General features: G+C 38.4%; 3 protein-coding genes across 5 annotated transcripts; 2 read left to right on the plus strand and 1 right to left on the minus strand.

The window, feature by feature from the left end:
- The first annotated feature begins 230 nt into the window (after nucleotides 1–230).
- Nucleotides 231–19,871, plus strand: LOC108427800 (rab GDP dissociation inhibitor alpha). The gene is made up of 11 exons (XM_017698289.2): nucleotides 231–507; nucleotides 2,718–2,825; nucleotides 3,611–3,710; nucleotides 4,005–4,139; nucleotides 4,625–4,823; nucleotides 6,985–7,116; nucleotides 7,213–7,312; nucleotides 10,119–10,290; nucleotides 10,662–10,806; nucleotides 12,731–12,785; nucleotides 14,625–19,871. Exons 1-11 carry the CDS (start codon nucleotides 463–465, stop codon nucleotides 14,775–14,777), a joined length of 1,344 nt encoding a protein of 447 aa, XP_017553778.1. The 5' UTR covers nucleotides 231–462; the 3' UTR covers nucleotides 14,778–19,871.
- A 17,122-nt stretch (nucleotides 19,872–36,993) lies between these two features.
- LOC108427734 (protein kinase C and casein kinase substrate in neurons protein 1-like) lies at nucleotides 36,994–117,009 on the plus strand. Of its 3 annotated transcripts, XM_037541336.1 has the most exons (11): nucleotides 36,994–37,128; nucleotides 50,887–50,979; nucleotides 89,713–89,839; nucleotides 96,591–96,747; nucleotides 96,968–97,203; nucleotides 98,912–99,067; nucleotides 103,577–103,752; nucleotides 104,728–104,848; nucleotides 106,642–106,757; nucleotides 110,285–110,475; nucleotides 114,081–117,009. In XM_037541336.1, the coding sequence occupies exons 3-11, from the start codon at nucleotides 89,780–89,782 to the stop codon at nucleotides 114,188–114,190; spliced, it is 1,323 nt and encodes a 440-aa protein (XP_037397233.1). In that variant the 5' UTR covers nucleotides 36,994–37,128; nucleotides 50,887–50,979; nucleotides 89,713–89,779; the 3' UTR covers nucleotides 114,191–117,009. The 3 variants fall into 3 exon arrangements, with proteins under 3 accessions (XP_037397233.1, XP_037397234.1, XP_037397235.1); XM_037541337.1 differs by lacking the exon at nucleotides 50,887–50,979; XM_037541338.1 differs by lacking the exons at nucleotides 36,994–37,128; nucleotides 50,887–50,979 and adding an exon at nucleotides 78,812–79,009.
- An 11,544-nt stretch (nucleotides 117,010–128,553) lies between these two features.
- Nucleotides 128,554–138,205, minus strand: LOC108432241 (SAM pointed domain-containing Ets transcription factor-like). The gene is made up of 6 exons (XM_017705966.2): nucleotides 138,120–138,205; nucleotides 131,010–131,428; nucleotides 129,941–130,138; nucleotides 129,760–129,807; nucleotides 129,518–129,649; nucleotides 128,554–129,146 (listed from the first exon to the last, which is right to left on the minus strand). The coding sequence occupies exons 2-6, from the start codon at nucleotides 131,407–131,409 to the stop codon at nucleotides 128,968–128,970; spliced, it is 957 nt and encodes a 318-aa protein (XP_017561455.2). The 5' UTR covers nucleotides 131,410–131,428; nucleotides 138,120–138,205; the 3' UTR covers nucleotides 128,554–128,967.
- Between the last annotated feature and the right edge of the window lie 5,974 nt (nucleotides 138,206–144,179).

Consider the following 144,179-nt stretch of genomic DNA (forward strand, 5'->3'; position numbering starts at 1 on the left):
ACGTGTCACGTCACATGACTTAAAAAAAGAAGGAAAATGAACAATTTGCTAGTCAAAGACAGTAGTGCTAACAGTGCTGCAACATCCAGTGCATTATAATAGATGATTTGTGCGCTTTTAATACATTTTCTTAAAAAAAAAAAACAATAAATAATATTCACGTTAACACCAACAACGCCAAGTCAGGATGAAGGGACTCCGCAGGGAGGGAGGGGGAATTAGGGCGGCGCCCTATTTGTCGACGCGGAAGGATCTGCGTTGGGAGCAACGCCGTTACACGACGACGAGTCAGAGCGAAATAACGCTTTAAATATTTCTTTTTAAAAAAAGACAGGGCTTAAAACGTTCAGCTGACGCGATTTAAGGTAGAACATCTTCGATCTGACCTGCGCCGAAATTTGCTGAGGTGTGTCATTCAGCCTTCGACACTTTCTCGCAGAGGACAGGAAGACACAGTTCATAATGGATGAGGAATATGATGTGATCGTTTTGGGCACTGGACTGACGGTAAGGGGAAAAAACAGCTGGTCTTAAGAAAACCGAGCGAAATGGGTTGCAAACAAACGTGCTTGCTACGTGAAATAGAGTCCTTAAGTACGAAGCTACGGTCTGCTTCTTGTTCGAATTTTCCCGTTCCACCTTAAATGGTGCAGCAGTTACATTCTAGTGCCTGAGGCGCCAGAATGTAACTCCTGCACCATTTAAGGTGGAACGGGAAAATTCGAACAGAACCTGGCGGATATGAAGCCAACTTCAGCCACGTCTGTTTTTTTCTGCTAGCCATGCATTATGTAATGTCGACACTAATGCAGATGCTAGAAACTTCAGCTCTGTCCTACACAAACACAAGCCTTGGACGAGATTTATACACGATGCATGGCTGCAATTGATTTCTGACGGCCTTTTATCTCAACATAGAAACTATGAATGAGATTCATTCATTTTTTTTCATGCAGGGGATCGACTTCTAGCGCTACTGCATCTGACATTTTGGCATTTTTGTCCTTTATCGCCTTTCTGATGCTCGATTGACGTTAGGCCTAGCTCTTTCTATTCAGGATGGATGCTACGTGGGGCTGCTGAGGCCCTTTAACACGCCCTTTATTTTTCTCTGCAGTTAGCTGAATGAAATAAGCCCTGTCTGTACGTAGCATATTCAGACAGCTGCACTGCAGCCTTCATTTATGGTGCCACTCTATTGTATTTAATGTAAGTCTCTATTGTCCTTTTGCTGTGTTGTAACAAAAACCCTGTGCTGTGATTCAGCTGCATTAAATTCAGTGTTGTGCTCTTGTCTTGCCCTTCTAATTCAAAATGGATTAATGAGATTATTTAGTGAACATATATGTTTTGCATATAAAAGATATCTTGTATATTTGATGAAGCTTATTGCTTATGGAGAAAAATGTGAAAATATACAGCCAGTCTCCCCATTTGCAGTTCCTCTTTCTCAACATGATGCATGACATTGTGGAAGAGTAGCATTAGTCAGCAGTAATTATACAGTCGTGATTAATCAACACGAGCAGAACAGTGTATATTGTTGTAGTTTTTGCCCTAGCTTGTGTGCAAAAGCCAGGACCGATTATAGGACATGAGCATTAGATTGCAGGGTAGCAGTGGAGAAATCTAGCAGCTTTGCTGTACACATACATTTCCAAGGGTGGGGTTCTGGGGGACTGGCCGTATCCCAGGGTGCACCTCTCTTCGCAGCGTTTGCCAGCTGATCTGTGTGCGTTTGGGAGCCATTCTGTGCTGGCTGCGCAGTGCAGGGTACTTCCCCAAGTTCCTCTATCTTGGTTTCTTCCCTCTAACATGGCTTCTCTGTTATGAACCTGACATTAGAGCACATATGTTTGGTGCTGTCCCACCTCAGGGTGCTGAACGTGTTTTCTTTAACCCCCAGACATGCATTTAGTCCACTTTTTCTTCTTCTTCTGTTCTATTGTAGAGTTGAGCTTTTCTATTGTGTTGGTAGTTTTCTTCAGTAAAGCACAGAGGATTGCTACATAATGCGGTATAGATCAAATTATTATTATTATTATTATTATTATTGTTATTATTATTCATAGATATAAAATTTCATCCACACTGCTATTACTAATTTCTATAATGTATTAACCTCATATTCTTCAGGGTATATTTTGGTTTTTCCATCTGAATTTACATGACCAAATCATAAGGCAAATTATTCAGTAATTGCATGAAATAAAGGCAAATTTTTATTTGGTTTATTTATTTGTAAAATCGCCCCTCAGAGTAACAGAAAATGTGTTTCATGATCATACACATATTGCTATATGCTTACAATTTACTGCTGAAAGCCAAAAATCTTACACACTCTGTATTATTTTATAAAAAATACATTTAACAGAGCAGATCACTGAAGAGATGCCATCTGTATATATTTTATAGCCCAGATTTGTGGGAAAATGGGTCAACTTTCAGTAGACAAAAAATTCTTCAGCCTTTTCTGTTATAAGGAATGTAGCTTATGAAATATGAAAGTTATGAAGAATATGACAAAGTGCGTTTTGGATCCACAGGTGGTTCTAAGGAGTTTAAGAGGCTGTGAAATTAATAATTTTCATAATTTCCATATTACTGCTGAACAATAAGCCTTAGACATGGATGTCTGTGAGTGTTAAGGTGTTAACTGAAGTAATGATGAATTCACATTGTTCTTGTTATGATTTTTTGTGTGTGTATGTGTTCAGGAGTGCATCCTGTCGGGGATCATGTCCGTGAATGGAAAGAAGGTTTTGCACATGGACAGGAACCCTTATTATGGCGGGGAGAGCTCCTCCATCACACCATTGGAGGAGGTATGTACACAAAACGCATCCAAAAACGCATTTTACGGTAAACAACCACTAAATAATCCACAAGCATCATTAACCCTCAAAGAAGGTGTAGTGGAATTGAAAGTATTGTAATTTTGTGACAGATTCAGATTCCACTGTATTCCAGAATGTATTTAAACCAAAAAAATAAAAATGACCATAAAGCAGACATATGCTATGCTAATGCAAATACTTATATTAAATTTGTGTCTAAAATTTGATTTCATTTTTTAACTGCTACTTTTGGTTATAAAACTGCTTTTAAATTTGTTGAAAGTCTATTATTATGATTTAAACAGTTATTCAGAGTCATTTGATGTGAAATGTTTCACTAAAGAGACTCACTGAATCTGATTTCTTTACAGTTGCGGTGATAGGAACCAGGGGTTGTGATGTCTACAACACACATCACAATTTTACCTAATACCAAAAACCTCCAGTGAACCTGCATATATTTTCAAAGCCACTTTATCTGCCTAACAATACCCCTTAACTGTGGCATCTTGTGGGTTTTTGCTATTATTAATGCTAAGTACAGAATGTCATTGATCACTCTGAAACGTCACTGGTTTGTTTTTATGTTTGCTGTGAGGACACAATCAGGTAGAGAGCAGTGATATCATACAGGCTGCTTGACTCAGTGCCAGTAGAACAATCCACCATTCCTGCTGCCTGGCCTCTGGCTTGGCTCAAAGCCTGGTCTAGTCTCTCACGGCTTTGATGGGTTAGATTTGTTTAAAAGGTTTGTTTTGCTTGTCTAACCATAGCTATACAAGCGCTTCGGCCTGCCGGACAGTCCGCCAGAGTCCATGGGCAGAGGAAGGGACTGGAATGTCGACCTCATCCCCAAATTCCTCATGGCCAATGGTCAGTGGGTTTATGTCTTTGTGTTACTTTTTGTGTGCATAAAAAGATAAAAAAGTGCTTTATATGACGTTTTAATTACATCAGGGTCTTTTTATTACGAAGGAACCTTCTAATTTAAATATAATTACACAATTATTTACATAAGTAATTAAATTTACATCTGTCCTTGTTGACTGTTGTTTATCTACACTTCTAACTTTTTTTGTTAAAATTTTCTTGTCAAGTAAAATGTGGAAAAAAGAACACTATTTTTTTCTTTTCTTTATACACGTTTGTATCGCTTCATTTGTGCAGGCCAGCTGGTGAAGATGCTGCTGTATACAGAAGTGACTCGCTATCTGGACTTTAAGGTGGTGGAAGGCAGTTTTGTGTATAAAGGAGGGAAGATCTACAAGGTGCCCTCTACAGAATCCGAGGCTCTTGCTTCCAGTGAGTTTGACTAACCCCTAAAATTACATTCTCTTTCACATCTAAAGGGTGGGGCTGCGTATTTCAGGCAAAACTGTTAATATTTTCAATCCATTATTCATTTTTCTTTTTTCTATTTATTTGCAGTTTACAATGCCACAGTAATAACGTGGCAATAACATTTCTCAGTAAGAGCTGGACACGCATGTCTTTCATAGAAAATGCCTGACTACACATGCGGCAGTTATTTTCTCAGAAGCACAAGGCTTTTCTCTCTTGGCCGGCATACATAATTATGCTCTTATATAATGTCTTGTATAATACTTAGTGAGCTGCTAATTATCAAACACCATAATTTGCCAATCAGTCTTTTAGACTTTTACTGTTATCCGGTAATGTGGGCTACTGAAGACTCATTTACCTCCATAGTTTTCTTTTTGACCATCATTACAAAACTCATTTCATGAATTGCCTTGCTATGCTGTTCTGTTTCTGTCTGTGTGCAGATCTGATGGGCATGTTTGAGAAGAGACGGTTCCGGAAGTTCCTGGTTTTTGTGGCCAACTTTGATGAGAATGACCCCAAAACCTTTGAGGGAGTGGACCCTAAAACTACCACCATGCGAGACGTGTATAAGAAGTTTGACCTGGGACAAGATGTGATCGATTTCACAGGCCACGCTCTGGCCCTCTATAGGACAGACGAGTAAGTGCCGGCAACGGTGCATAAAAATATTAATAAGAAAGAGACAGTGCTTGACTCACAAAGTCGCTGCTGATCATTTTAGATTATATTATATATATTATTCCATTATAGGGAAATTGCAGCAAATTATTTGACACTTTCTGCATGTTGAAATTTTGCTTGTTGAAATGTAAACAATTTGTTTCAACTTATCTTTCTTTGCAGTGGTATATTTCATTTACTATCCAAAACCACTAGTGAACCTACACATATTTAAAGTTGATAGTGGTAAAATGGTAATGTATTCAAAATATTTTGAATATTTTGCTTTATAACACCCTGCATGCACCTCTGCTTCCTAAATGGGTTTTAAACTATATAGCAAAACAGTCGTAGCAGGCAGCATATCCGTAACCATTTCGTGTAATAACTTTCTGTGTATATAGGTTTATGTGAGTTGTCATAAAAGGCTTATATACACTCTTAAAAGGTGGTTTTTCAAGGGTTCTTTAGGAAAGGCAATGGTTCTATTTAGGACCATGAGTTTTATATAGAACCATTTCATGCTTAAGTGGTTCATTGCCAGGTGAAATGGTTCATTAGATTGAATATGGTTGTATATGATTCTATATAGAACCCTTTTTAAAATGGTTCTATATAGTGCCAAAAAAGAGTTTGTGTTGTTATGATGTCAAGCTTGTAACAGTAGATGCATTGTAGAACCATTTTTAACAAGGTTGTAAATAACCAGGAATAGTCAACAGCAAACATGTCTTTGCTAAATTAAGGTAAGTGGGCCTGTGCTGCTAACAGATTCTGTTTTGTATAACCATTTTGTAGAACTGTATTAAGTGGTTAAACCAGGCTGGTGGGTGAGGAGGTTATTCTTTTTCTTTAGCTGTATTGTGTCGGGGGAGGCACGGTGGCAAGGTGGGTAGTGCTGTCGCCTCACAGCAAGAAGGGCCTTGGTTCGATTCCCTGGCCAGGCGACCAGGGTCCTTTCTGTGTGGAGTTTGTATGCTCTCCCTGAGTGTGTGGGTGTCCTCCGGGTACTCCGGTTTCCTCCCACAGTCTAAAGACATGCAGTCAGGCCAATTGGACATGCTAATTTGCCCATAGGTGTGACTGTGTGTGTCTGTCTGTCTGTCTGTCTGCCCTGCAATGGACTCGCAACCTGTCCAGGGTGTATCCTGCCTTCCGCCCGATGACTGCTGGGATAGGCTCCAGCACCCCCTGCGACCCAGAGGGAGAGGTGGCTTAGAAAATGTGTGTGTGTGTGTGTGTGTGTGTATTGTGTCATCTGGTCATTTTTCCAACAGTCTCTTACACTGGCCTTCATGGGATTAAATACGGTGATATGTGAGTTGAGTCCTAGTCTTTGTCAAAAGAAAGAACATAATAAAGCATAGTTTAGTAAAACCTGTGGTTGTAGCATGCAGTCATCTTTAATTTGGCAACCAAACTGTACGCAATGTAGGCAAAAAGAAGGGACTTACAAATGTCATAAACTTTACCATCTGAGAGTTTGTGGCTGCTTAGCTTAGCCCTTCACCTTCTCCTCTGAAATTATTTCGCCTGAGGCCCTTTGAAATGTCCCCTTGCCCCTGAGACTTGTCTTTGTGTTTTTCCCAAGCTTGGGGTTGTTTTTCAGTCTGAAACCTGATGCTGTGGTCTGAGGATGTTCTAATATGTGCACTGTTCCACAGAGGCAGCCTTTTGTACAGGCATGATATCTGCCTGCAGCAGAGAGTGTTTAACCAGCACAGCTTTTCTGCAACCATCTCACTTATGTTTGGTACAGTAAATGTGATATTAATGTAAGATATCACATCAATATTTAAAAGTTCAGTTATGTTTATGGACCTGTCCAGGGTGTATTTTGCTTTCCAGCCAATGACGGCTGGGATAGGGTCCAGCACTCCCCGCGACCCAGAAGGAGAAAGTGCCTTCAAAGATGTGTTTATGTATGACAGTTCTGCTGTCTAGCTGTGACTTGCACAAAATAAATCAATAAATAAACAGCACTCTTTTTTAATGGTGGCGAATGAGTTTTTATCATCAATGGGTCTGTTAACAAGGCAATTTAATTAACAGTTGCCAGGCACAGCCCTAGGGTAAGTGGCGGGGGGATCTATAAATTTGAACAACTTCTTTAAGCTTTCTCTCTTTCCCCTTCTTTCAGTTACCTGGATCAGCCTTGTCTTGAGACCATTAACCGCATTAAGCTGTACAGTGAATCACTGGCTCGCTATGGGAAAAGCCCATATCTGTATCCTCTGTATGGGCTCGGAGAACTGCCTCAGGGATTCGCCAGGTAATCACACATTTTTTTGCATGGACATTTCTAAACTCATCCAGTTTGAGAATTAAAGTTTTCTCCATATTTACTATTTGTCATTCTGTTGTTCAGATTAAGTGCAATCTATGGTGGAACTTACATGCTTAACAAGCCGGTGGATGAGATTGTTATGGAGAATGGACGTGTGGTGGGGGTGAAGTCTGAAGGAGAGGTAATGTACAGTATCTGAGATTCATTTATTTACGTTTTCAATGCATATGAGGCCTGTGCCTGCTATTCTTACTTACCGGTGAGAGATTCTTTGCTATGGACAGTGAACTGGTTTCACAGTATACCAAAGTATAAAAATGAATGGTTATCATATCATGCACATGCTTATTACCTGTATTGAAAAAACATACAACCAAAAAGAGAATCTCAACTTTAAGGACACCAGAACTTTAATCCCCAGTAAAAAATGTGTCAAAGTTTAAACATTGATCATAAAATGCATTATACGTACATCTCAGTATGGCAACCTTGCAAACGTTTGAGCACTCTAGCCATATGACTTGGTTTATTGATTTTCTAAGTGTTAATAAGTCAACTCACTCCCTGCCGAGAACACACTTTGGCATTTTTATGTGCTAAATGTAACATAATGACAAAAATTCAAACAAAATGTGGCCTCTGCAAAGTATTTTTTGGTTTAACTTAGCAAATAAATAGATAGTGTACACTACAGTTAAGAAGAAAAAAGCCATCTTAAAGTGTGTTCCCTGATAAAGGATGTGTGTGGCCTATTAAGGTTAGGATTAGGATCAAGTTTATGGTTGGTTTTAGGTTTAGGTTTCAGGTTCAGATTAAGGTTTGGGTTACAGAGAGGTTTGCAGTTAGGGAGAAATTAAGTTGAATTAGATAAATATATATATGTATTTATATATATATATATATATATATATATATATATATATATATATATATATATATATATATATATATATATATATGTACACTGCTCAAAAAAATAAAGGGAACACTCAAATAACACATCCTAGATCTGAATGAATGAAATATTCTCATTGAATACTTGGTTCTGTACAAAGTTGAATGTGCTGACAACAAAATCACACAAAAATCATCAATGGAAATCAAATTTATTAACCAATGGAGGCCTGGATTTGGAGTCACATACAAAATTAAAGTGGAAAAACACACGACAGGCTGATCCAACTTTGATGTGATGTCCTTAAAACAAGTCAAAATGAGGCTCAGTATTGTGTGTGGCCTACATGTGCCTGTATGACCTCCCTACAATGCCTGGGCATGCTCCTGATGAGGTGGCGGATGGTCTCCTGAAGGATCTCCTCCCAGACCTGGACTAAAGCATCTACCAACTCCTGGACAGTCTGTGGTGCAATGTGGCGTTGGTGGATGGAGTGAGACATGATGTCCCAGATGTGCTCAATCGGATTCAGGTCTGGGGAACGGGCGGGCCAGTCCATAGCTTCAATGCCTTCATCTTGCAGGAACTGCTGACACACTCCTGCCACATGAGGTCTAGCACTGTCCTGCTTTAGGAGGAACCCAGGGCCAACCGCACCAGCATATGGTCTCACAAGGGGTCTGAGGATCTCATCTCAGTACCTAATGGCAGTCAGGCTACCTCTGGCGAGCACATGGAGGGCTGTGCGGCCCTCCAAAGAAATGCCACCCCACACCATTACTGACCCACTGCCAAACCGGTCATGCTGAAGGATGTTGCAGACAGCAGATCGCTCTCCATGGCATCTCCAGACTCTGTCATGTCTGTCACATGTGCTCAGTGTGAACCTGCTCTCATCTGTGAAGAGCACAGGGCGCCAGTGGCGAATTTGCTAATCCTGGTGTTCTCTGGCAAATGCCAAGCATCCTGCACGGTGTTGGGCTGTGAGCACGACCCCCATCTGTGGACGTCGGGCCCTCATACCATCCTCATGGAGTCGGTTTTTCGTTTGTGCAGACACATGGTCATTTTGCAGGGCTCTGGCAGTGCTCCTCCTGTTCCTCCTTACACAAAGGCAGAGGCAGCGGTCCTGCTGCTGGGTTGTTGCCCTCCTACGGCCTCCTCCACGTCTCCTGGTGTACTGGCCTGTCTCCTGGTAGCGCGTCCAGGCTCTGGACACTACGCTGACAGACACAGCAAACCTTCTTGAAACAGCTCGCATTGATGTGCCATCCTGGATGAGCTGCACTACCTGAGTCACTTGTGTGGGTTGTAGAGTCCGTCTCATGCTACCACGAGTGTGAAAGCACCACCAACATTCAAAAGTGACCAAAACATCAGCCAGAAAGCAGATAGGTACTGAGAAGTGGTCTGTGGTCCCCACCTGCAGAACCACTCCTTTATTGAGTGTGTCTTGCTAATTGCCAATGATTTCCACCTGTTGTCTGTTCCATTTGCACAACAGCTGTGAAATTGATTGTCAATCAGTGTTGCTTCCTAAGTGGACAGTTTGATTTCACAGAAGTTTGATTTATCTGGAGTTATATTGTGTTGTTTAAGTGTTCCCTTTATTTTTTTGAGCAGTGTATATATATATATATATATATATATATATATATATATATATATATATATATATATATATATATATATATATATAATTTTATTTATTCACCTCTTTAGTGTACAGCACTTTAGCCTTGCTTATGAAGCTATAAGTAGTATTTCAGCAAAGGGTGTTTTTGCATGAGGCACAATGCAGGGCAGCCAATCAGAAAAGAGACTGTTTTCATATATGAGTCTTAATAGAACAGTAGCAAAGAAAATTTAGCTCTAGATGATTCAAAATGGTTGCGTAAAAATGGATTATGACTGTTTTGTTAATAAACCCACATATTTTTTCCCTCAGGGTAAAATAACGTAAACATATAGGATATGAAAGTCAAGAGTGCCTCCAGTAGAACCAAAATTTCTTTTCTGGATACGCCTCAAGGAGCTGTTTATTTTGATTTGTTGATTGATGGTTTTATGTTGTTCTTCTCTGACCTATCAGGTCGCTCGCTGCAAGCAGCTCATCTGTGACCCCAGTTATGTTCAGGACCGTGTGCGCAAAGCTGGTCAGGTGATCCGTGTCATCTGTATTCTCAGCCATCCAATCAAGAACACCAATGATGCCAACTCCTGTCAGATCATCATACCTCAGAACCAAGTGAACCGCAACTCTGGTGAGTGACCTCATGCAGCCAGGCCTAGACCACAGTAAAGGGGGAAAATTCTCATGATGTGCAAATTTTAAAGTACTGTAAAGCAGAACCCAATTACAAGAGCACCTTTTTCTAAGGAGGTCCTAGTTTGTTGATGTACAATTTTTCTATGAATCTCCCAGTACATTTCTAAAACATCCTTTTGCTCTTGGGTTGTTTTGTTCCATTAGTTCATCAATTCAGTATTTCTTCAAAAATGTGTAGCTTTATTAACTATGATGAATCTGTGATCTAATTCTGTTTTATATTTATATTTGAAGAATCTGTTCTTATTTTTTATTTCTCTGACACAAATGAACAAGAATTTACAATTATGTTTCTGTCTTCTTTAGATATATATGTGTGTATGATCTCATATGCTCATAATGTGGCTGCTCAGGGCAAGTACATTGCCATAGTCAGCACCACAGTAGAGACCAGTGACCCCGAGACTGAGATCCAACCCGCTCTGGAGCTTCTGGAGCCCATCGACCAGAAGTCAGTGTTTTACCCTTTCCTTCTCCCTCATTAAAGAAGGTTTGAATTCATAAAATGTTCAGTTTTTGGCTGAAAGAGAAAAAGCCAAAATTTGGGCCAAAAAAGCAGATTAAACAGATCAATAAAGCATCGAAATCTAACACTTAAGAAATAATCTGAAAGATAATGAAAATAAGAAATAGTTATAAAAAAGCTGTTTGTTTTCTTCGCTCTACTGTGCTGCTCAGCACAGCTGTGTTTAAATAATTTGTGCATCAGCAGATCCACAGTGAATCACGCAAACAAGGCCCATTGCTGCGTTCTCTGTAGGCTTTGACTGACATGCCTTTAGCATTAACCGATTTATTGAAATTCTAAATGGAAAACATATAAATCACATTTCCAAAGTAAGGTGTTTCCATCATTGTAGTGAAGGGCTCTGGCTTTTAATTGACCAAGTTTTGACTGAGATCTCTTTGAACACTCTTTCAGTGCGCTGGTAATTATCTCCTGTCAGGGAACTCAATGCACAACCCATGTTACAAAATGTTCTTCCACTTGTTGCATGCAATTACACATTTCCAACAGAGAATCTCCAAATCCCCAAAATTTACATAGTGTAGCTTTAAAATGATAAGTAATTTCCTGTAATTATTTAGTAAGCTGATTAAAATGTGTCCACTAGGTCTGTCAGTTCTCTTTCCCAGCACCTATCACCTTTGAAGCATCATCAGCATGATTATGTTCATTTTAAAAGCATAACTTTAAAGCACATCGTATAAAAGGAAACCTGATATAATCTGTTCATGAATAATATTAATAAGAAGAAGATGGTTTTAAATGCTGGCTTTTAAGGTAGAATAACGAATATATATATTAAGATATATTAATATATATTATTTACTAACTACACTACCAAGATTGGAACTATTTGTGAAATTAATGTGTGTGTTTTTTTTATTCAATAATAATCTGTATATTGTAGAATATTACACACTAAACATCAGGAGGTGTATTTGGTAGTTGATATTGAATAAATTTTACGTTTTTTGGAGAGTTTTCGTTTAATACTCTTTCAGCATGATGCAGTTACACATTTCCACCAGAGAGGTCTCCAAATCCTCAGAACTTACATAATGTAGCATTAAGTGATTTACTGTAGTTTTCTATCTAGTCATTTACTTTATTTTCAACCTTATCTGCAGGTCTGTTAATTAGTCTAGACACATCTAACATTTCTCTATTTTCCACAGGTTCCTGTTAATTATTTGACATGTTAAATTATTTGAGTGTTAAAATCACATTACAATCATTTTATACATGTATCCACACGTAAATTGGTTTTATGTTATTAAAAGCAGTGATTACAAACTTTTAAGTTACGTATATATCATTTGGTAACTCTTGTTCTTCAAGGGGTTTTCCTCAGTTGTGCAGTTTTACGAATAGATGCCCATGTTAAATGTAGCCATTTAACTGTTAAAATGTTGTTGACATCTTGTGCAAAAAGACGTTGATCTGGAGATGTTTCCTCCTGGCTATGCAATACTCTAAAAGAGGGTGCTTTGAATTTATATGACTCAAATGTGTCAGCTGGTTGCACATTTATGTGTTACATCAACACAGTTCTCACTGAAAGAAGTAAACTCAAAGAGAGCAGTTGTGTTGAATTTATTCATGTGCACCCGTTTGACACACACACACACACACACACACACACATACATATATATATATATATATATATATATATATATATATATATATATAAACTTTGAGAATGTTGATTACAAGTTGAGATCTGTTCTTGAAGGAGTGTATCTAAAGCCTTTGGCTCCTGGGGACACTCATAAACCAGACTAGGTCACAGAGAGAGTCAAATGACATTGCCTCTAGGGATTTCTGCTGTTTCTCTCACACGTCACACTGTTTGATTGGTTCTGCAGGTTTGTGGCTATCAGCGATCTGTATGAGCCGTCAGATGATGGATCAGAGAGTCAGGTCAGTGTCACACTCTTTATTAATCATTATCTGAATCATTTTGTTTATGAAGCTATTCTACAGTCGTTAACGAGAACCATAAAAGTGAATGAACAAGCCAGAATGTGGGGTGTTCATTGTTCCAGGTTATACAGTAACCTGAGCCACTATTCACAGTTCTGTTTTAGATCTGTGCACAAAAACGTTATGATAAAAGTTCACATCATCTATATTTATTTATTAGCACAAACGTTTATCTCTAATATGTTTCACACAAAGGTTCTGACATGGCTAAAGTGAATACATGGTAGGGAAGTAGTTAGCTTGATTTTATCTGCAGATGCAGATTTTAAGTGCCTGTCTGTTAATACAGGCCCCAACAAATTTTTGTCCATTCTGAGTGGTGTTAGGATTTTTGTGACATATTCATATGTGGGTGCTTTTGAAAGGGGAACTCCTTCAGTTGTTCAAAATATTTGTATATTTAAATTGTTCAGATGTAAACAAAGTCATTCAGGGTGTTTTGATCTGAAATGCTCTGTTCTAGAGAAACTGATAAAGTTAGTATTGTTCACAGAGGAGATGACAGGAACTCGACGTCTGGCCTCTAAAAGAAAGTTCCCTCACAGAAAGTTATTACATGAAATGTTGTCTGAGACGTGTATATTTAAAGCAGCATTATGTAAGATTTTTTGCTGAAACTGAAAGAAGTAGAGTTGAAAAGAGAACAAACTAAAATATGGCGTAGATGTGCTGCTGCAAGTCGCCCTGCAAAGCCTGAAATAATAAGTTAAAATTCAGGGGTATCTGATCAGAGTGTTCACATCACACTCACAGGCTCAAAAGGAAGGTTCGGGCTAAATGTCTGAAATGCAAAATCAACATTTTACTGATGAGGGTATGATAATAATGGCGGATAATTCACTCATATTCTCGGAAGGCACGTCCTTCTCTTGGAATTGTCTTTGAATGCCCTTTCAATGCGCTCACAGTCATCAGCTTTATCCTCTCAGGGAAGCGGTCAGAAGCAGAACCAACTTTACAAAATGATCTTCCACATGCTGCTGCATGCAATTACACATTTCCACCAGAGAGGCCTCTACATCCCCAAATGTCACGTACATTGAAGAGACACTCAAGTACATTTTCACATCAAACGACTGAATGATTTTGTGTACATCTCCGTATCTGAATTATGGGGATTTTTTTTTATTTGATGGAATTCCTCTTAATGCCTCATGTGCAGTATCATACTTTTTATAGTTTTGTGCAGCATTATGCTTTCCTTAACACTATTACAGTGTGTTTGCATCACTAAGACCTGGTAACTAAGGCCTGATTTATATATTGTGATATATATAAGTTTTATATTAATATATAATAACATATAAGTTCAATATTAAGTTTCCATGGATGTTCTTGGTATTGAATAGCCACAGGTGTGTGTGTGTGTGTGTGTGTGTGTGTGTGTAGAAATGACTGCTCTTAATGAAACCAACAAAACAGATCCAGAGCCATTTCATGTAATCATTTTCTGTGAGAGACCTTTAGAGTCATTAAACTCAGTTTCTTATCACCACCACTGAGAACAATTCTCACTTAGTTTAACCTTTTAATTATACAGAGATGTTGAAAATTTTGTGCAGTTCCCCTTTGAGACCTTATCAGTTTAACTGACAAATGAGTCTTGACCATATTTACCATATTAAATTACACTGGCTGATATCAGTTGTCTGATTTTTAGCTTCTTTAAATATCAGTATTGGTTGTCGGTGGCAAAACTGTCGTCTGTCAGGCCCTGCTGATAATCTAAACACTTTATGGTAACCAAGCATGCGCTTTCTTCTGCCTCTTCCCTAGATTTTCTGCTCTAGAGCGTACGACGCCACCACCCACTTTGAGACAACCTGCAACGACATTAAGGACATCTACAAGCGCATGACGGGAACTGACTTTGACTTTGAGAACATGAAGCGGAAACAGAACGACGTGTTCGGGGAAGACGAGCAGTGAGGGTGCGGGGGCCGCAGTGTGTGTGGGGGTGAAAGGTCGAATGAGGTTGAGTGACGGGGCAGGGCACAGGGTCATCTCTGGAAAACGACAAGGAGTGAGGGAAAGACAGAAGAAAAGGAAAGCAGGCAGATCCTGAATAGAAGTTTGAACCTGTAGAACATAATGCTGTTGTCAACCCTGGTACCCCCGTAGCCCACCCAGTTCTACCTTCACCCCACACATGCAGACACAGACACAAACACTTAGCCTTCTCTCTTCAACTTTCCCTTTCTCATCTTCTGCCTGTCTGTGCTGCACTCTTCATGCTGTACATTTCTACCATTTCCATGTCTTTGTTTAGTTCCTTGTGGTTTGAGCATTCCGTAGTGCACCGTGGTGAGAGATGTGCTGGGTGGTTATGGATGGATGCAGAGTTCACATATGTGGTTGTCCTAAAATAGTTTTTTGAACTTGAAATTATTGCATACACACTCCCCGGAGTGGCTTATCTAAAATGTTGATATGCAGCACATTCTCATAGACACATATAAAATGAAAATGATCATTTTAAGACTTTATTCAGCACTTGCAATGGTCCGTTTTTTATAATATCTAATACCCTTAGCGTGCAATGTTCATAGCTTACATTAAAGGGACATTCCGGCTTAAAACTAACATTAAATATGTTGTCATGTTATGTAATACTCTTTAGCTCAGCGATATATCCCGCAGCCTCCTTGGTTTGACAGAAATGATTTTGTATCCTCCTTGTGGTTTTATCCATCAATGTTCTCTCACTCAGTATCTAGCATGCATTACACATATGTCATGCATCCACTGGGAACCCTCAAATAAAAATGTCCCCTGATGTAGAGGCTAATAAATACAGATGTGACCGTGGCTATCTAAAAACAAATATCCGCTTCTAGTTTTTAAAACGGTCCTCCCACCTTACAGATACATCATCAGAAGGGGGATTTTATCGTTAAACTGGAAAATCTCACTATAGAGATTACTGTGCACCAATGTAGGAGAGAAGTGGGCATATTTACATCACATATATCGATGGTTACATCTTTAATTTTGGCTGGAGTGCCCCGTTAACTGTTTCAGAAATCAGGGAAACAGATTATTACACAAATCCTCGTCCATTTTATTCAGAAGCATTTGCATTTAAAAACACTCAGACATCGACTTTTCCCTGTAGAGCTCTGGCCTTGACTCCTAGAAAGTCATGCGTTTGTGATTTCACACATTTCCTCCATGCTGTGCTGTACTGTATGACTGTAGAGGAAAGATGTTTGCTGTTGGTGTCACCAGCTATTGTGACTGATGGAATTGGGTTCTCCATAAAGATGAAAATGTGAAGTATGTAAAATAAGATGGAGAAACGAATAGAGTTTGGTGTTGCCATGTCAGCTGAAGTCTGGTATGTGGAAGGCCACATTATAGTTAGGGTTATGGTTGTGGTTATGATTAAAGAGGGCATTCCGACCTATTTAATAAGATGATTCTTCATGTTATGTAATATTCTTTAGGACAGCGTTGCCCCCTTCAGCCTCATCAGTTTGACAGAATTCATAGTTTTGTATCCTCTCACTACAATACTGAGCATGCATTACACAAAAACATCATACAAACATTGGAAACCCTCACGTACTGATAAAGCAAACCTCTGAGGTAGAAGATAAAAAATACATATGTGATATTTATCTTCCCAGCAGTAACGTTAGCAGTCTGACTTTCTTCTGCGTCAGCCAGCAAGCCCAGTCTTTAAAATGTACCTTCAAGATGCATCATCAGAGGGCTGTTATTCTAGCCTTTAAATTAGAAATATCTCACTCTAGATGTTCCTGTGGCACCGCTGTTGGAGGCAAGTAGGCATGTTTACAACAGATGTAGAAGTTTGTCTGGTGTGCCCCTTTAAGGTAATTGCATTAGCCTGCTTGATTTAAAAACCATCTGAAATGTCATAAGCACCTGGTGGTGTTTTTGTGATTGTAAGTGAGGCTGTAAGACAAAGGAATGGAAATCAGTAGAGGGAAAGTGAAATGTGAAGTAGTGGAGATGGAAATGGAACCATGTTTGTTGCAAAGTTAGAGGTTTTCTGTTTTGTGCTGTGGTTGATTTGACTGTGTTGCATCCCTCCCTCTGTTAGACCTTTAACTGAACTTAAACTGTGAACTGTCAGGGTTTACAATCAGTTGCCAACTACAAGAGATTTTTATTTAGCTTCTTGTGTCCAATTCCACCCTACAAACTCCTTTGTCACCACTGACCATTAGGGATCCTTTGGCTGTGCCCTTGTTGTTGGCTGGAAAACCAGTTTTCCAAATGCAAGCACACTGGAAAAAGTGATGAGTTGAATTCAGTTCAAATGTATGGATTGTATCAGTTCCACATGAACAGAAAATGCTACTATTGGATATTAGATATTATTATTATTGCCAGAAGTAATAAACTGGAAGGTGAAATTATGTTAACATTTTATTTTCTTTTATTTTATGTGGAATTATGTACATTCATCTTGTTACTTTTTCAGTGCAATTCTTGAAACTTCTTAAAAGAAAGATGAACTACAGATGGTACCCGTGCAATATGAATGGCTGCTGTGGAGGTGCTGTTTTGGCATGTAAGGGGTGGCGTTTGATCACATTCCTTTTAAGATTTTGCTAATAATTCAGATGAATCCCCAAAAAATTAGTATCTCAGTCTATAATGAGAGATTTCTGTGCCTCTAACAACACTGCCACAGTGTTCCAGTCCAACCTAAAGGGAATATAGCTGAACATCTCCTTCTCAACCTAACATTCCTGCATGCCTAGAGTTTTCTGTCCCATATCTCATTTATTTGTGCAAGTTTACATCATCAGAATGATTATAAGACTGAAAGACTTTGCGAGTTGCTTATTGCACAAATGAGTAGTTGTACATTTGTTTGGCAATCATTGTGAGTTCCTGTAGTTTTGTAGGATCACTGAGCATCAAACTTAGATACATTCCACAAAAGCGATGCACCTGTGGGTTTCGTTATCTGTCACAGCCTGATCTTAAAGGGGAATTCCACTGAAAAGACTGGTTTCTTCTGCAGCCATTACATCATGTAGAGACATTACTGAGCCTTTGTCCATCATTGATTTCTTACATTGCAGAAAATCATTTAAATTTATTAGCTGCACTACTCCTCAATATTCTTGGAGATATGACAATTCTTGCTCAGTTGAGTTGCATAGTGTATTTGCTGTCTGTTTTTATCTTTCGTAATATTGTAAATATAAGATTAGTTGTTTGCTTAGCTTGGAAAACACTATAAACTACAACCCCCCATGGTTCTGTGGTTCCAGCTATACTTGTTGAAATGGGATTGTTACTAGATTTTGAAAGTTTGCATGAGTTAGCTAAAATGCTAAGATGTTTATGAGCTTTTTTTGGCACTGTACAGTGCGTTTGGGTCTTTCCTTTTCTGGCGGACGATTAACAGCATCTGTGAATATCTCCAATAGATAACTAATGAAATGTCAGATCTGTTAGCAACAATCAGAACCTGAGAACCACAGCAGAGTGGCAAAGGTCTAAGTTAAGGAATGTCTAAGCAGAGCTGTACAATGTTGGATGTGCTAGGAAAAAATTATCAATTGAATCCATAAAAAAATGATCACAGTCAAACTCAAACAATAGGCTTTCATGTGTGCACAAATATCTTCATTCAGATATTTTGTTGAATCCCAATGCTCATGGAAGTTGGTCTCAATTATTCATAGTCAGTTATTTGTGAGCTATAACTACACGGGGTGTGAGATATACAACATTTCCTCACTGCCCAAATCAAATGCTCAGCATTGCCGTGTGAGCTGCTATACAGCTTAGGTTTGTGTGTTTTTGGCAGCTGTCCATCAGGTAAAATAATCACTAGATGTAAACTAATGGGCTTGTGATGTACAAATGCTTGAAAGTTGTTTAGATTGGGGCTGTAAAGTCAACAGCCATTTAAGAATTTACTGCTTGCCTGGTAAAAATAAGTCCTGCTAAACACATCTGTGGGTTCGTAAGCTAATATGCCCCATGCTGCCTTTGCTGTCTTTAGCCTGTATACTATTTTTAGCCAAAATGAAGTCAATTCAATTAAAAATATCATATTAAATAACAATACGCCTTAACTTTTAGGTAATAAACTTTTCTTCTCCCGTTCAACAGAGTTTGTCTTAGCTATTATGCATGTGCATCCCACTTATGCCTCTACCAACAAGAGGTGAGACTTCTGGTAACACAAAAAACAGCCGCCATGTACAAACTATACCATTCAGTTTTCAACCAGCAAACTGTCTCCTCTAATTAGATTGTCTGTATATTATAACGCACTGCTCATATGGGCACTCTCATTGCAATTGGCTATGCATTTATGTTTTGTTTACAATCAGGAAGTGTGGCAATGAATTTAATTATAGAACCTGTTTAATCACTGTAATTTCTAGAATTCTATACATTTTAGAATTTTGGTGGAATTCCCCTTTAACTTTGCCTTAAAGCTGGACCATTATGACACCATCACCAGTCTTCTCATGAGCCTTTTCAAACCCAAACTCACCTGCAAACCTTACACATACATCTTCTCTGAAAAAGGCAAGCCTCTTTGTTGCACTTTGTAAAGGTCTTAACTTGGTCTGTGTTTACCTGTGAAAGAGTGCTCATGTCACCGTGTGGTAAATGTGCGAAGTCTATGTGCCTGGAGAGTAACTCAAACAACTGGAAACTAAAGTTCCTTTTTTTATTTTACTTATTTTTTTCTCATAAAAGCTGCGTTTGGAATTTGTTTTCCATCCTTATATTTACTTCTTGATAACCCATTGATTTCTATTTATTTAAATTAAAATCAAAATGTGTTTTTTTTTTATCTCATTTTGTGCCATGTTCTTTGGTTTAGAAGAACAAGCAGAAAATCGACAGTGACACAATCTATCTTTTAACTGACCTAACATAATAAAACTGATGAGTAGTGAGGCCTATGGGTCTTCTCTGAAAAACTAGTGTGTGAACATTACCTAATGTCCTCTTGAATAAATTAAACAGATGTATGAATTAAAACAATATGAAACAATAAAGGCACATGAAAAACTGGTTGTGTTGGTGAAGTCTGTGTTGTTCTCACAATTGATCATACAGTATATGTGTCTTTGATTATGTGAACCAAAGTCAGTAAAGCTTAGCAGGCTATATTGTAAAAATGATCAATGAATGGTCAATGAAGTCTTCTTTTCAGCTAATTATAGTAAACAGTATTTCATCAAAAAATGCCGTTTTGCAGTTGTTGCACATTTTTTAGTACTGCTGCTTATGGTCTGAGGTGACATACAGTACTGTGCGAAAATTACAGACCACCCTTCATTTATGTAATTGTCAATAAATCAAGTTATTCATTTTCAACAGGTATTTCTGCAGAAATGAGATATAATATTACACTTGTGTAAGAAAGAAGAAAGTTAAAGTTCCATTTTACTGAAAATTAAATAACTGAAGAGTGGCCTTTGACCACTGATGTGACTCAAAGATTCAAATTTTGATGTTTTATAAGGTCTTCATTGTACACAGCTTTAATTCTCTGCTGCACATACTGGTTTTGCACAAAGATTGCAACCTCAGGAATGTATTCTGATAGGCTGCACCCAGAAGACAAGTTGTGATCAATGACAGTGGTCTCCTTGGCAGATGGTATATGAGAGACATATACAGTGGGGCAAAAAAGTATTTAGTCAGCCACTGATTGTGAAGTTCTCCTACTTAGAAAGATGAGAGAGGTCTGTAATTTTCATCATAGGTTCACTTCAACTATGAGAGACAAAATGAGAAAAATAATCCAGGAAATCACATTGCAGGATTTTTAAAGAATTTATTTGTAAATTATGGTGGAAAATAAATATTTGGTCACCCACAAACAAGCAAGATTTCTGGCTCTCACAGACCTGTAACTTCTTCTTTAAGAAGCTCTTCTGTCCTCCACTCATTACCTGTATTAATGGCACCTGTTTGACCTCATTGTCTGTATAAAAGACACCTGTCCACAGCCTCAAACAGTCAGACTCCAAACTCAACAATGGCCAAGACCAAAGAGCTGTCGAAAGACACCAGGAAGAAAATTGTAGACCTGCACCAGGCTGGGAAGAGTGACTCTACAATAGGCAAGCAGGGTGGTGTGAATAAATCAACTGTGGGAGCAATTATAAGAAAATGGAAGACATACAAGACCAATGATAATCTCCCTCAATCTGGGGCCCACGCAAGATCTCATCCTGTGGGGTCAACATGATCATGGTGAGCAAAAATCCCAGAGCTACACGGAGGGACCTGATGAATGACCTGCAGAGAGCTGGGACCAAAGTAACAAAGGCTGCCATCAGTAACACACTACGCCAAGAGGGACTCAAATCCTGCAGTGCCAGGCGTGTCCCCCTGCTTAACCCAGTACATGTCCAGGCCCGTCTGAAGTTTGCCAGAGAGCATATGGATGATCCAGAAGAGGACTGGGAGAATATCATGTGGTCAGATGAAATCAAAATAGAATCTTTTGGTAAAAACTCAACTCGTGTTTGGAGGAAGAAGAATGCTGAGTTGCATCCCAAGAACACCAAACCTACAGTGAAGCATGGGGGTGGAAACATCATGCTTTGGGGCTGTTTTTCAGGCCCAGGATGCCTGATCTGTGTTAAGGGAAGAATGAACAGGGCCCTGTATCATGAGATTTTAAGTCAAAACCAACGAAGGAGTGGCTCCGTAAAAAGCATTTCAAGGTCCTGGAGTGGCCTTTCCAGTGTCCCGACCTCAACCCCATAGAAAATTTGTGGAGGGAGTTGAAAGTCCGTGTTGCCCAGCAACAGCCCCAAAACATCACTGCTCTAGAGGAGATCCGCAGGAGGAATGGGCCAAAATACCAGCTACAGTGTGCAAACCTGGTGAAGACAGGAAACATTTGACCTCTGTCATTGCCAACAAAGGTTATGTTACAAAATATTGAGTTGAACTTTTGTTATTGACCAAATACTTATTTTCCACCATAATTTACAAATAAATTCTTTAAAAATCCTACAATGTGATTTCCTGGATTTTTTTTTCTCTTTTTGTCTCTCATAGTTGAAGTGAACCTATGATGAAAATTACAGACCTCTCATCTTTCTAAGTAGGAGAACTGGCACAATCAGTGGCTGACTAAATACTTTTTTGCTCCACTGTATGAGGAGAGCGAGGGGCATATTAATATTACATTTCCATACACTGTTTTTGATTTTTCAGTACTGCCCTGATGAAAAAAAAAACATCATTGAGTATTTCTGTTGTTTGGGGTTGATATCACAATTTAACGGAACCTGAAGGTTTAACAGGTGACCAATTGATTCCAAATGCAACTGATGGTTTCCTAAAGGGATCTACAGGTTTCTACAGGAAACGAGTGCCCTCTATACTCATAGACTCATAAACCAAGTCCCATTAGAAGGCAAAAATATTTTTGTCACGATCGTTTTTAAGCAGGGTGTATTTAATTTTTAGTGCTTTACCGTTTAGGGGACCACAGTCAGTTTTAATCATAAAGTAAGGCTCTGCATGCGAGTTTTGACTAGTCAACAAATCTTACACACTCAAACAGGTTGTCTGGATATGTGGATTACAAAATTAACCGACAGGCCTGGGCCTGTCCTACAGCTGTGGCCTAAAATATGGGAGTGCTCCAATCGGGAGGCAGCTGTCTAAATAGCTCCTGAGACGAAGGCTGTCCCATTCGGAAAGCAGTATAAGGCAGTTGTTTTATAAGGTGCCTTATTTTGACCAGGTCTCAAATCAGCATCGCATCACTGAAGCCGATCCCACAATAACGATGACCTGATCGCCGGCTGAGGGTGCCATCGCTTCAGCTTGATAAACGTGGCGGACAGAGCGGCCGCTGTTTGCAGATGAGGAGTCTAGCTACAAACGTGAGAAATTTCCTCTGTCTTTACTGTTTTGATTGTTTTATTTGTGTAAAGCCTTTATTATTTTTGTGTTTGTACATCTATAGAAATTGTCCCTGTGGTGAAATTTAGGCAGTGACCCGACAGAATTTTATAGAATATAAATGATAAAGTTTGATAATAATTGTATTACAGTTTGAGCAGATGTGGGAATTTATGAGATGTAGCACTACACAAGAATAATAAGACTTTATTATTGCTACATTGAGTAAATGATCTGGCAACACGGGATCACAAGATAGACAAAATTAGCCAAAACAACAGAAGCAACCAGTTAAACCTGAATTTGTCAGTACATGTTTACAGAAAACGGAAACCACATAATCAAGTGAAATTGAGACTAGTTAACAACTGAACACAGTTTAAAGCAAATAGCAACATATATTTCATATAATTGTTTCTCCGTTTGTCGTACGTTAATTGGCAGTTGCTGGTCCTGTGCTAACCTCACCACTGCCATCTACTGGTGTGCTGAAAAACACTCCATCAGCTATGATCTCTTTCACTCACAGCTGTTACATTAGATGTTTTTGAAAGTGTAACCAAACGTCGACACATTTAGTTATTTTCTGCTGTCATTTTCAGTAATAACCATTCATTTTCAAAAAATAAAAATACGTTTTTATTATTAAATAACAAAAGACTTGCTGTCGTCCAGGACATCACCTCTTCCAGACACTTCCCACTGTTAGAACATTCAGGGCCATCAAAACCAGCACAACCAGACATGCTAGCAGCTTTTTTTCCTAGAGTCACACTTTAAACTTAAACTGAGCCAACAAACCATCTTACTGTATAACAGTAACTCCTTTGTAACATAATGAGTATTTGTGCAACTGTTCAGATGTAAATTTCTGCAAATACTCATATCATTCTTAAATATTCTGTAAATTTTTTCTGTTATGTCATCAGACCTTCCATGAGTAGATATTCTTCTCTGCATATGTACAGACATTCATACATCTCTTTAGCTCCTCTCCATGGCTCTTTATTATTTATTAGTCTTTATTCTATTCGCTGTATTTCTTATTGTAAACAGTCTGTATGCTTGTCTGTTCTGTTTGGCATGTTACACGTCATACATGTGTGAATCACTGAGACAAATTCATTGTGTGAGTAACACACTTGGCCAAATAAAGTGATTCTGATTCCAATTTTATACAATTTAAACCCGAATCCAACAGTGTGTACTTGCTAATAAGAGTCACAAACTTTGTTGAATTATAATGTTGAATTATAATCTGTAAAGCATGTTGCATCAAAATACTGAAGTGTATTGTGTCATTTCATATTTAAATGGAGGGATATTGGATATTGGAGGGATATTGGCCAAAATAATGGATATTATTTGATTAAAATTCTGAAAACAAAGTATGTTGTTATTGTCTTAAAAATATCTCCATTGTTTTTTTCTTTTGAGCAGCTGTCCTATACATTGTGTCAAAATGAATAACTAAATAAAAGCATGAAATAAAAACATTACATTAGCTCAAATTAAAATGAAAGAATGCTTTGCCTTGTCCTATAACGTCGCAGTTTAGAAGATGTTTATTATTTTTATTTATTTTACTCTCAACCCAGATGGGTAAGTGGCTTAGAAAATGAATGTGTGTGTATTTTATTTAATTTTATTGTATTTAATTTTATTTTTTGATGGGTGCTTTCACATAGTCAATTAGTCAGCTTTTGTCTGCTATGCTAAATATAGATGTATGAATTTCTATTACTATTAATAATAATATTGTTTATAACGGTATTTAATTACCTTTAACAAGAAATACAGCAAATGTAACTATTTGACCACCACTTTGAGTATGATATGAAATGAAAGATTCGCTCTCTGTTGCCACTGAGGGGCGTCATTGTGCCTTCATGCTAAGAAAAAAGAAAATGCTGCAAAAGAGCAAGACAAGAGCACGACACAACTCGCAATCATCTATTAGTGACTACTATTGAATGGGGTTTTACAGTAGCTGAGTAACTTCTATCTTTTACTCTTCCAAATGTAGAGATGTTAAAGGGCCCATATCATAAAACAAAATGATTTAAGAGCTTCTAGTATCCAATAAAAAGTGGAAGAATGTTCACTCTCCAATTCATACAGTCAATAAATATAAACTAAGCTGTAGACGTACACAATTTTGAATCTTTATGATGTCACAAAAAACACCTCATTTACATGTATTCATGTACTAAATCTACAGCATCTTACAACAGTTTACCCACTCAATCTGGAGTTATGCACTTTTTGAATGAGGCACAATAAGGAACATAGTTGATTTGCATACTGCATATCAGTCTTAAAGACACAGCAACAAAAACTTTAATTTAATGAAAACAGTCATGAATTATTAAAACCACACTGTGTCATCAGTTGGCCTCAGGCAAACAAAATACAACAGAAGAAAACTGTAGAAGTTTAGTAGCAGGCCCAAGCAGTTTTACACAGATCCATTCCATAGTAAAAACAACGCAACACATGAATTATGCCCTCACTTTAACACAACTTGAAGGGGAATTTTTCAAAATTTCAGGTTAACCTCTTATTGACCAGAGTATATTTTGGTTTGTCCATCTGAATTTACATGACCAAATCATAAGGCAAATTATTCAGTAACTGCATGAAATAAAGGCAAAATGTTTTATTTTATTTATATATATTTGTTGTAAAATCCCCCCTCAAATCCCCCCTGCTATATACTTACAATTGACTGGTGAAAGCTGAAAATCTTAGATGCTCTTCATATTATCTTATAAAATTAGTTTTTACAGAGCAGATCACTGCAGAGATGTCATCTGTTTATAGTTTATAGCCCAGATTTGTGGAAAAATGGGTCGACTTTCAGTAGACAAAAGAATTGAGTTCAGCTTCTTTTATTGTAAGGGTTTGAAATTACATCAACCATCTACAGTCATGTGAAAAAATTAGGACATCCCATTAAATAGTCAGCTCTTTATTAAGAAATGTTTACATATCAATCTTTACCGATCTTGTTTTTGTTTATTTCTGGAAAAGAAAGTGATTTAATTGCAGTTAAACAACAAAAAAATAACATTGTTTTACTCATGAAATAAGATATGAACAAAAATGCATATTATAATGGAAGAAAAAGTTAGGACACCCTACCCTCTAATAACTAGTATTGCCCCCTTAGCCATCTACCAGTCTGACATCGATCTGAAGAAAGTTTGCCCCACTCCTCAACGCAGAATTCTTTCAGCTGCGAGATGTTTGAGGGGTTTCTTGCATGTACAGCCCGTTTTAAATCACTCCACATCATCTCAATGGAATTAAGATCCGGACTTTGACTTGGCCATTCCAGGACTCTCCACTTCTTAGTTTTCAGCCAGTCCTTGGTGAATTTACAGGTATGTTTTGAGTCATTGTCATGTTGCAGGGTCCAGTTCCGCTTTAGCTTTAATTTTTTTTACAGATGGTTTCACATGTTCCTCAAGCACCCAGTACACAGTAGAATTCATGATGGATTCTATGATGGTAAACTGGCCAGGTCCTGCTGCAGCAAAGAATCCCCAAACCATGACACTTCCACCTCCATGCTTCACAGTTGGTATGAGGTTCTTTTCTTGAATGCTGTATTTGGTTTATGCCAAACAGATCTTCTGTTCTGGTGTCCAAATAATTCATTTTAGACTCATCTGTCTGTAGAACATTAATCCAGAAGTCCTGGTCTTTATCTGCATTCTGTCTTGCAAACTTCAGTCTGGCCTTAATGTTTTTCTTAGAGAGCAAAGGTTTCCTTCTTCCTCCCATGAAAATTAAACTCGTGTGGTCTCTTTCTGATAGTTGAGTCATGCACTTTCACATGACAATAGCAACAACAATTCACAACAATAGCAAGAGCCTGCTGTAGGACCTGTGATGAAATTTTAGGATTTTTCATGACTTCTTTTAGCATCTTACAGTCTGCTCTGGGGGTGAACTTGCTTGAACGGCCAGACCTGGGCCGCAGTTGTTTTGAATGTCCTCTACTTGTAAACTATTTTCCGCATGGTGGAATGGCTGATGTCAAATTCTTTTTAGATCTTTTTAAAACCCTCACCAGACTCATAAGCAGCCACAATCTTCTTTCTGAGGGCCTCAGACAGCTCTTTGGATCTCACCATGGTGCTCACTCTCACTTCAACAGTCAGGGACACACCAAACTAATTTTCTGAGGTTTAAATAGAGCAAGCCTCACTCAAAATACTGGGTAACGATGTTCTGATCATGTGCACGTGATGTGATACACCTGTATGTGACCTTAACTATTTTAAGTGAGACAATATGTAGGGGTGTCCTAATTTATGCCTCACCAGAAATTGCATTCTTTTTATATTAATTGTTTATATTAATTGTTATATTTTAATTGTTTAGTCATATTAATTAGATCCCACAGTATTGTTAAAATGAATATTAAATATCCACATGTCCAAATATGTTAAAAAATATACAGGATTTCATAGGATGTCCTCATTTTTTCACATGACTGTATTTGACTGGAAAGTTACAGGTCTCATATGACACCCACCTTTTGAATGTAGCTTATGAAATATGAAAGTTATAAGAAATATGACGAAGTGTGTTTTGGAACCACAGGTAGTGTCACAGGTGGTTCCAAAGAGTTGAACATTAAACCATTAAAGTCCAAATAAAATCATGCATAGTGGTTTGATGTGAAATGCTCCGTTCGACACTCTTAATTAGGTTTTCAAGAGTTATTTGTTTTGAAAAAATGGTTTGCATGATTGAAGGGTTCTCTGCTATTGTTATGATGTCAAGCTTGTACTAATAGCAGAACACTTCTTAGTGCTATATAGAACTAGATCTAATCATGGTCAAGTCAAAGGTCATTTATGTAACACTTTTTACAACAGGTGTTGTGACAAAGCAGCTTTACAGAAAAAAATCCAGGTCCAAGCCACCATGAGCTTTGACAGTGACAAGGAAAAACTCTTTAAGAGCAAGACAGGAAAGGGGAATCTGTCCTCCTCTGGTCGACATTGGATAGCAAACAAAACAGCAGCCAATTAGATCTGACCATCAGTATAAGATACAGAAAAGGGGAAAAGCAGGATTAGCAATGCCTTTGATTAAAAATGCAGCAGCATCATCATAAAGGTAAATACATGCAGGTGAGGTCTGTGCAGTGTTTACTAATTGTGGTCAAACTGGTTCAAAAGACTGGTGATCAGTGGGCAATCAATCAAGACAGATGAAGCAACTGCATCAGACCACACAGGATGGGCAGTTGTTCAGCTCAGCAAAAAACAGTACTGCAGAAGCTGTGCCAATCCGCCTGTCAACCTCTCGCTCCATCCTTCCTTCACTCGTGAACAAAATCCCAAGATATTTAAACTCATCCACTTGGGGCAAGAATTCACTCCCGACCTGAACAAAGCATTCCACCCTTTTCCGAATGAGGACCATGGTCTCAGAGATTTAGAGGTGTTGATTTTCATCCCAGCTGCTTCACACTCAGCTGCAAACTGGTACAGAGAGAGCTGGACTCCAGAAAGAGCTGGACGCCAACAGGACCACATCATCTGCAAAAAGCAGATGTGAAATTCTGAGGCCACCATACCGGACACCCTCCGCCACTTGACTGCTCTGAGAAATTCTGTCCATAAAAGTTTTGAACAGAATTGGTGACAACGAACAGCCCTGGCGGAGTCCAACCCTAACTGGAAACCAATCTGACTTACTTCTGGCTATATGAACCAAACTTCTGCTCCATTTGTACAGGGGCTGAATGGCCCGTAACAATGAGCCCCTCACCCCGTACTCCTGGAGCACTCCCCACAGGATCCCCCGAGGAACGCAGTTTGCCTTCTCCAAATCCACAAAACACATGTGGATTGGTTGGGCGAACTCCCACGCACCATCCAGGACAGGTGAGGATAAAAAGCTAGTCCAGTGTCCAGTGAAACCTGCATTGTTCCTCTTGTACCTGAGATTCGACTATCAGTCGGACTCTCTTCTCCAGTACCCCTGCATAGACCTTACCGGGTAGGCTGAGAAGTGTGATCCCCGATAGTTGGATCACAACCTCTGGTCCCCTTTCTTAAAAAGAGGTACCACCACAACCCAGTCTGCCATTCCAGGGGGACCGCCCCAGATGTCCACGCGATGTTGCAGAGGCGTGTCAGCCAAGACAGCCCTACAACATCCGGAGCCCTCAGGAATTCCGGGCGGTTCTCATCCACCCCCGGTGCTCTGCTACCAAGGAGTTTTCCAACCACCTTGGCTACCTCAGCCTGAGTGATGGACGGACCCTTGCCTGGAACTCCAAGCTCTGCATCCTCTAGGGAAGGATCTTTGGTGGGATTGAGAAGATCCTTGAAGTATTCCTTCCACCATCCAATGACGTCCCCAGTCGAAGTCTGCAGCCCCCCAGCCCCACTGTATACAGTGTTGGTCGGGAACTGCTTTCCTCTCCTGAGGCGCCTGACGTTTTGCCAGAACCTTCTCGGTGCCTGTCGATAGTTCTTCTCCATGGCTTCACCAAACTCCTCCCACACTCGAGTTTTTGTCTCAGCGTTTGGGTCTGCCAGGTCTGTCCGGTATCTTCACCCACCATCTGATCCAACTCTCCACTAGGTGGTGCAAATCTGATGACACAACTACGAAGTCGATCAGCGAGCTAAGGTGTCCTGATGCTATGTGCACTTATGCATTCCTTTGTGTTTGAACATGGTGTTTGTTATGGACAGACTGTGTTGAGCACAGAACTCCAATAACAAAACACCACTTGGGTTCAGATCGGAGAGGCCATTCCTCCTAATCACGCCCTTCCAAGTCTCACTGTCATTGCCCACGTGAGTGTTGAAGTCATTCAGCAAGACAATGGAGTTCCCACAGGGGGCACTTTCCAGTACCCCCTCCAGGGTCTCCAAGAAGGCTGGGTACTCCGAGCTGCCATTCAGTGCATAAGCACAGACAACAGTCAGAGCTCATTCCCCGACAGATGCTGAGCCGGGAGCTATGAGTAAGCCCACTCCTGCCCGACACCTCTCAGCCTGGACAACTCCAGAATGTAATAAAGTCCAACCCCTCTCAAGAGAGTCTGTTCCAGAGCCCCCGCCATGTGTTGAGGTGAGCCCAAATATATCTAGTTGGTATCTCTCAGCCTCATACACTAGCTTGGGCTCTTTCCCTGCCAGAGAGGTCACGTTCCGTGTTCCGAGAGCCAGTTTCAGTAGCCGATTGGAACGCCAAGGCCGCCACCTGATCCACACTGCACCGGACCCCCATAAGTGCCTCTCCCACAGATGGTGGGTCTATGAGAGAGTGGTCCCATGTGGCTCATTCGGGCTGAGCCCGGCCGGGACCCATGGGTAAAGGCCCAGCCACCAGGCGCTCACCGAGGAGCCCCTCCCCCAGGCCTGGCTCCAGGGTGAGGCCCCGGTAACCTTAATGTAAGCGAGGGAAACTGGGTCCTGATGGTCTCCATCATATGGGGTTTTTGGATCACCCTTTGTCTGGCCTATCACCTAGGACCTGTTTGCCTTGGGGAACAAAGGCAAAAGGAAACAGGCATTTTTAAATTATGTAAAAAGTTGAAAAACATCAAAAATGGAGATAAAAGGTTTTCTTCTGACAACAAAGATATGTAAATGTGTGTAAGGGGAAGGATGGCAAAACAAGATTCTTTATTATCTGACCTGAGAAAGGGTTTTCCCTAAGAACATGAAATATAATCTGATACACTGCCAGCACAGGCCAAAACACAAAAAGAACATATTGTAATATGTGTTCTGTATATATTACTCTTCAGTACTGGTTACAGGGCCTGAGAGCTGATGAAAGAGCTCTGAAATTACACTCCTGCTGGTGTAAAGCTCTGGAGATTACTGCTCTTTGCAGATGTTAGAGTCTCTCTGGATGGAAGCATCTGCCATCGATTCAGCATAAATGTTATTGTATACAACACCCGGCTGTTTGATGCAGTGAAGTGGATCACATGATCACAACAGATCTCACCACTCCAACTACGAATGCAGAGAATGTTACTGGCATAATTCAGGACTTAATAACACAATGTGTACAAAACACAGACATGAAGAAGAAAAATGTTATCCCTCTGTCTGTCTCTATTTTTCTCTTCTCTCTTTGTGTCTCACGCTTCGTGTCTTTCTCTGTCATTTTTTTCTCTCCATATCTTGCTATTTTGCTCTTTCTTTCTTTCTTTCTTTCTTTCTTTCTTTCTTTCTTTCTTTCTTTCTTTCTTTCTCTCTCTCTCTCTCTCTCTCTCTCTCTCTCTCTCATGCTTCCTGTTTCTTTCTTTCTGTCTGTCTCAATCTCACTTTCTCATTCTCTTTGCTCCCTCTTGCTACCTCTTTCTGTGTCATTCTTTCTCTCCATCTCTCGATCTGTTTCTTTTGCATTACCCCCACCTCTCTTTCTCTCCACCTCTCTTTTTCTCTATCTTTCTCTGTCTGTCTTTGTCTCTCCATTTGTCTTTCTTTTGCACTGCCTCTCTCTCTCTCTCTGTCTCTCCCTCTATATCATTCTATCTCCATTTTGCTATCTCTTGCCCTATCTTGCTACATGTCTCTCTTTTTCTCTCTCTGTCTCTCTTCTCTCTCTCTCTCTCTCTCTCTCTCTCTCTCTATGTCATTCTTTGTCCGTTCATTTGCCAGTCTCTTTCTTTTGTACGGCCTCTCTCTCTCTCTCTGCCCCCCCCCTCTCTCTGAGGTAATTTCATGTTGTGGTGAGAAGGACAAAGAGTTCATCAGCACTGTAAGGGGAAAACAGATTTATCTTCTGCTCGACTGTGAGTGTCTTCTGCTTCAGTGTCATTTTTCTTTCTCAAACAGAAATGAAGTTGTAACAGGTACAAAAGAAATCAAAAAGACTCCAGCTACAAACTGATGAAAACAGCCAAGGCCAGAAATGCATTTGCGCAGACATATAAAAATCTATTTGAATGAAATGATGCTGTCCACATGTTCACGAATCCAGACGTTAATAAAGTAAGCACAGTGAGATCTGTGTGTGGTCATATGATATGTTCATTTTACCTGTGTGGAGCTCTAATTATGAAATAATTGCTTCATTCATCTTGCTACTCCACTTCTTTTTCACTTGTCTAGAATCTGTGCTGTAACCCTCTGGAGTCTTGTAGCATTTTCTTAATTTTTGTTTACCTTCTTACATTTGCCTTCAAAGGCACTTGGATGTAATGACAGTATTGATTCAACAAAGTACAAGCTATGCAAATGTACCCTTAAAGGTACAACAGCGGTCTTAAGGTCCAATTGTGACCCTTAAATAAGATTTTCCAGGTGAAAGGTTGCTCCTTTTCATAACCTAATGTTTTAAAAATTAACAATAAAATAAAGATGGGGTGTGTGGAGTCAATACAACTTAGAAAATAAACTTGAAGTGTATTATGGTACAGATAGGTTTCCTGACTAAAGGTACTGAGATGTACCCTTGAGGGTACCACCCCAGTGACAAGAGGGGTCCTGCCTCATGGACATCTTTACTTTTGAGAGTGTATGATCTGTGATAAGATGGAATGGAAAGAGTGACTCTACATATTTAAAAATTGTTTAAACTGTACTTCTGCTCCTTATTATCACAAAAATAGAGAAACATATAGAAACACCAAATTTGATACACAAGTGAGTGTGTGGACCCCAGAAGGTTAGTGTCATAAGAATTAACCCTGAGTGTGCAGGCTTGACCTTATAGTGCACTAGCAGCCAATGGGCAAAGATCTCTGATTACACATGCAAGAAGAAATTTGACATAAGGCTGTGATCAAAAAGGGTTAATAAAAGGTCATCATCTAGAAGGGTCATTGGAAGCCCATCATCTAGAAGAGCTATTGAAAAAACATGAGATGAAAAGGCCATTGAAAGGCCATGATCTACAAGACACACTAAAAGGGCATGTTCTATGAGGGACATGGGAAGTCTTTGTCTAAAAAGGGAATTTAAAGGGCCAAAAGAGACGTTTGTGAGACCTTGATTAAGAAGGGACATTTAAAGGCCATGATCTAGAAGAGCCATTGAAAAGCATTATCTAATGGGACCAGTTAAGGTCCACTGTCTAGATGACATGTCAAAGATGGTGATCTAGGAGGACATGTTCTGGAAAGTATATTTGAATTTGGAAGAACCATTAAACGACCAGGGTGGCACTGTGGCATGGTGGGTAGCGCTGTTGCCTCACAGCAAGGAGGGCCTGGGTTCGATTTCCCGGCCGGGCGACCAGGGTCCTCTCTGTGTGGAGTTTGCATGTTCTTCCCGTGTCTGCGTGGGTTTCCTCCGGGTTCTCCAGTTTCCTCCCACAGTCCAAAGACATGCAGTCAGGCCAATTGGACATGCTACATTGCCCCTAGGTGTGAGTGACTGTCTGTGTCTGTCTGTCTGCCCTGCGATGGACTGGCGACCTGTCCAGGGTGTATCCTGCCTTCCGCCCGATGACTGCTGGGATAGGCTCCAGCAACCCCCCCCCGCGACCCTGACGGAGAAGCAACTTAGAAAATGGATGGATGGATTAAACGACCAAAAAAGAGCCATTAAAAGACTTTGGAAGGCCTTGTTCCATAGGGACATTAGAATAGTGTTATCTAGAAAGTCCACTGAATAGCCATGCTCTACAAGGCCCTTTAAAAGACATGAACTAGAACAGCCATTATGAGCCTTTTAGCATGAAGGGCCACTAAGAGGCAATGATCTAGTATAAAATTTGGCTTTAAGGGCCATTTTTTAAATGAATGCCAGTGAGCATTTTGAAAAATTGTCACTTTGTATTTTTTATGTGCTGCTTTTATGACGTTGTCACAAAGCAGGCCCAAGCCCCAAGATGAGTAAGCCAGTGGCGAAAGTGGCAAGGAAAAACTCCCTAAAAGCAAGAGGAAGAAACCTTGACAGGAACCAAGAATCAAAGAGGACCCCATCCTCCTCTGATCTACACCAGATAGCAAAACAATAACACAACAAGATCAATATGAATAAAGAATTAAGAATGACTAATGAATATGCAACAGTGAAAAGTGAATAAAAAAGTCATGAGCCTGTTATTACACTGAGGGAAACAGATGTGATATTTAAAGCGGCAGTGATCGGTGATCTTGATTGGATTCATCAATGGTCAATTATTCACTATTTATTACCTTACAAACTAAGCTAACCTGCTTTACAGTATGCTATTACTGCTACTATGTCTGCTTTTCCATTATGCGCATTATGCATGTAACATTTTTAGAGGTGGTAAACATCAGTCATGAGTTCTGTTGTGTGAAACTTGCATTATTTATAGGTAAACAAGGAAGTCAAAGCATGCTTTCCATTTCAGTTACATTAAACATGAGGTGATGATGGGTCAACACACATCTATCAAAACAGAATAGCAGAAAACGGCTATCTTCACCTTCAATGTCATTTGTGTCTATGTAGAAATGAAGCCTTGATACTTTTCAAGATTCATCAATACAACCTATTTAAATAAATGCTTCACTAAAAATAAAGCTGGTGAGTTTGAACATATGCTTTGCATGCAAAAGTTTGAACACCTTCAGTCAAATCATGTGTTTTATTGATTGTCCAAGTTAAATGAACACATCCTCCACAGAGAACACACTTAAATATTAAAATTTCTTTTGCATGTTTTAGTGAAAAATTTCTATTTGTTTGCTGAGCTGAAGTGTCATAACTTTTGCACGGCCACATTTTATGTAGTTTTTTTTTTCTTTAAAATGCTCAATTCAGCAAAATAGACAGTAACTGTGCATTACACTCATAAAAATGACCCAATGGTGTTGTTTGACTTACAAACTGAAACTGAAACATTAAATAAATGAATTGAAGTAACTGATTTCAGTAAAATGGATGAACATTTGAATGAATAAAAACTGTCTAATCCAAAGAGAATTCCATTCCAACTCCTCCAACTGTAAAATATTTAAACCCCTTTTCCTTCATCAGAATCAGGACCAGGAGGCCAGCCTTGAGTTTGTAGCGTTGATCTGTATTTCTTCCTCGTGCACACGTTCCACAGACACCGTACTGACTCACTCAACATAGAAAATGCCCCTGTTTATATAGGCACAGGCATATTGTTGCTTGGGCTGTTGCCAAATTAGGTACAGAATCAACAGCTGCACTTAACCTATACATGATCAAGAATAACTGTTCCGTATATATTCCCATTCTATTCTCAGGAACAGCTCACATAAACATAGACAAACATATTATAACACAACTGTGAACATAATATTACACATTAAACGTATGACACAGCAGATCTGTCACAATGACACACAAGTAAATTGCAATGGCATGTTTCAATGTTCCATCAGCATTGAAATTCAATTTGATTGAAGTATTGCTTGAATGTACAGTGTACACATGGATGTGTTGACTTATTTTCAATCAAAAATACATGGAATTTTACTGGGGACACACAAAATTCTGTATACAACTGTGGAAAAATATTTGCAAAAAGAACCAAATATATATGATTACATAGAAGTAATGTTTTCTATTAGAAAGTGCCTAAAATGTGCATTATTTATAGGTAAACAAAAAATATGTTTACACCAAGTCTTTTAATTGCATTAAAAGGGAGATGATGTTTGATCAACACCTGGTCGCCTTGGAATTATAAGGTTCTATCTGACATTTTTGTCTAAAATTGCTTCCTCTGTGACAACTTCTTAACATTTTGTGAGGTGCTTTTTTAAGGTTTTGTGCGTTTTTGGACTGTTTATTTAGAAAACAAAATCAAAATCTAACTTAATCCTACACTCAGACATAAAGGTGCTAAACTCTCACTACTTGTACCATAATCCATTGAAATGATATTTCCTAAGTTGCGTTGACTCCACGTGCCTCGTCTCGTCTCCAGGCTTTATATTTTATTGTTCTCTTTTACAACATTAGCTTATGAAAAGGTACAAATACCTACTTTTCACCATCCACCTTATTTAAGGTTCACAACTGGACCTTTAAACCATTGTTGTACCTTTAAGGGAACATTACCATTGTTTGCACCTTGAATGAAAAGTGTACCTGCACAGAACCTTTATTTCTGACAGTGTATAAGGTTCTGTCTGCAAACCAGTCAACACTTTGAATACACAGAATAAGACCAGTCAGGTTCTGCCTCTTTGCCATGTCACCAGTGACTATGAGAAAAGTTTACAAAACTTTATGAAACATGTTGGTGAAACTCTGCCTATCATCTCACAGTTCTTGAAAAAGTCTTATTGTCTTAAATCTTGTGAATGCTGTGCCTTAAAGGCAATTCAGTAGTACAGCCTTGAATTGATGGGCTCTTACCCATATTAACATTCATTCATTCATCCATCTCGTTTTCTTCTTTCTCCCAATAAAAGCCGTGTTGGAGCATCGGAGTCACATTTCTGATATAAACCGAAACATCATACTGCCTCTGAACTGCAGCTGGTCATTTAAACGAATGGTTTCTACCTAAAACTGACCTCTGTGCTGGACAAAATATTTTGCACTAAACATTGTACTTAATCTATCAATCAATACCTTGGTGGATAAGAAAAAGATCATTTGTCACAAAACATAGAACATAACCTTATATGTTCCAGCATAAAGTGAGTTCTTAGGATTAAAGTTCTCTCTGCATTTGACCTGTTCCAAAAAGAGCTCATTTAAATTGGCTAGGATTTTGATATTGCACATTTTTGAATACATTTTGGTTGCCTGTCATTTTCATGTATGAAATAGACCTGTTCCACATATCCGTTCTCCAATTTGCAGTGCAAAAACTCAATATGCCAAAGCTACTGAGAACCTTATAATAAGGGGGCGACCTATTGATGATGCTGTTGCACATACATAATCAATCTGAACGTCAACAAACTGCGGGGGAACGAGATGAAGATAAGTGGTGATCTGGGTCAGAAAGCACATGAAAAGCGTGCATTATTTACCGGTAAACGAGAACGTCCTCTGCCAGGTGCATTAAAAGGAGGCGATGATGGGTTAACATCCATTACAATGAACGAAACAGATATGGTGCGTTATTTATAGGTAAACAAGAAAGTGCAGTCATGCTATCCCTCACATGCTTTAAAATCGAGATGAGAGCCATTAAGGCTCGGCTATGCATTGAAAATGATATAACCGACTGCGTGTCATTCGTCATGCACTTGCTGATACGTTGCATGTTGACGTGCATAAAGGCTGCAGCGTGCGTGGTGTTCCACTGAGGATGGTCCACCCCTCCCACCGCACCCCACCCCCCTTTTCTCCTCCCACCCCTCCCACCCCCACTCCGTCGTTGCATCGTGATCTCTCGGATGCAGAAGGAGCAGCACGCGCACAGGGGTCACCTTTCCGTCCGTTTCTGCAGCAGGAGGAGGAAGCTGCACCTTTCACTGCACAGCAGGGTAGGAGCTGCTCTCATATCATACATCACTAAAGCGTCGAATGGGGGTCGTGCTTTCTTTCGCCGTTGCTCGTTTCGTTTCGTGTCCATTCGACCTCGTCGTTTGTTTTTCTCTGGCAGCTGGCGTGTTCTGCCCAGCGACCCTACACCGCAAAGGGTCAGCAGCTTGTAAGAAACTCGTCTTTGTTTGCCTTTTCTCCGTCTCGACGCTCGCCCAGCGCTGCTGCGATGCCATGGCTCTGAATGGAAGTAGCTGCATGCGAACGATGGAAAATCGTGCATATGAAAAACATGGTCAGCTGCTGTCCAGCACAACAGACGGCAAGGCGCGAGCTGAGCCATTCTAGGGCGAATAACCGTTCACGATTAGTCGTCTTAGGTCGAGATAGCGTCATAGGCTCAAGGTGGGATGCATATTGTAAAACAAATGGTGAATGTACATCACTTAGGTGTGTGGTTGCATATAAATCAGCGGAGTTTTTCTTCCAAAACTAAGTCAACTGAACACGAAATTGTGTTGATGTCACGTATTTTGTTCGAATTATTCGAGCACCGTTGACTTAAGTGTAGAATGGATAAACAAACCGAGGTAAGAGGCTGATAGAGAGAGAGAGAGAAAGAGAGAGAGAGTCGCTAACATTGTGATTGTTTTTTTTTGCCCCCTATTTCTACATCCAGCTGAATGCCAGTGAGGACATCCTGACTGGGTTATGTAACAGTTTGTCATAATACACATGGCAGTTGACGCATCAAAGAGCCTCAGATAGCTTTATCCTTCTGCACGCGCCATAGGGGACACTCCAAGTCTGGCCATTCACCAAATCGTACAGCAGATTTTTCCATTGTCGTACAAGCTACATGTGTCTCCATCTTTTAGTCCTCATAACTGTGCACTATAAAACGTAATGCATTGGCTTCACTTTGAATTTCCAGAAGAATAGTGTGTATTAGTACAATTGAATGTTGTAGTTTACTTTTGGCAGTTAATATGTTGCGGTGCTATGTTTCATTCAGGTGGACATTATGCTTTCAGGTTGCTATAATGACCAGTGAATTGATTTACATGCTTAAAGGGACATTCCAGCTTAAAACAAGCTTCAGTGTTGCTTGTCATGTTATGTAATATTCTGTCATGCAGCATTGCATCCCTCGGCCTCAAAGGTGACAAAGAAATGCCACTCGTATTACATACAGACAGCTTCCTAGCGGTGACGTTTTCTTATGCATCAGCCAGCTAGTAGGAAAAAAATGTAAACAGGCCACCAGGAAGCCCCTGTAGTTTTTCAAAAGCTCCTCCCACCTTCATGCTACATCATCAGAAGGGGGTTTTCTTAGTCTTTAAACTGGAAAATCCTGCTGCGGCACCACTGTAGGAATGTTTACAACAGATGTTGTCAGACGTTTAACAAATTTGCCTGGAGTGTCCCATTTAAAATAAAGGAGAAGGACCACTTTTGGTTCCCTGCAGTTTTTATATAATAAGCTGGTTAGGTGAAGACATTTTTAAAATTTAATGAACCTCCTCATAATATAAAAGCCCTTTACACATACAGGGTTTTTTCCTAGAACCATATTTCTGAGCCAAGAACTGTTTAAGAACCTTTATTTTGAAGCGTGCATAAGATTTTATTCTGCTGTGTTGTAATACTTTGTTCCGTATTGTGTTAAGACGTTGCTGATGTGCTAAAGCAGTTATTGTTTGATTGGATGATAGATGAATGGAACTCATTTGTGTATTACTCTGTCATTAATTTGGACTTGAGTCAAAGTTATGCCCCCCTTTTTAATTGTTTAATTTTCTATTGTTCAATATTCTATGGTTGAATAGGTAAATAAATGGTTAAGATGTGAACAAATCATTCAGAGAAGTTAGATGTGAAATATATCATTCTAGAGAAAAGATTCAAATAATGTGTAAAAGGGCTATATTTTCACCTCATAGACATTAAGACCCCTGGATGCTAACACCACCAATATAAAGAAACCTGAGTCGGTAAATTTCTTTACCATGAACCATTTTACACCAAACTACTCTGAATAACTTTGTTTACATTTCAATAATTGAATTATGCATACATTTAAAAAAATCAATGGAATTCCCCTTTAACTAGTTATCATTAAATATAAATTACCAGTGCATAGTTTGGATAGACCTCTAGGCACCTCTCGTCGTATTATCATTGATCTATTCTAAAGATTTTTTTCCTCTGCTAGATAAGAGTGTGAGCACTGAGAGAAACAGGATGAATGGCAGTGATTCACTGTTATTGACCCTCAGAGGTCTTAAGCTTATATTAAGCAAACAGTTTGTAAAGTATGCACTTAAAAATGTGATTATCAATAGTGTGAAATTTTAATATGGAGTGCATTTGGCCTGGCTGACCTCCATGGCCTGTTTGTGGTTTTCTCAGAGCTGTTATTGCATAGGCAGTAGGTTGTTCAGTTCGTGGTGTTGTTTGAGAGCTGTCCGGGGTGCTGAAGTCAGTATTGACCTCTCAGCATGATCTGGACTGACTACCTGTCAGCAGGGTTTCTGTAATGGGCTCCAGAAAGGCAAGGTTGGCAGAAAGACTGGGGAAGGTGAAGGGAGCTTAATATAGTTGTCATTTAAAAAGAATAATGTGGAAAAGCTGTCTTTTATTCAGGTAGCAACAAACGTCGCCCTCGGTGGCATGTAAGTGGCCCAGTAAAAGTTGCAGTGAAGCTTGTAAACTTTCAGCTTTGGCACAGTTACTTCACCCAAAGCCTCCTAATGCCTCTAGAAAGGAAAGAAAGCTGAACAATATGAACAATATTTTGCCTCAGAACTCCCTGCATACACCTCTCCATCATCAATGTATTTTTAAAAAAATACATTTTAGGTCAAAATCATATCTCAGAACTGTTTTGAAACAATGTCTCAAACCTTAGGCAGCGTCATAACCATTTCACATAATAACTGTCTGTGCAGGAGCTTTTAGATCATTGAACACTTCACACGTCTGGTTCCTATGACCACTATTGAACCGTTCTTACTCTGTAAGTTTCTTTAAAACGGAAAATCTCTTTAAATTTCTTTAAAACGGAGAATCAGAATCAAGCTTTATTGGCTAGGTATGCTACGCATACAAGGAATTTGGTTTTGGTTACAGGAGCTCACAGTGCACAGTATTAAATAAAATAAAACCTGCATTCCTACCATCACTCTTTCAGACACACACACATGCATACCTGTAAACCTTACAGTGTATCGCTCTGATGATTTCATTTACATATTAAACATTGAATTTTTTGCAGAAGTTTAGAAAAATCCCCTTGAAAATTGCTATGCGGGCGTAATTAAACTTTAAGTGAATTGAATTTGGCGTTGCAATTATGAAATACCTTATGCAACATAAGAAAAACAAAGTGATAATCTAGTGGTAGTACCATTCAGAACCTTGAATCCAGATTCTGGATTTTGCAGCCACTGGTAGGTATAATTTTAAGATCAATCATACTCAGGAGGAGGTCTCAGAACAAACAAGATGGTGATTAGGAGGCCTGTTTAGTAAGCAGCACATATTGCATCATACAAGATCACTCAAACGACTTTGTTTTGCCTCAAAATGTTGTTTTCATTAGAAGTATACTGCTGGCTTAAGCCCCTTGCCTTCCTTCCTTACTTTGCTCTGACAAAATATGCCCAAATGCATAGATTTGATCACAAGCATTCGCCTCCACTAAAAACAGCAAATTAGAGACCCTCAGAAGAGGCCGGTATTGGTCATACAGTTTTAAATTAGGTTGTTTTGAACAATATTTATCAGTTTTTTGATACTGTATTAAAATCATTACACTTTCATGATATGATCAAAAACAGCCATAGTGGTTATCATGGTTTAATGCTTCATTTCCAGTTGAACACTGGATGGATGTCCAAGGTTCATAAACATCCAATGGATGTCCAAGGTTCATAAACTTTATGATATAGTGGTGTCTGTGTTCACCATCAGCAAAAGATTCCCCTTAGTATTGTGGTTCTCCTGTGTTTGGTATGAGAAGAACAACATCCACATTCCCCAAGGTAAAATATTAGGTTTGCCAGAGTAGATGAAGCAAAGCGAGGCACAAATCACCTTTCAAGAGGCTGAATGTGTTTAGCTTGGGTGAGAAAATGACTCAGATCTGCTGTGAGAATATTTTACCTTCTTTGACAGAAATGGCTCATGATGATTGAAACATCAGTTCCACTTATTACCTCTTTGTTTCTATCCAGAAAACATCAGCCTGGTTGTAAATATTATAAATGACTTTCTTTCTGATGATCTTTGCTTGTATTTTCATTTTGTTCCCCAAGACTGTGGAGGTGGTCTACATGAGTAATGGAAGGGAATGTTATGATGATAATGGTGTACCACTCAAAGCAGCCACTGAGGAGCGCATGTGGAGATTGGTCACCACATTTCAACACTTACTGGACAGATCTGTGCTCACCTGAATCTTTATTTTTCCTTCCCTCAGCTGCTCTCCTTTATTTAAAGATTGAGGTATGTGATAATACTACAAATGACACAGATTAAACATTGGTTTTGAAAAAAATGTATAGTTCCATCACTAAATGTTAGGCAAGAATGCATGTAATGTTTAAGGAACCACTCTGTGCATTGTGCAAATTGCTGTTATCTTAGTGCTAACATACCATTAGAATATCAGAAATGAGCATTGTCAGTGATTTTTTTTCTCATGTATACAAAAGTTCTTTGAACTGGAAAAATGTTTTCATGTCGCATATCTAATTTACAAAAATCACTTTTAAAAGAACCATCTGTTGAAGAGTTCTTCGTGGAACCAAAAGAACATCACAGGTGACTCACTCTGGTTAGACTCACTTGGCTCTGGTGCATGCAAGGCCTGAAAAAATGCCAACTGAGAAATAACATGAATAATTACTGGAACTATTTATTTGTCATTATTTAAATCTAGGAGGTTCCTTCCTTGGTGCTTAATTAAGTCTGATTAATTTCCTGAGCCAACCTGCGAACAACGGATGCATTCCTGCACATTGCAGCCAAGCACAAGCTATGAAATCACGAGCAATCAAATCGAGATGCCTTGAAAATGACTTGCTGATGGCATTTCTCTCATTTCAGCTAATATGTGTAAATGCAATATGCCCCGAATGTGAAAATCCACATGAGTAATTATATATTAAGTACTTCAAATTAAATTGCGAGTGAGAGAAACGTGTGGAGGGAAGGCTTGAATGGACTGCATCCAGTTAGACTGTAATAGACACAGTCTGTGTAATAGACACGTTTGTTCCTAGACACCATGCCATGGATGACTTGGCATGGTTTATTTTCCTCTTTGTCATTCATGTGTGGTTGTACGCGTGTCCTTGTCCTTGATTTGTCCATGTAAATGACAAGGTGACATTTCTAAAAAGGTCCAGGCAGAAGGTTTTAAATACAGATTTATTGTTGTCTCAGGCTGTTTTGGTGCAGTGTGAGACAGTTTTGAGAGAGAGAGAGAATATAGCCAGTAAACAGCAGACGAAACAGCTAATATCCTTTGAATATCCTTTGTTGTCTTGTTCCTCACTGTGATTCCTCCCAAATGAAACACAGTTTAATTAAATGGTATAAAGCACAACTGATGAAACGAATTGATTTTTTACATAATATTGCACACTGCAGGATTATGATAACATGTTTTCATGCGACATGTTTAGGGATAGATTATGGGAAGTTCATTTGGCAGCCCTCCACATTCTGAACAAAAGAGCAAGACTCAATTTAGCTGCATAGCATGACATTGGATGCAGTATTTTGCCTATAATAATAATAATATCTCATGAACACTTATTGCTGGTGGCAGACAGGCATGAAACACAGGCACTGAAGCTGAAGAGCTACGTAGACTACAGTGACTGGGGATGCATGGTAACCTGGTATTTGGAGGTATATTTTAATCTAGAAGAGCAGAAGCCTTAACTCAGAAGCGTTTTTTAAATTTTTTTATTTTTAAGTTAGTTCACAGATCTTGCTGTCCTTTTGGCAGGTAGGGTTGCCAGATCCAGCCAAAATCTATATCCCAAAGTCTGCTTAAAAGTGCACCACCAGAAGCTGAACCCATCTTTTCTTGCGTGGCTATATTTTCGAAACTAGCTCAGTTTGGCGGTAAAACTGCCAATCTGGCAACCTCAGCAGTGGGTGCGTACGCTGTATAAAATACTTTCTGCAGAATCTGCATAAGCACCTCTTCTGTAGATGCGCGAGTTCTGCCTTGGTCAAAACTTGTCTGTTGGACGTGGAGAACTCCCTTAATGTGGAAATCTCACATATGGATGGAATGAAAAGTCATATTGTAAGTGTTATCATAAGCATCTTAAACGATAAAACATTAATACAGAAGTAGTGGAAAGGGGAATGGCTGTTTTACAAAAGCCTGTTTTTTTTTTTTTACTGGGAGGATGGCATCCCCTTGCGTACCCCTCACACTGAGCCCTTGGTATCTACACAAAGATGACTCTTCTAGGGTTCTTTAGTAAAGGCCATGGCTCTGTTTAGAGTTCTGTGTAGACCATTTTATGCATGAATAGTTTTTTGCATGGTGAAATGGTTCTTCAGATTGATGGACAATGTGTTATAAAAGGTTCTACATGGAACATTGTTGATATAGCACCAAAAAGTGTTCTTCTGTTATTGCAAGCATGACATCATAACAACAAGAAAACCCTCTTTGGTGCTGTATAGAACCATTTTCAAAAAGTCTAATTGGAATTTGTTACAGAAAGGGAACTTAAGGAATTTGTCATTTAACAGTTTTTTTGGGCTAAAATTAGAATGGTTGGCCAATTTCCAACCTGGCTAGATTTAATTACAGTAACACAGTCCAATTCAGTAGTGTTGTACAGGGTCAAAAGTCAAAAGTCACAGGACCCCGTTTTATTTTTTATGCTGTCACAAGCCTCCATGATGCGGTGCTGAAGGTGGTGTTTGTTGGCAATTTTCTCAGAATACACAATTTGTTTGAGATGACCCCAGAGATAAAAGTCAATAATAAAATAAAAAATAAAACAAAATAAAACGTGTCCTCTGACTTCTGACTCACCCTGTATTTTAAACTGGATTCTCTATGACAAACGAAGATCACTACAGACTTCTCATTACATTGAATGGGATTTTTGCCATTGGGATTTTTGTGAAGCTTATCCAACCTGGCAACAGTTGCTATGAAAGGAACTGTAAGTTGCGCATGGTCAACTTACAGTCAATTCTGTATTTTTAATGTTATATAAAACCTTAAATGGTAGTGTGAAGTCATGTGAGGTGGTTAGTAGGAAGCTTTAAATGAATTCATTGTAATCTATGTTGAACTGGACATTAAATGGGCAATTTGGTCACCACATTTGTGAGCTGTGATCGTTACTGTTTTTATTGATATACTATAAGATAAAACCCAATCATAATCATATGCTTCAGTTTTAATCATTTTGTAACACAAGTAAATAACAAATTTTTTGTTTATTTATTTTATTTTACAAAGATGCACAAGCAGTTCAATAGAAAGCCTACGCAATTTCAATGTGCATAAATTTTGTTTTCTTTTAATGTTAATATCAATCATAGTCATTGATCATCAATATCATGGGAAATTGCTAACATAACTTCCCTAATTGTGAATATAGTTGGCATAGCAACAATTCTATTAATAAAATATTTGTAAAAATCTAATTTTTATGTTTGAAATCTGATGTTTAAGTGTATGTAACTGTCTTTCAGATGGTCTACCCCCTTATGTGTTTTTGGGAATTAGCATACAATTCCAGTTTCCTCAGGGTTTCCCAACAGAGCTTTTCACTCTGTTGCTCTGTGTGCTGTCCATCTTTAGTGGCGTTCACACGTTGGTTTGAGTGAGCAGACAGTGACTGTACCCTTTGGATGTGTTGTCCTCACCCTCCTTCCATTTTCACAGGCTGCCACACACCTATACAGCCCTGTGAGAGAACCACCCAAACACCTCTCACACTGCTGATCTCAGACCAGTTACACCCTGCAGCTCATGCGCTTTGTATGGCTGCATGATGTGGACAAAATACCGCTATGAGATATTACCTATTGTGATTTTATTACTATATTAGTGTGTATCGGTGAATCACTACATGCACTGAAGATTGTAGATGCCTTTTCATCCTTCATTTCTTCTGGAATCAAGCTCATTAATAGGACGTTTGTGGCTATTTGCTGTAGTGACAGCCACTGCTCTTCTGGGAAGGCTTTACACTAGATGTTGGAACGCTGCTGTGAGGATCTGTTTGCGTTCAGCCACAAGAGCATTAGTGAGGTCAAGTACTGATGTTGGATGATTAGTTCTGGATGATAAACATCATTTGAACTCAGCGTATGATAGCAGTTATTTTTGTTGACTGCAATTATTTTTCACAGTAGTTTGCTGTTAGTTATTTACAGTTGGGTGAATTGAGTGTATTTTGGGGGACAAGATCATACAGCAGTTTTTCAGGACAGGTTCCGAACAGGCCTCGTCAGGGTCGACCAAAGAAGTCCACGTGTTCAGCGTCATATTCAGAGGTTGGCTTCAAAAAATAGATGCATGAGTGCTGCCAGCGTTACAGCAGATGTTGAAGAAGTGGGAGGTCATCCTATCAGTGCTCAGACCATACACTGCACATTGCATCAACTTGGTCTGCATGGCCATCGTCCCAGAAGGGAACCTCTTCAGAAGCTGACGTACAAGAAAGCAGTCCAAGAACATCGATTACTGGAACCATGTATTGTGGACTGACGAGACCAAGATAAACTTGTTTGGCTCAGATGGTGTCCTACATGTGTGGTGGTGCCCTGGTGAGGAGTACCAAGATGACTGTCTCTTGTTAAGCATGGTGGTGGTAGCATTATGATCTGGAGTTGCAGGAGTGCTGCTGGCACTGGGGAGCTGCATTTGAGGGAAACATGAATTCCAACATGTACTGTGACGTTCTGAAGCAGAGCATGATCCCCTCCCTTTGGAAACTGCGCCGCATGGCAGTTTTCCAACACGATAACCACCCCAAACACACAAGATGACAAGTGCCTTGCCAAAGTTAAAGGTGATGGACTGGCCGAGTATGTCTCTAGACTTAAACCCAATTGAGCGCCTGTGGGGCATCGTCAAGCAGAAGGAGAAGGAGCACAAGGTGTCTAACATCCACCAGCTCCGTGATGTCATCATGGAGGAGTGGAAGAGGTTTCCGGTAGCAACCTGTGCAGCTCTGGTGAATTCCATGCCCAAGAGGGCTAAGGCAGGGATAGATAATAATGGTGGTCACACAGAATATTGGCACTTTGAGCACAATTTGGACATATTCACTGTAAGGTGTGCTCAGTTGTGTTGCCAGCTATTTAGACATTAATGGCTGTGTGTTATTTTAAGAGGACAATATTCTATTCTATATTCTGTTGTATCATGAAAAGATATAATAAAATATTTGCAGAAATGTGAGGGATGTATCCATATATTCATTTTATTATTCTTTATTTATTTTTATTATTATTATTATTATTATTAGTCATTAAAATAAGTGTTAGATGAGAATGTCACAAAGTCATTAGCGGTTTTAAACTTGAGACTACAAGACCTGAACACTGAATCGTATCTGTAAGTTGAGAAACCACAATACAAATCCGAGGAGTATTGGTGGCAGCGGCAAAACGCCACCACTGTTTAAAAGAAACCTGACTACATGCAGTTAAGCTCTAACAGAAACAGCTTGTGGTTTTCAGGATCGTAGACTCATCAAATGCTGATGTAATTTCTGAATGTGCTTCATTTACAGTAAAACCTCTCTACAAATAAAGGATTGCCTGGCGTGAATAAAACATTGCAGCATAAAATGTGTTGGAATTTACACTATTTCTCATGTCACAACATGCTTATAAAAATATGCTCTTAAGGAAGAACTCTTCAAGTCTGATGTAGTCTGTAGAAATAAAATATAGATTTTTTTTCTATGGCATTTTGAGTATTCAATATCCAGAAAATTCAGTCAAGGCCAGCTTATGAATTTCTGGCTGCTAAATGTATTTGTATGTATTTGTTTGGGTGAGAACCTTTATATAACGGGCAAAATACTAATGTAACTCTGAGAAGGAGCTAATGTTTATGAGTGTGTGTGCAGGTGGTTCTCAAAGTGACCGTTATATACTCTGTTATACATGCCTACAGCTCAGCTACGTAAATATGGCCAGTAAATTTGCACTTGTAAATTACAGAGCTGAGTGATATTGTACTTGTGTGTGGGTGTGTATCTTCTACATGGTACTTAGTGAGAATGTAATGGAGTGAAAAAGGAAATATGAAGCATAGCTGTATATTGGTTTAGGCAGTAAGGTGAGTTTTTTCATCATTTTTAGGATTATAACAAAGCAAATTTGTGAAACTGATCATTACATACTATTATTAATACACGCTTGCTAGATAAATTATATGGGGTACAGTATGGTTATGTATATGATACAGTACAAAAATCAGATCAGAAGTCAGATCAAAATTAGACTCACTAGTCTGAGAAACCTCACTCCGCATCTCAGATGTCCAGTTTTAGTGTTGTTATGCAAATGTTCTTGCTTTTCTTCTTTTTCTCTGTCTCCTTTTGTCAGTGAGGATTTCTTGACAGCTACATGTTCTTTCATACCCATAGTGTTGAGTTATCTTCTCACAGTGTAAGGATGGCTAGAAATAACTGTTTGTTCCTTTATCTTTTGAATGCACATGAGAAAAAATGTGTGAGGCAGCTAAGATTAGTTGGGGCAGTGGTAAGAGTGAGCATTAATGTCTCTTTGAAAGGAAGCATAATGTTAGTGATGCTTTTGGGAGGCTATAACTTGTTGGTTTAATGATTGGAAGGAGGGAATAGTGAAAAGGAAATAGGAAAGTCTAGTTCATTTAAATGTAAAAAAAACCCCAAAGTTTTAGAATCTTGAAAAACTGAAAAGTTATAACAATTAAAATGCAGAAGAAATGTTTGAAATCTGCATTATTTGTATGTCACTATTCCAAATTAAACAAACTGGGGACATTGGCCATGTTAAGGCCTTTGTACAAAAAGATGAGATATTTTAGACTTATCTCTTTAACTGAAACAGTTGTGTGTTGAACGACTCTAACGAATTTGATCTAATCAGAGGCTTTTCCCCAAACCTATGGTGTCCATGCCAGCTTGCAAAAGGGGGACACATCAAACACTGACAAATTCTGAAGATGTAGATGTTCCACATTTAGGACACATTTCCAAGTTTATGACAACATCATCATTATCATCATCATCTGTTTGCATTGCCGACCTTCTCCAGTTTGTGCTGCATCTGAAAGCATAGTCCTAACAGCCTGTGAGATCAGTACGTGAGCTACCAAAGCCCTGTTTCTCTGTTCACCTCACCCTGCACAGCCGCTGTGTCTCCTCAGACAAAACAATGACTCTGTGTGTTTGTTAGAGGTGAACGGAGCGGACAGGTTGTCTCAGACTGCCACATCTCAGACAGTATCCAAAGGACAGATCACAGAGGAAAGGAGAAAAGTAGCACTGCCTAGAGAATCTGGTGAATGAACACTGTCTTGCATGCAATCTACATATGTACCTAGTTAACCATGTAGAATCCCAGGCTTAGTTCATACTAAGGCTTATTGTTCCATAACCACAGTGTTTTCAGTGCAAATGTGTTGGCTATTCTTAGGTTAATATCTGTGCAGCATTTTATATAAATTAAGTTGAATATTTTGCAAATATATACTCTTATCTGCCCTTACTTAGAAACTCTTCAGTTGTAGCTCCACCTTCCGGATACACGCCTACAGCCTTACATCTGACTGATAAGTGGATCTACACTAGTGTCTTGAGTGAAGTTGAGTGAAAACTAGATAATCATTAGGATTACTAGGAAGACTCCATTCTGATTGTGTATCTTTAAGGTGGAAGGTGTTTTTTGAAAAACTACCACTGAACAGCTTATCAGCTGAAAAGCTAAAGGCCAAGCGTAGCATCTGGCAATCTACATAAATTGCATTAGTTTGACTTCTTTTCTCTGGCAGAAAGGGCAGAAACCTTTTTATCCTCTGTTTATTTCGTGCTGAATAAAGATATGAATTATTTGTCCGACAACCATTGAGTTACAATAATGATGGCTTAGTTGTGTTCATTAGCCTATAGCTCACTGGCTAGGCTAAGCAGCGAGGATTGGTTGACACCGCTGGAATTCCCAATGGTTGTATGATGTATGTGTGTAATTTTAAATACTGCATAACATGACATATGACATATTAAACTCTAGTTTTAGCACAGAAAGGCACATTAATTATGTCATGCAGAAAATGCCTCAGGACAATAAACAAACAGTTGAGAGGTGAATAAATAAATTCCAACCTGAATGGTCCAGAAAAGCAACTGTACCTGTAATAAAGAGATTCTGGCTTTGAGGATGCAGTTGCTTATTCATGACATCTACAGTGTGCTGTATTTCAGTACCAATACATTTAATCACTGGATTTTTTAAATTCAAAACTTAAAACCTTAAACGGAGCAATTCAGAGTAATTCTGTTCTGTTTCTACTGTTACTATGCCACATATCTCTGGCAAGATTTCAAGCTTTTTGAAGTGTGTTTGGACAGGAAACCTCCTTGGACCACTGGCCACTGGATGACTCATCATTATTTTGGATGAGAAATTAGCATAATTAGCTCAGTATATGAAGTCTGACCCTTTAATCTTCCAGTGAAGAGAATCTTCAAGCCTTCTCAAATGAAATAGCATGCTGCCTCATTTCAGTTAATCCGACTACAATGACTTGTGTCCCGTGGACAAGATGAAAGATGTTAAATTTTAAAAGGAGGGTGAGTGAAGCTTGGAGGTTTCTGAGAATCAAATACCCAGGTGAGGTGCTGGGTGTTTACAGTAATTAATAAAATAATATAATAAAGCACTAATAAAATACTCTTTGTTTACAGTAATTATACTGGATTCTTATATGCAGTACAAAAATACATACTGACAGCCATTTATTACTATAGTGAACAACATCGTTTTTTAAATATTTTAAATCTGTAGTGAAATGAAATCAAATACATTTCAAAGAATTTAGTCAACAGATTTCACAAAAGAATCACTGTTTTTCAGGCTGTTCTTTCTGAGGCTAATATGCTTCTAAGAGCCTCCTCTAAAAGTAATCACTGTTAGGTTTTAAGATGTACGGAAAACTGCGATATATAAAGTGAAAATATGATACATACTTTTTTACAAGCTTTGAATGTCAGTGTTTTAGGTAGAGCTGTATAGTAATGAATGTAAATGTGGAAATGTGAATGTAAACAACCCTTAGCTTGCCGCTCATAAGCAAATCCCATAGACCCATAGCTAGCTGGGATTCGCTTGAACGTACCAGTGATAATCAGATATGAAGAAAAAGGATACTTAAAAATTTTAACTTTCTACATTACATTGCACTGTATAAAGACATATATGACAAAAATAAACAGTTAATGAACTCACTGCTTTATTTATTGTTGGTTGTGCCAACTAAGCTAGCATGCTATTAGACAGCTAACAACAGCCAGGCTAAGTTTACCACAGGTTACTTATAAACTTGTTGCAGTTATCCTGGTTTACAGATATTAATTAAGCTCAGTTAGCTCTTTTGAACATTTAAATAATGGAAAAAATGAAACTGCAGTGAAGATGAAGGTCCTTCGCTTTAACATTTGACCAAGTTAGCGGCAACTGTTTTTCTGTTTTTTTCATTTTCCCAGGTTATCTGTAGAATTGACTGACAGAACAGCAGCTTTCTCTCTCTCTCGCTCTGCGGGGTGTATGGAAAGCTGGTGAGTCCTCAGGTGAAGAAGGTAGGATCACTTCCTCTGTTTACATCATCCTTTACTCTCAGAAGCTTTATTGGAGCTGATGGGGTGACTGAGGGATTTCCTTAGCACAGAGAGGAAATATGTATTTCACTTGCCTACAGTGGTGCAAATCTTTAATGAAGATCTTGCTCTTGAGAAATGCTGTGCTTGAGAAGATCTTGAGAAATGCTGTGTTGTCTGCTGGGTAATAATGAAGGTATTGTTCCTCAAAGCTTGATTCCAGTGTTATGGAGAGGTTCTGGACTGGCACTGGCAAAAACCATCTTGTCAGAAACTGTACAGGACCTTTACTTTTACATGGAGGGTCTTTAAAATTCAAGAAGCTTTGTCACACTCGTTCTTTGTTATGTTGCTATAATTATGGGCCTCTATCTCTATCTACATATATGTATATATATATATATATATATATATATGAATATGTGTGTGTGTGTGTGTGTGTGTGTGTGTGTGTGTGTGTGTGTGTGTATGAATATATATATTGTTGCTGTCAGAAGAAAACCACATACATCTATGTTTTTTATTTTTTAGTTTTTGACATAATTTGGAAATGACATAATTTGGAAATTTCATGCTGAATGGCCTGAAAAGTGGCCCAAAATTCCTTGGACAAACAGTGTGGTTCCATTGACGTCCATTAAAAGTAAAGTAGGTTTTTTCCTGCTCCTGTAAAGTTACTATTTTGGAGATACAAGGTTTTCTTCCAATAACAGCGATATATGTATACATATATATGGACTGTTGGACCTGTAGCACTGGTACATGTGCCTGAATGTAACCGCTGCACCATTTAAGGTGGACCAGGTCACTTCTCTCGTACGAGCATTCCATATAATCGTACCTCTGACTATCAGGCTATGCTGAAATTTGAAAAATATTACAGTAATTTCTGCTTCAGTACCAGCTGGTCTATGGCTTGCTTCTTGCAGAAGTCCCTGAGACCATGTATTTGTTCGGATGCAGCCCACCAGGTTAGCTTCTCAGGCAGTACGAGAGGAAACAGAAATATGGTGATCACTTTGGTGTCAATGTTAGGCTAAAGCTAACCCCACAGCATTCCTTTACATATTCGTTGCCTCCAAAACAAGGTGGGACTACTTCACATGCAGCTGACTAGAGGCCAGGAGGTGATTGAGGGTCTGTTGCGTTTCAGTTATTATTTAAAATGTGACTGAAGTATTCATGATTCAGCCCGTGATGTGGTTTGTGTGTCATGTTATCTGCAGTTATTTATGGCAAACCACTATAACGGTTGTGACACAACTCCTACCTGGAGAAGAATTTTACCAAGAACGGACTGAACCAGTGCTGGATAAATCAGTATGCCACCCACTGTGATTTGAACTACTGAGGAAAATGAAGGTTATTTACTCGATCTCTGAGGCTGTAAAGACTGGTTTGTGAACCACTGCTTTAAGCAACCAAAATGTCCTTTGATAATATCACTCTGAGTAACTCTTTTGGTATCTTTATTTTTAAAAAAGTAGAAGTTTGAAACACACTAAATGGTCTGAACACTTTCCAGGAGAAGATGTTTCCAGGCAATACCACAACAGTCAAGGATAATGCTTCTCCAGCTGTAGTTCTGAGCTAAGAAGTGCTTCTGTGTGTCTTAATGGTTGCTAGTAACCCATTAAGTCAAGTGTATAATTATTCTGCTCCTAATTAGATGGAAAAGAACAATTGCATTATAATTAAATCACATTTACAGCAAATTATTACAGCAAAACCTGGATCTTGAATATATTAGTTCTTTAAACATTATTTTCGTGGGATCTTTTCTTGAGGAATCACAATTTACAAAATAAATGTAAACTATACAAAAATAGGCCAGGTTACATTTTCTAAAGCCTTCCCATTAACACACCCCACCTCCTGTCACTGCAGCCATAACTGTTTAGGGGTTTTTGAGGTGGTGTAGATCTGTCCTGGGGAGCTACAACAATGAAATTAAGGAAAGACTGCCATATTAAACTCGAGTAATGCTCTTTTTCAAAATAATGTAGGTTGTTTCTCACAACAACAGTTCTAGTGCACTAAATTATATGGATGGGTATTTTTGCATTCTTTGATTGGTCAGAAATGTGGCAGAGATACAAGTTACTATCATATTTGGCTTCATTAAACAACCTTTTTTAATTTGAACTTTTACTAGCCTATCATAGTAAAAAAACACTTGAAAAAATAAATTTAATTCCAACATATATGGCAATAAATGTAATAAATGTAAACCTTACTTGATCTCTACTTCTTTATGATCGATTAGTTTAATTACACATCAGACTGTATTTAACCAATCAGGATGCTGATGTCTGGCCCAGCCTATGAAAATTAGTTTCCCCAGTCCATATGACAAAATCAAAGCCTGCCATTATTAGCAGCTGCCTGATCTGAGTTTCTGTCAAGAGTCAAATGTTAAACAGGCTTATTAGTCTTTGTTAGCTATGAGTTAAACACTCATACAAGTGCCTTTTAGTGCCAGTCCAGGACTAGTTCTCTTCATTAATATTTAGAAATCTACAACTAGCTTCGGTTCAACAGTAAAGCAAAAAGAGCAAACTCTGCTCTAAAAACTAAAAAAGTAAAAAAAGAAGAAAAAGGTCTTGTCCCTTAAAGGCAGAACTATGCTTCTGTGTCTGTGTATCTGTGTACATTTGCAGACATGTATATTTTTTTGCCACATACAGTACTTTTTCATGTGACTTGAATGTGCATCATCTAAACTAGAATGTACAGAAAACAAAGAAGAAAGTCTCTCTCTCTGAGAATTAAAGGGGAATTCTGTTCATTTTTCAGATTTTCTGCTTAATTCATTCGTTAACATGTAAACAGAATCAGTTAAAGTGGTATAATGTGACATGGTTAATTGTAGAGAAATGTACTGACTTGGATTTCTTTAAAGTAGTAGTGAAAAAAAACAACATTGGTTTCATGGAAAAATATTACTTTCATCATACCAAAACAGTCTATATGGCGAATCTCAAGAAATATCTGATTGTTGAGGAACAGATGACGGTACTATGGGAACATGAGACGGTGGCACAATGTTTATTCTACTTAAACCTGTTCGCCCACGTGCTTTACCCTGCGTCAGGGCACACAAAAACATGGTGTAATGATTTCAAAGAATTTTCAAACAGTATGTTGTGACAGTGAGCTGGCCCTCTAGAGTAATGAGAGCGGTCTGTTTGAGTTCTAGAAATGAGTGTTTGCAGAGGCAAGTCTGAGTATGCACCTAGTTCTGTACAGCCTTTCCCTAGAGACAAACCAGTGAACAGTGCCTCTGCGTGTTTGTGAGCATTGACCTATGTATGTTTAATTAATTAGTAGTTAATTAAGAAACTTGATCATAGATTTTTTATATGTGCCTAGAATGTATTGAAGATGTGCAGTATTGTGCAACAATCTGAGACCACCGTTCATTTATTCAGTTTTCAGTCAAAATGAAGTGCAAGCTGTTTATTTTTCACTTTCAGTTTTTCAAAGAAATTTGCAGAAATATTTTTCACACCTCCAAAGTTCAGTCTTAGATGTTGGTTGCACTCTCTGCTTCTCACAATCCAATTAATCCCAAACACATTAAGTGATGTTGGGGTCTGGATTCTGGGGTGGTCAGTACATCTCCTTTTCTCATTGAGGCTTCTTGACAGCTACGATTTTTTCAGATCTAAATTAACAGTGGAGCTTGATTTTCTCCTTTCTCTCAAAGACGAAAGATTTAAGTGCTCTTTATCTGTTGGAAACCATTGTGGTGGTCTACCAGGTATTGCACAGTAGTTAGGAGTCTCATTTTCTCCGTAGATTCCAATACATTTAAACTCTGGTTTTGGAAACTCTTGTTTATTTCACTTGTTTTCCTTTGACTTTCCCCTTTTTTAAAGAACTGGATTATTTTATATCTAATCTTTTCAGAATAACTTGTACTTAATGGTCATTTTTGACTGGAATAAATAAAGGATATTCTCTGTTACTATAGAAGTAATGTCTCTAGCTGTATCAAAGTGCTGCTGTATGTGTAAAACCAAACACAGCATAAAACTAACAGCTGCTGTAAAACTGGGTCAGCTATTACTGTTTCTATTAGTACCCTACATGTATTGATCAGTCGATGCTGGTATTGACTCAGAATCCTGTGTTCAAAATCCAGGCCGATCTGCAGTCTACATACTGAGTTTGACCTTACTCCCTGACCAAGAACACACAGACTAATTGGCCTACTGATATGAGAGACATGTATAAAAGAAGGCAGTAGCAGCACATTGCTTTGATTTAGCCTATGAGCCAGTGTGCATTTGTAGCCATGCTCTCCCTGACAGATTACTACACATGAATGAGTTTTAAAAAAGCATAAATTATTATTAAAGTAATTATTTATTATGAAGCTCATTAATCTTTTTTTTATTTAATGTATTGTCACCGGTTTTAATAGAAACTTAATAGAGTTCAGTTGCTAATGTCTCTATAAAGCTTTTTGCTCAGGTTAACTGACATAGATGTCAGTATATATATTGATGGACGAGGTAGAAAGCTAAGGGAAAATTAGCTTCCTACCTAGCTTTCCACATTATTTACAACCCCAATTCCAAAAAGAGTTGAGACAGAGCCATGTCTACCATAGTGTAGCATCCCCTCTTCTTTTAACAACAGTCTGTAAACGTCTGGGAAGTAGGGAGACCAATTGCTGGAGTTTTGGGAGAGGAATGCTGTCTCATTCTTGTCTGATGTAGGGATCTAGCTGCCCAACAGTCCTGGGTCTTCTTTGCCGGATTTTTCGTTTCATGATGCACCAAATGTTTTCTATTGGTGAAAGGTCTGGACTGCAGGCAGGTCAGTTCAGCACCCAGACTCTTCTGTGAGGCAGTGCTGTTGTAATGGATGTAGTATTGGTTTAGCATTGTCTTGCTGAAATATGCAAGGCCTTCCCTGATAGAGATGTTGTCTGGATGGGAGCCTTTCTTGTTCTAAAACCTCTATATACTGTCCAGCATTGATAGTGCCTTTCCAGATGTGTAAGCTGCCCAAGCGGCACAAATGCAACCCCAAACCATCAGAGATGCAGGCCTTTCAACTGTGCCCTGATAAAAAAACTGGATGGTCCCTCTCCTCTTGAGTTCACAGGACACAGTCTCCATGGTTTCCAAAAAGAATTAAAACTTTTGATTTATCTGACCACAGAACAGTTTTTGCCTCAGTCTATTTTAAATTAGCTTTGGCCCAGAGAAGATGACAGCATCTCTGGATTGTGTTGACATCTGGCTTCTTCTTTGTATGATACAGCTTTAACTTGTATTTGTGGATTGCAGGGCAAACTGTGCTCACAGACGATGATTTCTGGAAGTGATCCTGAGCCCATGCAGTGATTTCCAGTACAGAATCAGACCTGTTTTCAATGCAGTGCTGCCTGAGGGCATCCGATATTGACTGTCAACCTTGTCCCTTGTGTTCAGGGATTTCTCCAGATTCTATTAATCTTTTGATGATATTATGTACTGTAGATGGTGGGATATCCAAGGTCTTTACGTTGAGGAATATATTTCTGTTCCATAATTTTTACATGCAGTTTTTTACATATTGGTGAACCTCTGCCCATCTTTGCTTCTGAGAGACTCTGCTTTTCTAAAATACTCTTTTCATACACAGTCATGTTAGTTGCAAATTTGAGATGTGTTGCTGGTATCTAATTCTAAATGAGTTCATGTTTTTCATGAAATTGCAAAATGTCTCACTTTCAACATCTGATATATGTTCTATTGTGTAGCATATAGCATATGGCTCCATAAGATTTGCGGATCATTGCGTTCTGGTTTTATTTACATTCATTTACATTTTACACAATGTCCCAAATTTTTTGGAATTGGATTTGTGAAAAAGTCCTAAAAAAGACCGGGCAGCAGAGCAAATGTCAGATGTGTCGCATTAAGCTTACTTTGGCCAACAGAGGGGGTGGCTGCTGCTGTCTATTGACCACTTTTACCACTTGCTCGCATAGTTTTAGAGAATATGTATAAAACTTGACCAGAAGCTAGTGAACACAATTTTTTTCCCCCAGACATGAGGTAATCTATTAATTAAAAGCAGGGGTGCAGTTATGGGACTACCTGGTGATAGGCAGGTTGTCTGATTTGTATAGGCATACAGTCTACTTGAATGTAGGCCACATGCAATCTACAAATAGTGAATATTTTTTATACTGCATTATGTTTTCAGCCATCCATACATATGTCATATTTTGACAGCAGCCATCTCTTTCTGTCCAGAGATGTGTGTTTAGGTTCTGGCTATTGGGCTATAGCCACTGCCTTTTTTCTGTAGCTAGGTGTCTCTTTTTACTGCCAAAATATTTAATATCCATGCCTAAGCCACTAGACTTAGACTACGTTTACACAGCAGGTAAAAGTGGCCCAAATCTGATTTTCTCACCAAATCCGATTTTTTTTGTTTAGCTGTTCACATTATCTTTTAAATGGGACATCAGTCTGAACAGATCACGCTCCCAAACAGACCTGCAAAAGAACAATGCTTCACTTGGCTCGTCCAGAGGTAAAACAATCATGACGTCTAGTGAACGCTAGTCGCTCCCGGTTTCGTCTTTGCCAGCATTACAGGATTATGAAGTTCCAGTCGTTGACAGCTGGGCTCATCAGCCCCAATGTGTTTGAGTTTGCCATAAAAAGGGCACTTTATTCGGCCAGGGCCACTTCTTTGGTTGGTGTCCTTGGAGTCTTTTAAACTGTTCTCTGACGCTGCAGCCTTGGGCTCTTTCGTTCAAAACCTATTTAAACGTGGAGCGGTTGTGATGAGTCTCAGCAGCGCTAAATGATGACGAATGTCGAGTTGTACTGACGTAAAAGTCGCATGAATTCCGATCTGGCTGTTCAGACTGAGTCGCATTGCCGCAGATCGGATACGGATTGGATTTCAGTACCATGTATGAAAGCGTCTTAAATCAGAATTGAAAATGTCAGATTCACTGTTTTTTGCTGTTCACACTGCCACACACAACACATCTGTGTTGTATTTGAGCAAAAAGATGGGCCGTGTAAAGCCTCAGAGACCTTTCAGACTTTTTTACTTAGCGACAAATATTGCAAGAGGAAACCAAGAAATAAATCTTTCATAGGATTATTGTAATTTACTCACATGCATGCTGACCATTTTCTTAATTTAATGTTCCATAGTTTACAATAGCTTCACTCACTATGATTTTCTATACATTTTATAATCTTTTTGGCATATGTTTCCTTTCTGTCATTTAAACCCTATACTTCATAGTCATATATAGATTATTGCAGTTAAAGTGCAGAAAAATATGCTTTTCACTTAAAAATATGGCACTTACCCTTTACACATGGCTGAAAGGACGAGCACTTGTGTGGTGCTTTGAATTGTATATAATTGATTTAAAAGCCAATATTGTTAAATTGATGGTTCAAGAAGGCGCCTGTTAAAATAACATAGTTTTATTATAAAATATAAATAAATTGCAACCCTAACAGTATAATGTAAATGCTAGGGACAAAAATGGACTTTTCTGTAGATTAACTGAACTATAGTATGTGGAAATATAGGACCTGAAAACACAGGAATGACCCCTATTAGAACTAAGGGTCAGTCTAGCTAAAGGCTGGTTAGCACACTAAGGACCATTCAAGCTGTGGCCCACTTAGCAAGCTAAGGGCTAGTTGGTGTAGCTGTCTGTGGTTTAGGTGATAGTATGAGTGGTCGTTTATGCTTGAGGTCCATAAAGACTCCATCAGCTCTGTCATACCGTGGTTAATCGGTTAATAGGAGAAAATGCCAGCATGTTCCACATCTTACTGTAAAAGATTAAAAGGTTCAAATTTTCTATTTAACCCCTTAAACTGCAGCTTATTATTCTCAAAAGACAGATTCATGTCATGTGTTATTAATGCCCCAAAACTGAAGCGGTGAAACAGCTCTGAAGCACTGGCTCAGCATATAGAGCTGGGCTAGGGGGTGTTTCTGTTATGTTGTTTGGTGTCTGAGTCATAAGTGAGATTTGCACTTCAGAGACAGGCAGCGCTGAGCCTTGGCTACATGCACATTACTCACGGTCCATCTCTCTCTATCTCTCTCTCTCCTGCTCTCTGGTAGGAAACAAAGTTGAATGTTTTAATATTCTAGGTATTCCACAGAAAACAGAACATCGCCTCCAAAAATATATAAAAATAAAGATTAGAAAGCAGCTAGTCATGATAATGGTCAAACACTATCCATACTATTTTAAAAAGCCTCCGTTTGTATTCTTCATGTGACTCTCCACTAAATGGAGGAGGGAGACAGAGAGAGAGAGAGACAGAGAGAGAGAGAGAGAGAGAGAGAGAGAGAGAGAGAGAGAAAGAGAGAGAAAGATGGTCTCTGAAAAGCTAGGCTTGTGGATTTATTATCACAGCAACGAACCCCCCCATCTTTTCTTGAACACTGTGGGTGTGGGGGGGCGGGGGGGGGAGCAGTAAGAGTGATAGAGAAAGATGGGAAAAAAAGAGACCACAGTGCTGCATGTGAGCAGATTAGCTGATTCTCTCTCTCTGTCTCTCTGTCCCTGTCACTAGGAGGGATGAGGTTACATAAGCACGGCACTGCCCTGAACGCAGCGTTACTCAGCGCTTGTGTCTGCTGGCTGAATGCACAGATGTTCACACGCATCTCATTCCCATCGTCTGCTTGCATCTGGCTTTAGAATTTAGGCACTGATTTTAGTTGTATAGCGCAACACAAAAACCCGTAATTATACTGTTTCGAATTTTAGTAGCACACTAGCTAAGTTAGTTTGCGATCTAAGGGCCAGTTAGCAGAGAAGGCCAGTTTAGCATGTTATGACAAGATTAGCAGGTTAAGGCCAGGTTAGCATGTTGTTGGCAGGTTAACAAGTTAGCACTATCTTAACACGCTGGCCAATGACAGCAAGGCATGGCAACATTACCAGTTAAGGCCAGGTTATCACATTAACGTCAGGCTAGCATGTTAAGGCCTGTAGAAAGTCTAGGCCTGGTTAGTAAATTAAGGTCAGTAAAAGTAAAGTCCAGGTTAGCATGTTAAGGTCAGATTAGCAAATTAAGGCCAGATTAACAGGTTAGTAGCAAATTACAACCAGATTAGCAAACTCTCTCTCTTCCTGTCTCTGTCTATCTCTCTCTCTCTCACTCTCTCACTTTCTTGGTCACTGTATTCTATCTCGCTCCCACGGTATCTTTTTCTGTCTCTTTCCTTGTCTCCCCATTTTTCTCTCTCTCTGTCTCTGCCTTTTTTTCTTTTTTCTCTCTTTCTGTATGTATTTCTCTCTCACCTTCTTTCTGTCTCTCTCCCTTTCTGTCCCTGTCCCTCTGTCTCTCCCGCGCTCTCTCTCTCTGTCTCTCTCTCTCAGAATGAAGACAGTGGAGCAGGAATAGACCAGTTTTTGTGTGTGTGTTTAAAATAAAGTGAGTGAGTGCATGAGACGCAAGTGTGTGATGAAACACACGCATGTGCATGTGTGTGTGTATATTTCTGTATGTTACTAGAGAGGTATTCCTTGTTGCTATGGTGACTCTGAATGGGTTTTGCTGTTGTGTGTAGATAGGAGAGCAGGATGTGACTGGAATGAGAGAGAACTGTGTTATTGCTGTGTGTATTCATGGAGCATATACGTGTGTGTGTGTGTGTGTGTGTGTGTGTGTGTGTGTGTGTGTGTGTGTGTGTGTGTGTGTTTATGCCTGTGGCATTTTAGAATTCTCTCTGCACTGAATATTTGTGTTTTATGGGCCCAGTGGTTTAGGTTTATGGTTATTGCCCATTGTGGCTTCACTCTGTTACTATTGTGTAATTCAAACACACTTTGGCTGTCCAGGTTTTTTAGGGTGGACAAGTTTTATAGAGCATTGGGAAAATTAGGGATAAAATAGAAATTAGAGTGTTAAATTATTCCCAGTTATTATGTACATGATCAAAGGCTCCCACAAATCATTTTTTATAAGTTAGTACCAAGCATCAGTATCTCAGCTTTGTCCTGATTAGGCTTCAGACAGTTTTGTGACATACACAGAGAAATATCTGACATCCAATTTATTGGCCAGCAGAGGTCTTGTCTTTCAGAGGGAATAGAAATATATAGTTGCATATCATCAGCATGGCTTTGAAAATTTGTTTCCTAATCTCATTGGACCTCATTTACCAACCGTTCTGTAGAACAGATTTCCTCTTAAAACCCAGTCATGCAGTTTTCACAAAGATTCTGATATTTACCCATTTTTCTTATTTGGGACTTGTTCTTAGATAAAGATAGAATCTACACACACTCAAGAGCACAAAAGTGCAAACAGTTGAAGAATACATCATGAATCTTTCTCAAGAACAAATTCAAGAAAAAACTTAAGAAGATATTAGTGAATGAGACCCATTGTTCCTAGCAAGAGAGTGAGAATGGCAGTGATCCTAAAATGGAACCTTGTGGAGCTCCAAAGGAAACAAGCAGTTTTTAGATGAATGATTTATTAATGCAACAAGAAACTGCTTCCTTGTCAGATTTGATTCAAACCATACTAAACCTAAAATGCCAGTTATGGTTATTGTACTATGGAAAGAACAGAAAAAAATTGAGTGACTGGCTGAAAAAGATGTACTGTGTAGCAGTGACTGTTCTCATTTAGCACCTCCATAATAGTTTTTCCAACAGCGCTTGAAAATGTCACACTTCCTGATACACTGCATTGATATGGCTGATATCAGATAATGCCTTTCAATATGTAATTAACATAAGTCAGAATCTCCCAGTAATAACTAGCCGGTTGTAGGGCTGTCACAGTGGATTATATGAGGGTTTGAGCAACCTAGCGATTATTTTGATTATTTTGATATATTGATCGAATCAGTGTTCTTAAAATGCCAAACAATAAAAATGTGCTTAATTAACCAAAAATGTAAAGTGTTTTCCCAAGGTTTTTTTTCAGGCTGTGTGATTGTCCCTGAAACTGTTACAGTGCTACTGCTGTTTCGTTTTAAGTTTTGGATGGCAAAAAAAAAGAGTTCACAGCCAACAGAAAATTGGCCAATTGAGCCAATATCTCGGTAGATATACACTCACTGAACACTTTATTAGGTACATCTACGTTGCAACTACGTTCAGTGAAAATTTTATCAGATCCACTTACCATATAGATGCGCTTTGTAGTTCTACAATTACAGACTGTAGTCTGTTTCTCTGTGTACCTTTTTAGCCCCTTTTTCACCCTGTTGCTTAATGCGCAGGACCCCACAGGACCACCACGGAGCATATATTATTTGGGTGGTGGACTATGACAGGGTGGTGGTGTGTTAGTGTGTGTTGTGCTGGTTCAAGTGGATCAGGCACAGCCATGTTGCTGGAGTTTTTAGCAACTGAATGGAACGAAGTGTCTCATCTGTGGATATTAGAAACAACATTGATGAACTTGTGCAATGACCTGGATACCTGCAGGAAACAGTCGAGATGACCTTGGCTGCAGTATTATTGTTGTGAAAGACGAGCAAAGTGTTTACTTACTGACTTAAAAAGTTATGTTCTTATATATGATGTTGTAGATCTCATTGTTAGGATTGATCAGATTTAGTGGTTTTGTTATGTAATCAAGCTAATATTATTTTTATCTTTCCATAGTCACCACATACCAACATAGTCCAGCTTGATAGTGTAGTTTAAATTGGAAACTCAACATTATGTAGTATATATCTAGGCCAAGTGTTCTGCAATTCCTCATTAGGTTGATTGGCACTTTTGCCAATGCTTTGTAAAGCTTAGCAACTGTTGATGTGAAAGAATACATTTGTGGGTAGAGCATGGACACGTTTCTGCATTTAGAAGTAAAGTTAGAGCATTCTATTCAGGACATACTTTTTTACTCAAGTAGCGTTTACTTTCCAAGCAGTGATGTCTGATGATCAGGCTGTCCACAGAGGTGCCAAGCGCTTTCAGATAATGCACATTTCTTGTAGATTTGTTTCGTAGATCATTATTCTAGAAATGTTGCTTGTAAGTGGTATGTAGATGTTGCTTCTTGCACTAAAGAATGATCCTTCAGTGTTTTTTTCCAGTGTTACACTGGATGAAGTAAATGATGATGGTAATTAGGGAGGCTCCCTTTGGTCAGAGACATGAAAAGGTGTTAATCATGTCATCACATTATGATAAGTGATAATCATTCTAAATATATTCTAATAGAGTTAACTCTTCACTGAGTGCAGAACGGTATGTTATTCCTATTGATGCGGTAAGAGTCTAGTTTAACATGTTCTGTTGATGATGAGTGCCATGCCACTATCAGCGTATCATCCTCTTTATATTCAGGCTTCACTATTTATAACACAACCCTAATGCAAAATCGGTCTCACAGAATCTACCAGATCCTCTTTTAAGCCAATTATGAGTGGTCTTTCTGTTGAACAGGCTCTGTACTTCAGATTACTTTGTTGTCATTACTGCCGGCTGCCAGCTTTACAGTTTTTACCCAGACAAGATGAACCATTCAGGCATGAAGTCTTGCAAACCTCTTTAAACAGAAAGACAGCCATTGAGTGACTGGCTGAAAAAGATGTACTGTGTAGCAGTGACTGTTCTCATTTAGCACCTCCATAATAGTTTTTCCAACAGTGCTTGAAAATGTCACACTTCCTGATACACTGCATTGATATGGCTGATATCAGATAATGCCTTTCAATATGTAATTAACGTAAGTCAGAATCTCCCAGTAATAACTAGCCGGTTGTAGGGCTGTCACAGTGGATTATATGAGGGTTTGAGCAACCTAGCGATTATTTTGATTATTTTGATATATTGATCGAATCAGTGTTCTTAAAATGCCAAACAATAAAAATGTGCTTAATTAACCAAAAATGTAAAGTGTTTTCCCAAGGTTTTTTTTCAGGCTGTGTGATTGTCCCTGAAAACAGTTACAGTGCCAGAGTTCACAGCCAACAGAAAATTGGCCAATTGAGCCAATATCTCGGTAGATATACACTCACTGAACACTTTATTAGGTACATCTACGTTGCAACTACGTTCAGTGAAAATTTTATCAGATCCACTTACCATATAGATGCGCTTTGTAGTTCTACAATTACAGACTGTAGTCTGTTTCTCTGTGTACCTTTTTAGCCCCCTTTTCACCCTGTTGCTTAATGCGCAGGACCCCACAGGACCACCACAGAGCATATATTATTTGGGTGGTGGACTATGACAGGGTGGTGGTGTGTTAGTGTGTGTTGTGCTGGTACAAGTGGATCAGACACAGCCATGTTGCTGGAGTTTTTAGCAACTGAATGGAACGAAGTGTCTCATCTGTGGATATTAGAAACAACATTGATGAACTTGTGCAATGACCTGGATACCTGCAGGAAACAGTCGAGGTGACCTTGGCTGCAGTATTATTGTTGTGAAAGACGAGCAAAGTGTTTACTTACTGACTTCCAGTGATAGTGGTCTTTCTTACTACTTCAAATGAAACATGGCAGCACTTGTTGGGGATATTATGAATCAAGATAGTATGTATCAGAGCTGTGTCATTTCTGAAGCTCTAGTAAAACAGTGACATTTTATCAGCATTTTTAAAGAGTTTTAAGAGCAAAAAGGTCAACGGAAAGTCATTCTGATCCAGTTTTTCAAGTTTTTCACCACAGACTAACAATAATGATTATGACCTTGTAGAATAGCTATGTTCATGTGATGTGCTATTTCAGGAAACTGAAATATAGGAGCAGTTCAAGGTTATTGAGGTGCCATGTTATCAAATAAATGGATAGTCTCTGTCTGTGCTATGCTGAAGGTCAGAGACAAAGCCAGGAAAAGGAATGTGTAGATTAAGGAAATACAGGAGTGCCTTCCCACTAGTCATGGGAATATTTGAAATTGGAAAATATACCAGTTATTATGCAAACAAATGCACAATAATGAAACACATTAATGTGCAATAACAGAGGTAGTACATCTAGGGAAAGCACTGCTTCAAAACAGCCTGCCTGTGGAGGCCCTTTTACAGCCTGCAGGATAGAGCTCATCTGAATATGGAGGAGTTGTGAAGAGGCTGGCTCACTTCATCAGAAACAGCAGAGATGTTCCTTCTTAATTTTGTACAGCAGCATACAATGTGATTGTCATGACCGGGCAGGGAAATGACAAGCGCGGATAGTTAAATGAGGCTTTATTAAAAAGGCAAATCCAAAAGAGCAGTCGAAAACGGGCCAGGGTCTCAATGTTAAGTAAAGGAACAAAATACAAAACATACCAGGGTGGATAAACAGTCCAGGGTTCGAAGCACAGGTAAGGCAAAAATCACAAACGATGAAACAGGCAAAAAGGTCATACATGGAAAAAGCACAATCATTTCAGGAACGCTTTGTAGAGCTGGGAAGGAGCCACAAACAATACTCGGCAATAAGAACAGGGAACAAGGAGGTATGTATACTAGAGGAAATAGGTGAAGGTAATCTAAAACTCAGGTGACTGAGACCTGGTTAGAGTCATGTGATCTGTGGGATGTGTGATGCAAGAGTCCAGGGCATTATGGGAGCAGCAAAAGTGAAATTTGCCAAATTTTCCCTTCATCCTAAATGTTGATTCATAAGACTTGCTTAGTGTGTGAAGTTTGCCTCTTTAGTTTTGCACTGGTGCTATGAAGCTGATGTAGCTAACAAGTAATAGAAGCTTAGCTGCATTAGTGAGCAAACTGCGTGCCTAACTTACTTCTCTGCTGACACTGTATGACATGCTGTTCTTTGTCAAAATGGCAGGAAGTACAGACTTTGAAAATATCTACACTCTATAGTGTCTAGCTTTTAGCTATTCAAAGTACTTTTGTGTCAAAAACAACATCAGCTATTAGAGTCAGAATTGTTCACAGTGGTGGAACCAGGCGTCCACCTCTATAAGCTCCCTACAGAAAGTTCATACAAGAAATTGCCCAATGTCTGACACATGGTTTTATGATAGTTTTGTGAAAAAAGTTTTGGCTTTAAACAGATTTGAATCCATTTTTAATCCTTCGTGATCGAAAGGTATGTGCAGACTCTTGTGAGGGAAGATAGTCCCCAAAGAAAACGCATTCTTTCAGATTTATGACAATTTTATACATATCATCAGCATTAAAATCTAAAAACGCTCAGAAAACACGTGTAGGTTACCTGATTGTTTTGGTTACTAAATAAAAGGTCTGTATTGGTGTTGTAGGCTGTGTTGTGACCCCTGGTTCCTATCACCACCACTGCAAAATAAGCAGCATCTCATCGTTTCTCTACAAATGAACCACTTCACTTCAAACCACTCTGGATGACTATGTTTACATCCAATGGCTGAATTATTTTAAAATTTGTGGAAAAATTGGTGGAACTCCTCTGTGTGGTTTGAGAGACATGTGTTGTGATTTAGGCTTGCAGTTGGCACTATGCTAACTGACTTTTTAGTTATAAGGTTCTTTTACTTGGTAGCATTAGCCTCGTAGCCTCAGTACAAAACTACAAAAGCAAACTATAGATGCCTGACATGACTCAGTTATATCTGAGCTAAGAAAACTGTGTAAATTTGACTTTTGGCTAAACCATCACTTAAGCTGAACCTTAAAGCAAGTGGTGGAGTTTTGCAGGATCAACAGCACTGAGGACCATCTGCCTCCCACCACACACCACCCACATACTTCATTAGCCACTTAAATTCCCTTATTATCTACTAAGGCGTATTAGTCAGTAATTACATGAAAAACAAGTTATTCTCACATATTACTCATTATAGGAGTAAGGTTTGGAAGCCTGAACATGACAGGAGCTCATGGCCATACAGCAAAGATTTTGCTATATTTCCTGCTAGAAAAAATCAGCGCAGACCAGCATAACTGGTCACCAGCAAAAACAGCATATGTTGTGTTTTGGTTGCTGGTTTGCTGGTCGCAGCACTGTTAGAAATAAACATACTATGCAGGTACATGATTCATTCATCAAGGTACAAACAATGTAAGTTTACCCTCAAAGGTACGACAGTGGTTTTAAGGTCCAGTGGTGTACGTTACGTGAGTTTTTCCGAATGGAAAAGTAGATATTTGTATCTTTTCATAACCAAATGTTTTAAATCAGAACAGTAAAATAAAAGCCTGGAGGCGAGACAGGGTGTGTGGAGTCAGTACAGCTTAGAAAATATAATTTCAGTGGATTATGGTACAGTTATGTTCCCTGACTAAAGGTACTGAGATGGACCCCTGAGGGTACCACAGTGACAAGAGGGGTACTACCCCAGGGACAGTGTCGTACCTTTTTTTCTGAGAGTGAATGAAAAGTGTTATGCTGACCACCATCAGAACCACCAGATGTTATGTTCTGAAATGCTAGTAAACCAGCACTCGGCCAGCAAAACACAGTTTAGACCATCAAGGAATGCATGCTAGTCTATGCTGTTTTTTTTTTCAGCAGGATTTACCCCTCTAAAGGTGGTGTCCGTCATCGTGGCTTGGGGCTTGTGTGGTGACCTGGTGGTGGGGAAGGGTTATATTTTAGCCCATGACTCACTTGTGTTTATGCGTCTGGGCAAAACAGGGAACAATTTTCTTATCGATGAACATGTCAGGTCACATTCGCCGCATCGACAAAGCACTATGCAGTTTCATTGGAGCAAAACAAATCAGGGGAACCATATTTAATAAAGAACATCGCTTCACTGCTGAGCTTTTCTGGCTCACTGGCATGTGTTTGTGAGTGGGATAGAGGCCGAGAAGGTGGTGTAAACTGAAGGTTGCTTTGTTGTTCTCTGCTTTTGCAATTGCTCATCACTTCATACAGGAGAGATGTGTCAGATTTGTAGCAGCATGAAAATATCAGAAGATATTACAGACTGATGCAGGTGGGTCTTCTCTAGATAATGTAGATTTTTCCTAGGGTAAATCAAAAGCACTGTGTGGGTTTCAGATATGATAAAGTATGTCGTATGTCTCTTGTATGCTTTGTGGTAGAATATTTTACCTGCAGTTACTTTCATATTGTCTTGTTATGATTATATAGTTGTTAGTAACCTCAACTATAAGTTTTTTTGTTCTGTTCTGCCCAAAATGTAGCCTAGTAAATAGCATAAGCACATCTGGGAATGTTTTGAAAGGGAATTCCACATTTTAAAAACATATATATATGAAAACAAAGTCAATCAGAGTGGTTTGATGTGAAATGAGCCATTCTAGACAGTCTTAATGAGTCAGAGTTGTTCACAATGGTGGTGATAGGAACCAGAAGACTGAAATGTTTAATGCCTCTAAAAGCTTCCTAGGAGAAAATATTACATGGATTTATGAATATGACACATTGCTTGTGTCCAGCAATTTTGAGACCAGTTTTTTTTTTTTTTAATCCAGTCATGATGGATGGGACATGCAAGTTGTTGTACATCAAAATAGTTCCTAAACAAAACTTACAGATTTTCTGCTATTTTATCAACACTGCATATAAAAACGACAGGTTAGGTGCACTGGTGGTTTAGAGAGCAAATAAAATGGCTATATTTGTGTTGTGGACATTGTGGCCCCTGGTTACTCTCAACACCACTGAAAAGAGTCTGGAAGAACTATTTCCCATCAGTCTACTTTGAATATTTTTGTTTAGATCACAACTACTGAATGAAAAAAAATGAAATTCTCCTTTAATGTCTGCTGAGTTTCTGAAGTTGCTCAAAGAATTGGGTTAAGGAAGTTTTTTTAGTAAAGTGATTGGAGAAGAAGAGAAGCTGGAGTTTTTTCTCAGAGATAAAGCCATCGGAGCCTCCGTCTCCGGGCGCACACATGTCAGTTTGGATTTGATTCAGCCTTCCACGTCAGCGAGCAGAGAAGAAAAAGCCCAGGGCATCCCACGTTCTGCACACAAACAAAACGCAGCCATCTTAATCTCCACCCATCACTGCTTATTTCACCTCCCGCCTGGTGGCTTCATAATCCAGTCTGTTCTGCAGTGAGAAGTCTTAATGCTAGGTATCATATCATCACTGTCAAAAACTTAGAACTGTATGAAAACCTGGGAACATTTTTTTTCTATTTTATTTGCCTTTTTTATTTGATTACACTAGCTGTTGTTTACATCATGGCAACCATCCAATAACACCCCAGCATCCACCTTAGTTTCAAAGCAACCGCCTACCAACAACCGCTAGAGATACAGCAGCAACTGCCTAGTAGCACCCTAGCAACCACCCCATAGCAACGACCTAACACCACTCTTGTAATCACCTGTGATACCATGTCAATCACCTAGCAAAACCTAAGCAATTCCTGGGATACCATAGTTGCCATCTAGCAACCTTGTAGCAAACTTCTAGCAAACACTAGAAGATACTGTAGCAACCACCTAACAACACCCTAGCTATTCCTTTTCAATATCAATAAATGTTTTTCACTAAATGCACTTTTCTAGTTTTGTAATTTGATAACAATATCGCATCATGATAAACGCACATAGAACCAAAAATGAAGAAATCAATGTGTGTTGTTCCATTGAGTCTCTGACTGGATGCACATTAAGTACAAAAACAAATGTGTTTCTGCAACACTTGTTTTTATTAGCTAGCAGTTAACTATATCACGTTTGGCTGTTGAGGTCCTAAGTATTATGAAGCATTTTACTCTGGTGATGTGCTCAGGTAGAGGTTATTTGAGTGGTGCTGTTGCCTTTTTTCCATTTTTCAGGCTCGTTTCACAACATTTAGCTCCGACCATACTCTGATTGGTTGAAATATGCTGTATGTTGTAAAATTTTTCTGTCTTTATTTTAAAAAGTTACTTGGCTGCCTTTGAGTGGATTGAACTTCTAATAATAAGTTACCTGATGAAGAATCTGCATCTTAAGTTCTTTTGACAGACTATTTGAAGTTTAATAAATTAAAAATTTTAAGGCAGCTTGAGTTGAAATTTTACTTTTTTTTTCAATGTTCCCTTCTTCTTGTATCTGATGTCATCACGTTTTTCTTTACACTAACCATCGATTGCTAAGAAAAAACAACACTTTCCTCAAAGTTTGTGGCAGAGCTACTGTATTTGGAGGAAGAAATTGTAAATATTAAAAATGAACATTTGAGGCAATGTAGAAGGCTTATTTTATTTACTTTCTTTATGTTACAAAACCATTGTATAAAAGCAATAGGGCATATTTTAATGTGTTATAAGGAATGTTCTACTGCTTACCCTAATGTTCAGCATTTTGTGAAATGTTTATGGCAAAACTCATATTTCATTGACAGTATATATATAATACGCCGGGCAGCCCCAGTGAGTGAAGGTCTTTACTGCACATGATTTCAGCATAGTGCAGCTATCCTCCTCTCTCTCTCTCTCTCTCTCTCTCCAGGTTGATTAATCCTCTTTAATGGCCGGCTTCCCTCAGCCATCTCATCACATCTGACCTCTAGAACCTGCAGTCATCACATGACTGGCTTAGACGTGGTGCTGCCTATCAGGCTGCGTCCATTCTGCACCAGTGCCATCTCCCAGCAACACCATTTCACTCTGACACGTTCTGCTACTATCGCTTTTTGTCTCATACTCTTAATTTCTGAATTCTTCATCATTTTAGCCCACTCAGGCTGTCTAAGCAAAGAATACTGCTTGATTTTCAACAAAGTCATAGAAATCAAAGTGATTTAGTCTTTTGGTGGTTACTGTCATACCCATATTAGGAACTCCAGGTCTAAGCATTTTTTTCCCTACGGGAAAAATGAATGCCGTTTTTGCGCTGTCTTGTGTTACCCGTTTTCCTCTGAATGTCACTATATCCTTCGTATAATAAGGTCATTACAGATTTGAGTGGTGCCACATGCAAACTAACACTGCTGCACACTGAGTGGACATCAGAAGACTGGCATCCTCACCAAAATTCTCCACACAAACTAGCAAGTGTTGTCAAATGTATTAGTTAAGTTGCCTTGGTCATGGTAGTTTGAGTAGCTAGTTTTATATGTAATAGCATTAAAGTACAGGATTACACTCACTGTCAGTGGTTCAATAAGCTTGTAGCATGGACACAGCATTATTTGATTCAAAAATACAAAGTTGAACAACTTTGTAATTCAGAGGATCCGGTGATTTACAGTGTGGGATTGTGTGTAGGCCAAATTATATTTGGAACATTTTGTTTACCACAGTGTGATAACACCGATTTTAAAAATGCTGTTTATTTTTCTCCATAGAGAAAAACAGCCTTAAACAAGAGCTCCTTATTTGGGTGTAACAATCAAAAATGATGCACCACATCAGAGGTCTATAAGCCCCCTGAGAGGCAATGCATTAACATGATAATGTCAATAGAGATGTATGATAATACTGGAATCATACTGGTATTGGCAAATAATTGCTTAAAAAATGAAGTGTGATGTAGATGATGTATTTTGTTGTACTCCGAAGCAAAAATATGTGTTTTATTTTTTTACCACATTTGCATTCCTGCAGAAACATATGTTACATTTCTCTTTAATGCTAATCGAGGTGGGTCCCATTTCTACATTTTATAAATGTTTATGTGTCAGCATTCGCAGAAATGTAAATGATTAAAGGGTGTTGTTAGGCACAGGGCTTTCAGTAAGACAATATTTTTAATATGCTACAAGAGATTAATCCTGTGCAAATACAAAAAAAGGTCACAGATTCATGCTTATCTATTTCTGTGCTTATCTTTTCAATGTGATGTGTGAAATATTTCTCCACAAGGCATCTCTTTAGCGTAGCTGTACAAGCTGCAACACAGGTTAAGTTTTAGTGTTTATAGTAGTTGTAGTCCATCAGGTAATATAAACCCTGGATAACAAATTCAGATGTTTGTAAACCAAGTGCCTTGTGATGTACAAAATGCCCAGAAGTTGTTTAGTTTGATGCTGTAATGTGATGTAAAAACCCAGTGTCACGATTGGCCCCTCCCAGTCCTGTCCGTGTGTGTTTGTTTTGGTATCTGTAGTCCTGCCCCTCTTTTCGTGACTCCGCCCCTGATTGTTTTCACCTGTCCCTCATTTTCCCTTTGTTACTTAAGCCCTGTGTTTGCACTTTGTCTTTGCTGGTCTTTGTAGCGGTCTTTGTCCCTGCTCTGTTTGATGTTTGCTCGTTGTGTTTGTACTGTTGGTTGTATTCTGGTTTTGTCATGTCTGACCCCCGATCTATCCTTGTTGGCTCAGTGACCCTGGACTGTTATGAACCTGATTCCAGATTTGCCTAATAAAAGTCGCTTACCTCCGCACATGCGTCTGCTACCTCGCTCCGCGTCACAGCCAGCAACTATTTTTTTGCCTGCTGACAAAATAAGTAATCTCAAAAGCCTTGACTAGATGTTCTATCTTGATTAGATGTACTATCTCAAAATCCTGCACTGTATTTACCCTTAATGCTATCATTTTTAATAAAGACAATTAAATAAAAATCACATATTAAACAGGGAGCCTTACCTTTAGTACCCATTCCCATTAGAAATATATGACTTCAGCCATGTCATTCCTGCTGGAGTGGGTTTCCTCTCGTTCAAAGATGCAGAAAAAACTACACTATTTGGGTCCTAACAGGGGCCCCTTGTGGAGAATCCGAGGTATCCGGGGAAAATGAAAACTGAAATCGCTTTGTTGAATTCAGTTGATGTGCACAAGCATACGAGTGTGTATGTTGAATGTGTTTAGTCTTAAAGCGATTTTAAAACATTTCATAATATGCTGTGTGTGTTGGCCAACACCATCACCATTTCCTTCCAACGTGTTCTGGGCTTTGTTTATCAGCTGCAGTGATCACACGCTCTGGTCTAGTGTTTAAGAGGACAAACACTGGACCACTCATTTGCCTCCTCTCTGTCCTCCCCCTCTCTCTTTGTCTTCCACAGCCTCCTACAGCGAGAGCACCTGCTACACCTCCACTTTCGCAATCACACGGCCTGGCTTATCTCTAGCTCTCATACGCACTTTGTTTATGGCTCTCCTTTCTCGCTGTCTGCCTTATAATCTTTATTTCTGTAGCTGAATGTGTCATGATCATAACTCAGATTGTCAATGCAGAGAATTCTGCTCGATTTCAAGTGTGGCCTTGCTTAAATCAATAACTTCTCTAAAGCAAAAGAGCTGTTTCTGTCTGTGTGGCTGGAGGTCAGTGCCAGTAAGTGATATTTACTATAATTTTAGAACTTCTTCGTATTTTCCTCTTTCAGTGTACCTGCCGGTTTCTGAAAGGATTAAAAGGCCCATATCATGGAAAAAAATTTGATACAGTACACTAACATAGTTAAAGTTTCAAAACATACTGTTCACTCCCCAGTTTATACAGTCCATATATATAACCTTGGGTTAAGGCTGCTTTAAAGTTATTGTTTTTTGTGATGTCATAAAAAACGATGCTTTTATGTACACCGTTTTTACACCAAATTTTTGTTTATTATTTTTCTACAACATTTGAACACAGAAACTGTCCTTTACATTCTATTAAAATGTCTCAATTGATGGACTAAAAGAAGTGCTGTCACCTCACAGCAAGAAGGGCCTGGGCTTGATTCCCCAGCTGGGCAACCAGAGTCCTTTCTGTTTGCATGTTCTCCGCATGTCTGTGTGGGTTTCCTCCGGGTTCCCCCGGGTTCCTCCCACAGTCCAAAGACATGCAGTCAGGCTAATTGGACGTGCTAAATTGCCCTTAGGTGTGAGTGTGGGTGGGAATGTATATGTCTGTCTGTCTACCCTTTGATGGACTGGTGACCTGTCCATGGTGTATCTTGCCTTCCACGCAGTGACTGCTTGGACAGGCTCCAGCTTCCCCCACCCCACAACCCAAAACGATAAGTGGTTTAGAAGAGAAATAATGTAAGTGGACATCAGGGCAGAAAATATACAAGTAAAATTTAGGATATGGGCCCTTTAAAGAGAACCTTGTGAACAGTTGGGTGCTGTAATTATTTTGTGCTGCCATTGCAGAAAATCATTTTGGCTTTACAGTCTACCTGAGAAGGAAACCTTCTCAGAGTCTCTTCCAGGCAGTGTCACTGATGGGGGCTGAGTGTGGTAAATTTAGAAACTGTCTCTGAAATCTGCTTACTGTAATAGGTTTACATGTCTGTGTCAGTCTTCACTGACCATGCTGCAAAAGACGAACCACTCAAGTTAAATGCTTGCATCATACTGAAAGTAACGTCTAGTTTAGAAAGTAAAGATGGTCTAATTTGTTTTAAAGGACCACCAAAAACGACATATTCCTTACCTTTTTGAGATATAACAGTTTTAAGAATAATGTAAACACACAAAGCTGTAAAACATATCATTCATTCTTCAGTTCAAGCAGTCCATATATGGAAACTAAGACACACAGCCAGTTATGAATCAATTGTTATTGCAATGTTATGAAAAAATATATCTGCTTTTTCAGCCTACAGCAGTTTAGCTTAGCTGAGGTGTTTCAGCCAGTTTGATCACCTGATCAAGCAGAAGGTTGGTCACAGCATACCATAATCTCAGTCAGAACAAAACCTTATATCTCTAATAAAGTAACTTAAAAAAAAAAATTTAATGTAACAAATCATTTTTGAACAAACACTGAAAAGATCTTTGTAAATCATAAGGCAGCCAATCACATGAAAGATTAGTTACATATATCAGTCTTAAAAACACGATAAGAAACACAGCCTGTTTAATTCTGGGGACTAAAAAGAAGTTTAAAAGTGGGCATGTAAAAACAAATTGTGACTATGTTTGTATGAAGAACTGCACAAATATCAAAAGTGGATTTCATTGAAAAAAAACAGGGTAAAGAAAAATGTAGGGTATGGCCCCTTTAATAATAAATCTTCTGTTTGTACCCCAAGTGCACTATATAGCAAAAGTTTCTTTTACACTGTAGGGTCACTGCAGCACTGTGCAGTTTAAATAAATGTTCACGTTACAAGCCTCATTACTTAAATCAGATCTTTTTGCTCACATCCGATCTCTCTGACATGTTGGTTCACACTCGTGTAGATAAGTGCCTCAAATCTGTCATTTATTTGAATGAACTGGCGCGCAGAAACGACCCGTATGCGCACATCCTAATCAGTAACGTCACGTGAATGAATCACATACGTCATAGACAGCAAACAAATCAACGAGCAGATCATTTACTCTGATCTTAGCAGTTCATTATTAGAGGGAAATGAAGGTGAAAAGGGTGAGATGTGTTGCTTTTTCACTGTTTACAGGCTTTCACTTCTGTTTGGTGCTGTTGCCGTGGTAACACTGAATGACATGCGTAGTGGAAAAACAGCACACAAATACTGATCTGTGCGTTCTCATTAAGGTTGCATGGCCACAAAATCGGATGCGTATCCGATTTAGGACCACATACACAAGTGATTCAGGTTGGAAAAACATTCCATAGTCATATTAGGGCAAAAAAATCGTATTTCTTTCTTTTTCTTACAGTCAGTATTAAAATGACGATGGATAAAGTGTCGCAAATGTAGCGTGATTGTAAAACAAATTAGTGAATCTCTATGTCACTAAGTCCTCTCACCTGAACAGTCCTGCTAACCATGCTGAGAACACCATGCTGGTTTGTAAGCTTTCTGTGCCAAATCGTGTCCATGTAGAAACGCCATTGGAATGTTTACTCTCCATGCTCAGAAACCTACAGTGGAGAAGAGGCGAATGGTCCTGTTGTCACGAGTTACTCCTGTAAAGAGCACTAAACGAATAAATTTGCATTAAACTCTAACACTGCTGTGTTAATCACTGCATACCATATGTCCCTGTTCACAATTAGGAGGGGACATTCTGGCCAAAATGAAAAATGTTACCATTTCTACATCTGTTGTGAACATCTTTACTTACCTCTTATCTTGGTGTCATAGTTATCCACAATAAATATCTGGTTTAAAGACAAGGAAAACCCCCTTCAGATGATGGATCTTAAAGGGAGTACATTGGTGGATACATGAGGGCAGAATGTTTCCCGCTTACCGGCTAGTGCAGAACGAAGCCAGGTAGCTAATGTTAGGAATATCTGAATATCTTTTCTTATGTTACTTATATTTATTAACTGCTGCGTCAGCAGATTTCCTTTTTGTGCAATGCATGCTGGGCATTGGAGTGAGAGAACACAGATGGACAAAAACACTAAAAGCATATGAAGTGATGCCTTCTGCGGCTGAAGAATGCGATGCTGCACTAAAGAAAGCTACACGATATGAAGAATAACATTAAATGCTAGTCTTAGACCAGAATGTTCCTTTAAGAGTTTTGTAGAGCACAAGAAATGGAAAAATGGGAAATGAGTTGTGAGTAGTTCTAGTCAGCAGTGACACGCCATCCACCTGCGGCCCCTGCTGTCTGCGGTGCTCCAGCCTTTGCCTGGCAAATGCTTTGGAAACACTTTCTATGTGACAGCAGAGCTTGAATGGTAAAGAAAATAAACCTCATTCTTACACATCATTAAATTAGATAAGTAGTGGTCATCTTGGCTAATTTTGAGCTAATTGAAAGTCAGTAATTGCAATGAAGTCAGATTGATTTGACACTCTCAATGAGTTGACTGCACATACTTTTATTTTTCCAGATACTCCATCACCCTAAAACAGACTTTCATGGAAGCTGTAAATAACTCAACACGTTTACTATGATTGTTCTAGTTAGAGGATCAGACTGACTAGGTATAGAGAGCCATATAACTCTTACACTGTAAAACAGACAGTGCAGTTAAAAAGGACTATCAGTGTCAGTATACACTAGCAGAAAGCTAATTTTGGCTGCACTGTTTTTACAATTACAGCAGTCCTTTTTGCTTATTAGCATGCAGTAGCAGGAAGCCCATTTTGGCTGCATGGTTCTGCAATGAGATTTTTTTTTTCTGGCTAGTATTGTCATGCACAAGCAGGAAGCTAATTTTGGCTGCACTATTCTAAAATAAGAGTGTCATTTTTTGCTTAGTATCCCCTGCTAGAAAAACCATCATAGACTAGCACAGCTGGTCACCATCAAAACCAGCATATGTTGTGTTAGGGGTGCATATGTGCTGGTTAGCAGCAATGGATGTTAGTATGCTGGTGTTTTGGATGGTGGTATGCTGGTCATCCAGCTGGTGACCAACTAATGGAATTCTTGCTGGTCTGTGCCGTTTTTTATTTTGCAGTGCTAGCATGCAATAGCAGAATGCTCATTTTTGGCTGGACTATTCTACAATAAGAGTAGCCTTTTTTCATTAGTATTACCCTGCCCTAGCAGAAAACTAATTTTGGCTAAACTGTTCTACCATTAGAATGGCCCTTTTGCTCAATATTAGCATGCACTAATAGAAAGAAATGTTGGCACTGCGCTGTTCCCTTATATTTTTAGTTTTTCTACAAAATTGCCAATGATTGAATCGATTAACTGCTTTATCACAGCAGTCAGAATGGTTGTGGTTCTTTTGCCACCTCATACAGGGCAGAAAGAATAGACATCATATTTAAATATAGATGTGGCTAATGAGGGCAGCGATAAGAGAAGCAGCCTCACAGTGAAAGGGCTGGTTTGCACTCAGCTTCTCCAATGAATGTGTCTGTTGTAGCCAGCTGACGTCCATGTGTATAACATGATGTCATTTTTCCCTGCTGTGGTTGGTCAACCAAGGCCCAATGAGATCCAATTAACCGGAGGGATTGAGCACATACGCATTACCAGCCATCTGAAGGGTGCACAGCGAAACATGGCTAAATAGGAGCACCACACTGTTTGTTATTAGAAGGCTATATATTCATAATATAGATATTGCTCTGTTTGCCAGTTGTTTTATTGAAAGTCTGTTATTTTCTTGTTTAAAGTGGACAGTTTATTATTGTCCATCACATCTGTGAGGCCTTTCTTGCTGACATTACTAAGCTGGTTCTGTAATGCTTTGCTGCCTAATGCAATGGAATGTCTTCTCTTATCATTTTTTTTTGCACATCGCCCCCTTCTCTCTCTCTCTCTCTCTCTCGCTCTCTCTCTCTCTCTCTGTGTCTCTGTTCCTCTCTGCAGTAGCTGTTGAGTGCCATTAAAACACACACAGGCTGTCCTGTCCTCTTAAAGCCAGTCTACAATTCACAGCCTCTCCCTTTACCATGGCAACCAGTCAGCCTGCACACACATGCCCTCAGTGGAGGAGTGCTATCTCTCCATCACTCAGACCTACTAAACACATCTTCTCTCTCTGTTTCTCTCTCTCTCTTTTTCTCTCTCATCCTTCCCCGCTTTCCGTCTCTCTAATTGTCCCTTTCTAACTCTAACTCTTTAGCCTATTTACTCTCTCAATCTTTCTCTCTAGCTGTCTCTTTCTTTTTCCTGTCATCTTCTCTACCTCCCTATGTCTATCCAACTTTTTAATCTACTTTTCTCCTCCTGCTGTATCATCCCTGCCTCTGTCTTTCTTTCTCATTCTCTCAATCCTGTTTTTTCTCTCTCTTGCTCTCTCTTTCTTTCTGTCGTCCTTTCTATCTCCCAGTTTCTTAATCTGACTATATATGTCTGTTTCTTTCTGCCTCATTCTTTCTCTGATTCCATCTTTTTTATTCTCAGTCCTCTCTCTCTCTCTCTCTCTCTCTCTCTCTCTCTTGTCTTTACTCTCTCAGTCATCTATCTATCTATCTATCTATCTATCTATCTATCTATCTATCTATCTATCTATCTATCTATCTAACTACCTCATGTCTTACTCTCAGAGTCTCAGAATGCAGGCTGTCAGGCAGTTTGTGTTTTAGACTTCTTCTCTCTCTCTCTCTCTCTCTCTCTCTCTCTCTCTCTCTTTGTCTCTCTCTCTCCCCCTCCTTTGCACGTCCCTCCCCCCCGTCCCTTGCCTTGTATAAGCCATTCAAGTGGAACATTGGCGGATTATCCCTCCTCCATTCAGAGGGGTTCTTTGGTGCATAGTTTCTAACCAAACCATCCACTGCTGTGGTCAGATTCTCAGACACACAGTACACATACTGAAGATCTAAAGATACAGAAACATCAGGTTCAGGAAGAACCTTTGACAGGAGTTTTATGAGATTTTTTTCTTATTCAAGGTCCTATCACACATTTTGGATGGGTTCACCGTGGGTAAGTGTATGGAATGTGATATGTGGTGCTAGGACAACATGAGAGGCCTTTAGTTGGGCTAGTTGGTGTTTTCTGTTGTTGAGGTATTGTCACTGTGAGTGAATTTAGCTGTTATGTAACTAGATTGTGAATCTACTTAAGAGTTCAACTCTGTGGGGTTGGAGATTTTATGTGCCAGATTTTGTTGGATGTGCTTTAAATATCAACAATAATAGAGATTTATAAATATCTATGAATATCAAATAACCTCCTTGGGTGCAAGATAACTTTCCAAAATATCTAAAAGATGTTTTAATGTTTTGCATCGTTTTAATGGATTGAAACTTTTCCCATGAATCATTTTTGCAGGGACAAAAACTGAAAGTCTTTTGAATGGCTATGATTTTAAATGTTAACTGTTATTTAATTTTCCACACACTGTAAAGTAGCATAGCACACCTGTGACTCCTTAGTACCAACATTTGAAGAGAACTGAATTTTTTCTCCACAGATATGGAAAAACATGCCATGATTGTCAATAACTACATGCAGAAGCTCTAGTTACAATCAATAAAAAATGTTTATGGGTGTCAAGATGTGTTTCACTTGTAATGATGGCACTGGTTCTTTACCAGGTATCAGCCGACAATAACAGAGCAAAAAAAAGAATAAATCCAATCCAGTCTTGTAACAAATCTAGTTATATACCACATGTGGACTATGTATAATATAATCTTTGAAGACTGAAGTAGTAAAAAAAGCTTATTTTAAAGCTTAGCAATTTTAAAACAAGTAACGTCAGATTGTTATTAATATAATAGATTCAAGGTTTCAATATTGTATGAGTATCGGAAAAGTAGTATCAAACAATCTCTGCTTGGTTCAACAGGTATTAAACTTGTAAAAATACCACGTCATGACAGTTTTACAAAATAGTTTCTGCTGATTTAATAAACTGGTAGTATTGTCAGTGCTTCTGTCTTGAAGCTTGGGCAGTTAGAGCTAATCCACAGTCAAGCTCACCATAGTAACTGTGCTAAAAGGAGTCCGCTTACTCAGCAATGATTAGAGACTGCTGTAAGATAGATTGTGTCCAAGAAGTGTCAGTAAATGTCATATAATCACTGAACAGATATGAGCTAAACTGGCTTCCCAGTTGCATTTCCTATCTATTGCAACAGTAAGCTAGCACAGCAAGTTTTCAGTAGACCCATTGTGTTGACCTGTCACTGGTGTCTAACAAATGCTGTTCTGTTCTGTCCTTTCACTCAAGCAGAAGTCACTATGCTCTGTTAAGTGGTTTACTTTGCCAAATAGTTATCCTGTCCTTCAGTGTTTTTGCCTGTCTTGCTGTATTGTTACAGCATAGCATTGCTAGCCTGAATTGACCCAAATAGCCACGTGGCCAATCCTCCTCAATCCCCTCCAGCGCTGAAGGCCTTTGTCCATTGCACATGGCCATGCAAACATAAAGTGCTTTGGAGAATGTCATATATACTGTGCTTATTCAGAGAGAGAGAGAGAGAGAGAGAGAGAGAACTTTTGCATCTGTATGCTAATGATAATTCCATATAGCGCTGTAGCATCTACATTCCTGACCCATTTTCTGATTCTGATTCTGATTTATTCATGAGCAAATACCAAGAAATCCACCCCGCAAACCTGCAGTCATGCATGGCATGAAGTGTTTTTCGAAATGTAAAACTGTAAATATGATAATACAGAAACAATTTAAATGAAATCAAGGCAAGACAAATTTATTAGCAAATACACTTTGTGTTTTAAACTGAGTATTTCTCCAAAAAAAGGTTCGTGAGATGGGGTTGTTATCTCAGAACAAACCACCACTGCATTGACAAGTGGACGTTCCTGCTAAAATGATGGCAGCATTTCTGTGTGACGTCATCGGAATACAATGAACACTTTCTTTTTCTCTGTGGTATATAGGTAGATACAGCCAAACAAGCACTCCCATTGATTGGGACTTCAGGATCTGAACTGAAGGCCTAATTGTGTGAGATTAGCAGTATAATTAGGACGTGGCAGTGGAATAAACCAATCGTGAAGTGGATGGGACCCATTTTTTTGTTAGAATGTATCTCTAGGCCTTTTAGAAGTTCTAGATACATCACTGACTGAATATGAGCTGTAGTTAGAGCAAGTTTCAGTTAGTTGTTAAAAACAGTGGCCAGCAGCTCTGTACCAGGAATTGCTACTGAAAGAGTCTCTGTTACCAGGTAGAATATACATTAATATGTCTGTTACAAGTTTCAAATAAATCATGGAATAGAAAGCTTCAGATGTCTGTGTTTAATCTTGAACAGCAAAGAAGTGAATTGTGTTAGTTCAGTCAGTAATATATTTGCAAGCATTTAAGGGGCTGCATGTGTAAACATTTATACTACATGCTGCCCTGTTAGAGCCTGCATTATACCATACAACTGTAAACATGACCTGCTGTCCTGCTAACAAGGGGGATTAGAATGGATTGAATGTGTCACATTAGGTTACAGGTTCTTCCCCTACAGGACAGAATTCCACATAGTAGTGGTGTTAGTACATAATTCCCCTTTGTGAATGTTACACTCTGGTATCTAATACCACTCGCTGCATCAAAGCTTTAGTACCAATTCCTTATTTCAAAGTGGATATTAGGACAGACAGTGAGATCTAAATACTTAATTAGATAAGAGGCGTCATGAGAAGACTGTGAGCATTATGCAGACGATTGCATTTATTTGAAAGCTATCCACATAGGGAGATTATGACACATTCATAAAGCACTGAATAACAGTCAAAAGTAATACTTGGGTATTTATGAGATTATATCAGTATGTGCAAGACATAAAATGTTGTATGATGTAAAAGACATTACATAATGGCCCTTACTAAAGTGAAAGACATATGTCTGACAGAGTTTAATATATCAATTCTGTGAAAGATTTTAATCTTTCATTTCCTTGTTAATCCTCTAACCTTTCATTTCCTTCTTTATTCCCTCACGTAACTGTACATGGTTATTAAAAGCACATAATGTTTACACTTGTGTTGAGTGTGGTTTGAGTGATGTGATCATAATCCGATCACAATGCATCATGGGGTGGTTTACACCTGGCTTTTCATACTTTCAAATCCGAATGTGATCCAGTCATCGGAAATGCATGTTGATGCAGAGTGTAAACAAGCCCTAAATGTGTGGATTCTTTTTTTGCTCTTTACCTAGAGAGAACAGCTCTGTGAGAGCTGTTTGAGTACAGGAGACTTGATAGGGTTATTACTCATCTTGGGGTGAGTGTTTTCTGTCGAGGATATGTTTAGGTCGCTCTGTGCTTTTTATTAGCCGTTTCTTATGTTCAGCTCAGCAGAAATTTGCTCATAGTGCATCAGGCCAAGTACACCGTGGCCCTGCAGGCCCTGCTGGTGCTTGCTGCCTGTTTTTTGGACTGAACCATGTGGAAAGTAGTGGGGGCCTACTGATGTAATACAGTGATGCTCACAGATTCATATAAAGCTGAAGGCAGAAGAGCCAGGCTGGTGAATTGGCTGGCAAATGCAGTAGAATGTCAGGTCAGGTACTGATGTTGGACGATTGCTTCTTGATCACAAATGCCACTCTAAATTCATCTTGAAGTTACTGGATGGAGCTCCAGCATTTCAGAGCATGCTGTTCCACTGCTCCACATCCTGATGCTGAGGGACTTTAAACCCTTCTAGCCAACATTTTGCACTGGGCATTGATCCTGTTCTATTGGTCAGTGCTTTTCTATGGAGATTATACAATTTGTGGGCAATAGGTGCACCTTACAGTAGCCTCATACATTCATTAACTGTCTGGATACTTTTGGACATATAGTGTATGTGCACATGACTGAACTTAAAATGAAAACTGATACTGCTGCCTAAAATTAGAATAAGAAATGAAAAAGACAGGAGTCTCAACAGCTGTGCTCATCTCTAAAGAGTGTGGTGTGCAGAGCTGGCAACTATGTGCTGTTAGTGACAATTTATCAAATATCAGTTGCAGCCTGACTCTCAAATAACTTTCAGAGTCAACAATCCAACACAGTGCTACCTGCATTATCCATCCTGAAGTAAATGCATTACTGTTGTGACTTGTCTTGTAATAAAGTGCTATTTTCAACTCCCTATAATAATGTCTTATAATCATGTACAATACTCCTGGGAACTGCAGTTTTGTCTGAGTTTACTGTAAGGTTCTTACAGGAATCTTGTAGAAATTACCATAGTATTACAAATGTTCTTTTTATAAGGTTGCAGTTTGTGTGTGACAGTTTACAGCAGATGCCTAAACATGACACAGCAGCCAGTCTGAATAACTGTGGTAAAGACGGTTGGAGTAAAGTGGTGGTGCTTGTTCACCAGAGAGCTGTTGTCTTAAGACTGAAGAACACATCGATATCTCCTCTCTTGGTGGGCAGTGCTAATGAAGGCCTCACAACAAACAACATCAATCATAACAGTGGGACAAATTAGGTTTCATTTAAGGCGCGATTCAAATGAAAAGCCAACCACCCAGTGTTGTGCTTTCCTTAATGGTTAAGATCGACCGGTCTCAGAACTGCAGATCCTCACCGTCTTATTCAGATCCTGGCTGTGAGCCAGAAGCTCTGTTGTACATTCTTGTTGTCTGTGCAGGTGATGAGTGAAGTAATAGGCCAATTACATCCCACAAGGCTTTCACAGCAGACCAGAAATCAAATTGTGGTTCTCTTTTTTGGGTTTGAGGCTGAGCATTTTGTTTAAATCAGAGAGCATATCTTCCAATTCAAAAGAAAAAAAATCTGTCCTTGATCTAAATGTAGTCAGTAAGCCAAGATGTGTTTGGTGTCTTAAACTTGAGTCAGGAGGCCAATGGGGCTAAAAACAGTATTAGCCACCATTTATTGCAAAAGTGCCATGAAACAACAATGTTCAAAGCAACAGGCAACCTGTTTGTAACCATTTTGTGGAATAGCTTTCTGTGAGGGAGCTTTTCTGAGTTTCTCTAAAAGGAGAATTTTACATCACTTTTTATGTCTTAACCTTTGAATTTTGCATTTCATGCAGGAATTTTGAAGAAATCTGTGAAATTGAAGTTTCTTGTGGTAATCTCATGATGAATACACCAAAAGAAATGGCCCCAAATTACTTAGAAATAAGTCTGGTTCCATTGACTTACAGAAAAAGAAAAAGTAATTTTTTTCCTTTTCCTGTAAACCATTTTTGGAGAAACGGCCTGGTAACACTTTACTGTAGGGTGCTGTTCATAAGGCTATATGACACCTGCATAAGCTTGACAACTAACATAAATGTTTAAAAAGGCTTATTCCAATAGGCTGTCATAAAGACTACTTCAGCTTACTTTGATCAAAATTGGAAATTTGAATAAGCGCTTATAAACATTTATGTAGGCTTATGTCAGTCGCCATGACAAGCTTATGTAGGAGTCATGTAGCCCTATTAACAATACCATACAGTAAAGTGTTACCTATGAGGTTTTGTTCTGACAACAGCGATATACAAATATTTTGTCATGCCTGTCTATCTAAAACGTCAGTGCCATACAGTTTCAGGAACCACATAAGCAAGTTTATTAGAGAATATTTAACATGGTTTAAATATATTACTGATGATTTATGCATGATAACAGGCTGTAAACATCCATTACTGTTTAGCGACATTAGCCTCATAGATCCAGGGTAGAACTAAAGAAGAAACTAAAGAATCCATCTTCGGTTAAGGGGAATGTTACATTTTGCATTGAACTTTTCTCTTAATTGTCACTGACAGGAATAACTTGTGGTGCTGTGTTACAGTTCTTATGCTTTTTAGATTCTTCATCAGTCTTTTCCATTTCTTTATGAAATCTTTTTCCAGAAGACTGACATTGCAAAACTGTCCACAGAGCTCAGGGAGAAACAGCACTAGTCTGTCTGGACACATTGAGAGAGTGTTGACGGTTGTTGACATTTACAGACATGTGGTGGGCCGAGGTGTCATCACAGGAGATTTCCTGATGAGACGACTGAGATCTTCTGCTGCTGTGTGTTTAGACACATGGTCAGGCGTTTTGTATCTGTACCTGTCATTGTCATAGTAAATGCACAGGGCCATATGTGGAGCATTTTATGAGCAGACAAGCTTGTGGTGCTGTTCTGAGTGCACTGTAATACTCTGAGTTCACGTTTGAACAGACGTGTAGAATCTGTCATGCTTTACTGCCACAGGGCACAGAACCCTATGGAGAGATGAGAGCAGCAGTATAGGACAGAGACAGGTGGAGGGGAAGTGGGAGATGTTCCTATACAGAAATTTGCTACAGTATGACATTTCATTCATTTAATTCCTGGTCAAAGCAGCTATTAGATGCTATAATGTACGATTCACTTTTCAGAGGAGTTTTCAAGAGATATTTCTGAGGAGATTAAATAGAAAATAGTCCACTTGTATTATAAAGGGGGAGGTCAAAGCAAAATAAAAGTTCCCAAAATTTGAGGTTAAAAAAAAGATTAAAAGCTACAGAGAAAAACTCCGAACAGTCACCTGCAAGACCTGTGAGACCACCACAACCGCCCCGTCAGATAAACAGTACTTAATATTCCACCAAATGTTTTCTGCCCTTTTTGCTGATGCTGAACAATGAACAGTTTGTATTTATTGGCTGTCTTGAATGGAAATTTAATAAATGAATAAATAAATGATCTCTGGGTTTTGCACAGTACTGTATGTTCACCAGGACAGAAATGCCAGCCTGGATTTGAGAGGAAAGACTTCCTAGAAATTTAAAACTCAATGAAGTAGTTCACAGCAGCAGCCACAGGTAGCCTAATGTCAACAACGAATAGGTAGTATTATACTACACTAAAGGGTTCTTTAGTAAAGAAAATGGTTGCAAATGGAACCATGAACTACCATGAAGAACCCTTTGCATGATTAAAGGGTTCATTGCATCATGAAAAGGTTCTTCAGTTTCATGGAGAATGTACTGTAGAAGGTTCTATATAGAATTTTTATGAAAAGGGTTCTGTGTAGCACCAAAAAGGGTTCTGCTACTGTTGCAAGCCAAAAGAAGCCTTTTTTGCTGCTATGTAGAACTGTTTTTGCTGAGAGTTTACAATTACAGTTTCTTATTATGGACAGTCAAATTTTGAAAACTTTTTAACAGTGCTTTTTCCTTTTCAGCTTAACTGAATAGAACACTGAAAATAAAAACAGTATTTAAGCATGGTGCTTATAGTGTGCTTTTGTGAGAAAGAAGTATCAACAATTAAATAACAGAATTTATTAAAAAAACAAAAAAAAACAATTAAAAAAAAAATTAAAAAAACAATTTTTAGAATTTCTGAAGATTTAAATGGTAAATAGATAAAGAAAAGGTAAACAGGCATTGAGTGGTTTGATGTGAAATGCTCTGTTCTTGTGAAACTCAATGAGTCGCTGTGTGGTGATAGGAACCAGACATCTGAGGAGTTTAATGGCTCTAAAAGCTCCCTCACAGAAAGCTATGATGTGAAAATGGTATCTGATGTCCTTGAGATCATCAGATGACAATGAGACACAGTTTAATATCAGTTTTCAGCTAAAATGTACTTTTTAATATCTATTCATCACAGAGAGTTACATGCAGGGCATTGTATGGCTAAATAGCAACTAAACTAAAAAATATTTTTTAGTTTACCAGTCAACATTAAATATAAGAACTTGTTCACTGGTTATTTCAGCCAACAAATAAAATGCGTATACTTGTGTTGTAGACATTGTGACCCATGCTTACAGAATGCAAAACATTTCTCTGCTATTATCCATTTCACATTCAACCACTCTGACTGACTTTGTTTACATCTTAACCAGTGAATGATGCAGAATGTTTGAAAAAGCAGTAGAATTCCCCTTTAAGCGAAATTAAACATACCTCATTATAAAGCTGAGTAGGTCTCACAGAAAAAGAGTCTGTGTTGGCAGAAACTCAAGTTTTTAATATCGGCATTGAGGAAAAAATGAATCATTCCTTCTTTATTTCTGTATCTTATGGGCTTTTCCTGCCCTTTCAAAATAGATGTATTAGAAACAACCCATTTTGTCCTTAAACACAGCATTTAGTTGAGCTGTTTCTTTGACAGCACACAGGGGGAACCCACATTAACTGTAGCATTAAATGAACATCAGCATTGATGAAAGGAAAATAATCATGTGCTGGTTAAATGTTTAACACTTTATCTGATGATAGAGTAAAGCCTTCCTCGGTTTCTTCTCAAGTAAGACAGCAGCTCAACTAAACACTGTGACACATTTAAAGTGTTACAGAAAAGTGTTAAAGATCTAAACTTCTGGATTTACAGCATGCAACACACTATAAACCTCAATTCAGATAACTTAATCTGAACATATTAGTCCAGTTTGCACAACTTAATGAAGTAAAGGCAACTTGTGTGTCTGGGCAGTTATTTTCCAATTGAATGAACCTTGCAAATTGGATTTTAACTGCATCAGTTGAGTTGCTGAGCAGCAGACAATGGCTCGTATTACACTAATCCAACCTCATGGGTACGGTGTCTATTTGCACTTTTGTTCCTGAAGCCACTGGAGAGAAAGACTTCATAAAAGAGTGACAGTGAAGAGCCAATAGGAGGACAGGATTGAAACTATATATGCTCTTAAATGAAGTTCTAGCATAGAGTTTAGTGAACTTGGCTGAACTTATATTTTGCTTTCACTCTAGGGAAACTGATTCAAATGGGCGCCTCCAATTCATTGTCAAACATTCAGTGTGTATTTGGGACCTGCTGACACTGCTCAGTGAATCTGCTGCATATTGCGATATACCTTCTACAGTATATTAAACCATTCTGTTAAATTCTGCTGTGATGTGGTTTGACTTTTTATTGCTTTTCTGTTAAAACAGTTTTTTCTCAAAGACAGAAATCTCAGTTTCTTGTTCATTCTTAAACATATTCTGAAGGCTGTTGAAGGAGGATTTCTTAAAATATTGCTAATGGCTGGGTTTGTGTTATAAGTTAATCTATATAGTACATGTTTTTGATTAAAACAATAAAAAAAGATATTTCAATAATCTTTTCTATAGAATGCTTTCTGTGGGGTGTCTTTACAATGAAAGGTTTCTCATCCAAGGGCTACAATTTCTTACAAAAATTCCAATCCATAACGTAGATAATCTATCAGTAGTCAACTGACAAAGATTCATTAATGACGTCTACTATTTTTAGTAGCTTACTAAGTTACTTATACGTTCACATTACCATCTGATCTCACTAACATTATGGTTCACACTCGTTTAGGTAACTCAAACCTGTCATTGATGTGAATTTACTGGTGCCATCATCAGTAACATCACTTGAATGAATCAGGTACGTCATGAACAAACAAGCTAACATGCACATAATTAACTGTGATCAGCTCTCAGCTGTTCATTATGAGAGTGAGACAAAGGCAAAAAGGGTGAGATGTGTTGCTTTTCCATCGTTTACACGCTTTAACTTTTGTTCAATGCTGCTCCCATCGTAACGCTGAATGATGGCGCATGTGCAGTGGGAAAAAGCATGTGAAGTCTTCTCATTAAGGTTGCATGTCCTTGAATTGGATATATATCTGATGAAGGACCACATATGAAAGCGACTGGATTGGAAAAGATCAGATTTATGTGTCCAGCCCTGAAAACATAAGATTTGGGCAAAAAAAATTGTGATGCTGATTTGTGCCACTTCAGCCTGGTAATGTGAACGTAGTCCTAGTAGCTAATGTTGCAGCTAAATACAGCTAAAACAGCATTCCCAGTTACGAAATACTAAAAACTAAATCCTAATCTGTTATTAAGTAAAAACCAATGCTTAATGTATGGTTAACTAATATATGAACAGTGGGTAATAATTAATTTACTAACAACATAATTAGTTATTCAATTTCAATCCTTATGTATAAAGTCAGAACTCAAGAATTCTTTTATTCCTCCAGACTATTATTCCTACAGAATCATCCTGATTGGTCAGGATGCTCACAGCACATAATGGAACATTTATTGATTGGTTAGAGGCTAACTTGCATATTGCAGCTTTCTCTGATAGAACTGGCTGATATTGCAGTAACAATTAACAAACAATATGTTCTGCTGCCCTATGCACATTCATAGAAGTTATGCATTGAGTGACTTGATTCATACAGTTGTTTGTAAAAGTCTGGACATACATGTTGTGTTAATTTTTTAAGTGAAAATGAGTCAGCATGTCCTCTACAGAGAGCACACGTCTGCACATTTGGATGCACAGTTCAAATATCCCCTGTGCTAAAGCTATGGCACATTTTGTATTTTAAGATGGTTTATTTTTTTCTAACATGTTAAACTAAGCAAATAAATGGAACTTGTATGCTAAAATTTGGAAAAATATCTTGTTTTCTCTGTAGATGATGTCTTAACTTATTTTCACTTAGAAAATAAAAAATTGATTGGCAGTGTTCAAACCTTTGCATATGACTGTATATGTCCACATGAATAATATATATGACAACACAAGTATACATGACCAAAGTAATAAAACTGAAAGACACATTTTAGTTGTAATTCATTCAGATGGAAATAATGTACATATTTGAATCAAGTACAACTCAAAGTATCCTTTTCCTATTTTTACAGGCAGTAAGGAATGTCATGCATCCTCTTGGTAACTGTTATTGACTTCAGATCTTTTCTCTTCTTCTCTCTTCTCTCTCAGTGCTTGAGGAAGTCCGCTCTGCTGCCACCGCGTTTGCACTTTGGCCAGCTTTGCTCCGTTTGCAACAATGTCCGGCTCCTACGATGAATCCGCCGCTGCTGACGAGGCCATGGACAGTTTTTGGGAGGTACAAAAACAAAATGGCACAAAAAAGCAAACAGCTCTTTCCTCTAATGGTCTTTCCACCAATTCATCCAGTGTGTATCAATAGTTTTGTTGTGCTTTTGCCAGTTCAGAATCTGATTAGAGTTACAACACAGAGCCATGCTGTGTGCTTAATATTTGAATCTGCCAGAGCTTCCACAATGGGCCCTATTTAAACAGAGCTGGCTTCTGGTAGGACTTTGCCACCTGCTGTGCCCCTTCAAGAACCTCTTTTTGTGGAGTTTGGAGGGTGTCCAGTTATAGAACTCGTGTCATGTCAAGTCTTGCATGTCAAGTTGAATCAAGTCTCACCATTTATTTAAAAGAGTGTGGCTCTAATGGCTGGTTGTTTGGCTACTGGATATACTGTTTATGAGTGTCTGAGTATCTTTGGCCTTGAAAACGTAGGAACTCTGATACATTGAAAGTCAAAATCTAAGTTTGGATTAAAGCACCTGGTGTTTCTCACACCTGCAGGGTCCCTGAGCTTCTTTATAGAAGTCCCAAAAGCAAAAAAGACCAGAGCCAGAGTTATAAACTAGAACCAAGTAGTCCAGCAGCCTGGATTCAGAACTATCAGATGCAAAGCACATCATGGGCATTGCTTGTAACTCACTCACACTCACTCACACTCACTCACTCACTCACTCACTCACTCACTCACTCACTCACTCACTCACTCACTCACTCACTCACTCACATTTAGCATGCCTTAGCTGTCATATAGCTTTTGATGCTTCATTAAAGTGGTGCTTCGCATCAGTTATTTTTTTTTAACATAATGCTGTGTGTTTGTGGCTTTTACACCCCAAAAGCTGCCCACTGGCTTCTATTGTAAGCATGTTTTGAGTCAATAGGTTTCTGTTCATTTACCATATACAGAGAGATTGTTTTCTATGGTAATGAGTTTTGGTGTTTACCAGGTCTGGCATTTTTTCTAAATCTTTAATAATTTTTTTTTAACTCCAGCTTTGAAACCTCACATTTTTTTGCTTTATGATCCGTTTGAATTTCCCCTTCCTTATGAAAGTGGACTGTCTTATCTAACTGGAAATGAAATAAATTAAGGGTGTTCTCTGACTTTGTACAGTACCGAATGACTCATGAGCTCAACTGGTCTAGATCACTGTTTCCAGGGGCATAAAAGTGCATCAATTCATTGTGATACATCAGTCAGAAAGTGTCATTGATTTTGGAATATAAGAATACATTCTTATTGAATAAAACTGTTCAATAAAGTGAGCACTGGTGAGTGACTGAGTCTTATAGATCTGCTTCTCAGTGTTACTCTAACAGTAGTCCTCAGTATCACTGGTCAATCTAAATACTTTTATCCAGTGATAGGCTCATTTAATTGTAATTAAAATTGTAATTAAAATTAAAATGTAATTGTATTTATTGTAAAATTTAATTCTTTATTCATGTTCCTCTTGTAGTGTATTTTTTTGATAAGTTCTCCCTTTAAGTCTTGGTTCCTCCCAAGGTTTCTTCTGCCTGCTCTTAGGAAGTTTTTTTCTTGCTCTCCCCTTGGCTTGTTTAAGAAGTGGAAAATAAATTGGTTTGACCTGAATATTCTATAGTCTCTAGTCTGTATGCCACTATTGTATCAATAGTTCCTGCAGTCACGTATGTGTACTCAGTATACAGTTATATGTATATATATATATATATATATATATATTTGGTTCTGAGTGGAAAAACAAAAAAATATTCTCAAATCGAATTGTGATGATATTTGAGATGTTGTGAATCATTTCATTGAATCATTGCCTTTAAGCACTACAATCACTGCTTGTAGGGATGAGTCAGAATGTTTTCATATAGTCATAAAAGACAAAAAGTAAACTGAATTTTTTTATGAGCAAATTAGCTTCTCTCTAAGATTATACATTCTCATATTTAAGCTTTAAGAGTGGTTCTAATCTCTTTCTAGTGGAATAAAGGAAATACAGATAGATTACTGCAGCCGTCTAAATGTGACCACAAACCACAGATAGTACACTCTACAAAAAAGAGCTATAACACATTGGAAATCACAGAAAAAAGAGATAAACGTTAAGCTCATAAGTGTAAAAGTGCAGTCTACTTGTGTAAATTTGATAAATAAAATAAAACTTTCAACATAATTTAGTAAAATCATCATGTTTGATATCAGCTGGCGGAGTCTTCACAAAGTTCGCTTTCAAGCTAAAAGATTTGATAAAAAAATTTGGTAACAGATGATTGGCAGTTGGTCATCTTAAAATGAATTGCCTTTATGAGTGCCTTTAGAAATGTCAAGGCACATCACTTGCTGTGACTCATGTTGTCTGTGGTCTGGTTCTGGATTTAATTGAACACTGAGACAGACGGAAACATGTAAATTTTACAAAGTTTACAGTGTTTTCTGTCTGATTGAGGAGAAGATGTGCAAGGCTTGCTGATTTGATTCCTTGGTTTATTTAGAGGAATGATAAAGCATGACTGATGTGTGACATACGGTTAAATCACTTTCTTATATGTGAAGATAAACGCAACAGCAGCACTGAGAAATCACCTCATTAACACTTTATGTTGGCCTAAAGGGGCTGATGCAGTGATAGAGAAATATTGACACATTTGAGATGTTGACACTGAGTATTTCTGGAATTCGCTGGTTTTACATCAGCACCGAATGCCAGTGAAGAAGTGTCCATGTTTATGAATGATCTCAAAATTTTGGCTGCTGCATGTTGTCTGCTTTAAGTGTCCTACATGAAACATGATAAATTCAATTGAGCCACAATGCAAGCAGAACACCTTTTAGCTATTTTTTTATATTTATTGGATGGAGTTCCTCATAATCTTGAGTATCAGAGTTAGCTAAAATGCTCTTCTCTTTGCTGTGTCCTGGCTTTGTGCATGCCTGCAACTCACATTTTAGTGTTTTTTTCTGCTGATTCAACTGATCAGGTAGTAAACAAGCCTTTCGATCAGGCTGTGCCAAGATATTTCAGAAGCAAGACTGTGGAAGTCTGTTGTAGCTGCGCTCTCAGGTGTTTCTGACAGTTCTGTGGAAAACTGAGATTTTTCTGAAAATAGAGCTTTCATTTGTCTCAGTCTCAGTGTTCACGATTTAAATATGCAAGCTGTGCAGCCAAGTAAAATATGACTCATATCATGATTTACACCGTCGGTGTTCAGCATGATTTGCTATTTATTTTTGTTGTCACTCAACACGCTGCTCTGTGTAGCTAATCAGAACTCAACAACCGAGTGTTCATTAAGGAAACCGGAATAGTAATAATCCTTCTTCTTCTAGAATTAAAAAGAAAACATAGTTAAACTTGATTTCACCTTTAAAAAAACATAATCAATTACAGTTTGCATTATTTATATAAAATATATTTTTAAAGGCTTCCTAGTTTTTCAGGAAAGTTTTCTGGAATCTATTTAAAGGGAAATACCTGTGACTGTTCAAAGTTTCTGCAAAATTCTAAAGTTGAGAAATGATTCAATGTAAAGAAACTAACAGACTCTTTCTTTATAGTGGTGGTTATAGGAACCTGGAGTATCAATATCTACAACACAAATATGGCCATTTTACTTACTATCCAAAACAAACAGTGAACCTACATGTGTCTTCTGAGTTTTTATATGTAATGTTGATCTAGAAGATTGAATTTTACATTAAATGACTTTGAATGTCTTTGTTTACACTGTAATGACTGAATTAATCAGAAATTTTGGAAAGTTTGGTGGAATTTCCCTTTAATGTTTTGCTTATTTTATATGTAAGAGGGCAGCTTATTCTTTATCATATGTCTGTACAGCTCATACAGCCTGTGAATCTGCACCTAGCTGCCTTGTGTACACTGTGTGTCTGTGTGTGTGTGTGTGTGTGTGTGCAGTGAAGCAGAGGATTAAAGTAACTGGCGCTCACACACTCCAACACAAAGCTATGGCAGCCATTGCATAACTCCACATGCACCAGCACGAGCCAAACTGCTGGTTCCCGCCCCCTTTTTCCTCTCCGCCCACTTTATAACCCTCTCTGTCGCCCCCTCTAGACAATGATTGTGAGGACATGCAGAGGTGTGAATAACTGCACAAACTGGAAGAACATTATACCTTATATTTCTGTGCAATAGCTCAATGAACAGTGTGTAAAACACTTTATTTTTTAATAATTTTAAAGTAATTACTTATTTGGTGATGTGGTCATTTATGTTTGTGCTGTGTGAAAGTGACAGGTTAGTGAAAAACAAATTTAGTTCGTTTGGTGTCTAAATTTGAGTTTTGCACTGGAACTGTAAAGTACAGGCAGCTTATATGCCCAGTTAGTGTTGTGCATATAGCGTATTTAATATAATCACATATCAGATGTTTACAGTTAAGTAATCTCAAACATACTTGCTCCTGGAATTTCTAACACTATCTGAAATACTATTATCTATAAACATTAATGAATTCATGTATTTGTATACAGCTAAAAACTCTCCAAAACTAAGATACCAGACATGTTTTGGATGATCAGAGGTGAAATGCATAAACTAGATTTTTCCAGACTCTCACTTAAAAAGGGAATTCAACTATTATCTACATAATTAGTAAACAGAGTCATTTGGTGTGGTTTGGTGTGAAATGTTCTGTTCTAGAGAAACTTAGCGTCAGACTTGTTTACAGTGGTGGTGATAGGAACCAGACGTCTTAAGCTTCTAAAAGTTCCCTCATAGAAAGCTGTAACATAACATGTTTTGCCTGATGTGTTACAATATATTTTATCAAATAATAGTACATGCAGCAAGGCAAGAAGCCTCCAGAGGCAGGTTTTTTTCAGATTTATTACTTTTTTTCCAGCATTGGTATTACATATAAAAACTCAGAAGTCATGTATAGGTTCATTGGTCATTTTTCATAGGAAATAAATTCTGTTTTTTGGAGGCCTGGGTTACAGGTTGAGAGGGCCAGCTAGGAAGCATTATGTTGAATAAACAACCACTGATTAGCCTACTAAATTATGGCTTCCATAGCTAGAGGAAAATAATTATTTTAAACATAATACATGATTGCTAACTTTGCATTTAACTGCCAAGTTACCACAACAACTGTCAGAATACCACAGCAGATACAGAATAATTAACTGGAGTCTTACTTTTTATAGCACTAGGAATAGATGTTTGGGGTGAACAGGTGAAGATTGTCTCATAATAATTCTGCAGCACTTGCTACAGTCAAATTTGCTATGCTAAGCTATAGTCCATGCAAAGAACTACTGCAGCTCAAGGCATTGTCTACTGCCAGGCACAGATTTAACGATTTAGGGACCTAGGCAAAGATACAAACATGGCCCTCTTCAAATTCACTGCATTGACTGTACTGAAAAGAATAGCTATAACAGCAAATACCATGTTCATGTTTCAGCATGTTATTTAACATATGTACATTTATTTTACATCAGAACATAGGCCTATGTCTAAGTGACTAGAGTTGCCTGAATCCATAAAATTAAAGTAATTGAAGTAATTATTAAATCACAAATAGCTGAGCTGCTTCTTGAAGTCTAAAAGATACTAAAAGACTAAAAAGTCTGAGGTCCAGAAACTCCTGCAATACCTGTAGATCTGCCATGGAGTGTCTTCATACATCTGACATCTGTCAACATAGGAACTGAGGATTTCATTTAATTTTTTGTTTATTTTAAAGTTTTTCTTTTTGGTAAATGCTACACTTCCAAAGTGAGTGGTGTGAAAGTAAAGCAGTCCACGAGCTGAATAAACACAACAGAATAAAATGATGTCCCTAAAAAGGAATTAGAAACTAGATAATAACGGATAAAATGTACTTTAGCAAAATTAGATTCACTTTCACTAAATATGCTTGACTTGAGGTAAAAGTATTATTATTTGAAAGAACAAATCCATCAACATTTTACTGACATGAATATGAATGTAATAAGTCACTAACCACCTCTACTATTTTGTTTTTCAATGAGCCCTTGGCTCTTGGGGACCCTAGGCAGCTGTCTGCTTTAGCTTAGTGAAAAGTCCAACCTTGCTCACTGCAGAGACAGTATAAGGCTGTGTTTTACATATTGACATTGAAACAAAACACTGTTCTGTGTCTTATTGCATATGTTTAAAAAGCTGAGATGCTGCACAGCTGATGGCAGCATGCAGCTGTATTAATGTTGCCATGGTGATGCAAAAATTGAAGTGTAAATGTTGTCATGGTGGCCTGCAAAATTGATGACAGGTGCTACAAACTCAGCATCTTTGGTTTCATCCTGCACTATAAGAGTGCAAGACAAAAAACATGAATAGTTTCTCTACAATGCAGCATTTCAGACCAGATCACTCTAAATGACTGTTTATGTCTTCATTAATCCATTTAATTATGCAGAATTTTTGAAAAATCACTGAAATTCCCCTTTAAGTCAAGTTCTGCCTCTGCTAATCTCATCCTTTTTGATTCCGATTATGCAGATTATGTCTTTTGATTAGGGAAATAGACATGTTTGCATTAAATGTCTGTTTTTCACAAATGTAGGTATATTGGTACTTTTCTTCTGCCGTAGTAAGTCCTTGAAAATTGAGTTTTCTCAGCCATCTCTGACCTCCCTGCAGATCCACATGGCCTAAATTGATCTGACAATGACTTATTATGAAGGATGACCACTAAAAAGACTGATGACTCCAGAATCATGTTGATCAATAAGGCACTTTACTGTGAAGTCAAGCAACCGCTTTGAGCGCGTCTTTTTCCGTTTTGCGCAGGTGGGAAATTACAAGCGTGCTGTCAAGAGAATTGACGACGGCCATCGACTCTGCAATGATCTCATGAACTGCCTTCAGGAACGTGCCAAGATTGAAAAGGCTTATAGTCAGCAGCTAACCGAGTGGTCCAAGAGATGGAGGCAACTTATTGAAAAAGGTCAGCACATCTTTCACATCTAGGACAGCCCAGACACAAATCTACTGAGGTTTCCATATTTACACATGCATTAATTTATGTATTTAAAGTAGATGCAAATGGCATTGTGATATCATTCACCTTCATATTAAATTCATCTCATATTTACTGCTATTTAAATATAAATACATCAAAATAACCTGCATTTTTTTATGTGTATCTGCGTGTCTGTTGGATGCAGGGCCTCAGTACGGCTCTGTGGAGCGGGCCTGGCTGGCTGTGATGACGGAGGCAGATAAAGTGAGCGAGCTTCATCAAGAGGTAAAGAACGGCCTGCTGAATGAAGATGTAGAGAAGGTGAAGAACTGGCAGAAAGACTCCTACCACAAACAGATGATGGGTGGCTTTAAGGAGACCAAAGAGGCAGAAGAGGGCTTCAAGAAGGCGCAGAAACCCTGGGCCAAGAAACTTAAGGAGGTATGCACAGGCTTAGGTACAACTGGGGTAAACCTCCCATTCACTCTTTCTGCCCAGCTGTTGACATCTAGATAATCAACCTAGACTTATGACCTGAGTTGATGGATAAAAATCCATCTGAAGTAGAGCGTAGGACTAAGCCACTGATACTGGCTATGCTATATCAACTTCTGTAGTTATATTATGTTCATTTTCGTGATTATGCTGTGTCCAATGATACATTTAAAACACTACACCCATGACAATAGTTATTCTACAGTCATTCCCATGGTTTTGCTACAACTATTCCCATACCTTCATTTCCATGTTTACAGTACTGCATGCATCCGTTTAGCATTAGGTTCTGGTACATCTAAATCTATGTTTACATTGTACCCATTTTCTTAGTTACACTGCAGTGTTGCCATGTTTATGCTACATTCATCACCATGGTTATGCTACATCCATTTCAATAGTGTGTGATGCCTATGTGCCTGATTAATGTACACTGATTTACATAATTAAACTACCTTAATATCCATGTTTACAGTGCTACATTCATTTCCATGATTATGCTACATCTATTTTCATGGTTATAGTACACCTATTTCAGTCAGTATGCTAAATTCATTTAGTGTTAGCTTTTGCTACCTCCAATTCTATGTTCAGTGGCACCCATTTTCTTGGCTTCTCTATATTAATTTCCATTGCTTTGCTACATCCATTTACATATATTTCTATGCTTACTGATTTCCATTATTATGCTGCATCCTTTTCAATGGCTATGCTACTTTTATCACCATGTTTATGGTACATTCATTACTACATCCTTTTCTTTTCTGGTTGCGTGATGCCTATTTCTATGGTTACTGTGCACACATTTCCATGGTTATACTACCTCCATATTCATAGCTAGTTATAAGGCTCTCTTTGGTAACAGAGTGCTAAGACGTCACAGTGGCTGGAATTTTCACTAATAGTTTTACGCAGATTTACGCAGAGTTCTTTAGTGTTAGGTAATGGGCCATTAGTTCATGTTATGTAATTATGCAAGGGATCTGCTTGCTAATGTTAACTGTACTGCTTACATGAGCCATGTAGAAAGAGTTATTGCTTTTTCCTGAATGTTTTTTTCACCAAATACACCTAAGCCAGACTGGAAAATAGCAGGAGAGTAATCTGTTCTGCGAGTGTCCTCTTGAATTGACCCATGTCAGTAGCAAAGTGACACAGCTTTGAATGTACAACTGTGTCTGTGGAAGGACAGCATACAGGTTAGGTATTAGCTATAGCTCATGAAGGGGAACCCTGAGTGGATAATGCTTAACTGATACACAGCTGACACCAGTCACTGGGTCTGCTTTTCAGTTCTAATAGACTCCGTGTTTAGTAACCGGTACACAGGAGACCAGCAGTATGAGGTTAAGGGCCATATTGGCGGCTTTTTTTGCTCTTAAAGTAGGTTATGTGGTGGATTCAGTCCTATAAAAACAGTTCCGGGTGTTAATACTGTTATTATAGAAAGCAGTACTATTAAACATATCATTACTACCATAGGAAAATGTTGTTAAGAAGGAAAAATGATTCTTAATTTAATGTATGGTGCTATGCAAAAGTCAGAGACCACCCTTTATTTGTGTAATTTCCATTCAGTCAAATGTATTGAGCTTTCATTCATCATGTGAGTGGACAGCTTGAATTTGAATGCTGTGTGTGTGTACGTGTGCAGATGGAGACTGCTAAGAAGACATACCACATGGCCTGCAAGGAGGAGAAGCTGGCGGCCTCTCGAGAGGCTAACAGTAAGGCCGAGGCGTCCGTCACCCCTGACCAGCAGAAAAAGCTTCATGAGAAAACAGAGAAGTGCAAACAGGACGTGCAAAAGGTGAGAGAGAGCTCAAGCAGCAGCAGATCCAGAATCTTTTGACTGGGGTGGTCAAGGTGGGATACAAAATTAGTGTGGGGTGGCCATGGCATTGAGAGATTTGAGAGAGGGCCAGGTGATCAAATATCGTAAATACATTAGTTTTGACACAGTTCACAATAAATAATATTATTAGATTATTGCCAGAATAATTGAGAAATACTTCGACTACATCTAGAGTCATCTTTGTAGTTTGTTAACATTCAAATACCAGGATACAGCACTAAATAAATTAGCTTCTATTTCCACATCACATTGAAAATGAGTTATCTTTAAATGTGTGCTTTCATCTGTAATAGCATTTGGGATTAAGGCCAGTCAAATTTCGAATCCAATTCTTGGATCTGCCCCTGAGCTCAAGTAGGAAAGTGATTGACATGTGGAGTCATGAAATAATCAACAGAGCTCTCTGTTGTTGTTAAAGCTTTGATTGATTAGGATAGTATATATTATTTGATAACCTCTATGAAACTAATGTAAGTTTTGTAATTATGAGAGTGAGGAACAAAATATGTACCTTCATACAGACCCTTAGAGTTTAGGGTTTAAAGAGAGTGTCATACTGGGTTCCAGGTCACATCTCCATAGAAATTAGCACTTCCCCACTTCAAGGCTCATGAAGGCCTTGTTAATTAGCTGATGAGTTTATTTTAATGAGCAATGTGAGAGCTGTGACCTGGATGGAGTTCAGTTTGACACCCCTGGTTAAGAAGCTGATGAAATCTTTTTGGTTTCATTACACGTGGTCTTCAAAGATTCATACACTTGTATGAAAAATGTGTATTATTTCTTCACTATGTAGCTGCTTTAGGACATGTCCCATGATCACACATAGAATAAACAAAATTAACTCAGTACTATTTAAGACCAGTCTAGGTGACAGATTATGAGTTGTGCAGTGGTTAATCTCATTGAGTAGATTAGAAATCTCTATTTGCAGAGAGTTGCCAGGTGAAGAACAGATTACATTGTCAGCAAAGAGACTTAATTGTGAAGGAGAGAGTTCATTATAAATACCTGAAGAGCTCATAGTGACTTTCTTTTGTCAACGAATGTGTTGAGGCCAATGAGTGCAAAATCAATAGAATGATTTTGATCAAACCACTTTTCCTTTTCCTGAGAATTTCAGGTAAGTTTAGCAAAGCTAAAGCTAATGCCAGGGTTCGAATTGAGAGGGGGTAACATCAGAATTTGGCACTAGCAACATGAATCCATGGACCCAACCTGCCTTCTGTCAACAGTCCAGCCATGGATGTGGTATAATGGTGTTGAGAATATTTTCTTGTCACATGTTGGGCCTATTAATACCAATCATTTGCTTGAATGTAGCCTATTTGACCATTTATATCCCTTCATGGCTACAATTTACCATCTAATGGCTACTTCCACCAGGATTATGCACCATGTCACAAAGCAAAACCTGTCTCAAACTGGTTTCATGAGCATCACAATGAGTTCAGTGTTCTTTCCAGTCACCAGATTTGAGTCCAATAAAACACTTTTGGGATGTGGTAGAATGGAAGATTCACAGCATGAAAGTGCACCTGGACAATCTCAAACTAGAATCTCAAATGAATGTTTTTAACATGTGGAATCCATGCCTCAAAGAATTGAGGCTGTTTTGAGAGCGAAAAGACCCAGTATTACTGTTCCTAATAAAGTGCCCTGTGAGTGTACGAATATTTACAACCCCCATTAAGACACATACATGACCAATATCGGTGGCACCTAGGAAAGAAGTAAAGCTCCCCCACATTCCAAATCATCTGACCAAAAGCTACGACTTCAGATTAGCACTTAGATGACGCCTTACTGTATATTCCTCAGCAGATACAACTGCTTTCTTTGTATCTCTGGTGTCCATGAATCATTTTGATGGGGAGGAAATTGTATGATGTAAAGTGTTAATGTGTTTGAACTGAAGATGAAGAGATCAGTCTGGTTCTGCTGAATTATTAAACGCCTATTACATCCTGCACGAGGCTAAGCACACAGATCTTTTGGTCTTTAAATACACATCAGTCATTGCCTGAAAGATCACACAGGCAAAATGGAACAATGTTTGAAAAAGAACATAAGTTTGAAAGTGCCTCTTTCTCTCTTGCTCTCTGTCTCTCTCTTTCATTCTCTCTGCTCTCACTGTCTCTCTCTCTTTGAGACAATGAGACAATGTTTTGAAAAGGAACATAAGTTTGAAAGTGCCCCCCCCCATCTTTCTCTCTCTCTCTCTCTCTCTCTCTCTCTCTCTCTCTCTCTCTCTCTCTCTCTTGCTGCTCTGATTGGCTGCCAAGTGTTAGTTATTTTACTCTGTGGGTCTGTGACATGGAGCGAGGAGGTGGACACATGTGCTTAGTCAAGCAAGATTTATTTCGGGCAAATCCAGGGTGTCAGGGTCGGAACAGTCCAGGGTCATACAACCAACACGGAGATATCGCGGGACAGACATGATGAACAGAAACACAGAACCTCAAACAAGAATGAAACAGCACATCAAACAGTACATCCAACAAACAACAATAAACAACAAAGACCAACACAGACCAAGGCAAACACAGGGCTTATATACACGAGGGCTAACAAGGGATCACAAGACACAGGTGGAAACACAGGTGGGAACAATCAGGGGTGGAGTAACCAAACAAGGGGGCAGGACAGAAAAACCAAAACAAATGCACATGGAAGACCAGGAAGCAAACACAAGCACATGGACAGGACAAAGGTAAACACAAGCACATGAGGAGACTGGAGGGGCCAATCATGACAGGGTTATATAGCCAGATATATGTAAATGGGTTGTTTACCATTACATCACAGAAACAATGAATTCAAAATGGGCTGTTTTCATGTGCGGACTGTATTGACTGGAGAGTGAATCGTACATTTTGAAACTTTAACAGCGTTTAGATTCTACATCAAACTCACTCTCAGTCATCATCTAAGCTGCTTATCCTTCTGGATCGCAGAGGTGTGGGAGCCTATCCCAGTGCTCATTGGGTGGAAGGCAGGAAACCCTGGACAGGTTGCCAGTCCTTCACAGGTCATTCCTTTTATTTCAAAAAAGTTAGGAAATTTAGTTTTTCAAGATATGGATCCTTTAAGACTTATTATTCAGTAACTACTATAAATTATTCAGTACAGTATAAAAAGGGGTTCCTTCAAGGGTTCTTAAGTAAAGGCAAATGTTAAAGGAAAAGGGGGGCAAATTAACCATATGGCTAAACCATATCTGTGCATGAGTTTATCATATACAGGATGGTGGTGCGTAAACTTACACACAAATAGAGAAAATAAACTGAAACAGCAGTCAATTTTTTATAGCACAGAACCCTCTTTGGTGCTATACAGAACCATTTTCAAAAAGGTTCTAAATAGAGCCATCTTCAGCACATTCTTCTTCAATCTGCAGAACACTTTCACGATGCATAGAACCCATTAATCATGTATAGGGTTCTTTGAGTGTTCATGGTTCTACATATAAACATGGTCTTTATTAAAGAACCCCTGAAGAACCATCTAGTTAAAGGTGTATATGTATTGAATCGTGGAATGCTTAAATGGTTCTTTGCATAGAACCTTTTCTATGTTGTTCTTTAAAGAACTTTTTAAAAATAGATCTGTATAGCACCAAAAAGGCTTCCGCTTTTGTTATAACCTTTGCTAAAACCTTGTTGGTTACTATGCAGGACCATTTTGCTAAGAGTAGTGACAGCTATGAAACTAATATGTAAATTCTGTACTTATGAGAATAAGGACCAGAAGTTATACACTGAAAAGATGGTCTGCACTGAATTTGCTAAATTCAAAATGTAATAATACAGTTTTGTCTTCTACTTTACATACTTTTAGCAGTTTTGTGTGTAATGTATCTTATTCATGTGGAAATGATGTACACATTTGAATCAGGCAAAATCAATGCATCACTTTTTTCAGTGAGGCACATACAGACCTTAGCAGTTAAAAGGGGAATTGCAGTGATTTTTCAAAATAATTCACTTGAAGAGATCTATCAAAAAAGTAATTCTCAGTTGTCTGATGTGAAATTTTGCATTGTATAGAAATGTATTAGCTCTGGTTTACAGTGGTGGTGGTAGGAACCAGGGGCCAGTGGCCAAAAACTACATGTGGACACACATTTTCCGAGTTTTTGTATGTAATGCCTTATAACACCCTGCATGTACCTCTCCACTGAGAATAGATTTTGGCCAAAACTTTCTCAACTGTTAAACAATATCTCAGGCATCAGACAGCATATTGATTACAATTTCATGTAGCAACTTTCTGTGAGGGAGCTTTCAGAGCATTAAACTCTTCAGACCTCCAACTGTGAACAGTTCTCTAGAATGGACCATTTCACATCAAACCAATCCCAATTACTTTGTTTACATCTGAATGATTGTTTTCTCTTAAGGGAGGTAGGCAGAATGTATTAATATGACAGGGTATGCAAATATGTGTTTCTGTGTGTTATAGGCCAAGGAGAAGTACGAGAAGTCTCTAGAGGAGTTGGGGAAGTGCCAGCCGCAGTACATGGAGAGCATGGATCAGGTGTTTGACCAGTGCCAGCAGCACGAAGTGAAGAGACTTACCTTCCTTAAAGAGGTGCTGCTGGACATCAAACGCCACCTCAACCTCACCGAGAACCAAAGGTCAGTCTAATCTAACCCTATACTAATCTCAGAGAGGAAGCTATAGACAGACATTTGAAGATATATATACAGTGACTTCATGCAAAGTGTTTGTTTTTGACATGATAAGACATGAAATACATATGATATACATATACCATGCTGTGCAAAAGTCAGAGACCACCACAGATTCATGTAGTTTCCATTCAAACTGGCCTTTAAGTACAAATTATTTCTTTTTTCAGCCTCATATTAAAAAACAGAGAAATATATTTAACAGAAAATTACACAGAAACCTCACCAAATATCAGTATATCAGATATCAAATGTCAAAGTTTTCAGTGTTTATTGTTTTTGTGTTCTTTATTATTGCTTCCAGACTTGTTTTTAGTTTTTCAAAATATCTGTGGGGATGTTTTTTCTAAGTTCAGTCTTTGGTTGCATTTTCTGCTTCTCATGACCCAAGTAAGACTCTGGAGTGGACAGTCCATTGTTTTGTCTATTTTCTTTTCTCAGTGAAGCTTCTTGACAGCTACACATCCTTTCAGACTCATAGTGCTGAGTTGTCTTCTCACAGTGGAAGTATGTTTTCAGATCTGAAGCAGCTTGATTTTCACCTCTCTCTCAAAGATGAAAGCTTTATGTGCTGCTTATCTGATGGGAACACTTTTGGTGTTCACCAGGCCTAGGTGGTTGTTAGGAGTTCAATTTTTTAGCTTTAAATCATTTTTTGAATGATCTCATATCTCACAAATATCTCCTGAAAAATTAACAACTTGTTCTTAATGTTTTGGATGTTTTGACTGCAAATGAAATAAATGAATGGTGGTCTCTGGATTTTGCACAATACTGTACATTTTTTCATTGAAAAACAATCTAATACAATGTCAAATCTAGCGATAAACTATGTCCAGACTATTGGTTGTTATTCCTTTATTGTTGCACCTGTCGTGTATGATTCCTTACCAATGTGTCTGTGTGTGTGGGTTCTTGCAGCTATTCCACAGTGTACCGAGAACTTGAACGCACCATCCTTGCTGTCAACACGCAGGATGATCTGAAGTGGTTCAGTAACAACCATGGCCCCGGCATGCATATGAACTGGCCCCAGTTTGAGGTACACAGCCCTTTACCCTTTACCTGCCCTCAGTGTTATTGTAACATCAGTAATGCACTGTGGGTCATATACGGCTTCTTGTTAAGGTTGAAGTTGAAGTGAGGAAAAGGGCTTGAGCTGGATGAAACTGCTCTATTTTCTACATGCAGTTTCAGGATATATACTTATGACAGCAAAAGAACATGAAAGATAATTCAAATCCAAATGCTTACATATTCCTCTGTGAAACCATTTTATATTGTCATATACAGTATATACTAGTGTTAAAAAATTTGGAGTCACTTACTTGTAGACATTTTATGCAATATTTCAAGAATTCTGTTAATAAGAATTTATTAAATAATCAGTCATATTACAGTCAAATGTAATTTTTTTGGCACCCCTGATCAAATGATTTGTTGTTTTTCTGAAAGAACAGAAAAAATTAAAATGTGAAAATATAATAATGCGTTCTCTACAGAGAACACAGTTCTGCATATTTTAATACACAATTACTGTTTATTTGGCATATAAATTAAAAAAATTGTAGCACACCCAGCTATAGAGAATGCCCTAATTTACTCCCACAGCCAACAATAAGGTTAGGTAATTGACTAACATAAGCAGGAACCCAGAAGAAGATAGGCTAGAAAGAAAGAGAACACAGAGGTGGTAAGTAAAGCAGGGGGAAGATATGCACAATATGCAAGTAGTGGAGGCAGGAGCCAATAAAATCTTGTCTTTGGTGAATCTTTCTAGCTTCTAATGGCTAAACTTTCAAAACATTGATTCAACTCAAAGCTTTCAATACATGAAACTGTAAAAAAGAAATTGTAATGTGGGATAATACTTATTTTAAGCACAACATTTTTAATTAAATTTATTTGGATATAAAATATTTAAATAATATGTCTCGTTCCAGGTGGAAATACCCTGAGACCTTTAAAAACAAAAACCATTCTCCTTGTTTGGCTTGATTTGCTTTAGCTGATTTAACATGATAATTATTGTATTTCAGTGCTCTAATAATGCTGTAGGTACATTTTTAAAATACTTTTTGAGTACAGCAACACCAGCTTTCAGCTTTTTTTCAGTATTAAAATTGTAATCGCTTTTGAATTTTTTTTTTGTAACGTGTAATGTAACGTGATTCTCAACATTTTACAGCTTTCTCATTTTACAGCCTTTTAAACCTCTGTTCACCTTTCTGGACACCAGCATTTCTTCATTTTTATTTAAAGAGATTGACTGTGTATTGTATATCCATTTGTAAAAGAATTGTAAGCAATTTGCTATAAAAAAAGGGGGATTTTGAAAAGAATAACAACTGATTTTGTGCAAAACACATTTCTATTTCTCTGATAAAGATGGTGACGTAAATCACAACATAGTGTTAATATTTCTTGTATGTGTAAAGCCCATGTCCTTCAGCAAATATCAGAAAAAAACTCTTGAAGATGGTCAATAATTTGTTTTGCAACCCTTCATTTACAGCTTAGTAAAATCCTACTAATTATATGAAACCTGTGATGTTAAGCAGGACTAACATGCAAGAATAATCGTATACATTTGTCTCATCTTAATTAGTTTTATATTACTGAAAATATTCATTTGAAACTTTTGAACAGTGGTCAGTGGAAACTCACTTGTCTGAAATAGTCTTGCATAGTGCTGAAGTGTCCTGATGCAATGTTTTGCAAAACTGCTCAGAGAGGAAGACTGGGCCTTGTTTAATTTCCCCAGGCTAAATAATATATTCAGTGACACTGCATGATGTCAGAGTTTGTGACTTTTTCATACTGTGCTCCTCTAAGGAGTATAACCCTGACGCCACTAACGCAGTGGCCAAGAGGGAGAAGAAGAAGCCTGATGGAGTGGCTCCTGCTACGCCCAGTACAGAACATGGTGGACAGCCAGGTGACCGTGGCAGGTAAGACAACCTAAGGACTCAGTTTTTCACTCTCAGTTCAGCACTATTTACGCATGCTGGAACTGAATTCAAGCACTGCCAACATTAAACCTTAGGAGTCACAAGTATCACAAGCAGTGACTAAAGTATTAATTCACTTGAACATGCACAGTTTTAATGGAGTGGCCAGTGTCCTCCCTGAAATCTGGCTGAAATTTAGTTACCAGATACAGTTGTTTCACTATTGGCAGTAATTTTCTGGATCCACCACTGTACAAGTATTTTTATGTGTAATATATCTGAAATGTTTATGCTGCCTGTTTTCCTTGTACTGTAAAAGTTCATGTTTTTTGTATTCTGACCACCAAATTCTCTTTTATGTATTTCATCACTACACAACATTTAAATTAGTATAGCAAAATGCTAGTAGTGACCAACATACATGTATTGTGAAGTCATCTTCATAAATGAATGCCCTTTTTATTTAAAGTCTGATTTGCAGTCAATCAATCTCTTACAAAGAAAGATACTGTCTGAGAGCATATCTGGGTATGAGAATGTCAGTCATATCCAGGAACATTTGTAATATAATGTCACTCATATCCAGCACATCTGTAATATAATTCTGAAATACATTTACATATGTTGCTGACATGTAAGTGCATATTAAAATGGACACATTACATATATTAATATATTTAATCTACATATAATATCTTCACATCTACATAAATGTCACATTGGTTTATGTTTAAATGCTGCAAAATGACAAAATGTCCCTCATGACCATTACTATTTATTTGTCACTTAAATATACTTAAGACACGTGGCACACATATTTTGTATATGACAAATATTTTTCTATGACATGCAGTATTTTTCTAAATTAGGAATTTTGGTGCTTAGCAGTTATATTGAAATATATTGGCATATATTTTGGATGTGAAGAATGACATGTTTTTCTGCATTTGGCATTCTGGTTCATAAGATATAAGGTACATAAGACGCACCTTAAATGTAAATGTTGGCTTATATTGCATATAATATATTTTGGATGTGAAGACATGTACAGTATCTCACAAAAGTGAGTACAACCCTCACATTTCTGGAAATATTAAATCTTTTCATGGGACAACACTGTAAAAATTAAAGTTGGATATGACTTAAAGTAGTCAGTGTACAGCTTGTATTGCAGTATAGATTTACTGTCCTCTGAAAATAACTCAACACACAGCCATTAATGTCTAAATACCTGGCAACACAAGTGAGTACTCCTCCAAATTGTGCTCAGAGTGTCAATATTTTGTGTGACCACCATTATTATCTAGCACTGCCTTAACCCTCTAGGGCATGGAATTCACCAGAGCTGCACAGGTTGCTACTGGAATCCTCTTCCACTGGTCCATGATGACATCACAGAGCTGGTGGATGTTAGACACCTTGCGCTTCTCCTCTTTCCACTTGAGGATGCCCAACTGGGTTTAAGTCTGGAGATGTACTTGGCCAGTCCATCACCTTTACCTTCAGCAAGGCAGTTGTCATCTTGGAGGTGTGTTTAGGGTCGTTATTGTGTTGTAAAACTGCCATGCTGCGCAGTTTGCGAGGGGAGGGGATCATGCTCTGCTTCAGAATGTCACAGTGTTGGAGTTCATGTTTCCCTCAACCACAGCTTCTAGTGCCAGCAGCACTCATGCAGCTCCAGACCATGATGCTACCACCACCATGCTTGACCGTAGGCAAGAGACAGTTGTCTTGGTACTTCTCACCAGGGCACCACCACACATGCTGGACACCATCTGAGCCAAACAAGTTTATCTTGGTCTCGTCAGACCACAGGACATGGTTCCAGTAATCCATGTTCTTGGACTGTTTGTCTTCAGCAAACTGTTTGTGGGCTTTCTTGTGCGTCAGCTTCAGAAGAGGCTTCCTTCTGGGACGACGGCCATGCAGACAGTTGATATATTGTATGGCATATGGTCTGAGCACTGACAGGCTGACCTCCCACTTCTTCAACCTCTGCAGCAATGCTGGCAGCACTCATGCGTCTATTTTTGAAGCCAACCTCTGGATATGATGCTGAATATGTGTACTCGACTTCTTTGGTCGACCCTCACGAGACCTTTTCCGAGTGGAACCTGTCCTGGTACAATTCTATTTTTCACATCCTCAGAGTTCTTTGCTATGAGGTGCCATGTTGAATATCCAATGACCAGTATGAGCGAATTGTACCCGAAACACCAAATTTAATAGCCCTGCTCCCCATTCACACCTGGAGCCTTGTATATCTAACAAGTCACATGACACCAGGGAGGGACAGTGAGACAATTGGGCACAATTTGTACATGTTCACTGGGAGGTGTACTCACTTGTGTTGCCAGGTATTTAGACATTTAGACTATTTAGACTGTGTGTTGAGTTATCAGAGCACAGTAAATCTATACCGCTATACAAGCTGTACACTGACTACTTTGTTATATCCAAGTTTCATTTCTATAGTGTTGTCCCATGAAAAAAATATAATAAAATATTTGCAGAAGTGTGAGGGGTGTGCTCACTTTTTGTGAGATACTGTACATATACAGGGTGATTCAAAAAGATTAATCCGATATCAAAATGATTTATTTCACTTATAAATCATTACAGAACAATGCAGTAAACTGTAAATGGTTTAATTGAGCATAAAGTTTATTATGAAATTTTACAAGCACTCCATATGACCTCCTCCAGCTGTACGGCCAACATCAACGCCATAGTCAAATTTATCCCATACTCGATTGAGCATTTCAGTGCGATTTCGGAGATCATCCAGTGTTGTGGAACCAACGACGAGCTGTTGGAGGTTCACTGCTGATAAAATCACGCAACATAGTTACGACGGATTCACTCTTATTGAAGCGGAGAAAGCAAAACGCTTTCTGCTCAGGGGTCAAATCTCCTCACAGACTGAAGAGAGCCATCTTATGGTGACAGTCAGAAACTCTGTGACCCCCTCTTTCAATTGGTATGTGATTGGTTCCTAGGTGCCTCACGGTTGTAAAAATTTGTTGCTTTGAATTCAAATGAATGTTTTTGAATCACTGTATTTTTCTAATGCTTAGCTTTCTGATGCTAAGACATCACATATATTGGAATATTTTGCACATATATTTTGGATGTGGACAAATATATGTACATATATTTTTCCACTGTGACATTTTAATGCTAAGGTATCAAAATGTCAGTTGATATTCAACTTACATGTGCAATATATGTCAATATAATATATTGCACATGTATTTTGAAAGTTAACAAATATATGTCCATATATTCTTATGCTGTATGGGTTGTCTTATTCTGTCATTGTGTTTATTTGTTTTTTGTAATATAATATGCTAGTTTTGCACAACATTCTGAGAGATTGCTGCCTTATCAAATAATTGGTTTTGAGTCCAAGCTCTAGACATTGTAACTCTCTGTGGATTCTGTAGAGTGTGATGACATAAATGTAGCTTTACTTTGTATTACCATTAATTACCATGTTTAGCATGTCCCCTTGTTTTTCCCTGCAGTGTGAGCAGCTATGATAAGAACCAGGCTTACTCTGCAGAATGGTCAGATGATGAACAACCCACTGGATACTCAGGCAACGAAACCAACGGTGGCGCCAACTCATTCGAGGATGACAACAAGGGAGGGGTGAGAGTGCGGGCGCTGTATGACTACGAAGGACAGGAACAAGACGAGCTGAGCTTCAAAGCAGGTAAAGTATACAGCTAATGTAAAGTGTACATTAATATACAATACTAACATATCATATCATCATCTTCAATCATAACAATAAATCAATGATGTTACTGATGTTAATGCATCTTTAGTAGAGCCTGCTCAAAGAACAAGTCCTTTCATGATTAACATTAGCAAGAGTATTGACTCTATTAGCAAAACAAGCAAACATTAGCTTTCCATGATTTGTATTGCACAGTTAGTTAACACCTTAAAAACTTAGACTTATTACATATTAAGGCTTATTGTTCAGTAACTACAAATGCAACAGTGCAAACTGGTTGAGTTCATCTTAGGATATAGAAGTATGTCCATTTTGTCCATATATGGGGTTAAATCTTAAAGAAATATTGAACAGCTGCTATGAAGTGACCCAGTCCAGTGGAAAGTGGAACAGCTATACTGCGCTACTGACTCAAGATCCTGGCCAGAGTGCAGTTTAATGAGCAGTTTCTACAGAAGCACTGAGTCACAGTGATAACAGGGTCAGCTACAAAACAAAGAGCTGCTAGTCCACAGGAAGCGGAGATTGTTGTGGTTAGATGGTGTAATTGGTCCTTGGACAGCTGCTGCCCAAAGGGGTATTTCATCCAGAAATTCTAATGTGGCCAGCAATGAATGGAAGCTAGTGAGTACCAATTTGCTTTTAACCATTGGCCCTCATTCACCAACTGTTTTTAAGAAGAAATTTCTTCTTAAAACCTACTTACACAGTTCTCTCGAAAATTCTGACAATCACCAATGTTCTCTTGTTTGAGATTTGTTCTATGTTAAGAACAGAATCTACACACATTCAACAACACAAAGGTGTGGACAGTTCTGTGGTTTAAGAACCCATCAAGAATCTGATGTAGACTTTTTCTTAGGACCTTTTCTAAAAATAAATTTAAGAAGAAACTTTAGAAGATATTAGTGAACAAGTCCCATTATTTGCTGCATTCCTGCAGATTTTACTGGAGACAAAAAACATGTTCTAATTGTTACTATTAGTTTATTTGTTGATTTGAATGAACTTTGTACGATGTTTTCCATCAAAACCAAAGGAAAATAGTCAGAGGTGCAAATGTGTCAATACAGAATTCACTTGATTGTAAGTGTAACTACCTTTGAAATGAATCATGTAATTGTGCACATTCATTAAATACAACCCCAATTCCAATGAAGTTGGGACGTTGTGTAAAACATAAATGAAAACCAAATACAATGATTTGCAAATCCTTTTCAATGTATATTCAGTTGAATACAGTACAAAGACAAGATATATAATGTTCGAACAGATAAACTTTATTGATTTTTGCAAATATTCACTCATTTTGAATTTGATGCCTGCAACGCGTTCCAAAGAAGTTGGGACAGGGGCATGTTTACCACTGTGTTACATCACCTTTCCTTTTAACAACACTCAATAAGCGTTTGGGAACTGAGGACACTAATTGTTGAAGCTTTGTAGGTGTAATTCTTTCCCATTCTTGCTTGATGTACAACTTCAGTTGCTCAACAGTCCGGGGTCTCCATTGTCATATTTTGTGCTTCATAATGCGCCACACATTTTCAATGGGAGACAGGTCTGGACTGCAGGCAGGTCAGTCTAGCACCCACACTCTTTTACTACGAAGCCACGCTGAGCTCAGGCCCAGAGAAGCCGGCAGAGTTTCTGGGTGTTGTTGATATATGGCTTTCGCTTTGCATGGCAGAGTTTTAACTTGCACTTGTAGATGGAGCGACGAACTGTGTTCACTGACAGTGGTTTTCTGAAGTGTTCCTGAGCCCATGTGGTAATATCCATTACAGAATGATGTCGGTTTTTAATGCAGTGCCGCCTGAGGGATCGAAGGTCACGGCCATTCAGTGTTGGTTTTCTGTCTTTCCGTTTACTTGCAGAGATTTCTCCAGATTCTCTGAATCTTTTGATGATATTATGGACTGTAGATGATGAAATCCCTAAATTCCTTGCAATTGCACGTTGAGAAACATTGTTCTTAAACTGTTGGACTATTTGCTCATGCAGTTGTTCACAAAGTGATGAACCTCACCCCATCCTTGCTTGTGAACGACTGAGCCTTTCAGGGATGCTCCCTTTATACCCAATCATGACACTCACCTGTTTCCAATTAACCTGTTCACCTGTGGAATGTTCCAAACAGGTGTTTTTTGAGCATTCCTCAACTTTCCCAGTCTTTTGTTGCCCCTGTCCCAACTTATTTGAACCATGCTGCAGGCATCAAATTCAAAATGAGTGAATATTTGCAAAAAATAACAAAGTTTATCCGTATGAACATTAAATATCTTGTCTTTGTAGTGTATTCAATTGAATATAGGTTGAAAAGGATTTGCAGGTCATCATATTCTGTTTTTATTTATGTTTTACACAACGTCCCAACTTCATTGGAATTGGGGTTGTAGTATTACAGAAATGGCAGCTTTAGACGTCTAGGGGTTAATGTGCAGCTGCCAGAATAAAGCCAAACCCCCATTTAGTCAGGCAGCACTGTTTCTTCATCTGTGAAAATAATGTGATTGATTTGACCCTCTTGAGGAAATATCTAATCAAATTTGCTCTTCAGATTTCATGGTTTGATTCCTTACACAGCCTTAAAAATAAAGGTGCCAAAAAGATTCTTTGGAGTGACATCTGGAGCAACTTTAGGTTCCCTACAGAAATCTTTAGTCAATCTTCAAAGAAGCATGTTTGTAAAAGAGATGCACACGAGTGAAGAACGTTTAAAATAATTAATCACGATTGATGACATTATTTTGTATAGTTAATGCTGCACTATGTAAAATGGTTTTTAATTGAAAGACATAGCATTACTCAGCTAGTAACAGTCAAATATGGTGTGGGTGTGTCACCCTGTAAAACCTGAACTAATATTGTAAAAGTCAGAGGTGTTGGGACTAATTTTGCAGGAGTTTTTTGGACTGCGCCATATTCAGATTCAGATTCCTTTATTGATCCCAGGGGGAAATTGCAGATGCAGATATATGCATATGATATATTTTACATATTAACGTCACACGCACTGGCTTACAAAGAAGGCTTGATGTTTAGTTCTGATATATAAAATCAACATATACTGAAAATATAACAACAGTAGATAATTCACTCACATCCTCAGAAGTCAAATCCGTCACCAGGTTTTGACCGGGTTCTCTCTTTGACTGGGCTGCTTGAGCTTTTCACTGTGGTGCTGCTTTTGTCGCTTTGCTGCTCATTGATTTATCCATAGTTCTCACATTAGCATTGCTCAAGTCCTTTGTTGCTCATATTACTCACATTATTGTATTGCCATTATCAGTGGAGAGTTTTGCTTGTAAATGCCTCTTTTGGCTTATATTTCACTGAGGAAATTAATAGCATTGCAGTAGCTGCAAAAGACTGGGTTTATCAAGACAGACAGGACATCTAAAGAACTGACCATTTAATAGCTATATTTGAAAGAAAGAACTAAAGCTGCAAAGTCAAAAATACATTAAGAAAAATTAAGTTAGTGCTATTAGCAATTTATCATGTTTGCACATTATTAACACATAACTAATTCTGATATTCAGTAAAACAAGTTTCGCTTTCTCTGTTCTTCACAGGAGACGAGCTGATGAAGATCGAGGAGGAGGACGACCAGGGCTGGTGCAGGGGCCGCCTGGACAACGGCCGGACGGGCTTATACCCAGCCAATTATGTTGAGGAAATCTAATCACATGAGGAGGACACACCATTGGAGGCAGCTCCGATTGTCTGATCTAATAGCCCGGCGCAAAGCCAGAGACTTTTAAGAGCAACACATACTTTGCCCAACAAAATGCGCTAAGCAGTCTTTGTCTAAAAACAAAAAAGAGTCTTAGTAATGTTAAAAAATATATATTCACGCAGTATATAGGCCTCCGGTCTGTGAGGGTGGGAAGATCATACACGATATATTGACAAACATTATCGTAGTATATTTACAATACACATATACTCATCTATAAATGACCCAACCATATGCAAGTGCAGGGATACATTTTGACATGTTCTTTTTTTGTGGATATGAATTATGTGCAGCTTTCATGAAATGTGCGTATAAGTCACTCATATCAATACATCGTCCAAATGAACACGCATGTGGCCCGGACCGATGCATTGTGTTTATTTGAGGTGAAAATCTTTATGTAGCAGAATCAGTGTGCATTGCAGCGTTCGGTCTTATGAAAACAGGAAAAAAACACACCCCATCATTCTTCTTTTCCACTATCCCTGTTCACCCAGTCAGTGTAAACTGTTCTAGTATTGTTCTCTTGATGTGTGTGTCCTTTGCGCATAGCAGCATGTGCTATGCAACATGCAAAGCCCCTGGATTTCCTCAGGCCATTTTTAACTGGATGCAATGCTCACAGTGGCCGCCGCCTCAGAGGGGGCAATGTGGGACAGCTGGATCTCAACCTCAAACCAGGAAGCGGAGAAACCTGAAACTATCTCTCCATCTTTATCTCCTCATTGCATCATCACCAACACCACCACCATCCCCATCCCGTTTGTTCTGACATGAGCAAACAGTTTGTCCAGATCTGTTTACTTTTCTGTGTATGTGCCGAGAGGACTGCTCAGAGACTGTTTACTCAGAACCTCAGAGAAAGGTTCTGTAACCACATCTCATTTGCATCTGGAGGCTTAGAGCGATGAAAGGGCCCTGGGCCTGTTTGTTCCTTCCTTCATTCATGCTCTCTTTTCCACATCTTATTGACATGAATGTAGTTTTTGGGTTGTTCACGGCCTCCTGTGCGCAAAAGAGCTACTCACCTGGCAATATCTGTTCATGCATCGCGCGTCATGCATTTAACATAAAATGTACTGGCTTCGTCCCATATATGGACAGATTGCCCTGCTGCTTAGCTCTGACTCACTATACGCATTAATAATGCTGAATATCCTGGTCAGTGGTGTCTACACAGTGAACATGTGTTACCTTGTGTGGTGAAACTGCACCATGTGGAGTATGAAGTTCAAAATGAACCAGTGTTCATCTGATATCTTAGACACTAACACATCATTAAACCCACTCTTGAAGCCGGTCTTGTCGCATATCAGCATGTACGCTGGAGGTCAGAGCTGGGATAATACCTATGGAGCATTAAATGGCCAGTTTGTTCCCAATCCAGAGTTGTGAATCCAAATTATAGTGGCCAGTGATCAGAGGACACTACCACGTTTAGGAATACCTGAAGATTTGTAGATGTTTGGAAGTAATGTGAATAGCCAAGTTTCTGTAATAACAGGAGAAATCCCACCACCAGCTTTTACATGATTTTTATCGATATAAGCTGTCCAGCCTAGCAAAAATGAAAATCCAGTAATATACACCTAAACAGACACCACGTAATACAGGGGACTGATGTGTTGAGAAATAATATAAAACATCTTTATTATATCCAGTGTGTATGAGTTGTGTTGATGTATAGAAACAAAAAAGTTTAAAAAAAAGTGACAAAAAATGCAACACCAAAACAATACATAGTGTCATACTTGTACATGTTAAATGACAAAAGTAACGAAGATGAAGAAAATCCTAAATAATGTTACGCTCTATAGGAACCATATTGTGTTACTTTTATTTTGATTGCAATGAAACTGTCTATGTACCATACCTGTATAAATGCGTGTGGTCCACGCCGTCCTATTTGTATATGATGATGTAATTTAAAGATTATATTCTATTGTAACTGTACAACTGTGTTGAGTAGAGATAAAAACCTAACTAAGTTGAGACAGTAACGAAACGTGTACATGTAAATGCTTTTTTTAAATGTCGATCTGCTCTTTATGCATACGAAGGGGACGATGGCTTCTGTCGTGAAAAAAAAAATACTACTTTAGCAGTCTAGAGGATGTATGTATGTTAATAGTTAGTGATGTAATTTGATCTCCTTACTGGTGTAGTGCCTGTTCATCTTAATATGACATAACGTTCATTTAAATATGCATAAAGACGAAGCTGAAAAAACTAAACTTGAGGATGGTTGTGACGATGACGATGGTCAGTTAGCGGTGAAAACCTGAATTTACGTTGTTGTGCTGATGTCACTATTGCAATATATTAGTTTGGGAGAACAAAACAAGTTTGTTGAGAAAAGAAAAGTGTGTGTGCTCTGGTTTTTTCAAAGGATAATTTCTAATCCCTTAAAATCCTAGGCTTTTTGCGCAGTAAGGCTTATTCAGTAATTACAGCGATTTCAATGCAAACTGAGCTGATAGGATATATAACTGTGTAATAAATCTTTGTACCTGCCAGTGGACCCTGGCCATTTAAGGCGTTAAGACCTGCTGGAGCTGGAATCGTTTTACCACAGGTCTAGTAATGTAACCTGTCAGGGATTTGAATGGCAGTTAATAACTCCAGATACCCTGGTTGAAATGCTGTAGCCAGGAAATTCACATTAGCATTAAAATTAAAATGGAATGAGACCAAACAACAGAAACTTTCACTTAATGCCACATAGAACAGCTTTAAGATAATAAAGTTGGTTTATTCAACTTAAATACTGCACATTTCATTGTCCTTCTTCTAATTAGGTCAACATCAAAAATGATTAAGAGACCCCTGTTAGTCCCACAACGAGGAAATTTCACCTCCACATTTAACCCATCCATGAAGTGAAACACCACATACACACTAGTGAGCACACACACACTAGGGGGCAGTGAGCACACTTGCCCGGAGCGGTGGGCAGCCCAAACCGCAGCACCCGGGGAGCAGTTGGGGGTTAGGTGTCTTGCTCAAGGACACCTCAGCCATGTGCTGTCGGCTCTGGGGATCAAATCGGCGACCTTCCGGTCGCAAGGCTGGTTCCCTAACCTCCAGCCCACAACTGCCCTCAAAATGTTTTAAATTACTGTAATTTGTGCCAAGTCAAACTCCATTAGAAAAGTTATCCTCATTTTTTAGTCATCAAAAATAAGATGTCATTATCCATTAGCAGGTTTTGTTATTAAATTACTGTGAGATCAGTTCAAACAGGTCTAGTATTACTGAAGGACCCCCATGTTTTTTGAAATATAACTTATTGGACTTGTTAAATCTAAGAACATTACAGATTCATAGTGGATCAAAACCAGTTCTCATCACTTATCACTCACATCGCAGCACCTCCCCAAGTAAAACTAACCCAGCTTGAAAATGGCTTAGTTTTTCGTAATCTGTTAATGAACTGATGCATTATTTCTGAAGAAATAGTGCAAAGATACATATATGCTGTCATTGTGGGGGTTAAATGGCAATTGCACCACCAATCACTAAGATGCAGTCATTCAGAGTGGGTTCATGGTCTGGTTTAGGAACCAGATGTCTGAAATGTAATGCTTCTAAAAGCAACATTAGAGAGTTACTTTAAAGTGAAGGTTTTGGCCGAATACATTTTTATTCATCCATTGCTGGAGAAGTACCTGCAAAAATAGTATCCTAATTAAACTTAATTTCTTCTTATTATTTTTCTTCTTATTTTTATTATCACTATTATCAACATTATATGTAAAAACTCAGTAGGTTTACTGATGGTTCTGTATAGTAAATAAAATGGTTATATTTATGTGGTCAACATCACAACCTCCACTGGAAACTAATTTGAGTTTCTGTACAGTAATCTTTACATCTTTGTTTACATCTTAACAAATGCACTGAGAACTTTTCCTGAGAGCTTTGCTAGTTAGTGATGCTTTCTCTCTGCAGCTTGTAAGTGTAGGATAATTGGTTTTCAGGATTGGTTTTGCAAATTTACTAATTCAAAAATGAATGTGTTCACCGTTAAACACACCATGAAATCTTGGGATAGCACTGATTCAATAACAGGCATTAGTATCACACTAATATCAGCAAAATAAACATAATAAAATATAAGAATGAATGTAATCCAATACTGTAACAAATCTGTTCTGAAACAGCACTCACTGACACAGTGACAGCTTACTTTTAGATATTCATCTTACAGTATCTCACAAAAGTGAGTGCACCCCTCACATTTCTGCACATATTTTATTCTATCTTTTCATGGGACAACACTACAGAAATGAAACTTGGATATAATAAAGTATTCGGTGTACAACTTCAATAGTGTAATTTTAACTAAAATGAATCATGTTCCTTCTACTTAAGCAAATTATGTAGATTCTTATAAATACAACTTTTTTTTGTTAAAACAACTCAATTTGATGCCTTTCTGATGACATTAACTTATTGCTTATACGTTTTGTCAGCTTAATTATATTTTGTAAAATCTCCTTGAAGTGTAATTTTAACTAAATTAAATCATGTTTATGCTATTTCATTAATTTATGTAGACTGTTAAATAACTTTTTAGTAAAACAACTCAATTCTGGTGTATTTCCAAATAGTTACTCATTGTTTATTAGATACAACAACTTAATTACATCACAGAGCATTTATTAATGCACCATTTTAAACGTTAATTTTCACAAATTAAACTTCAACTACACTTATTAATGTTCCATCTATTTAAAAACATAAACATGGTCAAGACAATGACTATCATGACAAAAAAAATCAGTGACTTTATTAAGGTGCATCAAATGCAGATGCGTATTAGGATCAACTAAAACACACATTTGCTTTACCACTATAGAAAAACACTGAATATTAAGTAATAAAACAAGACTGTAGACAAAATAAAGTAGAGTAGTAAAAAATAGACTAAATACGTCTCTAAAAGTGTACATGTATCAATAAATTATTGCTTGTCTTACAGGCAACACAAGCTAAAATGCAGCTTAAGTGCCTTTAGTCACTTATGTCTTAAGTAATGGCCCAGAATTTGTGCAAGAATGAAGTAACATTCAGTAATTATGTAATGATAAAACCAACCTTAAGTGCAACTTTACCACAGCAGATATGTAAAATAGAACAGCACAATAACACAGTATTAACATTATATGACTTCATACAATATCCAATTGTCATCAATGATCAAAATAATGCCCCAGAAATAGTTCCTACAGATTACAACCTTCTTGTCAAAGCACTGCCTCTAGCTAGCACAACCTTATTTTGCTTGTTAAGACTATGAAATGTATAGAGCTCAAATTGTTCAAAAGGCTACTTTGTACAGCTTTAGGAAAAAAGATTCTAAAATTGAACTGCATGCTGTTTTAAGACAAATTGTCCTTAAACATGACCAGGATCTTGACATGCATAGAAAATCATTGAAATGTCACTGAATTTTAAAAGAGATGTTGACAAATACAGCTATTCCTGTTTCATGTGACTTAAGTGTTGTTCAGAAGTCCATTGCTTTTTAATCAAGCTAGTGTGAAAAGTTCCATATATTTCCAGAATGGACAGCCTACTTTGACTATCCCAGATTTTGTTCTCCGAGAATGTTAGGGGAGAGCTTTGCTCCATCCTTTGGCATGAGTGTACAAATTCATAGCAGTATTTCAGCCCATTGTGATGAGCCATATTCAGTGCATAGATTACTGCAAGCACTACTGCAGTCTGGTGCAACTGATTTGATGTTTCTTACAATAACGTTTCCATCAGCGTCAACGTCTTCATATTCATATTCTCCAAGAGCTCCACCCTCTTCTGATGACATAAATTCCCATCTCAGTGCTGTGCCGGTCTCTCAATACGTCTTCACCATGAATATCCTACAAATTAAATCTTGTTATTAATACTAAACTCCATTGTAATCTTGATCCATAAAGAATAAGTTCAGCTTATTTCTCTTTTGAGCTCTTCTACATACTTCCAGGCACCTCCAACAGTTTTTTTTATATCAAATACTTATTTTATGATGAATCTCAATAAAATCAGCCCCCATCTCCACAAAACTCCATTCAATGGCAAAATACACATTACAAAATGTTCTAGTTCTAGTTCTTCTCACACTAGCACCTACAATCTATGGTTGGCGCCAACATACTAACAAACCAACGCCTTGTTTCGATTTGGATTTACTGGGCAGCTTAACAGTGGAAGTAAGAATGGTGTGAAGAGATGAAGAGAAATGATAAGGTAATGGTAAGACGAGAGACTACTTGCAGTTTTATGTAATAGTGATGAATGGCAAAGTGAACGCGAGAGTTTCAGCTCTTTGTTTGAGAAGCGCCATATGACACACTACTATAAACATGCATACTACATTATGTTACAGAGTAACTTTATAGAATACTTGCTGGAAGACACACACCAAGTATTTAAAAGAGCTCAAATATGAAATAAGATGAATTAACTGTAGTTAGAAATTAGAATTGAATTAGAACCCATTATCATCATTCAGGTGCGGACAAAGAGCTTTTATGACGGCTTCTCTTTCAATGTGGACATCCTTCGCCTGCACATATTGATTGCATTTCTTAGAATATACCTTCAACTGTTTAAATAAAATGGTACATTAACTTGACAAGCATACAAGGAACATATGAACATCACAATCCCGATCATCTTAGAGACTGAAAAATGATTACTAATTTGAACAATAAAACATGAATAAAAAGTAGCTTTACAAAACAAATAGCCTCATAGTTAAATACAAATATCAAATCTGGATCACAAAAATGCAGTTACCCTACCAGAGACTTACAACATGCCAGAGAATCCTTTAAAACATGGCACTCAACAACCTTGTTAGGCCTTTACCTGTAAACAAAGGGGACATTTCAATTAAATGAAAGACCATGCTAACATTTTATTTTATACATAAGCTTTACTTTAATGTTCTATCTCACCACGTGGAAGGACATAACAGTGCACTGTTTTGGCTGCAATTTAATAGTCATACAATAATATATAGTGTTTCACTCATATTTAGCTATTCGTTTTAATCCTCTGAGCATTATTTTAGTTTGAAACAAACTCTGGTATTTAAGTCACATCATGGTTCTTTAATCAATATGGCTATCAGGATTCCCTCTCTAGGGTTTGTGCATTATTGAGCATCAAAATCAATGTATAATAATTACTTCTACCACTTGGAACTTGAAGACCATAATGTTTAACATAAACCCCATCTTGGCCAAAATGACAGTGGGGTTTCATGAGAAAAATACATCTGTGAGGGTGTGTGCACAATCTTATATACAAAATTATACTGTGATTATAATAATGAGCGACGAGGCTCTGCTGTTACACACGCAGACATAAACCTCTTTACCACTACAGGGCTGAACAGTTAGCATTAGTTTGATAGTTAACAAGATAACGGATTCTGTTCTGCTGAACTAAATCTCCACGGACAATTCTGATAGAGCAAAGTCGAGCGATTGGTGTTAAAAGAAAATAAAGGGGAAATTCATGTTAAACCTGCTTCGTGGCTGTAGCCTACTAAGTTAACTAGCCAGCTAGCTGCTAACACTAACGTTTGCTTAACTAACGCTAGCTAGCTGCGCTAGCGGTACTGGAGTCCACGCTGGGACATTGCAAACTGGGTTCATCGAACAGACCACTAAGTTATTAAATTTAAGGGTTAAATGGACAAACGTTGAAATGAAACCAGGTAGCTGATGTCTGTAACCTACTAGCTGCTAACGCTATGTTCTCTAACGCTACAGTAGCGTTTGCAGGCTCCATATCCAAACTCCAGCCTCGGTGGAGCTAAGGCTGAAATTCCGTGGGTTTGTGGACACCTGGCACCCAAATCAGTGGTGCCAATTTTGGAGTTTGTCGCTATATTTAGCGACTTTTCAGACCACTCTAGCGACTTTTTAAATTTTTTTTAAAGCGACTAGCGACTTTTTCTGGTGTTATTGGAGAAGTTTGGAGACTCTGAGGTGAACACACACGTTCTTCAGTGACCGTCCTGCCGGGAGCTCCGGCCCACAGCACTTACAGCGCTCGGTCAGAGCAGAGCCACTCCGCTCCACGGCCACACTGCACATGAACTGAGCATGCCCACAGCCGCCGCTGACCCCGCCCCCTATTTACAGAGCGGGATATAAATATAAATACAATTTTAAAATATTTAAAAATAGGGAAAAAAGGACAGAAAACAAACAAACAAACAAACAAACAAAAAACTAAGTAACTCTGTCAACGTGTCTCTTTTAAGGTCACTTTGCCGGTCACAAGCCCAGATAAAGGAGGAGAGTTGAATGTAGAGTAGCAGCTCCACCCCACATAACAGTCTTTTGATTAAATTTGATATGCTAACATTTAACAACACAGGACAAAATTGATTTATGTAATTTACGTGAAAATGATTTGTGTAGTATGGGTCTAGACAAAGCATTAAAGTCATGAAGTTATTTTGAGAAGTGACGGCCTATTTAAAAGGCAAAAAAACAAAAACAAGGAATCAACAGAAGAAGTTCATTTATTCAGAGTTATTTTTAGTTCTAACATATTTAGGGTGTTTTTTACTCACTTCTCTCCCACGACGTTATTCCTTTATTCTACAGCTTCAAATACACTCAAATAGGCTTTATGCAAATTTGGCAATGAGGTCACATCGAAAATCACAGGCGAAGCGAGTGCAGCCTCCTCCATGGGAGAAGATTATTATAGGTTATGACACACGACTAGGTCTTACTTCAAATATGCGTTGAACTGTACCCCTCACAAACTTATGCCATGCCAGTCGTCCCTTAACTGTACGTTTTCATCAGTTATATCTAACAGTGCGGTGTGTGTGCGTCTACAACCATCAAACCAATATTTTACCGTGTGCTTGTACGATGACACAGCAGCAAAACACCGTCGTCTGCAGCGAACGCTAGAAAATGGCACCATTAACGTTAGCTAGCTAGGAGGCTAGGTCAACAGTAACGTTAGCTAACTGCTGTGTTCTTGAGCAAAACTTACTTAGTGAGGACCTCAAGTGACCAACAGAGACGGATAACTATGGAGGATTCATTAAATGAAAACTTTTACAATTAAGACCCTGCGATCGATCAGCTTTAGTAAGTTTAGTGATTATTTGACTGACTAAGTAACGTGATGTGTAGCTACTGTGAATATATGTCGGTTTGAACAAACCTGGCTAGCTAACTATTTAAGGTAGCGAATTTTAAACCATGCTAAATCTTCTCTTAACCTTAACTGGTTACGTTTTTGGCAGTAATTTTCTGCATAAATGTCAAGAACATGTTATATGTCCATAATGACAAACAATAGACAATATACAATATCCTACCTTGTAAAAGTAAGATGACAGAATTTTCTCAGGTAACTTAGTCCAAATCTTCCCAGAGACGAGGTGTAGAAAACGGCTGCCGTCAGCTCGGAAAAAGCTGTAGCTTACATGTTTCTATCCATTGACACTGCATAGTTATTTCTAATTCACTTTAAGCATGTTTCATATGTTTAGTTTACTGGTTTTTAACAATGTGTATTATTATTTAGTTGAAGCAAAAACACATTTAAACTGAGAAAGCAAGAACAATTTTATTGTGTAAAATTTAACAAGGGCCAAGATCTTTTTTTTCAGTTGAGCAGTTCCCTTCAGTCCACCATTCCTCTTTCACTTCCATTTAAAAATGTGCAATATATGCACACATTTGCACCCATGCACGCATGGATTAGAAGTTACATGGAGTTCGTGCCACTTGTTCAGTCAAATTACAGTAATATATAGGGTGAATTGAGGACAAGATTTTGAAGAGAAATTGTTTTCTGAAATTATTTTTGCATTTTTTTCCTTAAAATTCTAATTTTCCATCTTTGGTTAATGTTAAATATGATAAACATGAGGGCGATTAAAACATGCCAACATTGGTTGGATAGGCAATGCCACAAAGTGGCCTGACACCAAATTTGAGCAATATTTGTCAAACAGAAAGAAAACTTTGGACAATGTTCTTATTGTTCTTCTTTAAACTTTTGGATATAAATTGGTTAAAATGTCCAAGAGTGTAAACTAACGAGGTCAGAAGCATCGGCTTGATTTTAAGTTGATTTTAAACTCTTATGATTACTTGATAACTTGCATGTTACTTAGATAATAATCAACATATAGTTTGCAGTAGTTGATAATAAATCTTAAGATCTGAATAATGAGTAGGGGTTATGTGTGGTCCTGTAGCACTGTTTTTAAAACTTCTGTGAGGATCTTTTTGGCTCGTGACCTGCATGATGTGGCTATTCTTCACTGTGACATAGCATCATAAGTCTTTTAATCAGCAAAGTGTCAAAGTTCACAGATCAAATTAGAGGCATTAGGCTAAATACCATCATACATAATGTCCATCAGTAGTAAATATGAAGATTTTACTTCAACTCTGTGACATAACATTGATATAAACATAGCAAAAGTCATATGCTGTCATACTTTGGCAGACTATGTCAAGTAGTATAACTAAATTTTTGGTCTTCGTTGTCAGTAGTCATGAAAAACTAAAAGGTCATTTAAATGCAGAAAGAAGACAGAAATTAAATGGCAGTGACAGAGAAAAGGCTGGAGGACTGAGACGTTTTGCATGTAGCCAAACTTCCTTGTGTCAACTTGACATTTTGGAAACACCTTACACTTCATCAGCTCTGCGAATGGATTATGACAAGAGTAAACAGCCCCACACACTGAGTAAATATGTCTGAGGGAATCAAGTGCCCAAGGTTTTCCTTTCACTTAAACTGAAAACAGAGAGCCCTGTGTGTCTCCAAGGCTTCTTAGCAGAGGTCAGGGTCCTCTTTGAGTGTTCAACCCATTCACGCACTGTAAATCCAAATGTTTAGGTTGTAAACACTTTTCTGTCTTTTTGAACATATCACAGTGTTCAATCCAGCTGTTTCTCTTACTCAAAGTGAATTTGATCATCAATTAAACATCTAAAATATTCCCAGACTTATTACATCTTAACCCCTTACCATGCCATGGACCCACCAGCAGGACCAAAGCTTTTTTACACACTTCTATATTCTAAGAAAAGCTCCATTAGTTTGCATTGAAGTTCCTGTAGTTACTGAATAATAAGCAGTATGTGATAAGCCTGGGATGTTTGAAAAAGAGGAATTCCACCATTTTTCTTTTCAAAATTTCTGCGTAATTCCATAATTGAATAATTGGAATAAAAATCATTCCGAGCTGTTTAATGTGAACTGGTTCATTATAAAGAAACCAAGCTGACCAGTGAACCTACTTTTCTTTGGGAACTATTTTGCTCTGGATGATTGTTCAGTCATGAATGTATTTTAAAAAGTGCAAAGACTTCTCAAAACTACCAGAAAGCAATGTCTCAGGCATTCGACTGCATACTCATAACCTTCTTGAGGGATGTACTGAACACTTTAGATGTCTGGTTCCTATCCCCACCACTGTGAACAAATCTGACTTGGCAATTTTCTCTAGAAAGGAGTATTTCATGTCAAACCACCCTGAATGACTTTGTTTACATCTTAGCAATTTAACAATGATATGTGCATATTAGGGTTGCAACGGTATGAGATTTTCACGGTATGGTAACCGTGCATTTTAATACCGTGGTATTCCGTGGATCCGGTTACCGCTGCAACCCTAATGAGCCTGTGTGCGTGTCTGACCAACTACTGTTGTAAACGTCCGTTTTACTGCCAAGTTAATATAACCAGAGACTGCAGAAAGAGGGGACTATGTATTTTATACATGATCCTCACAATAGAGGCACGTCAGATTTTAAATATAAACTCATGCAAATTAATGGCGTCTTTCACGTTGAGTCCGACTCCGGAAAAATCCAAATTAGTCTGTGAGGACCTGAACATGGACACGCGCATCCACCACAGCACGCGCTTCATAGCCACGGGCATAACGTTACTTCCAGCACCTGCATGCTCATAGTTCGGATGACTCAGCACTTTTGTGGGCGCTTAACGCGTGGGCTGTGCACGAATACAAAGATGGGTTTTATAGTCGAAATTTCACGCATTTAGGGTCGGACTGAAATTATAAACGAGCACAGCGGGGTGGTGTTCTCGGAGATGGGAGAACAGGTTAGAGGTATTCCCTCCTTTAGCTGCCACTTTCCTGCCACATTGATTACAAATCGGATTCCCATCCTCGCGTGCATTTGGCGGGTATCCGAAGTAGTCCCACACTGCTGACTTTAGTTTAGCCTTTTTTTTAGGGGGACGGAGATTTGTTAAGTCTGTGGCACTCTCTGCCATTCTCACTGCTGTGTGCTTGTGTGACTGAAACGGAGCGGAGCTGCGCATGCGCGGGTGAGTTTCTGAGCTGGGTTGTGTTTTACCGGGAATGAGCAAATGCCCACGGTATGATAACCGTGCATTTTAATACCGTGGTATACCGTGGAACCGGTTACCGCTGCAACCCTAGTGCATATTTAGCCATATATCAGATTACCACATGGAGAGTGAGATTTTTGGGTTTAAAGACAAGGAAAGCCCCTTTTTGGAATTTGGGTGGAATGTGGGAGGAACTTTAACACTGTAACCGCTCTGGGATACTGTTACTACTAAGCTGAATATCTTATGTCAGCTGTATAACTGTAGTAACTGTCTTCAGGTTATCATTGCAATGGAGAGAATGGACTACTCAAACAACAAAAAAGACACCACAGATGAGGAGGACAACATGCTAAAAGCTAAGGTTAGCAAGCTATGTAGTGCTAGATAGCTCAGAATGGCTATTTTTGGAGGGCTAAAAGGGTAAAAGTCTTGTCTCTGTTGTCAAATTTGTGCTAAATAAAGAGAGAATTACTGTTTACAAGGTGAGAGTTGCACTAATGCTAGCTTGGTACTTATATTGAGTTCTTTTTGTAGCCTATAGCTTAGTAGCTAGCTTAGCAGTCAGGATTGGTGAACCGTTTTAATTTTTTTTTTTTTTTCAACTGGTAAATGCAAAAGAAAGGCAGATAATGTTACTGCTAAGCTAAATGTCTTATGGCAGCTGTGCAACTGTCTTTAGTTTATCATGACAGTTGGAGAGAATGGATTACTCAAATTACAGAAAAGACCAGAGCCGGTTTTATGAGGAGCCTGGCCACTTCCTATTCAACCATTATATCAAAAACAGGACTGCTAAACAGAGGGCACCTGCGAGGGAGACCTCAATGAATAGGAGTAAATGGAGCACAACAGCTAAATACGAAATCTTAAAATGGTTTCTAATCACTTACCCATAAAAGTCCTTTAATTTTAGAAAGTAGAAGGATGTATTTCACTAAAAAAAACTAAGAAATTTTACCTATATGGCTACATTTACACAGCAGGTAAAAGTGGCCCAAATCTGAGATTTTTCCTCAAATGTGACACAGATGTGTCATGTGTGGCAGTGTGAACAGCAAAAATGCATTGAATCTGACATTTTCAATTCCGATATGAGACGCTTTCATGTGTGGTACTGAAATCCAATCCGCGTCTGATCTGCGGCGATGCGATCAGCCAGATCGGAATTCATGCGACTTTCACAGCTCATCATTTTGTGCTGCTGAGACTCACAAGCATTTAGGCTGATGTTTCTATACCAAAAAATAGAGGAGACTTATAGCAATCAGAGCAGCTCATTGGGTGTTTGTGGTCACTGACGCCATGGACATGCATGAAGAGCGGCGTTAAAATGTCTTATTATATTCAGTGTTCAGGAAATGACTGCATTATTTTACAGTAAAAATGTTTAAGCATTTATAAACTATTATTTTACTTAAATGCTTCATATCAACCCATTCATTTTGGACTCATTTTGGACTAGAGCGCCCTCTAGTGTTTGAGAAACCCGGAAGACATTACAGACGGGGGAATTTTCTTCTCTATAAGTTCTTTGGAAAGGACTCTTCAGATGATCATGCTAAAAGCTAAAGTTAGCCATCTATGTAGCTCCAGTTACCTCAGTTTGTCTCTGTTGTCCAATTTGGGCTAAATAAAGATAGAATCACTTTTTACATGGTAAGAGTTACAGTAGCCTTAGCTTGGTAGTTATATTAGTATTTTTAGCCTATAGCTTAGCGACTATGTTAGCAGAGAGGATTTATTGATGCCACAGAGATTCCCAATGGTTGTAAGATGGAATTGTATAATAGATATCGGTTATTTTTCGTGAGAGAATATTTGAAAACTTGAAAACGACATAAAATCATTTAATAAGCATTTTCAGTGACCTATACAAAAGGGGGGTAAAGCATTAGAAGTGAAATGAAGAAAAGACCATAAATAAATGCCAAACCATGTTTGATCCATCTTAAACTGGCTCTCTTTGGATTAAGGCAGGTTACGCAAATGGAAAAAAGGCAGTTTGCTGTAGCTGTTGACACAAAGTAATCAGTAAGACAGCTTTATGAATATGCTGTACTTTAAGTTTGGCCCATGTAGTTGTTCAGTAGTGCAGTCTATTACATGGTCAGTTGTTAATAACTCATAATAAGGCAGTTGAAGAGCCACTGCTGCTTTTCAAGGCTGCCATTGTAAGTGGGGTGGGAGGCATTGGTGGTGTGGACCACTTGTGGTGGTCTAGTGAAGTGCTATGCCAAAATCCATTGATTCTTCACCTAAACTCAAAATACAAAGCCCTGTGGAGAATTTTTCACTGCACCACTGCCCCACCATCTGGTTGTCTGGTCTCTTCATACTGGATGAACAAACTGATAGACCAGTCGCTGAGACACATCTGGTTTTTTAATGATGCCCTTCTTGTAGTACTGCCGAATGGAGCGGCTCAGTTTATCGTAGTTCATCGCTGGACGGTTTTTCCTGATTCCCCACAGTTTGGCCACATGAGCTGAGTTTTCAATTTTGAAGATACCTGTAAATAAAGAAACAAAAACACCTCCAGGCTATTGAATAATGAAGCTGTCACTCAGGTTCACCCTGTTAAATGCTTAAAAAAAATAGGTCCAGGTTTCATAAGTTTCTCTTGAAGTTCGTTATGTTAATCGTGCTGTATAAATGTTGATGGGACATCATACATACATTATGCTATTTGAACTTGATGGGTGTCCATTATGAATAGAACTGATTTATATACTGATATATATATATGAATAGTAAATATATGTGTTATAGACATTGTAATCTCTAATTACTATCACCACCACTGAAAAGAAAGAATTTTCTACAGTGCACTCTTACATGCCAACATACAGAACATACAGTATCAATTAAAGAGAACCTCACCCTTCTCTTTGTTGAGCCAGCGGATGCAGCGTCCATAGTTGTGGGGTTTGAGGAGCAGCTCCCGGAGAAACTGCCACAGGTGGATGGGTTGTGCAGTGCAGGATGAATCTGCTTCGCCACATACGTCTGCTCCTGAATCCAATAAAGACCACAGCATGTGAGTTTTCTGACTGCAGTGTTTTACAATATGCACCAAACACGACTAGTTTCACTCTGGCTAGATTAGCTGAGAAGAACCTTACCAAGAAAATCGTTGTTTTCAGGGGAACATCGTCCTTTCATCCAGGCAGCTAAAGGAAAAAAACATGTTTCCATTACATCTCATTTAAATTATGGTTCTTTAGGTTCACTTTTGAAGCAATAGCAAAACATGTGAAAAGAGGATGGAAAGGATTTGATCACAAAAAGGAAGCATCACTTTACCTGATTTCCAAATGTCCAGGTGGGCATGCAGTACATCTCCGCACTGTGAGGCTCGCTGCCTGAAATCGTCCTCGCTCATCATGCAGAGGTCACTGCCACGGAGGTCCTGGAAGGCCCATCCCACCGACGGGAGCCTGTACAGGTGTTCGGTCCAGAGTACCCATTTTTGAACATGCCCTGAACTCCAGTTTGTAGGGTCTGAAGACAGAACACAAATCAGCTGCTATGTGAGCTCTGAATGGGCACCATGCTTAACTAGAATATGTGTTCTACTGTGTGGCTTTTGTAACACTTATTGAAAGGCTACATAGCAACTTCTTAACACATGCTTTAGCACTGAGTAAGTTGTTGTTAAAATAGGTGCACAGTAAACACTCCATCCACGGGCAGTTCCCTGAGGTTCCTATACACAGGAAAGGCCATGTCTTTAAGAACATGGCTTGTGGCTTTGAACTGAGTCTGGATCCCACCAAACGACTGGGAATTGTTACTTACTTACTATTATGCTTTTATTTACCTTTTGATTTGAACATATGAATTTGTTTGCCTGGAAATAAATGAAAAGTGATCTCTGACTTTTGCACCCTAAGTGTTATTGTACCGTTCTACTTTATACTGCAAGTTTTTAAAATAGGACAGAATAGTACCCCATTTTACCTGCAGTAACCTTTTCTTTAACCTACAATGGCATAGCTAATCAGCAGGGAGAAAGTCAGTCACTACAAGAATGACAGTCAACACGAAACATTTGCAAAGGGTGAGGTCAACAGCCCTTCCTGCCTGGAACTAACAGCACCTTGAAACACGACACAGGGTCTGTACTTGACCTCTCATTTCACAGTAATATATATAGTGTGGTTTAAGTACCACTAAACTACCTAAACAGTTCCAAAGATTTTAAAATGTGCAAACAAGAATGTACTTGTTCACTAGTACAACATTAGTACATGCTGTTTTACTACAATTATAGTTCTTACTGCTATAAAATGACCAGATTACAAGCTCTATCAATGTATCCTGAGACTCAAGGACATTCTGTGGCTCCAAACTGAAGGATATTCCAGACTACCTGGAGTAATGTTGAGCAGTTTGCATGCTGTCTCGATGTCCTTCAGCACTTCTTCCAGCACTAGAGCCTGCACCTGCTCCAGACACTTGTCTTCCACATCCACATGTCCATTCGGCCCTGGACACAGACCCAGTCCCACACTGTCAGTCACTGGGCACTGTCTGGCCTCCTTGCAGTGGGTCACCTCTTCATCTTTTGTGAGGGGTGTTGAAATCTCTGTCTTTCTCACAAGCCAGGCCTTGTCCTCATCCAGCACCATGTCAAAGTGGGAGAAGTACTCTGGCATGCTGGGAAAGCCAGGGAACATCTTGGCAGGTTCATCAACAGCCCATGGAGTAACATGGCTGTGGGAAACTCCTGGGATCTCCATGTACAGATGATGCCTGTCAGGGCTGCTCATCACTGGCTCCTCTCCTGACCTGGAAGGTAGTTCAATTGGTCAATGCACAAATAGTCATGACATATACTTTACATAAATAAGACACCACAAAGGGTTTTTTGAGCAATAGAAGAAGCACTTTTTGTTCCCTAAAAAGGTTTGAAAAAGAGACATGCATGTGAAGAACCTTTTCAAGCCTTAAAGAACCTTGAGATATAAAAACATTTCAGGCCCTTAAAGAAACTTTCACTGGATGGTTCTTTAGAGAACCTTTTTATCACCTTCAGATTTATGGGCTCTTCCTGTTGAGGTTATTTAAGTAGTGCTCTCATTTCCAGAATGGTCCCCAAAGAAACATCCACAGATGTTCTTTTAGGGAACCAAAAATGTTTCTTCTAAGGCACTGTGCAAGAACCTTTCTGGCACCTTTACTTTAAGAATGTATAATTGGCCACATTCACATATATTTTGTTTAAAAATTAAATATCTTGAATAATTTGAAAAAATAATTATTTAACTGTACATGAAATTCTATATGAATTATCATGGCATAACAGCTGTCTTCTGGTAATTTGGATTATTAGGCACAGCTAATGTAATTAGGGTTATTTTTAATTACTGTTATTGTCACTGTCTGGACTAAACCTCATATCTAACTCCACTGAAGGAAAATCCTTTTCAACTTTGAATGCCAGACTAAAGTAAGTACCCAAGTAATTTTACAGCATTTATAAATTCTGTAAAATTACACAATATAAATGTCAGCTGGGATTTTCAAATGATGTCAAAATGACAAACATGAGAAAAGAATGTGATACAAGGTTTTTTTCCCAACAAAAAGGGGTTAATTTAACCCTAAGTGAAGCACAATAAAAACATAGTGTCTTCTTTTATCTCTCCCGCATTTCCCTGTTATTCATAAAAGTAGAGAAGTAGTGATCCAAACATGAAGCAAAGACTGGTAATGCGAGTGTTTCGTGTCATTTACTGTCTGTCACCTGAGGACAAAAACAGATGACAGATGACTTTGTTGGTGAATTTGGCACATACTGACCTAACAGTGTTATTTCAAGAATGATGATTTCTTCAGCTATATTTTCTAGCTGAATGGAGCTTGAGATCTTAGGATTATCAAGTAAAATGAAATTTGCACTACAGAAATTTACACCTACGTGAAAAACTTTTCTTTGGCATTTTTTTAAAGGTATTTAGTGCAGTTGAAAGTGCAGATTCATCATGAGTCTGAAATAATAATAAAAAAAAAAAAATATAATAATAAAAATATATAAATAATAAAAAAATGTAAAAACTGCTGTCACAGGTTTTCATGTCACTACCAAAACACAGTTTTAGTCCGTAGGCAGGGTCTTATTTTAGCCACACCCCTGTATTTTAGAGCAGGAAGTGAGACTGCATCCCTGTCCCTTATGGCCACATGGTGAGCAGTTAGATCCCATTGTTTTGAAATAAATGTGTCTGAAATTTTTGAAATCAGTGCGCAGCATTAAGAATGAAAATTTAAGAACAATTTTAAAAAGTGAGAGGGACATGTCCCCCATGTACGCAACTGATTAAGATGTGAGAAACACAGATTTTGCATGTTATGATTGCTTTGGTAGTGATTAATGTTTACTGTAATATTTTAATGTATAGGGTCATTCAAAGCAATAGGATTTTAGTTTAATGTCCAGGTCAGTTAAAAGTGCGAAATGTGATCAAAAGAGCAGCAAAGTATTTTTTCGCTTGCTCTCTGATTTGCTGCATTAAAAGTCCATGTGATCTGAACAATTGCAACAGACTGTGTGTACATGAACAGTTACCGTTTTTGTCCTACAACAAACACAGAGATAGACTGATGCAGTAAATAAGCATGACATGTAGCGTACATGTGTGGTACACATCCTGTGGTACTCTCCTCCAGATGCAAAATCCGATCAGAATGCTTTTGAGACTCATGGAAATTGCAAGCATCAACAATGATACCTCTCGCTGATCAGATCACTGGAAATGGAACCAGATCCATTCACATGTTATTCCATCTTTGCAACACCTCCAGGCAGTTACTTCTAGTCATACAAGACCAGACTAATATTCTATTGGAGGAGGAGAGACCGATGAACTCGAAACTGACAGATTGATCTTCAGGTTCTTATTGTTAATGCTTCAAACGCATATTTGAAATCACTGATAAAATCAGACAAAAATTGCAGGAATAGTTTGTAGCATTTGGCTCAAATAATGCAATGAAACCTGTTTTTCAGGGTGTTCTCCTTTATATTGCCTCCAACCAAACATGCAGTGTATGTGCCGCATGCATGGAAGAGACATAATATGCCCTTCTCTTTTTCATGCACAGGCATTTGAGGGAGAGCCACATAAAACATGTAAAAAAAAATGTAAATGTTACATTTTGCACATTTCACTCCATTTACTAAACATTGAGAAATTTGCTGCAGCAGGTTTGCCCCAATTTTCCTGCTCCTTTCAAAACCAGGTATGAGGGCTGCATTGGAGTCTCAAAGACGCTGGTTAGAGACCTTCCTTTAACAAAGACAGCAGAAACACTTAGACAGAGTCATGTCCCTCAAACACATGCTCAATAACACTGTTTAAAATCTACAGATGCAAGTATATGAGAATTTACAGTGAAAAATATGCAGTCGTGTGACCACAATATGCAAACATAGTCCACATGATCATTTCACAAACTGTTTTCTTAGCCCAAGTAAAATAACACACCTGTACAATGTTGTGGTTCTATTGCTTTTTCAATACACTTTCATTTTCTGTTTTTCTTCTGGAGCTGTTTGACAGCATTATTGCTTTTACGTCCTACACCTCAAGCAGTTAGTGGGCAGGGCTATGAGCCATTTGCATGATAAGTTGCAGTTATAATAAACTAAAGGTTCAATTTTAGTACAGTGTGAGTAAATATTGTTGTCGCACCAAACACTGGTGCAAATTCAGGAAGGTACATGTCCCTCTCACGTTTTAAAATCATGCAGGGTATTTTGGAGTTTGCTGAATAGTTGAGTGGCAAAAGATCTGTTATCAATTATTTTATTGCTGTCAATGGATAGTTGTTTTTTTAAGTTATAGTCAGTAATGACAAATGGAAAGATGCAGTAATCAGTCATAAAATCACTGATTGTACTACTATGATTGGTTGTTGCCATAATAGTTATTAATAGTCCTTCCTTTTTCTTCTTAATTACTATCATATTTATCATTATTGGTGCATTTTAATCAAATATTTTTAATGTAGATCAGACTACACAAGTGACTCTTCTACAGGTTGCTTGGTGAATAAACACTTTTAATTAAAGGTGAACACTTAAAAAAGATGGTTCTTCAAGGGTTCTTTAGGAAAGAAAATGGTTCTTTAAAGAACCATGAACATTCCAAGAAACCTTTCCATAATTAAAGGGTTCTTTGCTTCGTGCAAGTGTTCTTCAGATTGATGGAGAATATAGCTTCTCTATAGAACCTTTTTGAAAAGGGTTCTATATAGCTCCAAAAAGGGTTATTTCCAGGCTTCTTTGTCAGGCTTCTTAGAATAGAAGAACAATTTTTGGTGCACCATAAAAGTGTTCGGACTGATGAAGAACGTGCTGTAGATGGTACTATATAGAAATTTTCTGAACCCTTTTTGGTGCTATATAAAACCCTTTTGCAAAAAGGTTCTATATAGGACCATCTACAGCACATTCTCCATCTGTCTTAGGAGCCATATCACCATGCAAAGACTTCTTTTTATCATGCATCATGTTCTATATAGAACCATTTTCTCTACTAAAGAACCCTTGAAGAACCATCTTTTTAAAGTATGTAGTTAATAAAGCAGCAGAGAAAGTAAACAATGAAACTTTGGCTGCTGTAGTTTAGGATCATCTGCCCTTCTAAAGTTGATGTGCTCAAGCATGTATACAGTGGCCTCTTACGTAAAAGGTTGCTTGAAGGTTTCTGAGTGTTTGCCACCAGATGGAAAGGCTTAGAGGAACCTTTGATAATCTGACATGCACAATAAATAATAGGAAACGGTTATCAGCGCAAACATCAGCCGCAAAAAGAAAGAGCGCGTCTATGTTTAAGCCTCGCTCAGGAGTTAGTTTCTTCTGGCATAGTGTTGCAGTGTAAAGTGTTTGTAGCTGAAGGTGGGACTGTTTAACATGGCACTGGCGAGACATTTCCATTCATCAACAGACGTAGTTTCTCTCGTGGGAAACGACTGCCCTATTCACACTTCTTTTCCAAGACTTCTTTCCAGCCCAACTTATCCAGTTTTCTACTACTTCTGTGATTGGTGTGAGGTCACTCACATTTATGAAAACATCAGAAAAGTTAAAGAGCACATATCATGGAAAAATCGTCCTTGTTTTCTTTTGGAGTATGGAAACTATATATGGAAGTATATATGAAAACTATGAAAAAGCAACTATGAAAAATGTTCACATTACTAGTCTGAAGAGGCACAGATCTGATTTTTTTTGCCCTAACGTGACTCAGATCTGATGTTTTCAGAGCTGTGTGGACACACAAATCTGATCTTTTCAAATCCAACGTGAGCCACTTTGGCTACGTTTGCATTATAAGCCTCGTTGCTCAAATCTGGTCCTTCTGAGATGTTGGTTCACACTTGTTTGGGTCAATGATTCAAATCTGCCATTAATGTGAACGAACTGTGGTCCTGAAATGACCCGTACGTGCACGTCCTACTCAGTAACATCACGGGAATCATGAACGGCAAACAAGCTAAGCAGCAGAAGATCGGCTTCGCTGCAAGTTTACTGTGATCAGCTCTCAGCTGCTCAGTATTAGAGGGAAACGAAAGCGACAAAAAGTAAGACGTGTTGCTTTTCTATGGCAAGTCAAGAGGGTCACAGCTCGTCAGGGTTTTGACGGCGTGTTAACCCCGCGCTATGTTTAAAGGGGTTTAAGGGGTTTTTTTCGCCGTCAGGTAAACGCGAGGCGGCGCCAGGCGTTTGATAACGTCTGCCGTCAGCAGGCGCTTAATTAACGCCACCACGCAGAAATTACTTGAATTTACATATCCCCTCTTTCCCCAAGAGGTGCAGCCCTGGCTTCAGGCGAGGAGAGTTGGTTTACCCAGTTAGAAACTCAGCCATAGCCAGGAGCATTTGTCTGGCTTCCACTGATGACGCTGCTGGATTTTGGGCACTTCTAATCGCACCGACTACTCATTCGTGTGAAACAATTACAAGCATCGTGATTGCAGGTTATATAGTGGATACGAAATCACAAGCCTCCTTAAACTAAATCCTCGCCTTTTTCCTTGATGCTGTTTCTGTTTTGACAGACGTCCCCTTAGTTCGTTAGCGCGGACTGCAGTAGCTCCACATGAGGAGTTAAGGGCGCCATCATCAGCCCGACCATGGCAGCAGCGCCGAACAGACGTTAAAGCCTGTAAAGGGTGGAAAAGCAACACGGCTCATTTTCTCCTACGCCTGGCTCGAACAATGAAGCTGAGAGCTGATCAGAGTTAATTATCTTCGCAGCGAAGCTCGTTCTGACCGTAAGTTTGTTACTGAGTAGGTTGTGCGCATGCGGGTCATTTCAGGACGCGGGTTCGTTCACATTAACGGCAGGTTTGAATCACATACTTAAAAGAATGTGAACCGTTGTGTCTGCGACAGATCGGATTTGAGATGACGCTTGTAATGTGAATGTAGCTGAAGTGGCTCAGGTCGGATTTGGAAAGATCCGATTTGTGTCCACATAGCCCTGAAAACATCAGATCTCAGTCAAGGTAGGGCAAAAAAATACACCGTCATTCGGCGTTACCATGGCAGCCGCTGCAAACAGACATTAAAGCCTGTGAATGGAAGAAAAGCTACTCATCTCGCTCGTTTTGCCTTTGTCTCGCTGTGATGATGAACAGCTGAAAGCTGATCAGTTATTTATCTTTGCAGGAAGGCTCGTTCTGCTCGTTTGTTTGCTGTTCATGACGCACCTGATTCATTCACATATGGTTATTATGATGTGCGCATGCGAGTCATTTCAGGACGTAATAACCGATTTGAGTCACTTACCTAAATGAGTGTGAATCGTCAGAGAGATCGGCTCTGAGAAAAAAATCGGATTTGAGCAATGACTGGTAATGTGAACAAAGCCGTAGTGGTGTCTTAGAAATCCATTGAATTTGCATATATCTGTGTTCAGCCTACAGCAGTTTAGCCCTGCCCATTCGTGCTGAAGTTACAAGGAGTGTCTCACCACTGGTTGCCTTTTTGAATGATTCACAGTACAGGGCAGCCAATTAGTACAGAGCTCATCTACATATTAGTCTTAAAGGAACAGCAACAAAAACAGCCTGTTTAGTTTTAGGGCCAAGAAAAAGTTGCAAAATGGTCATATAAAGTACATTTTTGACTATTTGTGCTATAAAATCCTAGAAGAATGTCAGATGTGGGCATTCATGTCACCCAAAACAGTGCCTAAAGCAACTGTTTGCAGGTGTCCTGATGTGCATCTGTTGTATTTCCTGCCTAACCAGGAATTAATTTTAACCACAGCCTTGGAAAATGTAATAGTTTTCATGATTGGCTGACACAAGACAAACACAGAAACGTTTCTTCTGCAGAAACGTTTCCTTGCTGTTTAAATGAGATAGTTATCTGACGGTGGGTGAGTGAGTACTCTTTCCCTGAAGCCCTTATTGTTTTATCTATGCTGAATCATGTCACTTGATCAGATTAAAGTCTTCAACTTACTGTAGAATTTGCTTTGGATCCTTTTGGAAGTTTACGGTTCCTTCCTTGATGATCAGTAGCGATTTGGCGTCCTCTGCACAACACTTTGCATACTCTTCACCCTTCAGTAGCAGATTAAGAGATTAGCATTTTAACAAAAGTCTTTCCGTTTATGAATCATAACATTTCCACAAGAGTACTGTAGCTATGTATGTAAATAGTCATATGCAAAAGTTGAATGCCTCCAGTCATATCACTGTTTCTGTAGGTTTTACTGGACAATTTGTTTTACAAAACAATAAAAAGTAAAAAATAAAACAAAGTCTATAACAAACTATAACATTTTGTCATATGTTATATGTCATAAAAACAAAACAAACAACAGTATATATATATATATATATATATATATATATATATATATATATTTCACATTGAATAATAGCCTATACATAACTATTATATACAAGACACTGTTTTTAGGATATTTGGAAGTTCTTAAATGATCAATAATATACTGTAATAATCTATTTACAGTAATACCATTTTTATGCAAAGGCTTTAGGCATTTGCTATAGAAAAACACAAAAATTACAATGAATACTAATATCAATAATATAGTATATAATAAATAATATAGTAGTAATTTTATGCATGTCAATGTGTCCATTTATCCATTTCCCGACCTCTCATCACGGAAACCCAGTGTTATTTGCACTGGTGGGGTCTTCAAGGAGACATCTGGATGCAACTTTGTTCTTCTAACTAGCGCACAGGGTGTTAACTGCTTTTTAACAAAAAAAGTGAAATTCTGGTTGCTTTTTAGTTTAGTACTGTTGGCGTTTATATTTCCAAAATTATACAGTACTTTTACTGGCAAATCACACGTTCTGGCAAGATTATTAGATTTACACAACTACATTACACAATTATTTGACATATTGGGGAAAACATTTTAAAAATATGCACAAACGTTTGTAGAAAAAAAAGCCAGTTAAGCGTGTTCTCTTGTGTATTAACTTAGAAAGTCAACAGAACATCATTTGAAATGAAAATAAATAAACAAATGTTTTCATTTTGAATGTTTTGAAAACACATCAGTGCTCTGGTCTGAATGATCTGCATACTTACTCAGTGGATGACGAGGCAGGTTGCTGTGAGCCGCTGCAGTGAGGAGATGATGGAGAGCAGGTTATAGAGTGAAATGTAGATTAGGCTGCAGCACAGGGAGGTCACAGCATGCAGTGACTGTCACCTGTAGATCTGAGCTGAGAGCTTCTCCAGCTTCTCCCGGGAAGGTGCAGAAGCCTGCCTAGGTTCTGATGTTGGAGCACACTAGAGCTTGAAGAGTGACTAAGGTGTTCCTCTAGAGTTTGCTGAATGGCCAAGGAACAAATGAAGTGGCTTACCAAGTGAACAGCCCTGAGGCATGTGTGCCTATCTGCATAGGGAATGTGTCAGTGTTCGTTGGTGGGAGTGTATAGTGAGCAGTGTGTTACAGTTTCAGCCTAATAGCTTATTCAGGAACATTCCATCAGCATATCAAGTGTGTTTAATAACTGCACAAAATAAATAAAAAGAAGAGTCTCTCAGCGTCATGCCATTTAAGTGTTTTCCAAAAGAAGTAGAATGAATTAAAAAGGAAAAATAAGAACGATGTAAGTATATTTTCACACATATACTCTTGACAGCATGATGAACAGATTTCTTACTTCTAAAAATACAAGAAGATTAGAATAATGGAAGCACTTAAGTATGGGGGCAGTGTGATGTATTTATTAAGCCTTATCAAGCAACAGTCTGCAGTTAGCTGCTTATTACTCCCTTATTAAACAATAATAAGCATTTCCAACAGCACTTTAGTTTGGAACTCACCCCCTTAACTCACTCATTTACATGCCAAAACATTCCTAATGTGAAGTCAATATTGTCTCCAAATGTCTCTACAGAAAGATTTAGCCCTGCTCTGTGCTGTGTAATGAAAAGGGATCATCTTCTATCTATCTGTAACCCTGCAAATATTTATTCAAGCTGTGATGGATTACCAATTAAGAGTTTCTTAATAGAAAGTGAAAGAATACTATAAGGTTTTAGGAATAAAGGAGGCAAAAAAGGGTTCTTTGAATGCCATACACTGTAAAAAGTGGGACTGGGGTTAATGAATATTTACTACATAACTAATAGTAATGGGTACATAATAAAAAAGACTATTTTCAGTTAGCAATGAAACTGAAGAGCTGAATCCAATAAACTTGAATGTTTTATTAATTGTTGAATAAAATAACTGTGATACAGATATTTTATACAGTAGAATTTACTTAGGTTATATGAGTAAAAACAACGATGCAGAAAATTGATAGATTTTACTCATTGGGAGGTCATTGGTTTTAATCACCTCACACTTCTGCCCAACGCATCCTGTGCCTCATGGACACCCGTGACTACATGTTTTAGGGGGTCAGTCCTCCAACTTCTCAAAGGTAAGACCTTTTTAATTACTGAAAACGAGTAGGCCGCTGTAGAAGTTGCCCATTCTTTTAACTTACTGCAGCCACCAAACATGTCAGATTTCCTCTGCTGTAAGTCAAATTTTAGTTTTGGTTAGTTAGTTTTGACTTACACTACAGAGTCTGCTGCTGAGCAACGGACAGAGGCCAGACTCTGTGATACTGGAAGATCCCACCCGTATTGAGGAGAGCAGATTACACCTGTATTGTGCTCCGATTACTCCTGTATTGCGCTCCCCAACGTTTCACTGCGGAGGCAATAGCTGCGCACCTAGAGCCGCTTCTGGAAACGTCTGAAGGTCTATAATTTATTGTTTATTTCACGTAGCAGCAGCTTTTCAAACGAATATTTATTCAAACCCTAATCCTGAAATTTGTAAAGGTTGAACTCTTTATATGTCAAAACGAAAATAAGTATCACTTGCTAAGTTAGCGAATCACAACTCTTACATGACTGTGCTCTTACAAAATATGAGCTTAGGCTTAGTTAATAACTGGACATCCATTTCACTCCGGCTAACCTGAGCTGACCATGATGGGCTCAAATCTGAACGGTCATCGAGTGACTGACTGGTGTTTGAACGACAGAAACGCAGAGACTAGTTAACCTAGTTAGCTAACTAAGTAGCTAACCTAGCTAACTACGGTCTGTGGCGTGTGGGGCTGGTAGCTTGGTGGCCAGCAGGCTAACGTGCTCACACCGCACCGAGCACGTTCAATGCGTCTCTCACAGGACTTCAGAGGTTAAACACAGAAATCTGAGGGGGAGATGTCGAGTGACCGGTACAGTTAAAGCATTAGGTTAGTGTAATAAGGTCAAATGGCAACAAGCTGCCAAGTGATTTTACATGTTAACAATCCTATATCACACTAAAGTTTGTGAAATCTGTTCTTTCTTCTCCTTATGTCACTGTTTTCAGGCTTAACTATATCTTTTCTTCTTGCTGTTAAGTTACGTACACGTTTCCTACATCTACCATCAGCATTTCTCAGGTATGGAAGCAGCTTTTATTTCTCTCTCTTTCTCTGGCATGTTGGTGGTTTGTTTATGCTATTTTTTCTACGTTTGTAATTGTCTAAGATGAATGTCTGGTCTTTGATTGAAGTCAGTGTTTTAAACTGGTTATTAGTATGTCTGTGTTTCTCATGATTGACTGTTGACTGACTAATAGCCTTTGGGAAAGAACAGTTTTTGTGATGTTTTTAAATGTTTTCTCATGGAGGGTGCTTATTGACTGAAGTACAGATGTTGACTGAATACCTTTTCAGTAATATTTAACCAAGAGTTTTTCTGCTTTTACTCAAATTACCAGCACCTGTCTTACACAACAACTAAGAAGCTGTGTGTTTTACCCACCCTGCTTCTTGAAAATAGCTCTAAGCTATAAAAGCAGCATGTTTACTAGATTCGAGAGGCTTGAATGCTTATACGAATGCAGTTAGCCAACATAAATGTGCCTGTATCTGTTTCAGTTCTCTTTTACAGCCACCCACTGCTGCTTCTGGTTCTCAACTGTTCAGGAATGGTCCCAGGTACTTTCATTTATAGTATCTTTATGGTATTGCTCTTTGTATTATTATTACCTATTACGCCTTTTATTACGTCTTTTAGCACAAGACACTGACAGTATTATGTATTTTAACATGTATTTGACTCACCCGCTTAGCTTTTTTCTTTACTTTGCAGAACTATGTATGAAAACAGTAGAGGATTGTGTGCTATAGTAAAAGACAGTACAGTGTTATTCGCACTAACCTGCTCTTTCTTGTATGCTTTTGCATATATGTTTGCTTTTCTTGTTACTTTGCAGATTTATTTTTGATACTGTTTACTGTTTGTTCAGGACTCTTTATCCTTATGTTTTGTATGGTGAGTATTTATTACTGATTTTGCTGATTCATTTCTTCATTTTACATGCAGGCATGAGTAATCCATCTTCACAAACTGCAAGTGACAAAGAAATTGACCAGAGACCTCCACGTCTGTCAAGAGCTGAGTATTTTTAACAGGTAGGATTCAGGTAGGTTAGGTTTTTAACAGGTAGGTTTCCCTTTTTACAGGGCCACCACAGAGCAGGTATTATTCATGAAACATTCTCAGCAATGCAGCAACAATGACGTGGTGTTGGTGTGTCGATAGAAAAGTAAATACAAGGCAGCATTACCTAATAAAGTGGCCAGTAAGTGTACACATATATTTAAGCACGGTGATGTAATTCAAATTGATCAAAATTATTTTGTTAACAATGTTGTAGCTTTTACCTGCTATTCCACTCAATATGTCTGAATTGTGTATAATGTGTGTATATTTTGCTTAGGCAGTTAATGCAGTTGTTTCTAAAGGATTTTTGATGTAATCAGTTCATTTATGCTTACGTGTGACATGTGAGCTTTAAGAATAGTCTTATAATTTTCCGCTGTATTTTCACTGTGAAGATCTGGCAACTGCAGCTGTAGTAAATATAAACCGGTTTTTGCAAGATATTTAATAAATATAAATAAAATTTCCACAGGCATTTCCACAGGTTTTTCTTGTTAAAATAATTTGCATTTACTCAATATTTATGGGCTACCATAACTCATAATGTGGCATACTATTACTAAATACAACACATTTTAACGGTTGCTTTATTATATTATATTTATTAACTATATTAATATTAATTTACTATACTATAAAACTATATTTATTAATTTACTTAATTTTTTTTGCTTGAATTTAGTTCACTTATTTAATGCATTTTAATCAAAGTTTAGTAAGTAAAATCTATTCTATTATATTATTTTCTTAGAACAGTGGCAGATTATGGATTGATCAGATGTGTTCACCTGTGTTGTACTTTTTCTTATTGCTTGAGACTAGCTGTGCTTAGTACAACCCCAATTCCAATGATGTTGGGACGTTGTGTAAAACATAAATAAAAACAGAATATGATGATTTTCAAATCCTTTTCAACCTATATTCAATTGAATACACTACAAAAACAAGATATTTAATGTTCAGCCAGATAAACTTTACTGTATTTTACAAATATTCCCTCATTTTGAATTTGATGCCTGCAACACGTTCCAAAGAAGTTGGGACAGGGGCAACAAAAGACTGGGAAAGTTGAGGAAAAAACATCGTATTCTGTTTTTATTTATGTTTTAGACAATGCCCCAACTTCATTGAAATTGGGGTTATACAACAAAGATTAGCTCAACTAAATACACTGCTCAATAAAATAAAGGGAACACTTAAACAACACAATATAACTCCAAGTAAATCAAACTTCTGTGAAATCAAACTGTCCACTTAGGAAGCAACGCTGATTGACAATCAATTTCACAGCTGTTGTGCAAATGGAACAGACAACAGGTGGAAATCATTGGCAATTAGCAAGACACACTCAATAAAGGAGTGGTTCTGCAGGTGGGGACCACAGACCACTTCTCAGTACCTATCTGCTTTCTGGCCGATGTTTTGGTCACTTTTGAATGTTGGTGGTGCTTTCACACTCGTGGTAGCATGAGACGGACTCTACAACCCATACTAGTGGCTCAGGTAGTGCAGCTCATCCAGGATAGCACATGA

The sequence above is a fragment of the Pygocentrus nattereri genome, chromosome 9 (assembly GCF_015220715.1).
Source record: "Pygocentrus nattereri isolate fPygNat1 chromosome 9, fPygNat1.pri, whole genome shotgun sequence".
Classification (NCBI taxonomy): domain Eukaryota; kingdom Metazoa; phylum Chordata; class Actinopteri; order Characiformes; family Serrasalmidae; genus Pygocentrus; species Pygocentrus nattereri.

What these genes read in the sequence shown, in the direction of transcription:
- LOC108427800 (XM_017698289.2), top strand. Translation starts at nt 463, where the DNA reads ATGGATGAGGAATATGATGTGATCGTTTTGGGCACTGGACTGACG. An exon ending in CTGCCTCAGGGATTCGCCAG is followed by an intron (nt 7,117 to 7,212) that starts GTAATCACACAT and finishes TCTGTTGTTCAG; the next exon opens with ATTAAGTGCAATCTATGGTG. An exon ending in GGGTGAAGTCTGAAGGAGAG is followed by an intron (nt 7,313 to 10,118) that starts GTAATGTACAGT and finishes CTGACCTATCAG; the next exon opens with GTCGCTCGCTGCAAGCAGCT.
- LOC108427734 (XM_037541336.1), top strand. Translation starts at nt 89,780, where the DNA reads ATGTCCGGCTCCTACGATGAATCCGCCGCTGCTGACGAGGCCATGGAC. An exon ending in GAGGCAACTTATTGAAAAAG is followed by an intron (nt 96,748 to 96,967) that starts GTCAGCACATCT and finishes TGTTGGATGCAG; the next exon opens with GGCCTCAGTACGGCTCTGTG. An exon ending in CGAGCTGAGCTTCAAAGCAG is followed by an intron (nt 110,476 to 114,080) that starts GTAAAGTATACA and finishes TGTTCTTCACAG; the next exon opens with GAGACGAGCTGATGAAGATC.
- LOC108432241 (XM_017705966.2), bottom strand. Translation starts at nt 131,409, where the DNA reads ATGAGCAGCCCTGACAGGCATCATCTGTACATGGAGATCCCAGGAGTT. An exon ending in CCTGGACATTTGGAAATCAG is followed by an intron (nt 129,808 to 129,940) that starts GTAAAGTGATGC and finishes TTTTTCCTTTAG; the next exon opens with CTGCCTGGATGAAAGGACGA. An exon ending in TGAAAACAACGATTTTCTTG is followed by an intron (nt 129,650 to 129,759) that starts GTAAGGTTCTTC and finishes TATTGGATTCAG; the next exon opens with GAGCAGACGTATGTGGCGAA.